This window comes from Arvicanthis niloticus, chromosome 3, assembly GCF_011762505.2.
Source record: "Arvicanthis niloticus isolate mArvNil1 chromosome 3, mArvNil1.pat.X, whole genome shotgun sequence".
Classification (NCBI taxonomy): domain Eukaryota; kingdom Metazoa; phylum Chordata; class Mammalia; order Rodentia; family Muridae; genus Arvicanthis; species Arvicanthis niloticus.
The window spans coordinates 22,819,061-22,963,239 of record NC_047660.1 but is presented as its reverse complement, the minus strand read 5'-3'; the positions used below and the strand labels follow the sequence as shown (position 1 = coordinate 22,963,239).

The 144,179-nt window shown below is 39.9% G+C and overlaps 3 long non-coding RNA genes across 4 annotated transcripts; 2 read left to right on the top strand and 1 right to left on the bottom strand.

Moving 5' to 3' along the window:
- Nucleotides 1-70,326: 70,326 nt before the first annotated feature.
- Nucleotides 70,327-79,753, bottom strand: LOC143441661 (uncharacterized). The gene is made up of 2 exons (XR_013109237.1): nucleotides 79,542-79,753; nucleotides 70,327-74,618 (listed from the first exon to the last, which is right to left on the bottom strand). It is a non-coding gene; the product is annotated as an uncharacterized LOC143441661 (long non-coding RNA).
- On the top strand, nucleotides 74,538-82,774 carry LOC143441662 (uncharacterized). The gene is made up of 3 exons (XR_013109238.1): nucleotides 74,538-74,648; nucleotides 80,644-80,666; nucleotides 82,006-82,774. It is a non-coding gene; the product is annotated as an uncharacterized LOC143441662 (long non-coding RNA).
- An 18,503-nt stretch (nucleotides 82,775-101,277) lies between these two features.
- LOC143441660 (uncharacterized) lies at nucleotides 101,278-131,528 on the top strand. 2 transcript variants are annotated; one of them, XR_013109236.1, is made up of 5 exons: nucleotides 101,278-101,390; nucleotides 105,699-105,778; nucleotides 107,428-107,499; nucleotides 118,546-118,795; nucleotides 129,831-131,528. It is a non-coding gene; the product is annotated as an uncharacterized LOC143441660 (long non-coding RNA). The 2 variants fall into 2 exon arrangements; XR_013109235.1 differs by lacking the exons at nucleotides 118,546-118,795; nucleotides 129,831-131,528 and having other exon boundaries at nucleotides 107,428-108,267.
- Nucleotides 131,529-144,179: the final 12,651 nt, after the last annotated feature.

Below are 144,179 nucleotides of genomic sequence, written 5' to 3'. Positions count from 1 at the left end.
TATAATACCACAACTTGTCCTAGGCACATACCAAAAGAGCAGAACACAGAACGTCGAAGAGGCATTTGCCCAGTTGGGTTCACTAAAGCATTAGTCTCAATAGCTAGGATGTAGAAACCACGAGCCTTTCATCAACAGATGCATGAATAGACCAAATGTGAAGACCATGTACAATGAAATACTATTCAACCTTAAAAACGAAATATAGCAATTTCTAATATAGGCTACAATATGAAGGAATCTTTAAGACATTATGCTAAGTGAAATAACTTAGTAACAGAGGTAGATAATACAAGATTTTACTTGTATTTGATGTCAAAAATAATCAAGTTCAGAAACAGGAAGTAGGTTAATGATTTCCAGGAAAGGGAGACGTGAGCTTTTTGGTGGGAGTTGAGTTTCAGTGACACTGCTTGAATAGTTCTAGAATTCTGGTAACATGAGGGTGCATGTGTTCAAGAATACTGTGAACTTAAATGTCTTCATGAGGTAAAAATTTAAGATGTGTTTTGGGCCACAATGAAAAAAAAAAAAAAAAAGTAAACAGACTGCCATATTTGTTCAGCTCTTCTCAGTACAATTTACTTCACCTTGGTGCTACTGATGAGTGCATCTTACTTTTGGTGCTATATAATTTCTAATCCTCTTTCCTAGTTAGCAAACAATGTTTGTCTTAATGACCCATACCTCTTATACATTTATGAGCGTTGTGTACAGCTGATTGCTTCCCAGTGCCCCACTTCTGTACTTATTCTTATAAACATGGTTCCGGATGTTGGGATCATTAAATGCTTGGGTTTGGAATACCACATTGGATGTTAATGAGCCTTCTGCAATTTTCCCAGAGAGTGGGGATAGCTAATTAACCAGATAGCTGGGAATCAGCTATTGCCTCAGGCCAGAGGAATTCAAGGTTACTTTTTTGACACGATCTTCATGTTTGGCCTAACAAATACAACAGCCCCAATTCAAAACTCTTGTCACTAATCAGACACTGTAGCCTTTCATCTAGAACTCAGTGAGATACAGACTTTACAGTCTTGCTTTGTCCACCATATTTGGATAGTGATGATGTCATTTTCTTCTTGTTAGATAGTATCTCCTGAACAATCAGTCACCTCTTCAGGCTGTGAGCTGGTTGAACTCGACTTCTAACCTTGTTGTTACTTTTTCTTGATCTTGATTTGTTTTACAATTTTTAACCATCATTTAGAAACATAACATTTTTATTGTACACCGTGAGTTTGTGTTTTCAAATTATAGACAGATCAGAGCAAAACACCATACAAAAATATTTATAGTCAAAACCACAATCTATTTTCTATCCTTTCAGTCCCCTTTCTCAGAGGCAAGTGTTGCTGGCTGATAGTAACTAAGATTGCTTTAAAATTTTTATGTATTCTTTCAGAGATACACAATTCACACACAAACACACACACACACACACACACACACACACACACACACGAGAGAGAGAGAGAGAGAGAGAGAGAGAGAGAGAGAGAGAGAGAGAATACCATAGCATCATTCTGTACTTTGTTTTCTTCATTAAAAACAAACACTGGATCTAAAGTTACACAATGATCTATTTCATGCATAAAACTAATTAGTGTTCTTTTGATGTATTATTAAGCTCCTTTGCAAATTCAGGTATCATGAATACTTAGAATGACATTTTAAAAGAAATTTCACATATAGCTCAAATGTAAAAAGCACATCGTGGAAGTAATATATCAATAATCTTAGTCAGATATATTGAATTCATTCAAATGTAGAAACTCAGTCTTTTTCTCTTTTTTGTCTTCTTCTGCGTTTTCTCTCTTAATAGGGTTTTACTGGATGGCCCAGGATACCCTCAAACTCATGATGAAACTTGAAATCTTATCTCAGCCTGTTATGAACTGGGTTTACAGGCTACTACTCTAGGAATTATGCTTTTTCTATGTTGAGAGTTTGTACACTCATGACACAGATGAGCTGGGGGGTGGTGGTGGTATAGCTGTGAAATCTGTCCAGAATAATCCAAGAACACAGTATAGGCATTTGAAAATATGAATTGGTTAAAAACAATAACAACAATAACAACAACAACAAATAAGACTCAAAGAAATTAATGATATAAATGTATAATCCAAGTATATGCAGAAAATACTTGTAAAAACTTTATTATTATTATTATTATTATTGTGATTGATTTGCCTTTAGTTTAAGTACTTGGAATGGAGACAGGAGAAGTGGCTTAGTGGTTAAGAGTCACTCCTTAGTTTTGCAGAGAACCCAGGTTGAGTTCCCAGCACTCCATGGTGGCTAACAACTGCCTATGTGTCCAGTTCCAGAGATCCAACATCTCTAACCTGTAGAGGGTCCTTTATGAACATAGAACACAAACATACACTCAGACATGCATACATACACATATAATAAAGTAAACTCTGGGTAGCACATTGTAAGGCCAGAGATGTGTCCAGATGGAGTAGAAGAGATTTCATAGGAGTTTGTGGGTCTCCTTCCTCAGCACAGGGATCCCATCCTTAAAGGCAGCAAGTTCAACCCGTGGTTTATTCATCTCTCCTAGATCTCTAGATCCCATGTTCAGATTGTGCTTTGTTTTGGAATTAATATGGAAGGACATTCCATAAGGCTGTAATTACATAACTTTTTAAAAAGTAGAATATAGTTTTATTTTTCCTTTTAAATTCATTATTAAAAAAGCATGGACCTTATAGATAAACAGAAAAATCCCCATTTCCAAAAATAAATATTTCTAATGTTGCGTAGATGACTCCTCAAGCGTTTCTAAATGCTTACTTGTTTATTTTTGGCATTTCTATGGGTAGGATTATGCTGTTTATATAATTTTATTTCCTGTTCAGACTGGCCAGTGGTACACTCACTCACTCATCTGCGTCCTGAACTATCATAAAGATGCCACGGACCTGAAGCGTTATCATCATTAACAGCTACAACCAGCTAAGATAGCCATAAAAGTCCTCAGGAAGGCCAGCTTCGATAGTCTCATTTGGTCTATGGTTATAAAAGCTAAATACGGGGCCCAGTGGGTAGTTAGTTTACAGTACATGACACCTTCTCAACTTGAGAGAAGGGGAAGGGAGACTAATAGTCATTTTCTTATTGTACATGTTCTCAGCCATAACTCTTACTGACTGACCTAGGAGAGCCACCCGAGGGAGAAAGAACATCCACTCACTTTGGCATGGTACAATCAAGTCAGGAATGTTTTGATTCCATGTGACAGAGGACTCAGTTAGCAGAGGATTAAAGAAGTAGGAACTTAGTTTTCTCATATGATAGATAAGACTTATGGAGGTGAGCATCTTCCAGCTTTACGCTAATGGTGGACAAGGCAAGTGATGGCCCTTCTGCTTTTACCTTTTACCGAGTACTGTGTGGTCCAAGATGGCTGCTGTTCCTCACTTCAGTCATCAGAGCTATTCCTGAGGTAGGACGATGTGAAAGTGTTATCTTTCTGTGGGAAATCAAAAGCTCTCCCATAGCCTTTTCCTGAACTCTTGAATCTTTCTTACAGGCCTATGTTGTAGGAAAAATGAGGAGGAAAATATTAGATGAGCTGAGTTATTGTATCACTAAAAGCGAAGGTTCTATTCTGGAGGGAGAAGTGAGGAGCACATGCCATGTAGCTAACTCTTCTTGTCTGTCTCAGAAGATAAGACTTATCCACTTTAGATACCTTTGTCTGTCTGTCTGTCTCTCTGTCTCTCTGTCTGTCTGTCTGACTATCTATCTATCTATCTATCTATCTATCTATCTATCTATCTATCTATCTATCATCTATCTCTATCTTCTGTCTATTATCTGTCTATCTATCATCTATCTATCTATCCATCCATCTCATCTATTTATGGCTATGCTTCAGATGGGTCATTCCTTAGCCTGCTGCCTTATAGCTGGATGCTGTTAACTGGTGAGAATAAACTTCAGCCTCACTGGGAACCCCAAGGACATGGAGCTTGAAGCAGGCCATTGATGAAGAACGGACATTGCTACTGGCCTACCCCAGTGTTTCTAATTCTCAAAAAAAGATATCATTCCTTGGTGAGGTTGGTGGCTACTTTTTGCCACACTGAGTCCATGTTAATCCTGTAAAAAAAAAAAGGGAGTATTCTTGGGCTTGACCATTCTGAAGGTCATCTTGTGCAGCCACTGAAGGAAGCCACGTCCCTTCCCTTCATTTTCCTTTAAGCCCAGTACCAGAAAAGGAAACTCTAGGGAAAAAAAGAGGCTGTGATAAAAAACAAAGTATGTCCCACATCTCCAAACCATGCAAGCTGCAGAATAGACTGGGTGCAAGAGAGTTAGAGACTGTATACAATTACATCAATGGGGCCAAATCTTACAACCCCAAATGAAACTGCACAGATGCATATACAAGTCTTGACAACCGTTAGAATCAGACTGAAGTTAACAGTGTGAAGCTGTTAACTTCCACAATGTTAATGCAAATCCCCTACTCCCTAATACTTGTGAATGTGACAGTGTTAGATCTTAGCAAATGCAATCAAGCTGCCATAAAGTCACAGTGAATCAATGCATTAGTTATGTTTCTTATTACTGTAGCGGAATACCCGACACAGCAACTTAAGGAATAGAGGGGCTTTGACGCACAGTTGAATGTAGGAATCCCTAGTGGCAAGCATTAGATCTCAAACTCAGGACAAATGGCAAACTGCTATGCCTATTTAACATATCAAAGTGGACCAGGCCTCCATATTCTCCCAGAATCTCCCAGTACCTGTTACAGAGTCATCCTGGCTGGCACACCCAGTCCTATGCTTTAAATTCTTCAGCCCTAGGTTGGGCATCCCTTCTCCCAGCTTCTCTGATCCCTATATAACCCAGCCATTTTGGCTGCGGTGCTCTTTGTCCCTCTTGGTTTCCACTCTTGGTTCCTGCTCTCCTTGCCTCTGGCTCTCCCCTCTCTCCTCCCCCCTCTCACACATGGCCCCATTCAGTCAGCTGGCCATGTTTACTTTGGACTCTTCCAGATGCCTCTGGCAATGCTCTCTCTCATATCTACAATATGGAGGAGCCTCCTCCTCCACCCACACCTAGGAGCATGGTCTCCTCATTTTGTTTCTTCATTCATCAAGAACTTGGGGCTGCTAGTCATACTATATCTCCAGTCAGGAAGCAGAGGGAGATGAATGCTGGTACACAGCCTGATCTCTCTCTCTCTCTCTCTCTCTCTCTCTCTCTCTCTCTCTCTCTCTCTCTCTCTCTCTTAGTTCAGTCCAAGACCCCAGGCTATATGGTAGTCATACTCTAGGGTGAGTCTTCTGACCTCATTTAACTTAATCTAGAACCTTCAACATTTTGCTTAGAGGTTTGTCTCCTAGGTGATTATAGATTTAGTCAAGTTGACAATCAATTATTAATCATCACAATTAAGCAAGACTCTGCAGAGGCTGAAGAGATGGTTAAGCAGTTAAGGGTTAAGAGCACTGACTATTCTTCCAGAGGTCCTGAGTTCAATTCCCAGCAACCACATGGTGGCTCATAACCATCTGTAATAGGGTCTGATGCCCTCTTCTGGTGTGTCTGAAGACAGCTACAGTGTACTCATGTATATATAATAAATCTTTGAGAGAGAGAGAGAGAGAGAGAGAGAGAGAGAGAGAGAGGGAGAGAGAGAGAGAGAGAGAGAGAGAGAGAGAGAGAGAGAACTAATCTGACATAGAAGGCATGATGTCTGAAAGCAGAGATTCTTACCAAGAATTCGAAGTCCCCTCCATACACTAGAGTGAGTTTGTGCCTATGACCTTAGAAGAAGCATGGTCTTGTAGACACTTAAATGTTTGACTTTCAGGACCATAGACTCAAATTCATGCTTCTAAGCCACCCTAAACTTTGTTGTACCAGCTATAGCCAACAAATACAGCACAAATGAAGTTCAGAAAGTTGTTTTACATATCCATTTTAAATGACGTGAGAATGTTTACTAGACCAATAAGACTTATATTAATTTGAGTAGAGGGTAATACTAATTTTGTCATGTTATTTTCAGTGAGAAGTTTCTTACCTGGTATACACAGGCAGTGTTCTTTAAAAGCCTTGAATTTTTTCCTAAGGCAAGGATTCTGCAATCTGTCCTTGGTCAGAAAATGCAGTAGGTTTGCTTTAATTGTTGGCATTCATCAAACAACTTTGTTTGAGTATTTGTTTGTTTATTTATTGAGACAGGGTTTCTCTGTGTGGCCCTGGCTCTCTTAGAGCTTTCTCAGTAGACCAGGCTGGCCTCGAACTCAGAGATCCCGCCTGTCTTTGACTCCTGATTAAACTTTAATTGATTAATTGAGAGCACTGAATTTATTCCAGAGAAGACATCTAATGGTGGTTCTGCATTTCTGACAGTATGACTCAAGTGAGCCTGTCTTTAACTCTGACACTTGTGTCTGTCTTTGAAAGAAGGAAGTTTTATCCTCTCAGGTTTGAAACAACCGGAAGCTATTCTTGTGGAAGTTCAGGAGTCACTCAGACCATTAGAATTGCCAATTGTGGGCTTCCTCTAAGACGATGGTTCTCAACCTTCTTAATGCTATGACCCTTTAATACAGTGTCTCATGCTGTGGTGACCCCCAACTATAAAATTATTTTGTTCCTACTTCATAACTGTAGTTTTCCTACTGTTATGAATTGTAATGAAAATACCTGTGTTTTCTGATGATCCGTGTTGGACCCCTATAGGTTGAGAACCACTGCCCTAAGACTTTTGGTTACCTTGGCAACAAAGCTTAGTCATTAGCCTTGCTCCTACCTCATCTAATTAGTAAATTAATTTGCATATCTGGCCACATAGGGAGATGTGGAGCTTCATAGCATGTCTGCACTGTGCATATTATTTTATTTGGAGTTTCCTGGCTAACCTTTTTCTATGTTTTGCAACATGCCTCCCACATCTTACACAACTTTAATTTCCCCCCTAAATGTTTTAAATCATATTTTTAACACAACAAAACTTGGCAGTTTTAAATTATTCTTGATGGTTTCCTCACATCTCTTTTTACTTTAGAGAATGCTAAATCAAATTTTAGTACATTGTATTTGAGTTCGTCCACAAAGGCAGGGACTCAATATTTATTTTTCATGGAAATATGATGAACTCTTAAGTTTTGGTGTCCCAAATTTTTGGCTTTAAAACTTTAAAAATCTCAGACATTTCATTAGTTTAAAATAGTCTTATAATTATATTGGAGTATCTCTTCATGTTTGGATGTCTATGCCAAAGAAATAGTTTTGTTATTTTGACATGTTTGAAATAATTTACTTCTATTGGTAAATTTTAATTAGCAAATATAAATAAGGACTACCTGTTAAATTCCCAATTCTTAGAAAATTATAAGCACATGAAATTGAATAAGAAATAAAGCAATTCTTATGGCTGAGCTTCTACCATTAAATAGTTCTTTAAAGTTTTCTGAACTTCATGTGAACCTTTATTTTCATTCAAGTTCCATTAAGGAATTTGAAAGGGGAGTGGCAGAGGCTCTGTTTGAATTTTTCTCTAAAGCTACTTTAACCCTCTGAAAGCCTGCTCCAAGGCAGAGAGAAGTAGGAAGCAGCTCTTTCTCCTGGAGTTTCTTCCTTCTCACAGGACAGCATAGATTGAGGTACACAGGTTCCCTGGAGACAGGCTTCGTGGTGAAGTCTGTCAACAAGAAGAACACACAAGAAGAAGAGCATGCATTTTCTGACCTCCTGGCTCTTCCCTTCTCTGTGATTGCACTGACCTGTGACCCAAATCACAAGCCTAGGAAAGTCTTTCATGATATTACCACTGCTTGTCCCCCACGTTCACTCAGTTTCTCAGTTTCTAGCTTCTTGCTTTGCATATGTGACTTTGTTTCTTCTGCTACATCCTTCACACAGACAATTACAGCAGACTTTTTTTTAAAAAAATTCGATATTTTATTTATTTACATTTCAAATACTATCCCCTTTTCTGGTTTCTTTCCAGAAACCCCCATCCCATTCCCCCTTCCTTTGCTTCTGTGAGGGTGCTCCCCCACCTACCCATCCCTACCTCCCTGCCATGGTATTCCCCTATGCTGGGGCATGAGCCTTCACAGGACCAAGGGCCTCTCCTCCCATTGATGCCCAACAAAACCATCCTGGGCTACATATGTGGCTGGAGCCATGGGTCCCTCCATGTGTACTCTTTGGTTGGTGGTTTAGTCGCTGGGAGCTCTTAAATGGCCTTCCAGCCCAGGCTTCACTCCTGCCTGAGCTTCATGCTAGAGAAGTCCTATCGATTGTAAAGATCATCTTGGTTTCAAAGGCTTCTCACAGCCCTTAGAATAAATCTTAATTCCCAAAGCCCAGCCTCACCTTTTTCTGTAGCTACTTAAGCCCTCCTCCACCTCCAGGGTCACTGTGTGTGTGTGATGTGGTCACAGGGACAACTGTAGCGAACACTGTTTCTAGTATCTGTGTGGTAAAAGTTCTTTCTGCCTGAAATGCTTTTCTTTGTCCTGTCCTTTAAGACCCAAATTTTCTTGAATGGGGTCCTTCTTTGCCTGAGCTGTCCCTCTCTGCTACACGTATTTCTTCCATATACTCGCTAGCAATGCAATATCAAATATTCATCTCTAGCCCTCTCCACCCCCCTCCCCAGCCCCTAAAAGCCAAACCCTTGAAAACAGAAGTTGTTGCATCTGTTTTGATATCCAAGATTCTGGGTTCCTACAGTTTGCCTGAAAGGTAGAAGTGCTTTCTAGAAAGATAGATATTTGCCTTTATGGTTTGGGATAAAATGAGTCAATGCAAGTCAAATAACTTTGGTGTAGGCAATTCTGGGCTCTCTGTTTGTATAGTTTCTTTGTGCATCTGAGGTGTGTTTCTTTCTATGGTAGCTTCCCTTCCATCCTACCAGCATCTGGCCCTGCCCACTGCTTTCTGAGTAATTTCCCTACAGCTTCTGCATCTAGCAGAAACTGGCTTTCACCCAGAGCGAGTGTTATCTGCTTTCTTGTATCTCATTTCTCTTCCTTTAGTAGGGCATCAGCAGGCTTACCATGGGTGCAGTGCAATTGGCAGCTATCAGAGTCTAAAACTCATTAATAAAAAAATGATAATGCTTCAAAGAACATTACATTACTCCTTCAAAGTCTTGGTGAACATTATCTTATTAATCATCACAATAGCTCAGGGGAAGATAAACATTGTTGGTTATCTTACCTCAGTCATATTTTGAAGGACTTTTCCCCCCTTCTTGTTATTGTTTGATTATGCTATGAAATCTGGGTAGCGATTTTCATACTAGCTATTTGGATATAATTTGATATGCTGATGTAAAATTTCCCTGGATCAGTAATGTGGTTTTTATTTTAGATGTCATACCCGAACTCCTGTAGAATTCTTTCCAAAGACCCGAGAATAGAATAACAAGCAAAAGACTCAGATATTTCTACCCAAGGAATGAAGTCCTCCAGATAGCTTTATGATCATTGAACGATTGCTTCATGATGTGAGATAAATCAGAGTATACACAGTAGGTGCTTAAATAATGGACACATGACTAAATGAAGCATGAATTTATAATCTAGATATCTGAAGGAAAGACATAGACAGGAAAGTAAGAGCCATAGTCAGGGATGCCATTGGTAACATATCACAAAGCCAAGGGAGATTTTTTTTATTAAGAAAAGAATTTCAGTAAGTGGATATTTGAGATGCTGAGAATAGAACTCAAGGAGCCTGGATTTAAAAGCCCACTCAGTTGTTCTGTTCCCATTGTGACACTATAAGACCCATCATGTATCCTAATGTATCTGTTTACTACTCTAGTGTCTCTCCTGTAGTAAGAACCACGTATCTCCATATACTTGATGTGGGTGTAATGTTTTTGTACGGTGTGTGAAGTTTACCCTTGTGTTATTTAAATGCTGATTTCTCTGCCCTCATATCTTGATTCAATCTGGACACGACACTGTAATGTTTATGTTTAGAATTTCCTGTCTAAAGTTTATGTAAACAATTCTTACTATTTCGTCTCTGCTTTGTCAATAAATGCTGATCACTCCAGAGTTGGGCAGAAGAGAGAATAGGGCAGAAGCTTCCACCAGTCAGGAGGAGGAGATGAGTCATGAAGAGAGGGTCTGAGAAGACATCATGAGAAAAAACCATCTGAAGGCTAAAGAGCCAGATCAATAATAATAAACAAGTATTTGGGACCATGACTGGGAGGTGGACAGATTACCCTAAGGGGTTAATAGAATATAATCATTTAACTTCCCAGGTATTGAAGTGCAGCTTTAAAATAAATCTTGGTTTTTCTGGCCGAAGTAAAGAAACATGGTTCCTGGATTAATTCACTGTTTCCATTTATATGAAAAACAATTCATTTTACAACTTGACACATAGGGAGCTCAGCTGAATTGAAAATCAACTGGAGAAGATTCTCTTATGAAAACCTGAAAGGGAACAGTCTGGATAGATGATGGCTCAGTTGTCAGGAGCATGTACTGCTCTCACAGAGGACCCCAGTTCATTTCTCAGTGTCCACGTCAGGTGGCTCACAGCTTCCCTATCATTCGAAGTCCAAGGGATCCAATGGCCTTTTCTGGCCTCGTGTGCAGATACCCTCACTCAGACCCACATGCTTACACATAATTAAAAATAAAATGAGAATTTTCATAAATTGAAAGCAAGATAGGTTAAGTTTCCAAATTATAGGAAGAGATAATTGGTTGTCAGGCATCCTTAATATACCTTCTGTGAAGACTTTGAAATCTCCCAGTGGCTCACAAAAGACTGTTTGGCCTTTGGATGATACTCTTTACTTAAGAGATGAGTAACATCAAATGATCATGACTCTGTATTTTAAGATGGGGTCAAATTTTATGGGAGTGTTTAGGATAGAGGGATTGTGGTGGTTTGGATATACTTGGCCCATGGGAAGTAGGGCTATGTGGAGGTGTGGCCTCACTGGAATAGATACAGCCTTATTGGAGGAAGTATGCCACTGTTTCGGTGGATTTTGAGGTCTCCTAGTGCTCAAGCTCTGCCCAGTGTGCAAGAGAGACCCTCCTCCTGGCTGCCAGTGGAAGATAGTCTCCTGGTTGCCTTCAGATCAAGATGCAGAACTCTTAGCTCTTTCTCCAGCACCAAGTTTGTCTGCAAGCTGCCATGCTTGTTGCCATGATGATAAAGGACTGAACCTGTGAAACACTATCCATGGTCTCTCTCGTCTCTTGGTTGCTCAGCAATGGGTTGAGGAAAGTCTCCTTGAGGTTTGCTTCAACTTCCTTTCTAGTTCAAGCAAGCATTTCTGATTTTATATATGACTGTCAACTGTGCGTTCACACATAAGGACAGAGGATGTGAGAATCATCTGTACCTGCCTTTTCTTATTACAATAGTTTTCTGATGTGAATGGTGAGTTTCATGGTGGTATGGGGGTTCCTCTTGACGTTAGTTCTGCTTTCTGGTTAGACCCCACATAAGTTCAACTGTGTTTCTTCTTCTTGCTCTCCTTCTTGTTCCCTGAATATACTTTCTGAAAATTCCCACTGTGTGAAAACATTCTTGCCCCATTACTAAGAGCGCTCAAGCAGAAGCCATGGTGTTTATTTTGCCACCAATGACAATTGGGAGATAAGGTACCATTCTATTTTTAAAAGCTCTTGCCCACTCTGTTTTTTGTTTCTCTCTCTCTCTCTCTCTCTCTCTCTCTGTCTGTCTCTCTCTCTTTCAACAAGGAAGTCGGTACTGGTATCCTTTATAGAGGAAGCATAGCAAGGAGGATTAAAAGTGGTTCTAATGGCCAATTAGTCTAACTCTGCACACTAGGGGGAACAATCAAGCAGTGGCATCATAGAAAATAATACTTTAGACTCAAAATCTAAATCCTTTGTAAATGTTCTCCAGCTTCTTAAGCTTTGTATCCATGTTCAGCCCCACATCTGTTTCATTCTTTCACAAAATGGTATTGTTTTGATGAAAATCTGTGCCGTAGCTGCCCATGTTTTACACAGCAGTTTTAGATTGAGCATTGTCATTATGATTGCTATCTTGAGTGGTCTGCTAAGCATGGATCTCCCAATGTGGAAACTTCTCTCGGGCACTTTGTATAGCTTTTGGGAGCTGAAGATCTCTTTGTGCAACTTGATATCCACTGGATTTTTTTTTTTTTCTGACGCAGTACAGCCCTGTGTTCAAGGACCGTCTTGGAGCAGATCATGGTTTGGGTGATGATGCCCAGGACTTTACTGATACACAGCCAGAGTAGTCATCCCCAGCTTCTCTCCACTTACATTAGCTTCTCTAGTGATGTAGTCTCTCTCTCCTGAGGTACAAAACCCAGTAATCAGTCCACCCCAAAGCTCTTCCCTAGAGACTCAGGCACCCAAGTTTGAAAGCCATCACAGTAAAGCCCAAGATGGCTATGCTACTGCTATGCAAAGAAGAGTCAGAAAGGAATTTCCCAAACTTTATACTGTCCTGAAAGGATAACGCTCCCTAATCTAGAGGAAGGGTTGTACCTAGGAAACATGGGCAGGCTGACTATAGAGTTGGAAAGCTTGGGCTTGAAGTACTTAGTACATTATTTTGAAAAGTACAGCTGATAAGGGGGTTGTGGTTCTATTCCATGTCTGCGGTATGAACTTCATTTGATACATCAGATTGATCCTCAGCTATGTGAACTACTAAAGAGTTGAAACAGATTTTTTTTTTAAAGTATCAACTGTTAGACTCAACTAGCAAATCAACAAACACCTCTTTTCTACCTTGACTCTTCCCCTGCCTTTTTTCGGTCTCTCATCGAAGCTGTAATTTACAAGTACAAAATCTGCCGTTGATAGAGAAGTTAGTAAATTCTTAGATGGGTTTCACTGTTTTCATCTGTAAGGTAAGCAGATGCTAGCCTGTGATGGCCAGTGAGGTCTCTAGAGTGGCTAATGCCAATGATTCCTTGGAATCTGGCTTTGCAAAACTACATAGCTGTGCCCAGAGTGTGATGTTCAATTCCATTGGCAACCGCTGCTTAGGGTCCCATGTACGTGACCCTGACGTTGTAATGTGTAGTGGCTCTACCATGGTAGCTTGAGAGGTATGACCAAGCTTCACCTCAGCCTTAAAATAAATCATTCCACTCCAGATGTTCTGAAGCATTACCACAAGGGACTCAAGTTTAAATATTATTCTCTCCAGCATGGTCCTTGGACAGATAACACATTAAATCATTAAGAAGTCATGAGAATTGTTTTCATTTTCTCCATGACAGGAAGATCCTGGAGAAATGTGAATACTCTGAGGTGATGGGAACCGGAGGCATGGCGGGAAGGGAGGCTGAGCTGTGACTTCCAAGCCAGAAATAATGTTTCCAGTGTTGGATTTGTTTATGGCCAACTTCAAGCACCAGGCTCAACTTCAAGCATCAGTCCTCAGTTTCCTGTCTGTCAGGTCTCAGTGTCTATCTCTGTAGGGCATTGTGAAGACGGAATTTGAAATTGTATAATCACCTACTGTCTAGTAGGTACTCACTAAACAGAACATTGCCTATTACTTCATAACTGCAACCTCAGCTAGATTTTGTGGTCAATAGTGCTGATCACCTGTTAGAAAACAAAGCTTGGGTAGAAGTTCTAGTATGCAGGGACAAGAAGACACACCTTCCCCCTTGAGGAATGACTTGTGTTTCATCATCATTGTGCCAGTGGCACAGGGAGGCAAGGGTGCCAAGAAGTGTTTGTCTTCTGATCTTCACCTTGTAATTGTTTAGTATATGTTTTGAAACGTACACGTGGGAAAGGTATTTGCTCAACAGTCAAATAGTGTTGAAAACTCATTTTATTTTCTCCCATTTGAGTACAAACCGTGGTGCCAGAGACCATTGTGTTTTGCTTGTTTGTTTTGTTTTTGTTAGAGAATAGGCTCTCTCTCTCTCTTTGATTGCTTGCACAGTTTACTTTGTGGAAATAAGAGTCCATTGTTCCATCAGGAGAAAATAAAAAAAAATCCTACTGCAATAACCATTTAAAACAAGAAGAAGTAAGGAAAGTATTTTGGAAAAAAAAAAAAAAGAAGAATTCCTTTCCCATATTTCTCTTAAGCTGTGTATCTTGGAACGAGTTTTCCATTATACGGACCCTGCCTTTTGTTTATTAAAAAAAAAAAAATCTCTGGGAAGACAAAACCCATAGGATTTGTCTTTTTTCTTAGCAAATTTTCAAGCACAATGCAAAATTGTCATTAACAATCTCTGTTTGCTGTCTTTTCCAACTGAAAAATATTTCTTTAGATGTTACAGAGTACTTCAAAAACACGTTAAAGGGCTCTTTTTAAAATGCCGACTTCCCATTGGGAGGTTTAAAATCAGCGTTTAAAAAAGTGCTTTCTGAGCTATCTCTGCACTTTAATCTCAAATAGCATCTTAGAACCTCCGTTGCAAAGGGTGGTTTGATCTGGCTTTCAGACAGTGTGACTGAAGGGGTCTGAAGTAGGTCAGATGGTCCCCCAAACTCACGTTTTAATTACAGATTTCTTCTGTTCATTTAATAATTCACAGGAATTATTAGATTCTTGTAAAGACATTTTCTTCAATGAAGGGGTATTTGTAGAAAATGATACCTGTTAATATTTTTTTTCCTGTATGTTTCAGGTTTTTTCCCATTTTCTCCTCAGTAATACATTGCAAGATTGTAAGAGCTGGAAGCCTATGATTTGCAATTTCCTATGGTCTCTCTGTAGCTATTCCATAAATACTAGTTGTCTGTTTATTGGTTGGTTATCTGTTAGTTTTATTTGTAACGCACTATTAAAAACGGAGTTGGAGGTTTTTCCTTTCTGCTCCTCAGCTGAGCTGACAGGGAAGAAATAAAACAACAACAACAACAACAACAACAACAACAACAACAACAACAACAACAAAAACCCAAAAAACAACACTCATTCCTCTCCTCCTGCGCCACACCCTTTCCTACTGATTAGGAATCAACTGTCTGCCAAGGAAGGCAAGATGGCGGTGCTCACTGCAGAGGACCGCTCCATGGGATGAACGGGTTGGTCAGTTCTTCTTGAACTGGATCTGCAATTGCTACTTCATCACACCCTTGTTAGACTGTAAGGCAGAGAGACCTGGCGTTTGAATGCTCTGCAGTTGTGCTTTCCTCTATTAGAAGATAAGAATTGCCTGTGTGGTTCTACTCTGTTGTATCCTGTTGGATTCCACGTTGAAAACCGGACTTAAACACACAAACTTATCAAGGATAACTTGCAGCCGGCCAGAAGCGGTCTCCGATCAGCCTCACTATTTAACAGTGAAGGAGACTCAGAGAATCGCATGGGTCTTGGGGCCCAACAGTCAGCAGTGAGCACCACCAAGAAGAGTTCCTTGGTGTGAGTCCGCAGCCAGTCTCTTGCATTGGTTATTTTTTTTTTTTTTAAAGATGCAGAGATCAGAGTGCCCCCCACCCCTGCTCCTGTACACTGAGATTAACTCTTCCTTTTGCATTGTGACCCATGTTGCTTCCTTTGTACACGACGACAGCATACTGTAATGAGTATGCGCTTCTGGTTCTTATCTGCTTCTCAAGGGATTAATGTGGATACGTAAAGATGTGAGCACTTAGGCTGTTTAGCCAAAATTTCCCACATAAAGCTTGTTTTTGAGGCAAAGCGAGGGAAGACAGGACAATTATGGGGGGAAAAAAATCAAAGAATGAACATCTGCTGTTATGCTTTCTCCATCACACGCCTGTAAGCCCGGCTCTGTGCAGCAAGGCACTGACAATTTTAAGAAGATACGGAAGAACCAGGGCCGATGAAACGGATGAAACTGAAGAGCGCAGGCTTGTTATTGTTCCCACCGTCACAGTTTGAAAGGTGTGGCAGGAGAAAGCGAGCAGAGAATCTCAGATGAAACACAATATTGATCTTTGGCACGCTCACACGATTTTCCACCCAAGGATCTAAAAATCACTTTACCCACACGAATTATGCCTCCCTTACCAGGGCCAGCCCTTGGCACAGCCCAAGAGCCAGTGGACATTGAGTTTGGCACCTTCAGCCTCTCCCTTTCCCTTTGAATACCACTTTAGGACTTATCAAAGCGAGTTCAGCGACCATCTGCCAAGGAACACTTGCCATCCAAGGAGAACAAAGTGGGATTCCTGGGTCTCAATGTCCATGAGTGCAGGCCAGGAATATACAAAGTTAGCAGCCCCCACTACTTGCTAAGACTCCATTAACCAAGCTTTGAAAACCCCTGAGCTAACAGTGACCAATACAGCCTCGAGAGGTTTCAGGTTCTACTTGGCAAATCTGTACATTTGGAGGGTACACTAGGGGCATAGCCCCAGTTCACAGAGTGCTTGTTTAGCACGGTTGAAGCTCCGGGTTCAGTTCCTGACATAGACATGGTGTGGTGGTGCATGCCTGCTATGTCACGATGTCGCAGGGAGTGCGAGACCACTCTGAGCTACACGAAACACTGTCTCAAAAGAGAAAATAAAAGTCTACATTGACATTTGTGTTTTGGCCTCTGGTCAAAGTTTTTCCTGCCTATTATGCTAGCCTTCATCTATTCAGTGAACAGTGAGAGAAGAAACTGCCACGCTCTCCTGAAGCATGTATTTATCAGGCCCCTAAAACCTATTAAGCCAGAAGGAGGCACTTTGAGATATAGCTTGTTTCCCTAACTCAATTAATACCCATCACACTCATACTAAGGCTCTAACAGCAGGCCGTGTTTGTAACACGCAGCACAGCACCAAGGTGAAAGAGAATCTTTGTTCTCATGCAATTTGCACTTTACACTCCGGCAAGCACACTCAACAGTGACCAATCAACTGCATGCGTAGAACTGCATCCTACCGGAGTGCTATCTAAGCTGTGGTTTTCCAGAGACAGTCACAGAGCCAGCTGGTGTAGAATAAGATAGAATCCTGCCAGGCGGTGGTGGCGCACGCCTTTAATCCCAGCACTTGGGAGACAGAGGCAGGTGGATTTCTGAGTTCGAGGCCACCCTGTCTACAGAGTGAGTTCCAGGACAGCCAGGGCTACACAGAGAAACCCTACCTCGAAAAGCCAAAAAAAAAAAAAAAAAAAAAAAAAAAAAAAAAAAGGCACTGAAGTTTTTATACTACCCCACAAGTGCTCTGTGGATTCTCGGTCTTCAGTGGTTTCAGGACGTAGGAGGTTTCTTTTGATATTAGTTTCAAGTGGCTCTCAGAGAACTGGTGCTTGGTCCAGTGTGGGCGGGCACCATTGATTCCCAAGGACCTGAACTGATCCAGAAGGCAGAGCAGAGTTGGGCTTTCCTCCAGCCTGACTGCAGGAGCTGGGAGAGATGGGCTTGCCCTATAGAGGATGCTATTTAAGTCTTTAGGTCTTTACACACAGACTGGAATCTACTAAATCCTCTGGTGCATAGGCCTTTAAATTACACCATTTGTTTCCAGTTTACCAAGGGCTGAGATGGACTTCTGAGCTTCATAGGGGTTTGAAGCCAGCCTTAGAGTAAGCCTCTGGCTCCAGGCATCTGGGATATATAAACACATAGCAGGTGAGTTTGAGAATGGCTGGCTACTACTGGTATCTATCCCATGTAAGATAATATGGGTATTTTCTACAGGTAATTAAACTCCAGTAATTCTGGTGTAATTCCTACCATAGGAATTAAAAATATTATTTTATATATGTGAAGACAACATATATATCAAAACCTTCTTTTCATTATATTAACAGAAAGAACTTAATATTTACAGTGACTCACTTATTCATTGAACAAATACTTATTTGACAGTTCATAAGGGCCAAGAACTACCTATAACAAATATTCCATTACCATGATATAGCTGTAGTTACTATGCTTGATCAGAAAATGACTGTCAAACACAGTTACTAGGAACTCATTACAAAAGCATATTGCTTAAAACAAATCTGAATTTTGCATTACTAGTTTAGCTTTTTGAGACCGGAACTAACTATGTAACCCACTGTGACTCAGACCTGTGATCCTCCTGCCTCAGCATTTGCAGTGCTTGCACTCCACAATCAGCTCCAAGTTGATTTAGAATATAAGCTGTCTGCACTCTTCCCCTCAGAGGTAACTGTAGTGGAGACCTAGACACACTCCCAAGACTGGGGTAAAGGTTGGCTTAAAGAGATAGCATTTGACCCACAGATGATGTGGAATTAAATTTTATCTGACTCATTGGAGCATCATGAAACTACACCTGTCATTAGCCTTTCTCCAAAGATCCTTCAGATCCAGCTGCCATGGAAACAGGCTGTCCATTGTCTCTGTAGCATTAAGAAGCATTTCGAACCCATCCACACTGTGTTTCACAGAAGCCCTAAAAACCACTCCTTTCTTATGCCGACTTATATCCAACCTCCGTGTTCTGTGAGTGACTCATTGCTGAGTGACTTACATACACATTTTAACAAGCTCTGCCTTTCTCCTTAATCTGTCAAGTCTCAGGTAATTTGCATGCTCCCAAGCATCAGATCCAAGTGGGCAGAGGGCTTTTTTTTTTTTTTTTTTTTTTTTTTTTGCACATTTGGGCCTAATGATTTACAATAACTGTCAGTTTTTAACAATGCTGTTCAGTGGCTCCAAATTCCATTTAAATGTTAAGTAGAACAGCTTTTTCCAGTGGTCACACTGATGATAGCACAATCCAGGGACCGTATCAAATACCTGGATTGAATACAGACTCACTGCTGGCTATGTAACCTGAAGCAAGCAAATCAGTCTCCCTCTTCTTCTCCCTTCCCCTCTCCCTCTCTCCTCCCCTCCTCCTGTGTGTGTCTCATTTTTATCATCCATAAAATGGACATAAAAGTAGTTCTCATCTCAGGAGTCGTCTAGGAGCAACTAGAAAGGGCTCAGTGACCTGTTGCTCCAGGGTCTCCCCAGGTATTGGGAAGGGGCTTGGACGCATCTCATACTGATGCTCTCAAATGCTAGTTATTCACTGGCTTCAGATCACATTAAGTTTCTTCCTGACCTAAGGTAGCATTTACAAATTGATGCCAATGCTGCAGGTTCCTGAACAAGGACACCCATGGGTGCTTTCCTATATGTGTCTTCTGAGTAGTTCCTAGTTTCTGAATATTTGGGACTCACTGTGGAAACTTGTAAGGCTTTTGAATCTTCAAAACCAACCTAAATGTCACTCCACTGTGAAGGGTCCATTAGCAATGCAAATATGAAGTCAACAGTACTGTAACTAATTATAATCAAGAAAGCAATTACAGCAGCTAAATGGCACTCCGGTCACTGAGCTTGGCTTTGATGCGAGAGGCAGCAGGAAAGAGGCAGAGTCAATTGTTTCTAGGCAGTCAGTACAGAAGTTCACTTACAGTGCTTGCCTTAAAGGCAGTAAACACACCCACCATCTCCACAGTGATGCCAGCTATCATTTATTGATTGGTTATCAAATGCCAGTTCTTGCTAATCTTTTTATAGACATTATCTCATCTGACCTTCAGTGAAATCTCCTAAGAGTGGTATTATTACTTCCAAGGAACTAATGAGAAAATTATACATTTTCAAGATTAAACAGTGTGCCAAAATTCCTGGTTCTGGTAAGAGGGAGCGTGTGGGAGCAGCCACCGGGAGTGTCTAGTTCCCGGGCCCAAGTTCTTACCCCCCAACACTAGGCATCACCCATGCTCTGAGTGAGTACAATCTTTCTGGAGAGCAGAAAACCATCTTTGGGTTAACTATTTCTCTCCCTCCTTCCCTCTTGACTCCTTCTCTCTTCCTTTCATTCACTTGAAACCGGAGTCTTACTATGAATCCCTGATGAGTCTAAAGCTCGCCCTGTAGAGCAGGCTAGCTTCATACTAAGATAATCATCCTGCCGATGCCTTCCAGATGCTGGGATTATAGCATGCCTTTGTCACACCTGGGTAAAGTAAAGCATTGCTATTCTTCCTATTTTCTATTCTATTCTATTCCATTCTATTCCTCTCTTCTATTCTAGGCTATCCCATCCCATACTTTTTTTGTAAGTGTGCGTGTGTCTGGGGACTTCATGTATACCCTACCTTGGTATTTTATTATTGAGATATATCCTCAGCTTGGCATCACATTTTTGTAAAGTAAAAATATTAAAAATGGGCATAAAAGAATGTCTATATGTGAGAGGTCAACACGGCAAGAATACAAAGAGCTTCACAAAAGCACCTGCATTTCGGCGACCTCAAGGGGTGACTGCGTTCTCCCTTGTTGGCATTCCTTTCCTCATCCCTTACCTTCTTCTGCCGATTACCGATTACCGTATGAATCTAAGTCTGCTGCTTTTTTCCTTTTCTTTTCCCCACCTCCCCACCTTAACTACTTCACAAATCACCTAGGGGAACGTTAGGAGAACGCTGCCTCTGCTTGCACACTGAGCTGACCCTACGGAAGGGTAGCTTGTGAAATCAGAGGTGCTCCCGCTTGCTCGCCCCAGTGTTCCCACGCTGTGACTGATTTGCATTCATATTTTCATGTGTCTTTTCCTAACAATCTCATCCGGGTGTCATAGGGCTGTGATTCAGACATACAAACTTATTAAAGGGACGGTGACTATGCCTGCTTGGTGCTGACTAGGATCTATTTCCCTTGGTGAGTGTGAGCTTTCTGAATCAACTCGGGTGTCCCTCTGTGGGAGGTGGGTGACCCAGCACACATCTATGCTGACTCAGAGAAGCTTGGTGCTCACGTTTTATTTCCGTGGGCTAGTGAATGCATGAAACGGTCACGCACAGTTTTGACTCAGGAAACACATCAGTCGCTGCTGCAGCAGCAAAGGGCTTATTCCTGGGAATTGACAGCATTAGGACTCACCTAGGGCAGGGTTCACGGTAGCGAATCTTTTGTAACTAAATGATTCTATTTCCTGTTAAGCTATTCTGTGTCTAAATATTGCTTGGGGGTAGTGGGAGGCAATGGTGCTTTTTGAAAGCAGCTTTTTTTTTCCCTTCCAGGAGAGGTGATGCTGATGATACACAGAGACCATGATTCTGATACGATCAGCAGAAATCATGAATGACTAATTTGGATTCTGCTTGTTACCAGAACATCTGTGTGATTTTCTGATAAGCACATCTGATTCTGAATACTCTAGAAGATTCTGGGTTTTACATTTTCATGCTTTTGATAGAAACGTATTTAGTGTTTATGGGGAGCAAAACCCTGGACTAGATTTAGCCAGGAAGGAGATGTTATTCAAAGAAAAGACACCTCAACATGACGAAGAAGAGGTTCAACCCTCTGAAGGGTGAATGACCCAGGGCAAGAAGCATGTCATACACATAACACGAGGCTGGGAAAGTAGAGTTTATGGTGTGGGATAAATTTTCATATGCACACCTGTTCACTTTGCTACCTGGCATGCTGGTGTTTGAATCATGGCTGCTGGCACATTTGATCTTTTAAAAAATTGTAAGATTACATTATGTTATATTTAGTGTGTGTGTGTGTGTGTGTGTGTGTGTGTGTGTGTGTGTGTGTAGAAACACAGTGTGCTTTTGAAGGTCAGAGAAAAGCTCTCAGGAATGAGTTCTCTGCTTCTACCCACCTTGTGGCTCCTAAGGATCAGACTCACGTTCTAAGGCTTGGGTGGCAAATGCCTTTACCCATAGCTCACATTGGTTCTTAACAGTAGTTTTTCATATCTCTTAATTTCATGTATCCATTCAGAAATCAACGCTTTATTCACAAGTCCCTGTAGAATTGGTATTCTGAAGTTAACTGGAGCTAAAGGAAACAACCTGAAGTTTCGTGTTCCACTCTGTAGGACTGGTGTAGGTTGGTGTGTGTTGTGTTGTGAGCAATAGCTCTCTCTTCTTCCTTTTCTCATTCTTCACTCCTCACTCATAAAGATATTAAGTAGCTCCTAAGCTAAGCATTAATCAGGTGAAGAAGTAAAGATGCTACAGTATTTTTCACCATGAGAAGGGAGAGAGAATTTTTCTTGAGGCGTGTTAAGTACATTTACAAACTCAAAGGATCAGGAGGAAGCTTGGGGATCCAGATGAATGGTCCTCCAATAGAAATTCTCCATCCAGTATCTGATAGTTGCTCAAATGGCCAATGCATCAGTTACTTCAAGGGCTTCTAGATCACTCTTTGGGCATGTCCTATACCCACTATAGATTAGCTTTCCTTAAATTCAACCAACAGAAGGTTGGTTAAGCCTAGTTTAAGCAGAACCAGGGTCTTTTGCTTTATGTAAGTGGGAAGACACCTTGCATACTGTTGTTTGATTTGTTTGGTTGTCTTTTTTTTTTTTTTTTGTCTTCTGTTGTGACATTTATAAGTACTACCATGGTTATCCAGCCTTTGACCAACCCATTCGGTGAGATTGAAGTGGAAAGTCCAAGCATCTTCCTTAAAAGTTGAGGTGGGAGAGGATCACAGGGGATGGTTTGGTTGGACCATTGTGAGTGATATTTCCATTGCCAAATCAGGGAGATGGATGGCCGGCCTGCAGGATCTGGTGTCTCAGTTGAAGTGGATTGATGGAACAGAGATGTTTCCCAAGATTGTTTGGTTTCTAAATAGGCATGTTTACTAAACACTTCTAACTCAATATGGCTACAGCCAAGTCCTTGGTCTCTCTCTTTATTTTTCAGTGTTGCATGTGTGCACATGTGTACGCATGTGCCTGAGGACAACCCCAGTGATCCTTCAGGAGCACCTGCCTTGGTTTTTATGCTTGTTTTCTTTAGAGACAAGTCTCTGACTCATCCTCAAAATTACTGCCCTAACTAGGCTGAAGGGCTAGCCAGGACTAGGGCCCGCTTTACCTCTGTCTCCCCAGTGTGCACCCCAGCACTGACTTTTAAACTTAAGTTCTGGATATTCAGCTCAGGTTCTCACTTGGTCCTTTACTAGCTGAGTCATCTCCTCATCCCTGTCCCTGCTTTAATCAGCAAGTCATTTATTATCTTTGTGCTGGGTCATGAGAAGCAGAAACATGAGAAACATTCTAGATTCCTTCCTTATCCTCCGTGTTGAATCACTGTTTTTTTTTTTTTTTAATTTGACTTAACTCTTTCTCCAAGACATCTACTTGGCCCAATCTGATTGGACTTTGTCATCATCTCTGGATCTTCTTAGCCCTTTAACTGGTCTCTTAGTTTAAAGGGCACTGTGCAATCTAAACTCACTCCTTAAGAGCAAGCAAAAGGATGCTTTAACAGTAAAACCTCTGATAAAGTTGCAGGCTAGTTTAAATGATATCAGTAGCCTTTCCCTCATTTTTAAGATAAAGAACAAAACTCTTTGTATGTCTAAAAAGGTCCCTCATGATTGGAACATTGCATGGATCCAGAGCCGGAGCATAAAAGTTTGTTTTGGTTGTCAATTCCTTTGGTAGTATTTTACCTTTATAGCAGTGAGTTTATATATGGTGAACAATCTGAATAGTTTTCAGATGAAGTAATTAGAGTACTACGTGGCACCCACAGAAGGCTTGCTCGCTTCTGCCACTAGGCAGGATGACTCTTGGTCCTTAGGTTGGTGCTTGGCTGTAGAGCACAATTTCTGATTTGAGGGCTTCCAGCGCTAACGGCCTTTTACCAATATTTCTGACAGTGTCATTTCTACCATCCTGGATTTGGGGATATTGATAACTCTGAATAGATTCTCCAGGCAACTTCTGGTGGGCATGAAACTGAGGAAGAGACTTTAAAACTTGCTTAAGCAGATGGTGGGGCTGTTTGTTGCGGCAGCATAACCTAACCCATCATGCCTCAGGAAAGCAGGTTCCCTCCTCTGGTTTCAAGAGTTAATGCTCTTGACTGTGCTGCTGGAAGTTCAACTTGATTTGGCGAGTATCACTTAATGACATCTAGCTTGGGGTTTGTGTATTTTACGTGCGTAGTAGTGTTTCTAGAAGAGAATTCATTCTATCTTGAATGGTTTAATGTAGGCTTTTCTGAACTTAGGAAGGCAGATATCTCTTTCCCCAGTATGACAGGATTCCATAGAGCCCTGTGTAACCTTGAGTTCATTTTCAAGCTGAGGATACCCCGGAATGGCAGATCTTTCCTCCACTTCCCAAGTGAAGCCATTACAAGCCTGTACTATTACTCCCACTATATCTGTCTTTTCCCCTTTCTCCATAATGATTGTAGAGAATGATTTATTAAAATTGCCAAAGACCCACTTTATCTTTACATTGTCCTCCTCAAGAGGTGAATACTAAAATATACAATCACAACTCTAACATACATATTCTACTACTATTTAGAAGCAAACACCATAGCTCTTTTTTCAGTTTGTATTATAAAGCCATGAGAGGTTTCTCACATTTACATTTTATTCCTTCCCATGGTAGGAATACGATGCGGCAGATGCTGAGAAGACACAAACATGGCTGCCGGCAGACCCGTGCATTACACATGCACTACAATATCTGCGTCTGAAGCTAATTTTTCCCAGAACAGGTTTGAGAGAGGCCTGAAGGAGTGCTTGTAAATTTGAGTCAGTGTAGGGGAGCAGTAAAAAATAAGGAAGGATGGAAGAGATTTCCACAAGATAACCCTTTATTGCTATAAACGACTCTATGTCCACCCCACCCTAAAGCTCATTGCAGTAGTCAACGATGAGACTCATAAAAAACGAAAAAACACTCATGTTGAACTAAAGCAACCCTGAAATTAACAATGCCAAGGCAGGCCATAACATTTCCAGGGGCCAGGCAAACCCTGCACATCTCGATGAAGATTCCATGCTGAGGTTTGCGAGTGTTTGTCCGTGAGAATTGAACCTCCTGATTTGGGCTGAAGTAAGTGCATTATTCATTCAGGGGACACAGAAGCAAGGTTTCAGACACGAATCTTTCCTCCTCGTTAAGTATAAGGATTTTTAATCAGGAGAGTTAAAACTCTGTTCAGATAGTAGTCTGTTTTACATGTTGTTTAATTAATCACATTTTAATAAATGCCTTTTCAAAGAGTAATTCAGGGGCTGGAGAGAAACAGTGGGTAAATTGCTTACTGTCAGGCACAAGGACTGGAATTTGGATCCCCAGCATCCATAAAAAAAAAAAAAAATGGGTGTGGTGGCCTATGTCTGTAACCCAATCCAGAGCAGGAGCAAGCATCCCAGATGCAAGTGGTCAGCTAGCCAGCCTAGCCTGTGAGCTCCAGGTTCAGTGAGACCCTATCCCAAAGATGCAGAGGAAGAGATCTTTAGCTTTTATATGTACAAAAATGGAAGATCATTATAGCCTACAAAAACTATACACACACACACACACACACACACACACACACAAGCAAATTCACCCCCCCCCCCAAATGACACAGTAAGTGATACCATGTTCCAATACAGCCTTTATATGTAATTTTTATTACAGAGGTGTTTATTTTTAATTATGTTTTGATTTGTTTTATGCATGCAAGTGTATGTGTGGGCACATTTATATGTACAGGTCCAAGGACACCTTCCAGAAATTTGTTTTCTCTTTCCACCATGTTTGGGACCCAAGGATTAAACTCAGATTATGAGCCATAGTGACTTTTATCCACTGCATCATCTTGCTGGTCTGGCATATTTAAATCGGATCATTTGATGGTTAGAAACTTGGGTGCATTGTTATTTATTTACAGTGCTGATTCAAAGTGTGACTGCTTTACTTTTTAAAAACTTACCCCCATGTCTTGGTACTAAACTGACTAGGTGGACAAAGTCTGATGCCTGTATCTCTGTCTCTTTATCCCTTTTTCCTTTCTACATATATGCCCCTAGAACAAGTCATGGAAATGAAAAAGGTCTGACCCTAAGGGACTTAGCAGTGAATTATGGACCATTAAGAAAGAGTCATTTGCAATGGTTGACTTTCCAGGATAGCTTGCAGCTTTTTCTAAATAAAAATGCGTTTTATGTTTTTGTTTTTATTCTACCCAGTATGTTTTTATGACGCATCATGTCTTTCATCAAAGTGGCATTGTAGGAGACTGAGAGACAACTCAGTGCTGAAGAGCACTGGCTGCTTTTCCAGAGGATACAGATTCAACTCCCAGCACCCAGATGCTGGGTGCCTCACAACCATCTGTAGCTATAGTCCCAAGGGTTCCGATTCCCTCTTCTGGCCTCTGTGTGCAGGGCACACTTGTGGTATACACACATACATGCAAGCAAACACTCGAGCACTTCAAATAAAACTCTCAAAAAAAAATATTTTTAAGACTGGCATTGCAAACACCCCTCAAGGCCAGTATTTTCTAGCTTTCGATTTTTCTAAAATATAATAAAAATTTTAAACATTTTTATATTTTAATTTTATTTATTTATTTTCACATGTATTGTATATGTGTATGATTGCATGAGTTCATGAGTGCCAATCACTACAGAAGCCTGTAGAAGCCAGGAGAGACATTGGGTTCCCTTGGAACTGGAGTTACAGATGGTTCTGAGCCATCAAGTGGGTGCTGGGAATCAAACTCACATTCTCCTCAAGAGCAGTGCATGGTCTTAATCTTTAAGCCATTTCTCTAACTCCAATTTATAAATTTTTAAATTTTTCCCATGAAGCTTGCTTGGAGTGACATGTAAACACTGAAGACTAAATTCCTATCACTTACATCCTACAAGGTCTGAGTTTCCACTGATAATGTGAACAAGAGGTGCTGCACATGGCATCTAGAGTTTAGTTAAGGCTTTGCCCATCTTCTACAAGATGAGAGGGGTCATTGCCTGGTGTGGTCTAACTTAGAAGTAAGTAACCAGGACTTGCAATGTCTAGAGGGATATAAAGCTAAGTATCAGTCTGACTTATACTTTTGTTATGAGTGGGGACAAACCTTTCTAAGCAATGACACTGACAAATGACTCACATCTTTGGGGTACATATCTTCAAAGGGTTCCCCTCACCTGACCTTGGTATGTCAATGCTTTGGAGCATAGGTTTTCAAAGTACTCACATTTCATTAAAAAGAAATTTTTATAGGCTGTTGAACGAGGTTTTGAAATTTTAAAAGTTAAGCCATCTCCTCAAAGGGACCAGTTTTGTCTTCAGCAGGTGATGATAACAGCCATTTGATGTGATCTTGGCACAGAAAGCTGAAGTACTCAGGGTGGCCTTTTAGTGATGTCCCAATTCTTCAATGTTTCCAGGGCTTTTCATTGTCTTTGGGATCCCTGCCTCGATCGTCTCTTTTGTTTTTGCCTTTCTCTAAGTGGAGACAACTGCACTTTACAATCAAAGATAAGCGAAGGTAGCTGTCTAGGATTGGGAATCTGTCCACAAAGAACACATGCCTGAGTAATTAAGATATCAATACATCATTTTTATAGTTCGCATAATGTGTTTGCCTAGGACATTGCCACAAATTATTCACAGTATGTGATTTAGCTTCATCGAAGACATTAAGCCAACAATCATAACAATGTTCTTTCTCTCTTACAATTACTCCACCCTTCATTATGCCTTTTAATATTCTGAAAACTGTGTATGAAGACAGAAAGCACTGGAGAGAGAGAGGTGTGTGGGATACATTTATTCTGCCTTTTTAAAAGAAAGGCAATGTTTTATGGTAAAAACAATAATTGATTCTAGACCCACCATGTTCTAATTATGTGGTAACTTTCAGAGAACTCTTTAACCCCTCTGAACCCACACTTCCTGGTCTGAAAGGAAAGAGTGATAATAGCTTGTATTACTCTCCTGTGGGGTCCACTGAGAAGTGGTGTGTGTGAAAGGCCTTTGAAAACTGTGAAGTTTGAAAACTCGGAAGCTGGGATTGCAAATGGAAAAGTCCACAGAAGCCAAGGCACAGCACTGGTGCATGAATCAGGCAGCATAACAACTAGAGCAGAGGAGCACAGGTTAGGGTGGAGAGTGTGGACCATGACTAAGGCCATCCAGTGTACTTATTTATCTTATAAAGTATGCAGCCAAGCAAGGCAATCTAAGTGTCACTGGTGGCTCCAAGAGTTACTTCAGTCATATTTGTAGAATATATGGTATGCCCAAATCCCCCCCCCCCCCCAAAGAATGGCCAAAGAATGGATTCAGACTAATATTAGAGAAAACTTCCAAATAATTAAACATATTATCTATGAGTTTGGAATACCAATAGGTTCTCATAGTCTCTTGGCAGAAGGCTCTCTATTTGCTCTGATCTACCTTTACTCTGTGATTCCCAAGATGCACCATGCATAGGTTAAGAGGTGGGAGGGGAAATGGCTGGGAATTGGGACTCTTCCGGTTCACACTGTGTTTTGCTTTGTAGCAATAAGCCCTTGTCTTCTGGTCAGCGTTGATTGATTGTTTTGCCATGTGCTGCCTTTCTCCACACCCTCCAAAGATCAGAGTCCGTCTATATAGCCCTGGATGGATACACAGAGCTCATGATGGTTCTGTCTGTGCCACCTAAGGATTGTGCTGCACCCAAGGACGCTAGGATTGCAGATATGTGCCACCATAGCCCATTCATTCTTGATGAGTGGCTGATGGGTGTGGTGTTCACTGATAGACTCAGTCTAAAAAAGTTGAAAATGTGAGCATCATTTTGGATGTACATTCTTTCTTCTTATCACAATACTAACGAAATGCTGGTGCTGTAGAATAATGGTAGTAGCGTACATGACACCATGGGTTTGAAAAGAACAGTTAACTATCGACTGAAAACCAAACCTACTTCGTCGATCCTAAGGACAGTTGCTTAGCTATACTTTGAATTCCCTTAATACTCTCTCTAATCCTTGAATCAAAATTGTGAGCCAATTCTAAATGGCAAAAATTCAGATTCTTTACATGATTTGATCAGTTTCATTTTACTTCAAGTGATGATACTCCTTAATTGAAATCCATTTGCTGTGAAAATGAAACAGATTCGTGTGTTTATGAATGTTTATGAATGTTACTTGGGTTTTTTTTTTTTTTTAATTTCATCTATGAGCATGTCATTTATGTCACTCCTGCACCTCCTTTTTCCCAACTCTCTCTCTCTCTCTCAACACACACACACACACACACACACACACACACACACACACACACACACACACACCCTATTATGTCCATTTAGCTTGCTCATATGGATATGTGTCTAGGGTTGATCACTTGGACTTAGATAACTTTGTTGGGGTATTCATTCCTGGAGGAACCTGATTCTCCCTCCCTCAGCAGCTATAGACCATCTCTAAATCTTCATCTCTGGGTAAGACCATGTGGAATTTTCCCCTTCCATACCGCCATGCCAACTGGTGTCATGCATTGGTCTTGTTTAGACAACCATATTGTTGGGATTTCATGAGTGCATTGTTCTTGCCAATTCTATGGAATACTATCTAGCATCAGATGTTCTGGTCCTCTGGCTCTTCCCATCATTCTACCAACTCTGCCATGATTCTAACTGATCTTAAGTGTATGGTTTGCATTGCATATAATTAGGGTTGCACATCCTATGGTCATTTATTCTCTGCAATTTGACCAGTTGTGAATCACTTCAATACTTGCCATTTGTTGTGAAAAGAAGCTTCTGGGATGAGGAGTGAGAACTACCCTTACCAAGCTGGGCCAGTGACAGCTCTGTGACTAGAGCTAAGGTTCCAATATTTGAACCTCTTTGTAGTCTGTGAGGTCCTGCTACATGTAGTGGTGTGAGTGCAATTCCATGGTTAAAATAGGCCTCCTAGGCAGCACATGTATCATTCTTGGAGCTAAGTGTATTGGCAGTGGGACACATATTGCCAGTGCTTTCTTTTTTAGTACTTGGTGTGGTCTCTTTTGGGCCCAGCTGAGTAGCTGTACCAACCCAGAATGTCTGTTGGGGTTAGTGTTTGTTGTTGTTGATTTTTATGATGAACTTGATTAGCACATTTTCTAAGTTGAGTACAGCAAGAAGATAGGAATGGATATATATATATATATATATATATATATATATATATATATATATAGATAGATAGATAGATAAAGGCTGAAGAGAAGGCTCTGAAGTCAAGAGAATTACTGATCATGCAGAGGATCCAAGATGGAGTCACAGCATGTACACCGGACAGCTCACCACTGCCTATAACTCCACCTACAGAAGACTTAGCACCCTCTTTTGGCCTGTGTGGCACTGCACATAAGTACACACACACACAAACACAACACACACAAAACACGCACACACAAACACAAAATAATAAAGATAATCTTTGAATGACTGATAAACTCTTTCCACATTTTGATGTTGTTTATTTAGTAACTAGAAAAAGAAATTTTCCAAGTTTATTACTTCAAACTGTGAGCAGCAACCCTTCCAGGACAGCTAACTGCACAAGGATGATTTACTTCTGTTGTTAATTTGCTGCTTTGTGACAGTAAATGCATTTTTTTTTCTCCCAAAGTTCAGTGTACTTAATGACTTAGGTGGTCACGTTGTGACTTAATAATCCTCTCTTGCTCAAAACTCCTACAGACTTTTCTTCTTGCCATCTGAATCTCTCTGAATAATGTTCCTTGATTGTTTTGTAATTCTCCACATAGCTGAAAACAAATCATTATTTTTGCTTTATGACCCTCTAGTGGTGCCCAGCCTTTCAAAGCAGAAAGTGTTCAAACTGTTCACCAAGAATGTTGGAGAGTGTACTGCTACAGTAGAAAGGCTGCTGAAATGAGCCTTCAATATCCTTCTAAATGCTTAAGATTTTATGTCTCAGTGATATTTAAGGCTGAAACAACTAACCAAGGATCACAGGCTCTTGCCTAAGTATCTTCCAGGCATTTTATGTGTATTATCCCTAATCCTCAAAACAATGTGGCAAGGTTGGTTGTATTATTCCTGGTCTACAAATGAGGTCGTAGAGACTCAGGTTCATCTAATTAGTGAGCTGTTTATTGGGGATACAAAATTAGGCCATTTGGATTTCAGAGTTTATAGTCCCTGTGGCATTTATACTAGGAACCTGCAGGATTCTGAGAAATTACCAGGATATCAAAGGATATATCTTAAAAGCAAAAAGAAAACAGGGCCTGCATCTAAGAATTCTGTTGCTTTTACCTAGAAGCCACAACAGCACTCAGGGAGGTTCTAGTGTATTAGGACGGGAGCTGTCTCAGTTTCTGTTGTCATCAGCTGCCAAGCAGCAGCGGGGTCAGACAATATCCAATGAACAGCCAAGTGTGTTTGTATGTGCGTAGGCTCTGGGGGACAGAGAGGGATCACGCTAGCAAGAAGAGCTGGTCAGTGTCATTCTGAACTTTTCCCATAAGCTCAAGCCATACTCTCTTTGTAAATGCAATTTTGAATGTTTCATTAAGACTTCAAGGGATAATTTTAAGTGAGATTTGTTTTTGCCTTGTTAAGGAGAACAGCTTCATAGGCATCTGGTCATTATTATTTGTTTAAGAAGTCTCAAAAGGGACCTTATTGCATTTCAGAACACTACAGTCCCAAGGTTCTAATTTTCTTTCTCTTAAAAAGCTAAATGAGACAGAACTTAATCCAAAACCCAACAGGGCAAGAAGCTTGTAAGATGATGGATAGACTCAATCTATGATCTCTTTGCAAAGAAAAAGAACATTTTCATTTTTGTTTGCTTGTTTTTTGTTTTTTGAAACAGGATTTATCTGTATGACCTGAGCTGTCCTGGAACTTGCTTTGTAGAACAGGCTGGCCTTGAAATCACAGAGATCCACCTGTCTCTGACTCCCAAGTGCTGGGCTCAAAGGCATGCTCCACCACACCTGGCTGTACAGTTACCTTTTAACTGCATGGAAAGAATACACTACCTTTGAATTATGGAGGCCAAGCTCTGTCTTGACCTATCTTCTATACTTCCTGTTTCATAATCTTAGTGAGTTATTTTTACCTCTCTGAGCCTTTGCTTTTTATCTGGTAAGCAAGCATAATAATTTTGGCCTTCCATGGTTGTGTGAGCTAAACCAGGAACTGTAGGTGAAGCACCTAACCATATGTATAATATTAAACTTTTGGTAAATGTCGGGTTCCCTCCCTTACTCTTGTTATCAAGCCTGTGAACTACTCTAAGAAACGGTCAAGGTTGAAGGTGAAAGCTCCTCAGCTTTTAAGAGCCTGCATTGTTTCTTGTGTGATTTTTCACTGTGTGGGAAGCGCAAAGGATAATCTAGTCATTTTCATGAATGTGGTCCGAAAGGCATGGAAATACAAAGAGTAGAAAGTGACAAGGTACATACTGTATGTATCATTTATAAGCAGGAACACTTTCTACATGCACATTGCAGGAGCACATGAGTTTCTATTCTGTCTCTTCTTCCTACAGATGGGGCAGCTTAAGTTAATGATGTCGTCCATTTCCCCCTGCCATGTTTTATGTATGTTTTCTTTTAAAGGGGAATGCATAGTTGAAAATGATAGGCTGCTTTTTCCTTGCCGAATAGGAATGGGAATCTGTGTATTTGTAAATTCTCCTATGATTTAAACTTGGGGTCATTTTTAATTCACATCAACTACAAGTTTATATCTAAAGCCCTTTAGTGATATTGAGGAAACAGAGATTAATGCTAAAAATGAGAAGCAGCAAAACCCACCATGGGCTTACCTATAGAGGACTTCACGCTTACCTCTGGGCAATACGCTACTTCTTAGAACGAATCAATCCCAAACAAAATAAGAGCAGTTTGAAAAGTCTAGGACATGAAAAATAGGTGGCATATGCTCCTGAAATAATGATTTGTATTTTTTCAATAAAAATGACCAATGTCCCAGATAGGATGATGGCATTTACTTAATGAATCAAACTTCAGAAACAGAAAACCACCTCATAATAAAAATGAGGCAATAAGAGCAGGAAGCCAAGCTAAGTAGGCAAACATCGCGCTTCATGTGTCCAGGGACATACATTTATAAATTCCGAAGCAATGACTGCAGAGGGCATGTCTCATCTAGTGACCCCAGCACTCTGGATTCTTCCCAGTGTAGCAATGATGACGCACCATGCAGACTTCCTGTGCTATCAGTCAGGCAGTTAGCTTGGGTCACCTGTACAAGCCTGTGACTTAACAACCTCATGGCTCTGGCAATCATTTACCTTTCTGCAACTCACTTTTGCCCCTAAAAGCCCCATGCACCTCAGAGTAAATCATTGCCAAGTCTGATACAGTCACTATGGTGAAAATGCTTCTTTCTGGTTTGTGTTTTGTTTTGTTTTGAAGTTAGGTATTTGAAATCTGCATTCCGTATGACGCTTTCCTCAATGAGTTGCTGTTATTCTAACCTGGGACATGGGACATATTCTCAGGCTGTAGAGAAGGGGAAAGACTTCCTTCTTCCAGGAGTGGTGTAGGGAAGAAAGATCCAGGAGGATGGGCAGGGTATTCTAGCAGTATCTTTATGGAGACAGCAAGGCTAAAACCTTCATCTTTGGCAGGAGGAGTTGGTAGCCGTTTACCTGTGTGCATGTGGTCTTACCAGGCCAGTGATTTGGGGGAGGTTGTACCTTGTCTTATGAAAGAGGAGATTTGATTGGGTGCTGTGTGAGAGTCTGTGCAACCCTAAGACACCATGAGAACAGGATTGCTTTTGAGGACTAGAAACATTTTTGAATGCAGGAGCTATGTAATTGTTGCCATCAGCACCCACCTTCCCACACACAAAGGCATCAGAGGAGCTTTGGTTGTCTTTCTGGTTTCTGTGTAAATTGTAGTAGGCAGTACATGAACAGGAGGAGAAATCTCATAACTCTCTCTACAGCCATCTCTTTTCTATATGTTATCATTAATGAATAGTGGTCATCTGAAGAGTGTGATAAAAACACATTTATAAACTCCTCAAGTCTGGAGATTCTGATTTAGTAGAGTGAAGGTTGGACCCCAAACCAACTCCCCCTTTCCATTACATCTTCTCTCCCTCTGCTGTTTCTGCCTTTCCTTGTTTTTTTTTTTTTTTTCTGGAGTCTTACTCTGTGTCATCTTCTTGGCTAACAGTGTATACAAACATGGCACATGTTTGTTAGGTATGTGTTTCTCTCTCTCTCTCTCTCTCTCTCTCTCTCTCTCTCTCTCTCTCTCTCTCTTCCTCTGCTTCTCATCTAAGAACTCTTTATGTGGTCAGGCTGTTCTTGAAGTGAACTATTGTGAGGTTCCTGAGTGCTGAGCTTACAGGTAAGAACAAGTGTCTAGCAGGAACCAAGACTGTAAAAGGCATCTCAGAATACTGTGAAGAAGCAATACATCTTAAATTACTATAAATTGCAATAGAGAAGAGGAGTCTTTCTAGATGTTCTCTCTGAACCATCTAGTTAGTAAGAAGGGAGAAAAGTCCCTTGTGAGCTAGGCCTGGCTAGAGAGGCTATAGGCTCCATGTTGCTGGAATAAAATCTATAGCATTCCTTGTGTGGAGGGAGGTTGAATCACTTCCAAATACCACTGGTCAGTTTCAATGAGAAACAGTAAACAGGGAAGCTTATAGAACAAATGATATTTGGTAAGAAAAGAGCTCCAGGTTCCAACCAGTTAGTAGGAAGGAATGAAGGAATGAAACCAAAGCATATAGAATTCTTACTATATTCCTAAACTGTACAAGCATTTACCTTGTGAACAAAGAGGTAGCATTAGTTCTCACATGGAGAACCTGAGGCCGATGGAACCAGCAGACCTTAGCCAGCCCACACATTTGGAATCAGTTGGAAGCAGGTAGATGGGCTATGAAAAATTACTTCGGGAGTGACCCACATCTCTACGCATATAGAGATTTGGATTTACCACTTGAATATTGTTATCTTTAAAGAGTCTTGGCAATGTACAGGGAGGGGTGAGTATCATGGTTGTAGGCTGGATTCATAGGATTAAGGTGATTTTCAAATTTCTACTCATCCCTTTGGAGTCACAGTACATCTCTTAGACCTGGGTTGGGAAGAGTTCACAAAATTCTAGCCAGTCTCCTGAGGCAGAGTGGTCTGAAGAACTGATCTTGTTAAAAGTTTGCCTCACATCCTAGAAATAAAATGTTTAAAGAAAAATTTTCAGAGCAAAGATTATTTAATTTGGTCATTCCTATGACATGACAGGAATCTTATGATTCTTATAAGGAGGAGATAGGCAGGGGAGCTATCTCATTCTCAGGGACTGAGAATTCAGTGAAGTTTAGAGGGTCTTTGGAGTTCTACCAAACTTGGAACCCACCATTGCATTATCTCAGAAGATATCTCAGTTGATAATAACTTAAAAGTAATTACACTTTAATTCCAGGCAGTAAAAAAATGAGCTATTTGCATACCACACCCCCATGAAATCCTCAATTTTACCTGAGTTTATAGAAAGATCACTTAACCTCCTGAAGGCCTTTTAGCTTTCATGATTGCTAGACATGTGCCATGGCACCATGGTGTTTTCTTTTGGGCAAATAATCCATTTTACCCAGAACATAAACAAAAGGGAAAAACCCCTCTAGAATACACATTAGTATTATAATAGCTTCTTAGTAATGAAGTAAAATTAATTTATCAATTTATTTTACAAGAAGGAATATGAAGAATTAACACCAGCTTTTATTTGTGTAACGTTATCCAGTTTTCTTGGCAATAAGTATCTGATATCTTCTTTTTAAATTTTTCTCTTTTATTAAAAATAGCTTTTTTGTGTTACATAATGTATCTTGATTAGTTTCCCTTCCTCAACTCTCCTCTTAGCCAGAACAACTCTCTATCTCTATTAGAAAACAAACAGGCTTCTAGGGATAATAATAAAATATAATATAATAAGATAAAACAAAAACAAATACATGTGAATACGACAAAACAAAGAGAAGAAAGAGAGCTCAAGAAAAGGCACACAAAATGAATACAGATGCAAAACATCCTCTTGTTTGAACACTTAGGAATCCCATAAAAACACTAAACTGGGAACCATAATATATCTACAAGAAGCCTACCTGTAGGGTAAAATGGTGTGGTGTGTGTGTGTGTGTGTGTAAAATTTTTTAAAAGCCCTGACACAACATCATGAGACAAGGAACCCTCTAAGATTTCACTTTGTTTTCTGGTGAACATCTAGTTCTGGGCATGTAGCCTACCCTTAAAAGTACTTTGTTTACCTAGTGATACTCCCTTAGAGACAGCTAAATATTCATTTGCAAGTGGTTATCAGTTGGAAATAGCTTCTCGGTTAGGTCGGGGACATGTGTCTACCTCTCCTTTCAGCTCTAGGACCCTATCTGGTGCAGATCCCAGCAGGCCCTGTGCATGCTGCCTCAGTCTCTATGAGTTTGCATGTGTGTTGATCCTGTTGATATACAGGGCCTTGTTTCCTTGATGTCCTCCATCCCTGCTGGCTGTTACACTCTTTCTGCCTCCTCTTCCACAGGGTGACCTAAACACAGATGAGGACCTCCCATTTAGCGTGGAGTGTTCCAAGGTCTTTCATTCTCTGCATATTGTCTGACTGTGGGGTCTATGTATTTGTTTTCTTCTGCTGCAGGGAGAGGTTTCTCTGATTATAGTTGAGCAAAGTACTATCTATTGATATAGCAGAATGCCATTTAGAGCCATTTATTGCTACCTTCTTGTTGTTGTTATTGTTTTGTTTTTTTTTTTTTTGAACTTGGTTTTATCCAAGATCCTTAAGGCTATTGAGGTACCCAAGCACTACCCAAGCAGTGTAGGGTATGGATGCCATCTCATGGAATAGGCATTAAGTCTAGTCAGATATTGGTTAGTTTTGCCCACAAGCTTTGCACAACTATTATACTAGCATATCTTGTGAGCAAGGCACCATTGTACATCAAAGGGTCTATGGCTGGCTTGGTGTTTAATGTTTTTTTTTTCCTTTGGTAGCTTACAGAGCATCTTCATGTACATTAGCACATATGAGTGAAAACTGTATGTAGGCACCAGGTCATCTTCTTCATGTTCACTGAGTTGTCTTCACTAATGGGGCCTTGCCAGTTTGGGGAGAGCAATAGCCTGGGTTATTGGGGAATTCTCATGGGACCTCTTTGGCCAACACCTTCATCAGAGTTTCCAGTATTGAAAGCTTCATTTGGTGTGAAGAGATGTATGGTTGGGGCTCTGTTTCCCCCATTATTTGTTGATTTTGTTTAAATTGCCTCCACATATGCATATATTTTAGAAGGCTTCTACCATATTAGGTTTGCATACTACCCATCAAATGGCCCTTAATTTTAGCTATGTCTCCCCGTATTCCCTTCCTTGCCTGCCTCTACCTTTCCACTGGATCCTCCTGTTCCATTCCCCTCACAATTCATTTATAACTGTGTTTTCTATTCCCCCTTTTTAGGGAGAGCTATCTGTCACTCTCTTCTCCCTACATAGTCCCTTACTCTATACCCAAGCTCTACAGTTCTATGAATTGTAGCTTGGTTATCATTGACTTAACAACTAATATCTATAAATGAATGAAGACAGTTATGTGTTTCTAAGTCTGGGTTACCCCACTCAGAATTAATCTTTCCTGTGCCACTCATTTACATATTAATTTTATGGTTTTATTTTTCTTTAACAGCAGAATAATATACAGCTGCGTAAATGTACCACATTTTTAAAATCCACTCATCTGTTGAAGGACATCTAGGTTGTTTCCAGGTATTGGCTGTCATGAATAGAGCAGCAATGAACGTGGTTGAAAAATGTTCTTTGTGGTAGGAAGAAGTGTCCTTTGAGTATATATCTAAGCGGTGTAGCTGGATCTTGAAGTAGCTGTTCTTAAAGAACCACCACCCTGGTTTCCCTAATGGGTATTTAAGTTTGCACTTCTACCAACAATAGGTGAGTGTTCCCCTTACTCCACATCCTTGCCAGCATGAGCTGTCACTTGTGTTATTGAGCATAGCCATTCTGACAAGTATAAGATGGAATTTCAAAGACATTTTGATTTGCATTTCCCTGATGACTAAGGATGCTGAACATTTCAAGTGTTTCTCAGCCACTTGAGATTCCTCTTGTGAGAAATCTCTGTTTAGATCTGTAGTCCACTTTTTTACTCAGGTATTTGTTTTCTCAATATCTAATTTCTGAGCTCGTTATATGTTTTATATATTAGTTCCCCTTTCATCTCTAATTTTGTTCATTTGGATATTCTCACTCTGCTTTTAGTTAATTTGAATAAGACTTTGTCAATATTCTGAGTTTCTTAAAGATCCAATTCTTTCATTGATTCTTTGTGTATTGTCTTTGTCTCTAGGTTATTGATTCCAGCTCTGAGTTCTTTTTTTTTTTTTTTTTTTTTTTTTTTTTTTTTTTTCCATTTACTCCATTTTGTGTCATTTTTTTTGTTCTAGAACTTTCAGGTGTAATGTTAGCTTTCTAGTATGAGATCTACCTCCTACCCATGGTTACTTAGTGCCATGAATTTATTGTCGTCTTAATGATGGGATTCTAATGTAGTTATATCAGTTTAGGGAAAGAATGGGTAAGGTTTTCAGACAGGGGTGCTGATGAGGTAAGGGCATTCCAAGTAGAACTGTTCAGGAACAGAACTAATGTGTCTGGAATATGAAATATGTGTGGGTATGTGTGGCAGGACCTGAGGCAAGGATGGATCCAAAGGATATCCTATTTAACAAGCCTTTTCTTCTAGTTCTGTATATCCAATAATAATAGATGGAAACTGAACTCAAGAAATATGGCTAACAAAATTATGCCATCAGGATAAACATACACACTGATTACTTTTATTTGTTTGAGACAGAGTCTCTCTATGTAGCCCCAGATGTCATGGAAACTGCTTTCTTGATCATGTTGGCCTGGAACTTGCAGAGATCTGCCTGCCTGTACCTCCCAAGTACATGGGCTGCCATGCCTAGCTGTTTATTTATTTTAGATCATCATGAAAATTAATAGCTTTTAGTATGGTCTCTTTATAAATATGTGTTATTATACATTGTTCATGTTTATTCCTATATACATATATGTATATATTTCATTAATTTACTTATTTATTCACTTTATATCCCAATATTAGTTCCCCCTCCTTCTACACAGCTCCTCCCCCCAACTCCCCTTTCCTTCTCCTCTGAGAAAGGGTCACCCTGGGTATCACTCCTCTCTGGCACATCAAGTCACTGCAGGACTAGTCACATTTCCCACTGAGACCAGACGAGGCAGCCCAGTTAGGGGATCTGCAGTCAGGCAACAGATTCAAAGACAGCCCCCACTCCAGGTGTTGGGGGACTCACATGAAGCTGCAATTCTGCTACATATGTGCAGGAGGCCTAGGTCAAGTCCATACTTTTGCCATGAGGCATGGCAAAATGTCCAATAACATTCATATTTCTTTTGTATAAAAAAATACCATGATGTATATATTAGAATCAATAATACCCAACATTGAAATAGTTGATTTATTTCTTTTTTCCATTAATTAATTTATTTATTTTATATCCCAGGAGATCACAGCCCTTTCTCCTCTCAGTACCCCTTTCACATAGCCCCTTAACCCCCTTCTCCTTTGAGAAGGGGAACCCCCCCCCCCCGTACCAATCTGCCCTGGCATATCAAGTCACTGCACTACTAGACAATCTTTTTGAACTGTATCAGACAAGGCAGTCCAGTTAGGGGAGCAGGATCCATGGGCAGGCAACAGATTCAGGGACAGGCCCCCTTCCAGTTATTGGGGAACCCATATGAAGATCAAGCTGCTCATCTGCTACATACATATGTTGGGGTGGGGGCTAGGTCCAGCACACATATGCTCTTTGGTTGGTTCAATCTCTATCCCAGATTTACTGAGTTAGAACTGACATTTCATTAAGCTCCCAGGTGACCCAGACACACAGAAATGTAAGAGGTGATAAAGAATCACCAGGAGAATACCTAGTTTCTTCTTTATGAAAACCCTTAGGCATATTAGTAAAGTATTTTGTAGTAGTTTTGGTAAGAACATAAAAAATATTGTATTTTGCAAAACATTAATATTGAAAAACTATCATATGAATTGACCTCATATCTGGACAAAGTGAACTTCGTATTAAAGAAATCAAGAGCTGAAGGTAGTGGTAATTTCCCATAATTTCTAACCTTGGACAGGCCAGCACAGGAAAGTTCTAAGTTCAAGGTCATATACTAAAACTCTGTCTTAAAAGTTGATCCATGGATGGTAGGAGCACACCCTCATAGAAACTCCCAGAATTATATGGATTAGACATGACAGAGGCAGGCCGCCAGAAGACTAGATTCCAGAATTCAAACAAAAAATTATCTTGATACTAAAATTTGTTTTGAGAATTGTATATTGCAGAATACATAGCCTTGGTGTATCTACTCATCAGGCAAGCTGAGAAGACCTGCTCGAACCTCTGATGTCCTGGAATTCCAGCTGGATGCAGTGAAGACACAACATCAGAGGCTTATCAATTTACTCTTACCCCTACCCCTCTTCTAATATCTCAATGCCCATAATTAGCTTGAAGAAGTTAATGAAGAGTCAGAGTCCCTATTCCCTGGTCTTGGGGACGGAGGTGGTTAATATTGGGCTGTCTTTCTAGGGAAAAGTAGTGGTTTTATTAGAACAGAGAGGAAGAGCTAAAATTGATTACATAGCCATAACCTATTGGTAGAGATCTGTATACTTGTTATTAAGATGAAGTTATAATTTCTTAAATGGTAAATTTTCTTAAATTTATTTTGATTTCAAATTTAAGATTTTTATTTTATTTAGAAATAGCTGAGAGGAGTTAACAGACAACAGTCCAGATTACCTTACATGGATAGTTGGTTTTCAAAACATCAGAAGTCCACAGAATTGACATTACAAACATTTCTGAATTAATGTTCATTTTGATTAGAGACCTGTCTCTTCCTGACAGCTTCCTGTCTTGGATTCCAAGAAGAAATTGAGCATCTTTGGAGTTATTCCAATTATGGTGAGACAGCTACTAGGCAAGAATTGCCTCTTTTCATCTACAGACAAATTACTGTCCAGAAAAGGACACACTTGCAGAATAGTCGACTGATTATATCTGCCAAGACAGAGTAATCAGCCCTTAATAATTCTGCATCACTAGGTCTATCAGATGATCCTGGACCAGAAGGCTGAAGATTGGATGCTCCAATGTTTTGTAGTATAGGGACTGTCCAGGTGTCCAGCGGTCTCTATAAATTGGCTAAATTTTAGAAGCTAAGCTTTGTGCTTCCCATAATTTCAGTTAACTCAGTCATTCTGGATTTCTGACAGGGTTGAAAACTTATAGTCTCATAGCCAGTCCTGGCTATTTACTTTGAGAGAAAAGATTTGAGAGGATGGTTTTCAGCTGACATTCATTCTAAAGCCAAGAATAAAGCCAGGTTCAGAACTAAGTCTTTTATTTAGGAGAGATGGCAGAGGTTCTGTTTAGTCAACAAAATGATGGACTGTATATTAGGTCTATCTTGCACCTTACTAACACAAATTGGTATAGTTATTCTCTAATTGTATTTTGAGAGAAAAGTTTTATTTTAACAGGAAGGGTGATATGTAGGTGGAGCTAAGGTGGGAGGAGTATGGAGAGGAAGAGAAGTAAGGAGAGGAAGAGGAGGAAAGGAAGAGGAGAAGGAGAGGAAGAGCTAGGTGATGAGAGAGAGAAAGAGAGAGGGGGGAACATGGAGGCAGATGTTCACGTGTCTCCACCAGTCAAAGATAGTTGATCTATCTAGGTTGGGTATTGGGTTACAATTCTGATTGATATTGAGCATTATCAAACTTATAAAGCCTTTGGTTAACATTAAAAAATTGTATAAAAGCAAAAAGGAGAAGGGGGACATGGGGTAGGGGTTTTCTAGGGAGGGGAAATGGGGAAAGGGGAGAGCATCTGAAATGTAAATAAGATATCCAATAAAAATAAAAATAAAATAAAAAAGTTGATCAATTTATCAGTGAGTCCATAACATGCATGTTGTTTTGGGTCTGAGTTACCTCACTCAGGATGAAAATTTCTAATTCCATTCATTCACCTGTAAAATTCATGATGTCCTTGTTTTTAATAGCTGAATAGTATTCCATTGTGTACATGAACCATAATTTCTGTATCTATTCTTAGGTTAAGGGACATATGGGTTGTTTTCAGCTTCTGGCTGTTATGAATAATGCTGCTATGAACATGGTAAAGCTTGGAAAAAGTTGATATACACACTTTTTTTTTTTTGCATCATTCGGTGATTTTTATGCTGACTGTCAACTGCAGAATGAAACAGCAGCAGAGGAAGCTTTCCAGGAGAATGTTCATTGTGCACAGGCAAGCATTCATGCATTCTTTACCGAGGACAGGTTGTCCACGAGAAAAATGATGCTATCTGAGGCATATTAGAGAGTTTTGTACAACAGGACTGAAACCAGAATTCAGAAATGGTCACCAATGACACAGAACTAGATTGAACTCTATCTTTTCCAGAGAGATGACATCCCAACACTTTGTTATATGCTGGGAACCCAGAAAAGGAACAGAGAGTAAGGGAAAACACCAGATTTGTGGCCAGAGATCTAACTCAGTGGGTTCAAGTGCTTGCCGTGGAAGCATTGTGACATGAGTTTGACCCCTTAAAACCATGGAGATGTGAGAGGAGAGGACGAATTCCATGAAATTATCCTCTGAACTTTCTTAGGGATGCCATGTGACATATACTATCGCCCCAAATCACATACACACCCTAATAACAACAGTAAATAACTGGAACACATCCGTTATTTTCAAAGTCATATTCCTTTTTTTAGCATGATAGGGTTTTCTGTTTTTGAAATTAAACTTCCACTTAGAATAATAATTAAGAATAATTCATTACAGAGAGTCTTAGCTACAGCTCAGAAGTCATTAACTCATTATTTTGATATTATACGAAGATAATGTTCAGTTTAGTTTCCAAAACCTCCTTGTTAACAGAATACAAAATATGAGCTAAGTCTATACATTTTCCATCAACTGATTTTCACAAATGAGTAAGGGACACATAGTGAAAGGATGGCTTTTTCAAGGAAGATGCTGTTGAAATTGGTTAAACCTCATACTTCCCCACATACAAAAACCTACTCAAAATTAATTAAAAATGTATATGTCAGGTTCCAAACTATTAGATACTACCAGAAGAACACAGAAGCAATGCTGTATGGCATGTAATGAGCAGGGGCTTTTTAGATAAGACTGAAAGCACACACAACAAAAATAGAAGTAGACAATTGGGATTACACCAAACTCAAATAATACAATAAACAAAAGCAAGAGGCTGAAGACAAAGTCTATGGCACATAGGAAAATATCTCTGTATTTTACAAGGGATCAGTAGCCAGACTATATAAGGAACACAACCAATAACATAAACAACAACTACTACAACAAAAACTAATAGATTAAAAATGGCCAAAAGACATCCTCAAACCAAACTATTTTTATTCTATCAATTTTCATTGAGATTTAACTGGAATACAATCCTAATATTTTATTATAAACAAGATAGTTTAAAAAATTACTGTTTTGTGATGCTAGACATTTCTGACTACATATGCTATGGTATTTTAATGTAAGATAGTATTTGTATTATATATATCTTGTATTTCATATACAAGTGAAAATTTTCACCCATCCAAAAATAATACAAAATGAGAATGTAATCAATATACTTGCATATTCCATGATTTTTTTTTTTTTTTAAAAAAAAGCCTGTGTTTACTACTAGCAATCATGGAAACTGCTGTACACAAAGGATGCTGGGAGCTGTGTTGTGTGTGGAAATGACAGAGTCTGGTTTAGTTGTCTTTATGTTCTCACAGAGTATAAATAGAGCCAGTTAGAATATGAGCTGAAAGAAGCAATGTGAGGAAAGCTGTTAGCAACAGCACTATGTTTATTCCTTTGGTATCTTTTGGACAAACTCAGTTTGACACTTTCATTCAAGTGTCTTAATGTGCCTTGGACTGTGTGCAAGTTGACAAGGAGCCGAAGTATAAAACTAAAAAGAATACAGTCTGTTGAAAAAAATAGTCTCAAGTCAGAACCTCTTTAATGGGCTGACTTTTGAATACGTTCACCTTCTTCTCTTCTTTTCTTTTTCTCTTTCTTTCTTTCTTTCTTTCTTTCTTTCTTTCTTTCTTTCTTTCTTTCCTTCCTCCTCCTCCTTCTTCCTCTTCCTCCTCCTCTTCTTCTTCTTCTATTTATTTACATTTTCAATGTTATCCCCCTTCCAAGTTAAACCCCCCACCCCCTCCCCATCCCTTTGCTTCTATGAGAGTGCCCCCCCAACCTATCCCCTGCCTCAGGATCCTAGCATACTCTTATGCTGTGTCATCAAGCCTCCACAGGACCAAGGGGCTCCCCTATCATTGATGTTAGATAAGATAATCCTCTGCTACATATGCAATTGGAGCCATGGGTCCCTCCCTCTTTGGTTGGTGATTTAGTCCTGGGAACTCTGGAGTGATCTGGTTGATTGATACTGTTGTTCTTCTTGTGGGGTGACTAACCCCTTCAGCTCCTTCAATCCTGCCCCTAACTCTTCTTCTCTTTCTTCTTTAAATTATCTCCACCATGGTTCTAATATTGTTCAGCTGAATACCTTTGAATAAAATATTGAAGAAAAGATAATTCTAAAAATTCCAAAGACTTTTTCAGACACATGTAATCCTAGTACCCAGGAAAGAGAGGGAGGCAAATTGTAGTTGAGTTTAGGCTAGGCTACAGAGAAATACCTTACCTCAAATAAGACAAAACAAAAAATCAGTAAAATAGGGGTTGGTTTCTGCCTGCTTCTGCCTCCACGTGCCATTGGACTCCTCGCCACAAATTGTATTGCTATGGAAATTAATATCAGAATGTCTTGGCTGGGCAGTGGTGGCACACGCCTTTAATCCCAGCACTTGGGAGGCAGAGGCAGGCAGATTTCTGAGTTCGAGGCCAGCCTGGTCTACAGAGTGAGTTCCAGGACAGCCAGGGATACACAGAAAAACCCTGTCTCCAAAAAACAAAACAAAACAAAACAAAACAACAACAAAAAACAAAAAAACAAAACAAAAGAAAACCCAAAAAAGAGAATGTCTTCAGGTCCTACTGTGAGAGCTCTGAAAAACATGGGCATGGGAGCAGGAGTGGAGGTGGGGGGGGGGCTGGGGAGGGAATACAAACCACATAGATGTTGGATCTCAATTTATTTTACAGCTCTCATATTTATGAAAAGGCTGAGGATTTGTGGCGTATAAGAGAGAAGATGATTTTACTTGTGTGGAGAAAGCAAACATCTGTTTCTTTTCTCTGAATACCTTCTGATTTATGTGCCTGTACAAACTTGATAGCCATAAAACCAACTAGCAATGTAATATTTTGAAATTATATTCTCTCTTTGCTTTAGGGAGCTCCAGAACCTAGGAAGTGAGTAATGGTATTGCATGGATAGATTAACTTAATTCTTTCATCATTGATTTTTGTTTGTGACTGCATGGTAACAACTGCAAAAATAGAGACTACGCTTCAGGAAGAGGCAGCTATGTTCCATAATTTAAAGAATGCTTCTGTCCTCTCTCAACATCACGATGACTCAGCAATTTAACCGTGCACAGCGGAAGCAGAAGAAAAGTAGAGTATTTGGATTCTGGCTTGGGGGGCGGGGGGTGCTGGGCGTGGGGCTCCCTAACCAAGCCAATTCAGGCTTTAAACTCAATGTCCCATCTTTTGAGAGAGCTTCATAGCTGAAGAATGGGTTCTAACCTGAGAGTTACTGTTTTGTCTTGATAGCAGTGAATCTTAGAAATCCTTCACTCCTTCTGTTCATCTGATATTTTCATCCTCTCTCCCCTACGGAAAGAATGTCCCCTATTTGTCTGCTATGTAGGGACTTCAGTGACCTGTGTTGAAGCTTTGGAAAACCCTTCTTTCCATCTTGGATCTTTTTTTCTCATTTATCTCTAAGGCCAGTGTTTTGTAAGGCCTGTCAGTGACTGTAAGTCATTCTGTCCTCACTGGAGTGGCTGTCTTCACTCCCATTATCTCTGCCCATCACTCTTTCCCTCGTTCCTTGCTTTTGCATTCTGAGGAGGCTACTCTGGACTTTCTTTAGTTAAGCTATAATTGAAGTCTGATTTCATAAGCCCATTACTGTGGGTAGATGACAGAAGAGCCTCTCGAAGGGCACACTTAATACAGGAAGTGAGTTAATGATTCAGTAGGCGAAACTCTTCTTTGTGACTCACGGCACCACCTAATAAAATGCCTTGCTCACAATGGAGATTTAGTAAATGTTTGTGGACTGATTGCTAGACCGCTGATAAATCCTGAGAGTAAGGAAAATGTCATGTAGAAATCACCTATTTCAGTTCTGGAGATTAGCAAATAGGGATGCTGGAAACTGGCACACCTGACACAGAATTTAAAGGACTTTGAGGTAGAACTATCATGTTAATGGCTGTACTTTATGCCCTCTGTGTCTTCTTTGTACCTCCATCTTTCTTTTTCTCTTCTTTGAGATTTAATCTCCTTCTATAGTTCAGGCTGACCCAGAACTCACTCCCCCACCCCCCATCAGCTTTCTGAGCATTGGGATTATAGACTTTCTTACTTTAAAACTTTGCATCCTCTTACGACATAGACTTAGCCGCACAGGACATCCTAGATGGCTTTTTAGGACAAGGCACAGTTAAAAGGAATAAACATTAGGAAGATAATATAAAACTGTGGATTCCCAACTGTGCCTTCGCTGAATGTTTAAACCAAACACAACCTGAACTGCAGGGGAGGTTTCATATGGTTGATCAGAAATGATGCTGTAATTGGCGACAACTTGTTCGGGCTACAACAGAGGCAACCGTGCTCACATGCAGTAAGTTGAATTACGCAGTCCCCCAGGACTCATGCCTGGAGCTCATGACCTTGAGTCGTTTAGCAGTGGATTTTGCATCCCTATGAACTTAAGGCCATCATAACACCGTACATATGTGTGCGGCCACGTCATTTTTGCATATGTTTAAGCAAGCTTATGTAATATCTCTGAGATTCTTTGTTGACTCTCCATAGAACCATGGAGTAAAACACAATAAAAAACCCGAGAATCTCCGGCTTAGGGAATCAGGGTGCGTATCTATTCTAGTATAGTCGTTTGTCTTACTTTTTACAGGAGAAGAGACCATGTTGTTAAATCTTTAAATCTAGTTTACACGACACCAGAGAAGCATTTTCTTTTAAAAGTGAGTTTAAAACACTGCAAGTTTCATTCTGTCAACATAATGTTCATGCTAGAACTTGTGATTTTTTTCTCTCTCACTTTAGGCATGACTCATAAAGTTAGACTTCTATCAACGTGGCACATGATGATAATTAAACTGATTCCCAGTTCTAGAAATAAGAATTTAAGGAATCTACAAGATGTGAGTGATTGTCTCCGAAGAAATAAACCAAGCCAGGAGGCTCACCTAGGTTCAGCCATCTGCCTTTGTAAATAGGATTGTTCTACAGTTCAAAGGCAGCCAACTTCGTGTTGCTGGGGCTGGCTTTGTGCTTCACAAGCTGAATTGGACAATTGTGACAGAGACTGTATAATAATAGCAAAACTCAAAATAATCTCATCTGGCCTTTAAGGAAAAGTATATTGACCTTTGTCCTACAGTGTTCCAATACACAAATTCTCAGCCTCAACATTATTGGCATGTTTGGTTGGATAATCTCTCTTGCTGTTAGGGACATCTTTTGCATTGTAGTATGCTGGCTAGTATCTCTGATGTCTGATATCAGAAGAGACACCCCTACTTTTGTGGTGACACACACACAAAAAAAATAGGTTTCCAGTTATTACTAAATATCTAGTTGAGCAACACTATCTACCTAGGTAGATGTTTTTTGTGCCTTAGGTATCTCTTATACCGTTAGGAAGCTCTCTGTTGTCTTTCAAAGAGGAAAATGTTTTCTGCTATGCTATCAATTCAATTCTCATTCTACTTTTAGGCAAGTGTGTGTGTGTGTGTGTGTGTGTGTGTGTGTGTGCGCGCGCGCATGCGCACATTTGCATGTGTAGGCCAGAGGAGCATGTTGGATGTCCTCTATCATATTTTACATTAGTCTATTGGCATACAGTCTCTCACTGAGCCTAAAACTCCTCAGTTTTTTAGGCTTCTTGGTGGCTAATTAGCCCCAGTGGTCTTCCACTGTGCACTCCCACAGCTCTGGGATAACCAACATACCCCAGCTTTCTCATATGTATGTTGGGGATCTGAACTCAGTCCCCTTGCTTGGACCTCAAGCACTCTTACCCATAGAGTCTGCTGCCTCCTTCATTTAGAAAAAAAATAAGTTTAATGAAATGTCTTTTTTTTTTTTAAATTAAAAGCTGACATCCACCTCCCCCAAGTCTTTACTTTTAGATAGATCAACAGAATTATAATTTTAGCCACCTAGGTAAGCTTCTTGTCTCTGAGGGTATATAGACACACTTTTTGATCCAAGAGGCATCGTTTAAAATATTTATCTTGAGAGGATATGAGTGAATTGACTTTAGATGTCTTGTTTAAATTAGGCAAGAAACATTTTGTTCTGGAGTCTACTTTAGGGCAGATGATGTGTTCACAAAGAGAAATCAAGTTGTTTTGTCAGACCAGAATAAGTGACATGATCTATCACTGCAAATATATTACAATGAAACATGCACATGCATTGAAAACAAAATGACATTTAGAGGTCAGGATTGAATTTATCACTTGGAAAAATGAGAAGTGAGTTAAAATAAATCCATTAACTTCTGGACTTACATGACTTGCAGCTATGATTCCTGTATCTTACCTGATGAGGTAAATCTGACCTAATGTTTTAGAAGCTTCTTCAATATGTGTGGCAACTGTGATGTCGCCATGGATCCGAGCAAAATATTGTTTCTTTGGCTTGGTTCTTTGTTAGAGCTGCTGTTATGTAACCTTAATTATCAGAGTCTGAATTAGGGAACCGGCAGAACTTAGTCAGGTTGCTGTAAGATAATCCCATGTACCGCCTACCTTTCTGTGTACAACTTTTGTTGGGTGTTGTTTTGCTTCTTTTTTACTCGGGTATAAGAAAGCACTTTCAAAGTATGGGGAAAACAAACATCCCATAATGTTTTCTCCGAGCCCCATGCCAAAGGGATCAAAGATCTTCATGTCTTCAAAGTTGGAAGCATGCTCTGTTTTCTTTGTTTTGTTTTTAGTGATACAAGGTGGTCTTGTTTCTTTTTCTTTTGTTTAATTAATCAAATTTCCCATGCCGGAAACTATTACTGTTTCATAGTTGGGTGGATAGTCACTCTGACCTTCTTACACAAAGAATTAAAAAAAAAAAAGTTAATTCAAACCCACAAACCAGTGTTTTCATGTGAAAGAAAAACAAACTTTTTGTTTCCATGAAAAGAAAAAAAAATGAAAGGAAGGGAGACAAGAAAAGAGAAGACCATAGCAAACAAGTGTTTTGCGATTTGCAACTGCTTGCTATTCACGGTTATGGTGGTGATTATCCAATTACATGTGGTTTGTCCTGTATCATCTTGTCTGTATATGTTACGGGTGTTATTCTGTTTATTTTTGCTTTGATTCTTTTAGAATCAGTGCAACAGAGAGTTTGCCTGCGAGTAGAAGTTACTTTCAGGCCCAATCTTGTCAATCTCCACACCTGTTTAACATAACAGCTTCCAGAGGTCACATGAAGGGAGAGAGAAGAGTGGGAAAGAGGCAGATAAGAGAGAGGCAACTGAGAGATCATATATAGAGAAATGGGGAAAGGAACAAATGGTTTTAGACTGCACTGGAAAGAGAGGGATTGCACATTCTTAATCTTTGTCTTTCATCACAACAGCATCATTATTTATGAAAAAGATGGTCCTGAGCCAGACAATATGTAGGTCTTCTCCTCTTGAAAGATGAGTCTTTAATTCTGGTGCTAGAGTCCTGTGGATGGCTGCTCTTCACTCCAAGTTGGAATTTCCTGGAGGAATCCTAAGCCCTAGCACCCCGTTATAGCATTTGAGTCCCACTTGGACTGCTGTAGGGCAAGGTATCTGGAGGTGGGTAGGCTGGCTCTCAGCATGTCTGTGTTTCAGTCTTGGAGGGAAGCTAGAGGTTTTTGCACAGTAGTTTCTACACATTCCATCTCCCTATCAACAGCGGGCAAGGAGCCCAGATTTTCCACAACTTATTTTTTTACTTTAAATAATAATATTCCTAGTGGTTATGTCTACAAATTAATACAACATTTTTATGAACTATAATTAAAATATGTTCATGTATTTTCTAGACCCATTATCTTAACATAATGTGGTTTTTCTGTTTCTGAGCACAGTTCTAAGAGTCCATCATGGAAAGAACTTTCTGGAGGAGTGCCTGCTTGGGAGCTCAGAGTCTGCTCACTAGTGGTCCTTTTTACAGTGAACTGCAGCTCCTAGCATTCTGAAAATTTCATACCATTTATGACCGTCTAGTCTTGGTCAAGATTACAGAACATTCTGGGAAACAAGCATAGCAGTTGCGTTTGTGAGGTAAGAATGTTGGGTAAATCAGAAAGGCACAGATTGATGATTTTTTTTCTAGTGAATTACCCCTCCCTTTCCTTCTGCTTAAAACACAAACCAGAAATAGATGACTCTAAAACAGCTAGCAACAGCCATCATAATTATGTATAAACCTAAGGCAAAGAGTATCATCTACGCTTGCTAAAAACACCTTAGAAGATATCTGAAATTACTACATCAATGAACACAGACTGTGACTATGGGTAGACATTTCTTCACACAATGAAACCAGAGAGCCTCCTGACTGGTGTGAAGTATTTGATAAAGTCTGTGGTTAAAATGCTGGAGAATAGATGGATGGAAATTCAAGGAACCCTGTGTGAGAACGAGTACTATTCAAATTGTAGTTTAGAGTATTATTTCTCTAATACCATCTACTGGGAGAGGGAAGGCTCCTGAATCTGTGTATCTGTTTGTGCATTTTATGTTTATATTTACATTTTTATTGTCCACATTTTTACTGAGACCTCCTGGTTTCTTTCTTTCTTTTTCTTTTATTGAATTTTTTAAATTTACATTTCAAATGTTATCCCTTTCCAGGTCTTCCCTCCAGAATCCCCTATCCCATCCACCCTCCTCCTGCCTCATTCCCCTCCCCTCCTACCCATTCCTGCCTTCCTGCCCTGGCATTCCCCTACATCAGGGCATTGAATCCCCTTAGGCCTAAGGGCCACTCCTCCCACTTATGTCCTCTTACAGAAAATAAGGACAGGCTGAGTTTCCACCATCAGTGTTTAAGATGAGGTCTTCACTGCAGTCTCCTCGTTCCACCAGTCATCCTAAAGCCTTGTGCATGGTCTATCTTTTACAGAGGCATGTGTGTGTGTGTGTGTGTGTGTGTGTGTGTGTGTGTGTGTGCATGTGTATGTTGACAATGTGGAGAAGACATCCCACCACTGAGATATTTTCTATAGTGTGGGAAAAAAGAAATTCTTGTGTTATAATGGCCTCTATGGCTTATTGTTGCTATTTTTTTTTCAACATATTTTGTTATTGTCAAAGATCTATTTGGGGTTTATGTATACATGTGAAATGCATCTCTGTTGATGATGTTGGATTTGATGCATTTCATTGCCTATAATATTGTATTCATAAAAATTTTCCAGTTAATGTTGAGTAATGGAGATTAAGGTGATAGCCACAACCAAAGGTTATTGAGTTAGAAACAGGGGGTACTAAATAATCACCTCCCTGTCAATTTATCACCCTGTCTCTATAGGATACACAATGAAGGTTGTAGCCTCCATGTAAAAGTGTCTAGACACAATAATAACATAAAAATCTGATGTTATTTTTAGTCCACTATGGTCTAGGTATGTCCATGTGGACATTTTAATAAGTCTAGTGAATCTAGCTAATGACTCCAGAATACAGGTTACTTAATGATGGAAAACGCAGCTAATCTTGAGTGAATTACTTGTGTGGTATTTTTTATGTGACTATGTATGAGGCCCCAACTGTTTTATAAGATGATTCTGACAAGAACAAGAACAAGAACAACACCAACAACAGCATCAATGACTTGTTGAATGCTCCTTATAATCATCCAAAGAATCACATGTCTATGTCACTCGGTCCTTCTAGTCACTCTATAAGAGATGTCTGTAATCCCCATTTTATAGAGGAGGACACAGAAACTTAGCAACTTTTAAGGACTTGTTCTTGGTCAAGTTTTGGGTGGAAAGTGGAGCTGGGCATTAAACTCACCTGTAGAATGAGTTGGCCTGACACTCGATCAAAGACTCATGTTGCCTCTGTTTCCCCTTTGTCCTACTATGCATTAATGTACACATTGGAGTCCATTCAAATATTGTTGTTGTAAGACTTTGCAGAAAATTATGCTGCCCATAAAGCTACAGAATACAAGGATATGAGAGGAAGAAGGGTCATGTTGCTTCCTCACTGTGGACATATCTAAACTGAAAGAAGTTCATGACATGTAAACACACTGACTTCTAGCACTCAATTTTTCATAATTAAAGTTTGTTTGAATATTTGCAAAAGATTTAGATGTATATTATTTTTAAAAGAATGGTGTGCTTTAAACCTAGTAAAATTTAACCAAGCAGTTCCACAATACTTAAGAAGGAAACTAATGTTTAAACTGTGAGTGTGTATGTGTATTTTTACCTATATGTAAAACACAGATATGCATGGTAGAAAAGCACTTTATCACTAAATCACATGTCTAGATTCCTATTTATTTATTTATTTTGTTTAGTTGTGTATGGTTTGAAATTGTCATGAGCAAAACTACCACCACCACCAAAACCAAACCAAACCAAACTAAACCAAAATCACAAAAACAAAAAAACCAAACCAAAACAAACACACAAAAATCAAAAACAAAAAAACCCAAAATGAACAAACAAACAAAAAGACAAAAACAAGTAAACAAGAACCCCTTACCTATATCACTGGGCAATTACTCTGTTTTCTTTTGGTAGTTTTATAATTTCAGGTATTATGTATAAGTTTTTAATCCATTTTAAGTTGGTTTTCTTTTTGTGACTAGAGACTTCTAGTTTCCTTTTTCTTCATATGCATATCTCATTTTTCTACCATCATTTAATGAAAAGATTTTCTTTAACATATTTTGGGGCTGGTTGAGAATTTGTTGACTATAAATGTACAGGTTTCTTTGTGAGCTCTTTATTGTCTTCTACTGATCAACGTGTCCATTTTAATGAGAAAACCACATTGTTTGATCACTATAGCTTCTTGGTACATTTTAAAGACAAGTCATATGGTGCATTTGCATATGAACTGGATATTCAGTTCTTTGGTCCATTTATCAATTGGATAATTAGTTCTGTTGAAGTTTAATTTTTATCAGTTCTTTATATTGTTTAAGTATTAATCACCTATCTTGTATGCACTTGGCAAAGATTTTCTTTTTCATTTTATAGATTGTTTCTTCACTCTGGTGATTGTTTCACTGATCAGAACATTGGTTTCAAATTTGCTATATACATATTGCCTATTGAAGGTTACTATGGTTCTATAACATAACCAAAGTGAGGTCTTATTATTCTTCTAGGGTTGTCTTTCTTCTAAGTACTGTCTTGCTATTTGAGTTATTTTACATTTCCATATGTGTATTAGCAATATTCTCTTTTTAATTTGGTAAAGGATGCCCATTGGGTTTGATTAATGTTTTGAATCTGTAGCATCTTTCAGTAATGTTGCTATTTCATAAGGAGGTCACAGGCTTTAAGACACTGAAGAAAAAATGAAGATACTGAAAGAGGGAGAAACTTCCTGTGCTCACAGATTGTCAGGATTAATATTTTAAAAACCCAAGCATGTATGAAATAGAAGAAGAGCTAGAGATAAACATGAAAGGGACAGAGAATTTAGTCAATGACACCATTACCGCAGTAGACAATTCTCCCAAAGAAGTAGACCTTCAACCAGAAGAGGTATTTATAACTCCAAATAGACATTGCCAAAGAACTGTTCAAAAAAATGATGGTCGATATAAAATGGAAAACTCAATCAGCTAAATTAAAAATACAAAGGTTATTTAGAGCCTTGAATAGACACAAGCAGAAAACCCCTCAACAACATCTTATAGTCAACATGTAAAAAGCATAAAGCAAATAAATAGTATTGAAAGTTATAAGGGACAAATACCAACTCTTCTCAAAAGGCAGAGATACCTCAATAACGTCAGATCTCTCACTGGTGACCATCACAGCTAAGAAAGCAAAGAATGCTATATTTCAAGTACTAATTCATATAACTGCCAAGGAAAATTGCTATATCCAGGAAGACTTTTTTTTTAAATAGTGAAAAAAATAGGCTAGTGAGATGGCGTTGTGGAAAGAAGTGGTTGCCACACAAGTCTGACAATTTAAGTTAGATCCCCAGAACACATAAAAGGCAGATGGGAAGAATAACTCTATAACGATGACTCCTGTCTTTGGTATAGAATTGACTTCTGATTTCTACATGTGTGCTGACATACACAACATACACATACATGTGCATATACGTAGACACAATACACACAATGATTGGAAAAGAGAGAATTTCAGGATAAGCTCATCTTCTCCTAGCAGCCTTCAGATGAAAATGTAGAACTCTCAGCTCTTCCTGCACCAAGCCTGCCTGGATGCTGCCATGTTCCTGCCTCGATGAGCCTATGAGCCAGCCCCAATTAAATGCTGTCCTTATAAGAGTTGCCTCAGTCATGGTTTCTGTTCATAGCAGTAAAACCCGAAGACAAAGACTAAATCTAACTGTCTGTGTGTACAAGAAACACGTTTTACTAGTTAAGATTCTCACAGTCTCAGAGCTAAAGGATGCAAAGCAATCAAGCAGAGAAGCCAGAAACAAGCTAGAACAGCTATTCTGCTAAAATAGACTTTAAATCCAAACTAGTGAGAAAGGATAATGAAAGGTACTGTTTGTTATTAAAGATTCACTCATCAGGAATATGTGATACTTATAAATATACATGCACTAAACACTGGGATTCCTGGTTTCATAAAACAAACATTACAGGTCATAAAGTTCAGATAGATGCTGATACAATACTACCATAATGTAAATACTTCATTCTCATCATTAGAAAGGTCATCCAAACTGAAAGTCAACAGATCACAAAGTTTAACAATACCATAGATCAAATGGACTTGACACAGTATTTCATTCAGCAGATGCAGAATACACATTCTTTTTAGGAGCCTATGTACCTTGTCTAAAATGTCACATTCTAGGCCATAAATCAAGTCATACCAAATACAAAAGTATATAAATAATTTTTTTGCATCTCATCAGATCACAATTCAATAAACTAGAAAGACTACACTAACTATACAAATACATGGAAACTAAAAAGTACACTCTTGAATGACCAGTCAGTGTTTGCAGAAATGATAGGAAATTTAAAAATTCTTATATTCAAGTAAAAATGAAAGCATAACCTACCAAGAACTTTGGAATAGTATTACAGCAGAAGATCACAAACAAGTCACATGATTTTGCATCTCAATATCCTAAGGGGGATTAAAAAAAAAGAAGAAAAAGAGAGATTGACAGGAAAAAAAAGGAAAGGAAAGAACAATTCAAACTCAAAAGCAGTAGATGGCAAAAAATTAGAAATATCAGGAAAGAAATTAATAATATGGCGACTAAATTAACAATACATTTGATGTGTTAAATGAAAGAGGATTGTTTCATTGAAAGCAGTAAATTCTCTGTTTACTATTTATTCTGTCTCGCAGCTTCATTTCTTTGTTGTTTTTATTTCTGAAGAGCATCTTCTCAATTGCACTATAGTAGGTTTATCAGAGAAGATTTTCTGGTGTTTTCTCTATCTGGAAATGTCTTAAATGCCACAGTGGAAATTCTAGCTTAGCAGCTCCCAATCTGTTTTCTTGCTTCAATTAGTGCCCGATAAGTGAGCAGTTATGGTAATTGCCACTTTTCTGTAGGTAACAGGAAAAAAAACAAAACAAAAACAAAAAACAAAACCAGGTGATACCCGTTTTATATGATTCTGTTTGATATGACTTTTTCTTTTGATTGTAGGGTTTTCCCATTGTCCTCAGTATTCTGTAGCTTAATTCTGATGCATTGGGGGTAGAGATTCCTTTTTCTTTGCTATGCCTGGCATTTATTGAACTTCTTGTATCTACGAGTTAGTGCTGCATTTTCAGAAAAATTTCAGCCATCGCTTCTTTTTACCTTATCTCATAATTTACGTTAAGACTGTATCTGTCTCTAACGTACTAAATCAGTCTCTTTTTTATGTCTAAAATGCTATTGTATTGTTTTACTTGGAAATAAATTTATGGATGCCTACTGCCTACTCATTTATTAAATGTTGTTATCTAACAATAACTCAATATTAATGTGTCAGATTCTCTTGTAGTGTTGGGATGCTACGGACTAAGAAACAGTGTAGTGCAGTGGGCATCCGGGCAGCAATCATTTCAGTCATCTCTTCCTGTAACCTTTTTGTGCATCCTGGGCTTTCTTAGACATGAACAGGAATATACCACTTTAGATGATCTTAAATGACACAGAAAATAAAGGCCTGTTTTCCCCTGTTCTTCCTCCACAACCCACCTTAAAGTTTTACAATGCAACCCAGTCTAAACTGGAATCTGCTGTCCTGCCAGCCCAGCTTCTTAGCTGGTGGGAATATAGAGTGAACCACCGAGCCTGGATTTTAACTTCCTTTTTTCAGTGGGTACTTTTTCAACCTCAGTATTGTTTTGCATATAAGAAGCAAATCTACAACATTTCTGAAATAACTTTAATGTTTCCTATATTTTGAGTTCTTCTAAACAAAGCCATTATATTTAAAAAGCAAAAATATAATTTGGACCTGATTAGGCTATAACAGAACCCTCAATTGTGATGTTTTGTGAAATATACAATAGAAGATAGTAATATATATATATATATATATATATATATATATATATATATATCTTTCTGTAATCCATAAATTTCCCACCTGGTACTTGGGAAAAGGCACAAGTAGACTCACACTGTGATTCTCAAGCTAACTTACATTTTGCTTTCAAGATGAGATATTTGCCTTGTGTCTTCTTAAGTAACAGTGTGGAGATTTGCATGCATGTTTCCTTTGCATCCGGCACACACTGAGCTGACCTGTTTGAGTTTTACCAGCAATTCCAACCAGGAGAAAAATCATTGATTCCTGACAGCAGAACTTTAGGTCAGTCATTGGCTTCATTAATCAAAATGTTTAATTAAGCAGTGATTTCCATTAGAGGCTCAGAAGCAAAGTCTTTTCACGAACGCCTAAATTACATGCTATGTTAGTTATTTTTCTCATTGCTGTAACCAAATACCTGTCAAAATGTAACTTAAAAGAGAGTGGGTTTATTAGGGCATATATTTAAGAAGGGAAAGAGTTCCATCATGGTGGGGAGCACATGGTGGCTGGAGCCACCATATCATGCCATCCCCAATGTCAGTATGTAAAAGATGGGGTAAGCAGTGGAGGCTGGCTACAGAATCTCATGCACTCTGCCTCCCCCCAAGGACCTTACTTTTTCCAGCAAGGCTCCTCTTCCCTAAGGATTCAGTGACCTTCCCAGAAGAGTGCCAGCAGGTGGGGTTCAAGTGTTCAAACATGTGAGACTAGCGTGGACAGTTTCACAGTCAAACCACGGCTCCTGCTAGCAAGTCTCGGACAGAGCATGCTATTAAACCACAGCTTAAATAAAGTGCATCTGAAGTGTCTCAGTGTCATACAGCGTGGCAATTGCTTACATCCTTGTAGCAGTCACAGCAAACAGCACAGGCTTCCCTATGGAAAGTCCCTTTCTAGCTAATCTTTAATGAAGCAACCACTTTCTGAGTTTTGTTAGGACAGCATACTTTGTCTCCTTTTGGACTTTATGTGGATGGTCTTGTCCATTATTTCTTGGTGCTTGGCTGCTGCCATTTACTTACTTTGTAATTAAGAAAAGGTTTTCATTTGTGCAATTGATCTAGTGAATATCACTTTTGGACAATCTTCAAACACTTTGCTTTGAATTAAATATTTGCCTTGTTTACTGGCGATATGTTGGAGCTTAAAGTATGTATGCAAGAGTATGGGTTTTATTGGTAAATCACATTAGGTTCCATTCTGTCATTCCAAGTCAGGAAGTGTTTTAGCCTTTTCTGTGCTAAATTGACCGTAGCATTCAGCGGAGCTGGTTAACTCCTAAAGATATAAACTTCAGAGCCAAAAGGGTTTACAGGAATCATCTAACTACTCCACTGTCATTGGGCATCTGCTCTCCAGCAGCCAGTGTACCAGAGGAACTTTGAAAATAGAATCAGGAATCAGATGGACAAGCTGTCTGAGGAAACTCATAGCAGGAGAAACAGAACACAGCCAACCACGATAACAGCGTGTGATGAACAGTCAGATAGGGGAGGTCATGAGAGATGTGTTACTCTGATCTGACTTTGTCAGAACATCACAGAAGGTAACCTTGAACAAGGAATGGGTGCTGAGGTGAAGATGAATGAGCAGGAGTAAGGTAGAGGGAAGGCAGGGCAGAAGAATGGAGAAACAAGAAGGGGAGGAATGAGCCAGAGAGAACAGAATGGCCAATAAGAGGGAGATGATGTTGTCAGTGTTCCAGGGAACCGACAGAAACTTAGTAAGGGCTGAAAGAGATCAAATTGAAAACACAGCAAAAGCATCTGGGACCTCACAGGCAGGTAGAATTCTCCAGTTCATCCTGATATCACAAGAGGCCCCTGAAAGGCTTCAAGAGTGCTCTTATACAACCAAACTTGTGGACATTTCTTCCCATCTGTGGGGAGTGGGCTAGAAAGAAGTAAGACTGGAGCCATGGAGATGTCTTCTTGGAGGCCATTGCTTGGAACAAAGTGATTGAGGTAGTAAGAAGGTGATTGAATTAGGAGACAGTTCAAAGGTGATTACATGAGGATTTGGTAAATGGTAATGGACATGAAGGCAGAGATTCTTCACAGATTGTCTCTTTAAGCAACCAGCCATTTGGTGGTACTGCTTTCTGAATGGAGGAATACCTATGAGGAGCACATCAATATGTGTGTGGCCGTATATCCAGTGGAAAGAATCATAAAGGGAAATGTTGGATGAATTTTTAATGGAATTTTCTGTTGCTTGGAAGATATTCAGCTCTCCAAAGGCAATATCCTGTAGAATGGCTGAAGCCCAGCAGACAAACAGCTTGACTCATTACACCAATTTGATCATGATTCACAGATAAGTAGCTTTTAAAATTGCTTGCAAAACCAGGTGACACATAGAGATAGTTAACATATTGTTTTCTAAAGTGAATTTCATGGTGGACTTGTTTTATAAAATACTTTGAGTAAAATTACTTAGTGGTCAAGCAAGCTTCAGAGAAGCACTGAACAATATCCTTCTCTTGAAAATGTACAGGACTCTTCTTTATCTGCTTGCACTTAACTTGCCTACATGTTTGTTGGAACCTAATTCTACAGAAGACCAGCTTAAATAACTAGCCTCATGGGACTGAACAAATACTGGATCCTTGGACTTCCCATCCACAGCATCCCATTTTTGGGTTAGTTGGACAACAAACTACATTTAAGAGCTGATTCTGAGATGCCTCTTCAGAACCCATATATTCTCAAATCATTATTCAACAGTGTACAAGAACATGTATTTTGTCATATGTCTTCAAGCAAAAAGCTTAAATATAAAACCTATAAGGAAGAATACCACCCCCCCTTTTTTTTTTTTGGCTGGGGCAGACACCTAGCTGGTCTGCTCCCAAGAAGACACCATATCCTGAGCCATCCTAGAGGAACCACTGCACTCAGAGCAGCAGGTAAGAACCCTCTCCCACTATCCTATGCCCCAGAGCTATAACTAGGAGCCCGAGGTACTCAGGACACATCAGCCATCCAAATCCTGCCCGCCCAGAATACCACTCCCCTTCTGTCACTCCCTTGGTCCTTTTGGCTGGGGCAGACACCAAGCTGGTCTGCTCCTGTGAAGACACCATATCCTGAGCCATCCTAGAGGAACCACTGCACTCAGAGCAGTAGGATTTCAGGATCCCAGAGGTGGCCTGAGTCCCAACAATTTTTCCACCCAGGAGCTCAAGATCATAGGATCACAGAAACATCTGGACTCTAAGGAGTTCTGACACAAACAAGATAATTGGAAAGACAGGCTCTAGTCAGAGACAGTGAATGCAGGTAGCACTAGAGTTAACCAGATGTCGAAAGGCAAGCACAAGAACATAAGCAACAGAAACCAAAGTTAATCGGCATCATCAGAACCCAGTTTTCCCACCATAGCAAGCCCTGGACACCCCATCACAGTGGAAAAGCAGGATTCAGAATTAAAATCACTTCTCATAATGATGATAGAGGACTTTAAGGACATAAACAACGCCCTTAAAGAAGTAAAGAAATAATGCCTTAAAGAGAACACAGGTAAACAGGTAGAAGCCCTTAAAGAGGAAACACAAAAATTCCTTTAAAAAATTGCAAGAAAACACAACCAAACAGGTGAAGGAATTAAATAAAACCATCCAGGATCTAAAACTAGAAGTAGAAACAACAATAAAGAAATCTCAAAGGGAGACAACCCTGGATATAGAAAACCTAAGAAAGAGATCAGGAGTCATAGATGCAAGCATCACCAACAGAATACAAGAGATAGAAGAGAGAATCTCATGTGCAGAAGATACCATGAAAAACATTGACACAACTGTCAAAGAAAATGCAAAATTCAAAAAGCTGCTAACCCAAAACATTCACGAAATCCAGGACATAATGAGAAGACCAAACCTAAGGATAATAGGTATAGATGAGAGTGAAGATTCCCAACTTAAAGGGCCAATAAATATCTTCAACAAATTATAGAGGAAAATTTCCCTAACCTAAAGAAAGAGATGCCCATGAATGTACAAGAAGCCTACAGAACCCCAAATAGACTAGACCAGAAAATAAATTTCTTCTGTCACATAATAATTAAAACATCAAATGCACAAAACAAAAAAAAAATACTGAAAGCAGTAAGGAAAAAATGTATAGTAACATCTAGAGGCAGACCTATAATAATTACATCAGACTTCTCACCAGAGACTATAAAAGCCAGAAGATTCTGGACAGATATCATACAGACCCTAAGAGAACACAAATGCCAGCCCAGACTACTATACCCAGCAAAACTCTCAAATACCATAGATGGAGAAACGAAGATATTCATTGACAAAACCAAATTTACACAGTATCTTCCCACAAATCCAGTACTTCAAAGGATAACTGATGGAAAACTCCAACACAAGGGGGGAAACTACAACCTAGAAAAAGCAAGGAAGTCATCTTCCAAAAACCCCAAAAGAAGACAGCTACATAAGCATAATTCCACCTTTAATAACAAAAATAACAGGAAGCAACAATCATTTTTTAAATATTTCTTAATATCAGTGGACTCAGTTCTTCAATAAAAAGACATAGACTATCAGACTGGATACATAAACAGGACCCAGAATTTTGATGCACACAGGAAATGCAAAGACAATGACAAAGACAGGCACTACCTCAGAGTAAAAGGATGGAAAACAATTTTCCAAGCAAATGGTCCCAAGAAACAAGCTGGAGTAGCCATTCTAATATCAAATAAAATCTACTTTCAAACAAAAGTAATCAAAAAAGATAAGGAAGGACACTTCATGTACATCAAAGTTAAAATCTACCAAGATGAACTCTCAATTCTGAACATCTATGCTCTAAATGCAAGGGCACCCACATCCAAAAGAGAAACTTTACTAAAGCTCAAAGCACACATTGCACCTCACACAATAATAGTGAGGGATTTCAACACCCCACTCTCAGCAATGGACAGATCATGGAAACAGAAACTAAACAGAGACGCAATGAAATTAACAGAAGTTATGAAACAAATGAATTTAACACATATCTATAGAACACTTCATCCTAAAACAAAAATATACCTTTTTCTCAGCACTCCATGGTACCTTCTCCAAAATAGAGCATACAATTGGTCACAAAACAGTCCTCAACAGATAGAAAAATATTGAAATAATTCCTTGCATCCTATAAGATCACCAGAGACTAAAAGGCTGGTCTTCAATAATGACAAAAGCAATGGAAAGCCCACATACACATAGAAACTGAACAACACTCTACTCAATGATGACTTGATCAAGTAAAAAATAAAGAAAGAAATTAAAGATTTTTTAGAATTTAAAGAAAACGAGGACACATCATACCAAAACTTGTGGAACTCCATGAAAGCAGTGCTAAAAGGAAAACTCATAGCTCTAATTGCCTACAAAAAGAAACTGTAAAGAACACACACTAACAAGATGACAGCACACCTGAAAGCTTTAGAACAAAAGGAGTCAAATACACCCAAGAGGAGTAGACGGCAGGAAATGATCAAACTCAGGGCTGAAATCAATCAAGTAGAAACAAAAAGAACTATACAAATTATCAACAAAACCAGGAGCTGGTTCTTTGAGAAAATCAACAAGATAGATAAACCCTTAGCCAGACTAACTAGAGGGCACAGAGACAGTGTCCAAATTAATAAAATCAGAACTGAAAAGAGAGACATAACAACAGAAACTGAGGAAATTTAAAAAAAATCATCAAATCCTACTACAAAAGCCTATACACAACAAAACTGGAAAACCTGGATGAAATGGACAACTTTCTAGACAGATACCAGGTACCAAAAGTTAAATCAGGAGCAGATAAACCATCTAAACAGTCCCATAACCCCTAAAGAAATAGCAACAGTCATTAAAAGTCTCCCCACCAAAAAAAGCCAAGGACCAGATGGTTTTAGTGCAGAATTCTATCAGACCTTCAAGGAAGAACTAATACCAATTCTCTTCAAACTATTCCACAAAATAGAAACAGAAGGAACACTATATAATTCGTTCGATGAAGCCACAATCACGCTCATACCTAAACCTCACAAAGACCCAACAAAGAAAGAGAATTTTAGACCAATCTCCCATATGAATATCAATGCAAAAATACTCAATAAAATTCTTGCAAACTGAATCCAAAACCGCATAAAAACAATCATCCATCATGATCAAGTAGGCTTTATCCCAAGAATGCAGGGATGGTTCAATAATCGGAAATCCATCAATGTAATCCACTACATAAACAAATTAAAAAAAAAAAAACCACATGATCATCTCACTAGATGCTGAGAAAGCGTTTGACAAAACATCCTTTCATGGTAAAAGTCTTGGAAAGATCAGGGATTCAAGTCCCATACCTAAACATAGTAAAAGCAATATACAGCAAGCCAGTAGCCAACATCAAACAAAATGGAGAGAAATTTGAAGCAATCCCACTAAAATCAGGCACTAGACAAGGTTGCCCACTCTCTCCCTACTTATTCAATATAGTACTGGAAGTCCTAGCCAGAGCAATTAGACAACAAAAGGAAATCACAGTGATACAAATAGGAAAGGAAGAAGTCAAAATTTCACTATTTGCAGATGATATGATAATATACTTATGTGATCCCCAAAACTTCCACCTAAACCTGATAAACAATTTCAGCAAAGTGGCTGGATATAAAATCAACTCAAACAAATCAGTAGCCTTCCTCTACTTGAAGGATAAACAGGCTGAGAAAGAAACTAGGAAACGACACCCTTCACAATAGTCACAAATAATATAAAATACCTTGGTGTGAATCTAACCGAACAAGTGAAAAATCTGTGTGACAGAACTTCAAGTCTCTGAAGAAAGAAATCAAAGAAGATCTCAAAAGATGGAAAGATCTCCCATGGACGTGGATTTGGCAGGATTAATATAATAAAAATGGCCATCTTGCCAAAAGAATTTACAGATTCAATTCAATCCCCATCAAAATTCCAAATCAATTCTTCATAAAGATAGAAAGAGCAATTTGCAAATTCATTTGGAATAACAAAAAACCCAGGATAGTGAGAACCATTCTCAACAATAAAAGAACTTCTAGGGGAATCACCATCCCTGACTTCAAACTGTACTACAAAGCAATAGTGATAAAAACTGCATGGTATTAGTACAGAGACAAGCAGGAAGATCAATGGAGTAGAATTGAAGATCCAGAAATGAACCCACACACCTATGGTCACTTGATCTTTGACAAAGGAGCTAAAACTGTCCAGTGGAAAAAGGACAGCATTTTCAACAAATGGTGCTGGTTCAACTGGAGGTCAGCAAGTAGAAGAATGCAAATCGATCCATTCTTATTTCCTTGTAGAAAGCTCAAGTCCAAGTAGATAAAGGACCTTCACATAAAACCAGATACACTGAAACTAATAGAAGAGAAGTTGGGGAAGACCCTCGAATACCTAGGCATAGGGGAAAAGTTTCTGAATAGAATACCAATGGTTTATGCTCTAAGATCAAGAATTGACAAATGGGACCTCATAAAATTGCAAAGCTTCTGTAAGGCAAAGTACACTGCCAATAGGACAAAATGGCAACCAGCAGATTGGGAAAAGATCTTTACCAATCCTACATCCGATAGAGGGTTAATATCCAATATATACAAAGAACTCAAGGAATTAGACTCCAGACAACCAAATAACCCTATTAAAAATGGGGTACATAGCTAAACAAAGAATTCTCAAATGAGGAAACTCGAATGGCCGAGAAGAACCTAAAGAAATGTTCAACATCCTTAGTCATCAGGGAAATGCAAATCAAAACAACCCTGAGATTCCATCCACCTCACACCAGTCAGAATGGCAAGATCAGAAACTCAGGTGATAGCAGATGCTAGCAAGGATGTGGAGAAAGAGGAACACTCCTCCATTGTTGGTGGGATTGCAAGCTGGTACAACCACTCTGGAAATCAGTCTGGTGGTTCCTCAGAAAACTGGACATAGCATTACCTGAGGATCCAGCTATACCACTCCTGGGCATATACCCAGAAGATGCTCCAACATATAACAAGAACACATGCTCCCCTATGTTCATAGCAGCCTTATGTATAATAGCCAGAAGCTGGAAAGAACCCAGATGTCTTTTGTCTCCTGTCTTGCCTCCTGATATTACTTTATTAATACATTCAGAAAATATTTAGTGCCTTCAAAGAGTCAGTTGTTGCTTCCCATCCTGGAGCAGAATGGAGAAAGACAAGAAGCTATGGTTATCTCAGAATCCAACAGCAGCACCATCAACTTTTAAGCCATGTTTAGGAAAGAGAACAGGCACAGGTGGGCGGGGCACTGAAGCCAAGATCTTCTGTGAGCCTGATGCTAAGTGTGCAGTAAACCAAGACTTGTCCAGAGGACGTTTTCTCCATTGTTCAGTTCAGTATCTGGTTACTCTGCAGTCTCTCTCTCTCTCTCTCTCTGTCTCTCTCTGTCTCTCTCTCTCTCTCTCTCTCTCTCTCTCTCCTTTAGTTACCAGTTAAATTGGATGTTTTTACAGTTAGATGTTTGTACATGTCTCTGTTCCACCCACTCCTGTGACTGATTGCCCCGGAGCAGATGTCCGTGTCTAACCTGGGTTGTTGCAACACCCTTTATCTAGCTCCAGTGTCTTTCTTCTCTCATCCATCTTTGGCTTCCACCCTTTTGCTTGCATTATCTTCTTAAAGCTCAAATCTGGTGAGGTACGCCGACTTTCAATCCGTAATCACCATGGTTCTGGGCGATGCATGATCTTTGCATGGATTTGAAACTCTAAACTGATTTCATGTATTTTCCTGATCCCATCTTCCATGTCTTTCTCTACTCCCTTCTGAGCTTCTTCGGGAAACACCGCTACCATGTGACTCTCTCTTCTGCCGCTCTATGCCCATTCTCCATGTCCTGGCATCCCATCCTTTCCCCACCCCCTTTGGCTTCATTGTTATTTAAAGTGCTCAATAACCTCAGATTTCTCCAAATTAAAGGAATAGCTTTCCCATTATTATTGTAAGTGTGTTAAAGTGCCAATCATTCCCATGAAAATGAAATATGTTTGTCATGTAGCCTACTTCAGATTGAGTTTCTAAAGCAGCCATATGCAAACATCTTCTTACAGGGCCTTGTAGGCCAAATAGATCCTATTTGTCACCCTCTAAACTCAGCCATCATGCTATATAAAAGCATTCATAAAACAAGCAAAAAGAAAAAGTAAAAATTTGTAAAAAAAAAAAAAAAGGGGGGGGAGAAGAACCTCAATTTCACAAAAAATGTACAACATAAACATTTGAATGTAATATCACTTTCATATCATCAAATACATCTTTTTCTTTTTATACAAGCATTCAAAACCTTATAACAGTTCTTAACATGTGGATCATGCAAACATAGCATGACCTCCTCCATTCTGTATTTTATTGACCCCTATTTCAAATGACAGGGTTATTTCATGTTTACTTCATATTTATAGTTCCTGTACTCCTAGCAACTATCAATATACCTGGCACTAAATGAATGCTCATGAAATTGAATGCAAACACACATCATTTTATGGAATCTTCCATCACAAACTGCAGTGATATGATAAGTAAAACCTACTTAATTAGCAAGAAAATCATTTTTCATTTCATCCCCTGTGCAAAATCTCTCTGAAGTATGTTATTTCAATTTTCTGCCCTAGTAAGTATGGTTTAGTGAGTATATTTAATGATTATATGCAGTGGCCCCAGGTCATGATTAACGATAAGAAATCTAGTGTTGCCAAGTAACATAGACAGAGAAGCTATAGCAAATTGAACTCCAAATGCCTACAGATGGGGTGACAACAGAAATTGTCTTTCTGATGCAGATTAAGTCTGTGATATATGTTAATGTTTTAGTTTTCTCTTTCTTTCTTTCTTTCTCTCTCTCTCTCTCTCTCTCTCTCTCTCTCTCTCTCTCTCTCTCTCTCTCTTTCTCAAGTGGTGCACAGGAATGGAAGAAAACAAAACCAGCTAATGACCTTATTGGCTGGTCTCCAGAACCCTTGCTCCTAATATAGAGGATCTGAACGCTAGTACTATATATTTCTTTAATATTTTTCCTATCCCACCCTCACTCAAGGGAGTCAAAAGTGCACCACTAGCTAAGGACACAACACTGGAAACAGGCAAATTCACAACACTGACCTAAGGAGGAGAGCACAGATATATGTGTCATGAATGTCTGCTTTAATGACTAATTGAAGGCCTCCATTAAATTCATGTCAAAGTAAACAGCACAAGGAGCACCATATTCGATCCTTCTAGCTGTCTGTCCATGTGACAAGAACAGAGCTTTTAGGTCCTTGTTGGTTTTCTTGGAATACAAAGTTCACTCTCTCCTAGTTATAGTAAAGTCATTTTTTCCCCTCAAGCATGGTGCCATGAGAAGAGCATTCATCTAATCAGAGAAACTCAGTCCCTGTTTGCTCTATAAAACTCTTTAAAAATAGCGTATTTTATTTCTTCCTTGAAATTTTCATACATGTATACAATGTATTTGGATCATATCCATTCTCCACTATCTCCCTCCAACTCCAGGATATCCCCAAACTGTCCCTCTCCCAACTTCACATCAATAATAATAATAATAATAATAATAATAATAATAATAATAATGTCAACTATTATCAATCAATTTGAGTCCAGCTCTTAGTGCTGACATGGTCACATGGGTGTGGGACCATCCACAGGGATATCAGCAGCCTAACAGCAGGCACACCTCTAAAAGAGAATGACTTTCTCCCTTATCAGCCAAAAACTGCTATTAGCTTCCACTTTGGTGGCAGGACATAGGAGACCCCCCCCCCCTCCAGGCACATGCTGGAACTTAAACTAGCTTGATCTTGTTGCAGGTCTTAGATAGGGGAGCACAGCTGTTGTGAGTTGGTGTATATACTGGGCACGTTGTGTGTCTAGAAGACATTTCACAGTGTTCCTTCTTACTCACTGCTACTTATACTTTCTGCAATACAAATTGTTTAATGTTGCTCATATTAATACCCACAAAACTGTGATAGATTTAATACAACACACATTGGATGGGTCTGCACAGATTGGGTGCTTAGTGAGTCCTCCTGTGTTTTTGCGTCTTCAAACTGCCTTGAGTTACCTCTGCAATGGGTGTGGTTTGCTTTAGTGTGTGGTAACATGTTTCCCATTACTTTCCTGTACTTTTGCATAAGCACTTCATAGAACACAATAGAATTTCTATGGTTTAAAAGGTTTTTTATAAATACAACTATCTAGGAGAAAAAGAAAACTGTACAGTGTCCTGCATATCCTTGTATTTGAAGCATCCGTAGTTGGATTTCTATCTTGTGATACCTGTTATTAATGGGAGCCATCTTCTTGGACAATGAATTCTTGAACAAAATATATTAATTGAGAAGAAGTTCTAGACAAGAGTTGTCCTGAACCTATGGAAGCATTTCTCTATTCCAGGCACAGAGTGGGAAAATATACCTGTCTTAGTTAGGCTTTCTAATGCTGCAATGAAACACCATGACCAAAAAGGTAGTTGGGAGCAACAGACTACACTTCCATATTGCTGTTCATCACCAAAGGAAGTCACAGCAGGAACTCAAACAGGGCAGGAACCTCGAGGTAGAAGCTGATGCAGAGGCCCTGGCGGGGTGCTGCTTATGGGATTGCTTCTCCTGGCTTGCTCAGCCTGCTTCTTATAGAACCCAGGACCACCAGACCAGGGATGGTACCACCCACAATGGGCTGGGCCACCTCCTATTGGTCACTAATTGAGGAAATGTCTTAGAGATGGATTTCATGGAGGCATTTTCTCAACCGAGGCTCCTTCCTCTCTGAAGACTCTAGCTTGTGTCAAGTTGACACACAGAAGCAGCCAGTACAACATTCAAATGGTCACCCAGGGAACATGCTATTCTGAAGGGTTCTTTGATACAACTCATTTTATCCTAAGTGCTACTGCATTTGGAAATTCATGAGAATTCACTCTTTAAGGTCAAGTGTGCCCTACTCTTACCCTGTTTTCTATATTCACTCGAAGACGTATGGTATGGAGGACCAGTAATGCACAAATGCAGTTCCACACTCAGAAACAAAGCCACCTGAGCCATTAAGACGTTATCGGTCTTCTAGAGAGGGAAGACTAATACAGACAATGAGAGCTGACACTTATCTTACCTTAGACACCATACAGAATAATTTATAGGTATTTCCTTACCTACTTAGCTTAATACATACAAACTAGAAACATTTAAAACCTGCATTACATCTTGAGGCCTTGTTCTAAAGAATTGGAAAATATTTAAGGACATGGAAGCGGTTTTGGCTATGGAGTAAAGGTGGAGAGAAAAAAAATTATAAAACTCAATTAAGAGGTATGGGCCTACCCTTAAAAATGATTTGTAATCCCAGTGAGACTCCATTGATAATAACTTTTGATTGTAAGTGGTTGTCAGTTGGAGATGTCATCTGGATTGGGGGTAGGGATTTTGCCCATTTTACCTCTCAACACCAGGACTGCATCTGGCGAATATCCATGCATGCTGCCATCATCTCGGTGAGTTCATGTGTGTATCAGTCCTGCTGTGTTTAGAAGGCCTAGTTTTCTTAGTGTACTCCGTCCCCTTTGGCTTTACTATCTTTCAACCTCCTCTTCCTCAGTGTTCCAATCAATATCTGATTGAATTTAAGGCTCAATACGTGAGATAGAACCCATCCCAAAACAATGCTCAGCGGGCCAAGAACCTGAGATCAGATAGACAAAGAAGTGAGGGTGTTTCTCTCCAGTGTTGTGCTGTTGTAATGTCCCAGGGCATGGCCCATCTTTTCACTTCTCTCTTCTCTATTTCCCCTTTGATACACACTTAGTCTCAGTTTTGGAAAAGATATGCATACTGACAGTTCCTAAATTTACTTATAAGAACTGTCTTCTAAATCCTAAACTTATGTATCCAATTCCATACTGTAAAGTGTTCTTGAGTAGCTTATAGATCTAACATCAGCATTTTCAAATGGGAATACTTCTTTTCTCCTAGCCCTGTATCTATCACAACTGATAAATTCATAATTCCAGTGTCACATAATGAAATCCTTGAACTCATTATTGACTCATCTTACTCTCTTGTTCCTCACATTTTAATTCGTTAAGAAATATTAGAAGCCAGCACTACTAGTTAATAAGTACAGTGATCTACAGTTGCATTTTCTACTCTTGCTTTTTTCAGTTCCCAAGAAGATGTCTATACTTCTATAACATTCTTGCTAAAGATGCTATACAATACCATGAGAAAAATATCAGATAAATCCAAGCTATAGAGCATTCTAGAAAATACCTGACTGTTACTCATCAAATTTGCCCAGTCATAAGACAAGGAAACATTGGGCTTTTGTGTGAACAGATTAGAGAAAACTAAGAACACAACCCCTAAGATCTCTATGAGCTCCTTTTTCATTGGGGAAAAACAGGAGGACAATGAGAATAAAGTCTGTAATGTATATGGATATAAATTAAAACCAGAGAAAAAGCCAAATACAACCTGTAATTTATGTTTATTAACATTATATAATGAATATATAAGCTAACATTGGGAGAAACTGTGTGAAGGGCTTATGGGAACTCTTTCTATATGTGGTTTCTATAAGTGTTTGCAACACTTCTACCAAGTAAAAACTATTTCACCCAAAAAGAGATCTTGCTGGGTCCTCTGTCACAGTTTATGTAGAGTTAGACCAGTTAACATCTCCTTGAAAATCACTTTGGCTCATGTTTTTTAGCATTCATGAAGCCATTTTGAGCTTGATCATCATCCTTCAGTGGGTATTACCTTCCTTCCTCCTTTCTTTGAAAGTTCATCAATCACTGTTCACTGTCACTGTTCAACAAGCCAAGATTGAAAATATCTATGTGACATCCAAGGGGGTGAGGTTTTCAGTAGAGAATTGAATATATACATTTAGGGGGATCAAGAGAAATAAGTTTGAAAATTATTTGTCAGTAGATGTGAGGGTTGTAAAACCCAGATTGAATGTATGTGCTTAAGGAGAAACACTGACAGAAGTGAGCAGGAAGGACTGAGTATGGCACACTGCAACCCGAATTGCAATGGGAATGCCCAGTGGCCTATGTTTTACAGCTGCATTTCCACTTTTGCTTTTTTCAGTTCCCAAGAAGATGTCTACATTGCTTATTTATTATCATCACCTTCATCGTCATCACCATCATTACCATCATCACCACCTCCATCACTATGAGCTATCTCCTAAAACTTAACACGTGAATGCCAGAGTGGTAAGAGACCTTTTTTTTTTGTTTGTTTGTTTGTTTGTTTGTTTGTTTTTTCTATTTCTGACAATGTATTCCATGTACTCCAAAAGTCATTGAGAATACTTCTTGGCAGAAGTAGCATAGATACTTTACAAATACTTGTTGATGTGTTTATGAAAACGTAGGATAGATAAGAACTGGAAAGTACGTTGGTAGGAAAACTAAAGCAGACACTGTGATTCACAGCAGTGGCCACACTCCACTCCATACAGAAAGACGAGGCATAAGGAAAGAGAGGTGGTGAAATTTTCTGTGACAGTGTCCAACAGGATGCTCATTGCATAGCTCTGCAACTCAGAGGACCTATCAGGGATGCAAGGAGAAATTTGGACGTCTCTCTGGTAACTCTGGGCATGAGAAAAATGACAAAGACAGGCTGCTTCCAATTTATGTATTCATATCCCTACAGGTGGAGGTGTGGGTAGATGGACCCCTAGAAGGCAAATGGTGGTATGGATGAGGTGGGGGCGTTGATTAGGAAGTGATGGAGAACAGTTCAGAAACAAAGATTATTGCATGCTAGACACATGCTTTGTCTCCGTCAAAATTTGACAGAACCCTAGCTGGCTTATAGAGAACGAGGGGAAAGGTTAGAGGATTCAGGTAGTTGCTCATCATGAAGCAGAAGCAAAGGGTGGTGGATCAGAACCTCAAATGCCAATTCCAAACAAACCAAACCAGTTCTAACATAGGTGACATTGTTCTGTTATGCCAGAGCCAGAGTTGGGGCAGGGGACAATTGTGCCAGTAGTGAGGTATGGAAGGGACATGATCCTCTAAAATCTGTAAACTCCAACTATTGAGGGGACACCGACAATTCTGACTATCACCTTGTCCTTTCCTTGGCACATAACTTTGTCATGACAGCTTGCACTTGGCACAGATTTGATTCATCAGGGGAGACAGAACTCTGTGTTTGCATGCTTTAAGGCAGAGATGAAGTCTACTTTGGCAAGCTCCACAAGGAAAGAGAGAAAAGAAAATAAGAGCCATTAATTCCTCTGCAGGCCAAGATACAGGATTAAAGACACTCGATCCACTTTAGAAAGGACGTCTGCTAGAATGTGTTTACCCAATGGCAGCTTCCTCTCCTTCCAGACTCTGGTCTGGTCCTTTCCCATTAGTTTGAAGTGGGAGAAGTGACATCTTACATGAGAAACTGCTGTGAGGGTACAGGAAGACTCCACCTTTCCCCAGAGACCCTCCTGGGGTCCCTGTGTTTAACCAGTGTCACCTTGGAGAGTCTCTCTTGCTCATGTTTATATGAGAACATATCTTCAGAAATAATAAACACTTGCAACTCAGCCCCTGCAGCTCTGTGATAAACAGTGAACAGAGAATGGCAGGGTTCCCATCTTATAACTGACCTGATCCCCCAACAGGTCTAATATGATCACGTGTTCCTGAAGTCTTGGCAAAAATCAGATTCTCAGGGAACATACCACTGGAGAGACTGAGTGACTTCTTTTGACACATTCTGAGTTTTTATATTTGTATTCTCTGAGACTGAACTTTAATGAACTTTTCCTCTCTTTTAGATAGCCTAAGTGCAGTGCTACACCTCATCCTGAGTCACCTAGCTAGTTATTGCCTGTCAATTTTGTAATAAAACATTCCTATCGAATCTATGTTGTTGCTCTGTATTCTGTGAAAAAGGAACACTGTATATTTGCCCAGTTAAACCTAAAGTGAAAAGTGTGAATTTTTGTTATCGTTTGTTTTTAAACGGAATGCAAAGACAGTTCTAGCAGGAACCTGGGCAGATAACATGGTGAGCTTTACGTCTCAGGGCTGGAACCGGGTCTTACATGGATTCATTTGTCGGTGTCCATTTGAAAATGAGGTAACTTGGAAAAGAACACCACAGACTGAGTCAGTGGATAAACATCTGAGCTACGGAAGCCGAGCGGCTTGAGTCCAGTCCCTGGGACCCACATAAAGGTGAAAGGAGAGAAGCGACTCCACAGTTACCATTTAACTGCCTCTTATGCGCTGAGATGTAAGAGAGCCCTATCATACATGTGAACACACATGCTCTATAGAAGGACATACTTTTCTTCGTTTGTTCTGCAGACAAGGACAGGAATCAATGTTTCGGAGCCTCCTTCAACCCTTTATGCTCTGGCTTGACCACAGTCAAAGGCAGTCTTGGATTGTTAGTTTGCCAGTTAGTTGTTTGCAATTAGAACACATTTACTCAGAGAGGGAGAAGGAGCCCTCCCCCTCATCATCACTTCCTTCATCTTTTAGCGTGTTTCCAGTGTGATGGTGCATGTACTGAAGACCAGAGTACACCACAGGTGAAGATCAGTGGGATGAGTACATCAACAATTAGCCAATGGCAAAGCATTCTGTTGGATTCCAGGACCAAGGGGAGCCTTTCAAACACATTCACGTACTGTTCTCCAGAGCTGAGGTTATACTGATAGAGGAAGTAGTGTTGGGCCTACCATGGGAGGCTTCTCAGCCTATTCTAGTGTTAGGAAAAATGCTCCTGCCTCTTCCTGCACACTGCAAATCAGAGTGCGGCTGGGAGGGTCAGCTAAGGGCTGAATCTGGGTTGTCTCTAAGGGCCTGCTCAATCTTTGTGTTACTGGACCTCACCTACCAAGGTATAAAGGCCCCAGCAGAAGAGTCTCCATTTCTAATCTCCCTCCCTAAAACATTTGAATTAAGATCTGAACTGCAGAACATCTGAGATTTTGAAGGAAAGGTAGCACAAAATGGTGAAAATGTGTCTGTGTTTTATAGCTTGCACACCCAAAATGGCCTCCATTTTCAGAATTTTTTTCCAGCCAGGCTACCTTCTTGTCCCACTGGTGAAAACTGGGATTTTATTTAGCTTCTTTACTTTCATAAGCTCTTTGGAGACCTGGTTCCAGTTGTCCGTGGCAGGTTCTGAGAGGGTTGTCCTGCTTGCATTCACCCATGTCTCAGTAAATCCAAGATGGGCGATGGTGGTGTTGCTCCTGTGTTACTTCAGGTCAAAGGGATTTATTTGCATGAAAAGTTATTTTGCAGCTGGAATTAGAAATTGTATGCTTCATAATCGCATGTGGAGTAAGGGAAGTGTTTTATTAAGGCCTCAGACCAGATTGGACTGGCAGACTTGACATGGGAACAGCAGTAAGCCTGGCAGCCTATTGTAAGGGACCACAAGCTGAGTTGAGGTCAGGTGGAGCCCTGAGTTCTCAAAAGTCCTTTTGAAGGCTTCCCTTAGGGAGAGAGGACTGAAGAAGCAGAAACAGGAATCTGCAACTTAATTTTTTTCCTCACGTGAATAATCAAGTCTTGGGTGTGTGTGGGGGAGGGGGGCGGGAAGCCGCCTGAGAAGCCTACCCTCCGTTTGAATCCTTACACTGGAAATCTGAGAAGATGAAAGGTGAGTGATTAAGGCGGTTTCGGTCTAAGCTCCGGTGAGTGTGAGTACTCAGCACTCTTTTTGGCACAGCTCGATGAGATGAGGCAGTCGTTACACCCTTCCCAGGCAAAGCTGGAGGCTGCAAGATTAAGGAGAGTACAGGTCAAAGGTGAGCTGTGGCAACTTATTTATTTGGGAAAGCACACAGAAAGCCCTTGTTAACCTTGGCTTTGGAAGGCTGAGCTGTCAGTCCCTCGTGTTCACGATCCCGTTTTTATGTAGAAAGGTTTCTGAGCAGGCTAGTATCGAAGCAGGATCTGTGTCTCTCAGGTAGAAACGTGTTGTACTGCACAGCGCCCGTAATACCATGTGTGCTGGCAGCTCTCTCCCATAGATGCCTATCGTGTGAGCTATTCTTTTGTTCCTATGGCTTTAGTTACTATTTTAGGAAAGAAACTAATTTTTTTTTTAAAAAGATGGGGTACAGCAAAAGTACTTGATTATGTTTCTTTTTTTTTTTCTTTTTTTTTAAACTAACCTTTTGGCTCACTCACCCTTTAGGGAGCCTGCTTATCCCCCACCTTCTAGATGCTTAGGGTCTTTTCATCTTGGGGTACGTAGCAGCAAACCATGATTGTTTGCTGACTGGTTCTCCTGTGAGCCCTAATGACAGCTTATGCAACAATCCATGATATAGTACTTACCTGGATGTGGCCACAACTGTGCTGTAAGCCAAGAAAAAGGGGGGGTGGGGTGGGGCGGGGAGAGTCAGTCCCTTGTGCGTGAGAAGCTTGTAGATACCCTGGGGTGACTTCATATAATTCTAAAATAGCAGGTAGCTTCTTGCATAGCTAATCAAGGTATCAGTGCCTGGAGCTAGTGGAGGTGGCTGACAGCGTACTTTGGTTTCAGATGCATTCAGCTCTTTTTGAGTGATCCGAGCTTAATTCCTGTTCTAGTTTCTCTACTCTGAAGGTTCATGCATTCTAATTTGGCACATAGCCTGGTAACCTGGCAGCTCTGAGCTCTGAAGAAGGGGTTGACCTTAATGTCTTACTGGTGTTTGTTTGTTCTACGGTAGTGAGAAGGTTGGTAAGGCTGAAGAAAGGGACATTTGGGTGTTTGTTTTGTTCTCTCTCTCTCTCTCTCTCTCTCTCTCTCTCTCTCTCTCTATCTTCTTGCTTTTGCTTTTTCTCTAATGTGCCCTTTAGTTTCCAATCATTTCTGAGCAGAAGACATGGGTGGCTCACCTGAAAAACTTGAATTTGAAATTCACACTCCAGGGAGGTAGAAAGAATTGAAAAGAGAAAGACGTTGTTCTGCCTTTATCAAACATGCAGGTCATTTCTGGGAAAAGCAGTCCCGGGGTCAGGGTGAAGGCCATGGGGTTGACACCCTTCGGTAGTTTCAGTTCCAACGTCTGCAGGTGGCTTTGCTTTTTTATTTTGTCAGGCCAGACATTAGTAGGCCTTTTCTTTCCTTTTTTCCTCTTTCTTTTTTTCTTTTTGTGTATCTTAGCTGGCCTTGAGTTCCCCAGGTCGTGAGAGGATAATCACGAATTTCTGGTCCTCCAGCCTCCACTTTCTAAGTGCTAAGATCACAGGCATCTGGTTTATGCAGCACTGAGGATCAAATCCAGGCAAGCTCTCCGCCAGCTGAGCTATACCCCATCTCAGGGCTGTCCTTCTGACTCTGTGTGCCCCTTTGATTTAGGGCACAAAGAAATAGTTTTTGTTAGGACACTCTTCCACTGCGTGAGTATACCTGTCTTTTTAAACAGAGGGCTCTGAGTCACATTTATTGCTCTGGTGTTCAGGAATCAAGTGGAAAAAAAAAAAATCTCCATGTGCAAAGAGCCCATAATTTTACTCAACTAGATATTTAGCAGCTTACGTGAAATAACAAGAACCGCATTCACCCAGGCGCCATGCAGGAAGATCCAGTGGGTATTTTACATTCCAGTCTACGAAAGGAAAAACATAATTTTTTGATACTTTCCCAAGATATATGGATATTTTGGTATGCAAGGCGATAACACAGAGTGCAGCTTTAAAGCCGAACCAAATTCTGCTTGGCCAGGAGGATTTATTGCTGTCAGTATAATGCGGGCTAGTCAATCAAGTTGAATTTTTCTTCTGAATCAGTTGATGAGAGCTCGCTCAGGCAGCTACTTGCTTTTCTGCTTTGTGCATTCACACACTGCTTGGTTTTCCCGTGCTTAGCTGACAGGCATGGCGTCCACAAATGTGCACTCTCTCTGTGTTCCTCTAATGCTTGGCCTGCAGGCCCCCGGGGACAGTTTGATGCTTTTGTAGTTTTCCCTTCCACACACTCCAAATTCACTGTGACTAAGCAGAAGTCCATCCTTCTCCCTCCTGCAATCTCAGACTCCTCTAAATTATATTGAGCAACCTCCCCAGCCCATAGCGTCTCCTTTTGATCCTTCTTCAGTGCCTCCTGTGTGTCTAGATCGAATTCCTATCACATAAGGTAGAGCAGGGGTTCTCCTGGCAGGGGGCTCTGGCTCTGCACAGGTGGTTGTCAAATCCCTTCTGACTTAGCATTTAGGGTATGAGTTCTATCGTTGCCCTGCAATGCATTGATAACTAGAGGACTTTCCTCCTACCTCCAAACACAAAAAGTGCACACTGCTAGGCTAGCTACTACTCAGTTACTTGTGCTTTCCATTGGTCTTCCTTCTCTGGCCGATTTTCCTCCCACAACCATGGGGCTTGTCTTCTGTCCACTGGGAATTCATCAGCCGCTACATTCTTCAGTCATTCCCAGTCATCACCGGTCTTGTTGGCGGACGCCTTTGCATCCTCAAAGTCTCTCCTGTCCCACATTCTTCACCCAAAGTATCTATAGTCTGGCCTCCATCCAGTAGACAGCTTTGCTTTCCAGTCCATGCACCTCTGTGCCGTTGCTTTCTTTATCTGCCACTTGCTAAGTTCTCCTTATCCACTGAAAGCCTGATGAAATGCCATCAGCTCTAGGAAACGTTTTCATTTCAATGTGTCCCTAATTTTTTCTGGATGTCTCCTTAGACTGAATTTCCTTTGGCCATGGGCTTCCCAGTACTTTGCTTCTGCTTCAAGTTAGAATCACACTGCTGTATTTTAGAATAAAGTTTGTTGTTGTATCTGCCTCGTTTGTGGGATTCTAAATCAGTTTATGCCAAGAACTCTGGTTGTAAAAAAAAAAACAAAAAACAAAAACCCCAATATCCACTTAGTCTTAGGCAATCAGTAAATGTTTTAGAATTGAATTGAAATGGAACACTAAATGAGTCGCCTTTAAATATGGGTGGCTGAGCTGGGGCCACTGATCTGGATACACCTATTATAGACTCCAGTGAGTATGGCTTTGGAAACATGTTAATTCGGAAAACTGAAATGAAGACATGCCCCAGTATCTTTGACCTACAACAGAGCTGGTCCCCATTTGTCCCAGACTGTGGGAAATATGTCACTTGGCCATACACAGAGAGGATAGGGGTTTCCTTTTTTTGCTAAAAGGAAAGAGAGAGAGAGAGAGAGAGAGAGAGAGAGAGAGAGAGAGAGAGAGAGAGAGAGAATGCTAAATAATTCCCAAAATGAGGTTCTTGGGAGAATCAAGATTTCTCTTGAGATACAGTGAGTTCTAGATTGTGCCAACATCACAAGAGAAGGCTTGTTCTAGCACAGCGTGGAACACACATTCTCATTAGCTGAAAAATTTGACTAGTTGTACAGATGAGGAAGGTTTACAGGATGTTTACGATGAGGATGGTTCCCCCCCATGAAAGCTGCTTTCTCTCCCTTCCCCCCAGTAACAGAGTCATCACTGAGATGGGACTGAGTGCCTGATTTGGCTATAGTACCCTGATTCCCTTGCAGCTGGATTCCAGGGAAAGCAGTGCCCTCAATAGTGATGAATGTAACTTCCTCTTCACATAGGGAAGGAAGAGAGTTGGTGCTGGGGCTTTGCTGTCCCCTCTCCCACTTGGCTGGAATAAAGTCCCTACCTTGATCCTGGAAGGCAGTTGTGGAGTTTGACATTTCTGTTACCTTGGCTCTCAGAGCCCCTGAGTCAAGGAAAGTCTTCTGTTGAAATTGGAACAGTGTCAGCCATTGCTTCCCATTTGTTTTTAGCAACTGCTATTTCTTTGATATAGTGTCTGTCCCATTTTCAGGCATATAAAACTAGCAACAAACATCTATTGAACATTATGTTAAGCCCTGGGGATATAAAAACATGAATAAATGTGTCTCAGTCCCTGACCTTAAGGAGTTTATAGTCAGATTGGAGAGATAAGACACATACCTATAAAATGAACCATGCAAGGTAGGCTGTCACTCAAACCACAGAGAATACATATCAGGGCACAAAGAGTCCTTTAGGCCAATGTGAGCAAAGAGGACTCAGGAAGTGGTGAGCCTTGAGAATGAAGGAAAAATAGAAGGCAATTATTGTTTTTGACTGGCCAGTGTAGGGGTTGTTTGTTTGTTTGTTTGCTTGATACTGGGATCCATAAGAGTGAATTTATCCTAGTTTAGGATGAAGCAGCTAGCTCACATCAGAGAGTGGTAGAGTTCCCTCTGGGGAAGTTGTTGGGATATGGCCAAGGTAAGTCTTGAGGGTCAAGCTGCCTGGGAATGACATTTTGCTCTCCCAGATGCTGTCTAAGGCAGCATCACTGGATACCGATGTGAAGCTTCCAGTGAGGATGTAGCCACCGAAGCAAGTGTTCTTCACAAATCTACCGTCCTGGAATCTTAGTCAAAGCTTTTTCAGTTCCCAGAGTACAGTTTTTCTACAAACAGCTGATCTGTGGACCAAAGGCACAGGGCCATCCCACAGAGCAAACGCCAGGGGAGCAAATCCGTGGTCAGTTGTATTACAGGTGCAGCCCTTTGCTTTAAACCTCGCCTTTAAAACAAACTTCCTCTCATCTTCCTGGTCTCCCATTTTCTATGCCAGTGAGTTCTCACTGTACCTGTCTTTGTGCAATCACTTCTTTAAAAAAAAAAAAAAAAAAGAATGCAGGTAAACTCCGCATGTTTAAGCTTATTCTTCTTACCTCACTGGCTGGCATTTTATTGATTTCCTTGTCCCAGAAGTCCTGTTGAGACTCGGTTCCTCTGTAGCTGACCTTGTTTGTTTGGATTTAACAGCCACCTAGCAACGGAGTCCTTGAGGGAACTCTCCCAAACAATTGCTACCTACGGGTACCTCGACCATGTTGCGGAGGTTTTTCCAGCTACACAACCTTCTCTCTCTTTCCTTGCTGGAGAGCTTATCTATCGCAAAAGTTGAGAAAGTTACCAGCACCTTGTCTTTTGCCTCTGGGAAAGCCTGCCCGTGGAAAAGTTACTGTTCAGTGCTTTCCCTTGTCTTATCTCTCCAGTTAGACTTCTTTGTCTTGAAAGGTGCAAACGTTTAGACGGAGGGGGCTCGATTGCAGCTGGCAACCTTTGAGTGCTATCTCTCAACCTGGGCGGGCTGACATTAACTTCAGAGTGTTCCCTCAAGATGTAAGGTTGGAAGGCTAAGATGCCGGAACAGTTTCCTGTGACCCTTTGTCCCGGACTGATCTTTCCTGAGTTGTTGGATCTGATGAAGGAGCTAGTTGTATAAACATAAGAAAATCTTTCTGCCCTTAAAAGCTTGAACTGTGCACAGCATCATTCCTGACAATGACACAAAATGTGTTAGAGAAATCTGATTAACAACTCCGAACGGGAGACACCTTTTGGGATGTAGTTAAAGAACCTCAACTGAAAGCTGAAATCTCAGTACCTATTGTAATGGAAGTCTCTGGCTTTAATCAAGAGAACCGTGGCAATGGGCTGGCAGTCTATTTTCCTTTTTGTTATTTTCTGACAAGTTATGTTTACGTAGGTTGTGATATAGTGCTCTTTAAGTGATAACCAAGGTAGGTGTTTCCTACCTTGCCTTCTATCAGTTTGGGAAGTGCTTAGTTCATAGGGAGAGATGCTCAAATATGGATGTAGAGTGAGCAATGTGCCTATTTATATATGCTCTCCCCAACCTCTTAGAAATTTGCTTGGATTTTCCTTTCTCTTCCTGACAGTTGCCAACTCTTCCTTAGCTTCATTCACCCATCGACCCCCCATTTTACTTAACTTAGTTCTGCCTTTGTTTTTTTGTTTTCTTTGCAGAGTTCACAGCTGGAGGGAGAGAGGTAAGGAGTGTTAGAAGGGGACATGGTTTCTTTCCTATCAGTAAAACTGTTCTGAGACTGATTGCGCTGATGTACAAACACAGTGGACACTCCCTTATCTTTGGTTTTACTTCTGTGATGATTTCGGTTGCCTGCCACTGAGCCGAGTTTGACAGTATGGAGAGAAAATTCCAGAGATACAATTCATAAATTTTAAATTGTGTGCTATTCTGAGATTTCTGATGGACCACTAAGCCCTACCGGCATGTTCAGTTATCCATCCGCCTCTGGATCTATAACGTGTATGCGTTCTGCCCGTTTGTCTTTAGTCATGGCTAGCAGACCTACTGCAGCCATATGATAGTGCTTATAGTCTAGTCCCTTTTATTTCTCTTAATGATCCCCAAGTGAAAGACCAACAGTGCTAGAAATGTGAATTTGCCAGAGACATGCTGTACAGTGCTTCCTTTAAACAAAAAAGTGAAACTTCTCGATTTAATAAGAAAGGGGGACATCTATATTAAGGTTGTGAGGGTCTATAGGCCTTTATAAGGTCTATAAATCATTACTGAACGCTTAACTCGGTTTGCTTTGTAAATTAAACTGTAGTATAGCTATGAATACACAGGACGATTCATAGTATATAATGTAATGTTTGATATTATCTTCAGTTTGGGCCATCTACTGGAAACTGGTACTGCTCTCCTTCATGGAAAATAGGAAAATACCATTTACAACAAAAAATTAAATGTACAATGTGTGTGTATGAGTGTATGTGTGAATTTTATGATATAGGAATTATAGCTATATAAAGCTAAAATGTCTAAATTGATTTTAATAATCTCTATTAATTATTAATCTGACCTGGCCAGTCTGAGGCAGAGTCCTATGGATTTATTTAATCAGCTCTTGCATAATTACTGGGTGAATTACCCCTAATCTATCTTTCTATGTGCTAAACTGTTAATTTCCCAGCTGTGCTCCCCAGATACTTGCTGCTTAAGCCTTGCCTAGGTTATTTCTGCTTAAGCAGTCTGTTCTGGGGGTGGGAGGGCACATCTTGTGGACACGTGCTCCTGGTCCATCATATCTAAAGAGAGCACTTGTTCTCTCAGTCTTCCTGCTTCACTCTCCTCTTCCTCCCCCTACCTCGATTTCCCCCAGTAATTGGCTGTAGCCACCTTTATTTAACCAACAGTTTTAAACTGGGGAGCAAGGTTTACATCATATCACTTGGTTTATGTGAGGGTCACCTCATGTTAAGGTGGGGGAGGGGGTGGAAAACAGATCATGGGAGCCTGTCTTTAGCATTTGAATACATAGTGGCACCAGACCAACCCTTAACATAAATTTGTTTCAGATCTTACAGGTTAAGCTGGCTCCCAAGGAGACATCATCTTTTTGTATGGCCAGATCAGCTTCTCTTCATTGCTCTATTCAGAAGTTCATCTTGACATTAGATTGCTATTTTTTAAAGAAAGATTTCTTTCTTTCTTTTTTTTTTTCTTTTCTTTCTTTTATTTTTTGTTTTGTTTTTTTGAGATAGGGTTTCTCTGTGTAGCCCTGGCTGTCCTGGAACTCACTCTGTAGACCAGGCTGGCCTCGAACTCAGAAATCCACCTGCCTCTGCCTCCCAAGTGCTGGGATTAAAGGCCCACCGCCCGGCGAAAGATTTGTTTTTCATTTCGTGTGTATGTTGTGCCTATGTGTATGCATATGTGCATATGTGCTACATGCATGTTTGGTGATCAAGGAGGCCAGAAGAGGGAGTTAGATTTCCTGAAACAGTCATGAACCTCCATATGCATCCTGAGAATTGAACCTTGGTCATCTTCGAGAGCTGGAAGCGCTCCTAACCACTGAGCCACCCAACCCCTGAGCCATCTCTCCAAGATTGCTATTTTTAATCATCTTGAGATTCTGGATGTTTTATTTGGTCTTGGCTGAGGCATGTCAACATGTAAGGTGGTATCAGTGACTTTGCACCATTGCCCACTAGGGAGAAATGTTGTGGTTAATATTAACATTTTATAACAAATGTAGCTTAGACGCAATTGACAATTTCTTTCACTCTATAATGAAACTTTATGAATATCATATTGAAAAACTTTAGTGTTATTTTCCCTCACATTTGCACACATGTACTAGTTCCAATAAATACAATTGAAACTGGCATGCAGATGTTTTCATGACTATGTTACGGCGATGATCCTTGCTTGCTGACAGTACTTTTGTTATTTAATATAATACTCTCTTTGATGCCCAGCTCAGAAGCTAGCAATTCCCAGAACATTTGATATATTCTCTATTCCACTTCCACAGTTATTCAATATTCAGATTTTTTATTAGGCAAAACTGTTGCACAGAAATATATTTTGGAACATTTTTGACTTTGCTAATAGAAACTCAGTGTGTCACATGGCTAATTTTTAACCAAGGGAGATGGCTAGCCTTTGCTATTAGAATCAGATTCCTCCCTGGGCCATGATAATGGAAGTTCAGATTGAGTCAAGATCGCAGTATTTAACATATCAAAGTTCTATTTCATACGCTCTCTATTCTATCATCTTGTCCTGTCAGAAGTAATCAGTATTAGCAATTCAAGGAGGAACCTCCTAGATCTTTTGCTGCATACACATGAACAAATACGCAAGCATGCACACATTTTTGTTTAATTTTTAATAAATAGAATAATCTTGTGTGAATAGCTGAGCCACCAGTCTCTTTGTTCTTATTACTGGTTTTTGATTTTGCAGAAATACATCATGAAACTGGGCTATTCCTTTTAATGCCTTTGTTGTAATTGATGCTGTAGATGATTTTTTTTCTTTTTTCTTCTTTGTCGTTCTTATTATTTGGTATGGGGGAATCAAACCCAAGATCTCATGAATATTAGCTCAGCAAACTACCACTGAGCTACATCAATCGTCCAATGCTTCTTCAAGTATTATCTTTGAAGGACATTTAGATTTCATGTTTGTTGTTCCAGAAACCAACTCTGCTCTTCAGATCCTTCTTCTTGGATGCTTCTTTGCAAGCATTTAGAAATATATATAGATATCTACTATGAAGACCTAAAAGAAGCATTGTTTGGGGAAATGATAATTATGCTAGTATTTGGATAGATGCACTGAAAGTGTCACCTCTTAGCTTTCTCTCTGTTCCCAGTGACAGGACTGTCACTTAAGGATCAGTAACAGCGTTATTTTTTGTTCTTATTCAAATCACAATGAAAATACGAAAATAGAAGACAAAAAAGTGACATGGAAATTTAAAAGAATGGAATGAAAAACAAAGTGTCTTGATGTAAGTGATATTGGTGATTTCTAATTTTTTTTTTTTACTACTTTATTAATGCGTTGAGAATTTCATACAAAGTATTTTGGTCATATTCACTCTCTACTGTCGGGAGCATTCGAAGTCCTAAGTGAATGCATATTGTTTGAGAACGACATGGCCATCTCAAGGACCTTAATGCCTCACACCTATGCAGATGGAAAAGCCTTCCCTGCATGAGGCTCAGAGTGATGGGAAAGTCTTCCTCTGGCCCAAGTGCAAGCATTGATAGTGTATGCGGAAAATGTCCGCTATAGCTTTCTCCTTCTGTTCGTTTATGGACTACCCTACAGAGCTTGCTCCTACCAAGATTTGCTAAACCTGCTTCCTTGTTCAATTGTAATAACCCCACCTCCCTCCTTATCTGTCTGCAACAGCCCCGCCTCCTGCTCAGCTGTATGCAATAACACTGCCTCCTGTTTCAACACTAATAACAAACATCCAGGGATGCCGTGGCTTCTCCATCAGAGAATGCAGTCTTCCCAGTCCCAGCTCCTCTGTTATGTCTTCATTCCTTTAAAACGCCAATCAAGTCAATCCCTGGGGCCATACAAACTCATGGCACCCTAGTCCTCTCCCTAAGTTCTAAGATTCAGCCTTACCTCCCTGATACCCAACTTCACGTCTCCTTTTAGTTTGTCTTAATAATTCATGAATTCAAATTTGTGTTGCCCATATATTCCTGGGTATGGGGCCATCCAGTGGGGTGTGGCTGACCTACCAGGAGCCACACCCTTAAAGAAGACCTATTCTGCCTCCCCCAGAAGCCATCAGTTGTTAATAACTCCTCAGGGATGGGGGCTTGTGAACCTGTGCCCACTCCATGCTAGAATGTTGGTTGTTGACTGACTTTGTCTTGTGTGATGCTTCGTATTCTTATTAACTGCTCATGTGACTATGTCAAAATGTTCTCTGCTTTGGTTCATTTATCAAGCACCATGCTGAGCAAGGCTTTGGCAGTAGTGGTAAACAAAGGAAAAAAAAAAAAAAGAATCCCTATAATTCAAAGGCTTGACCTTATCATGACAGAAAGAAATAACTATATATTTTTTAAAAATTATTTAATACACAAATAACTCTGCTAAGAAGAATGGAAGGAAAGTATTGCAGTATTTGTCTAAGAAACAGTTACCAGGGAGATTTCTCGGAGAAGGGATTGTTTCAGGCAAACCTGAAGAGTAGGGAAAACGCAGACATGAAGATTCAAAGCGAGACAAAGCAGTTCATTGTCGTGGTTGCAAGGGGCAGTCGTCGGAACATATCAAGCAGGGGATACTAGAGCTGAACTTCTAGCTTCAAACCAATCAAAACATGGCTACTATGTTCCTAATGGGGGAGGGAAAGCAATGTCTGATTTTATTATGGTAAGGGCAGTAGAGACGTAAGAATCCCTGATTTGGGAGGAATTACCCAGTGCGTGTATCTTTTTTTATTTCCCATCACTGTGGCACACACGGAAGATGTCTTGCTGAATGAATGTTTGCCAAGAGCTATTTGGGATGAACTATTTAAGCAACCAGCAAAAAAGCCAGTGAAATATTGATCTTTGATGGCAGGAGATACAGACGTTTGCATTTAGCAATATAGAGTTCTGTTAGCTGTCACTGGGTTGTCTGAGCATGTGATATCAGTTCAAGATAACACACGGGTAATACGTTTGCACTCCTCAGCATAAAGCTGAAAGAAAGGCTTTCATCCGAGATTACGGAGATTGTGTAAGGGAGGATGGTTTGATTTTGATATCTGGCTGTTACCTAGTGCTGTAGCTCCTCGTGCTGGTGCTAGTCATTGAATTAAAATACATTTTCTGAAAAATCCTATACCTAGCACATAGAGACACCATCATTGGACTAATATTCACTAGGGGAACAGACATGGGAGTTATAAGAAGTGGGCTCTATGCTCTGAGCAATCTACTTCGTTACTCACAATCAGATTTGAAGACAGTCAGTTTCCGTTTGTCCATGCCTCTTTTCTGGAAGCAGCAGCTATGGAAGGGACAGAGGATATCTATGGAATGTCAGTTTAGAGCCTGGTTCTGTCACTTAAGCAAAACACTTCTGGATTCAGTGTTCTCAGCTGCAACGTATTGTTTTTTAAAAAAAAATACTTTTGCGTGCTATTGAGGTGTGAGGTACCTTACCGGAGGTAACCGGAAGGGCAGCCTCTTTGCCTCCTCCTTGCCCTCGCTTCCTTTGCTAAAAGATACATGTAGCTTGTCAGGGATCATTTTACTGCTTGTCTGCATTCCTGGCTCATGAGAACAGAGGAGCCATGGGTTCTAGGCAAAGGCTCAGCAGTACAGTACTGAACTGAGTACGGAGTCCTGGCTTTCTTGTAGGACATACGGGGCTCGCTAAAGCCACGGAGGATTAAGTGAACTGATGGGTTTCTGTGATTAAGTCAGAATCTCAACTAATGGTAAAGATATATGACCTGGGAAAGTGAGGGAGCCAAAGCGGGCTGTGTTGTTGTGTGCTTGGACAAAGTCTGCTGGGAAGGGAAGGGACTGGCTCTCCATTCAGATGCAAGTGTTTGACTTGGTTACACTTTGTTTCCTCTCCAAACTGCTGCCTTACTCTCAGCCTTCAGAGAAGAGCTAGCATTTGCTTTTGTCACGTGGAAACCATGATTGCTCTCCGGAAAGGCTTGCTGAACTTTCTGTACCTAGTGTTTATGCCTCTCGCAAGCACAGTTGTTTCCAAGCACACTGAATGCTGTCTTGTGCCAGGATGTTTTTTCCTATCTCTGCATCTGAATTCCGTACCTTGATGTCTGAGAGGCTCATTTCTGTAAGTACATAGAAATCTGACAAACAGTAGGAATTCATTCTTGGTGGACAAATCCTTCAGGAGCTTGGCGATCAAACAATAACATCCTTGCTCTGAGCCAGGGGCCTTTCTTTTCTAAGGGACAGATTTGCAGAAAAGGAAAGGTTCTTGGACAACATCAAACTCAGGTAAAGGGAGAGTCAGCAAGCTTGTTTGTCAGCGGGGAAAGAACTGCATTTGTGTTTGCACCGTTCACTGCCCTTAAAGGTTGGAGTACACTTGTGAAGGCAAGTCAAATGGTGGACTTGGAGACGGCAATAGCATGCAACGACTTGGTACTCACCTGAGCTTTAAAAACCTGGGCATGAGCGGGAAGATGTTGCGTGCAAAGCAATGAGCTGGAGAGAAAAGCAAGAGAAAGGAGTCAAAGTGCTTGCTGGGACAGCCTTCAGGGCTTAACCTGTATTCTGAAGAACTTCTGGAAGATGAGGAGACCATGGAAGGAGGGATCCGATGGGAGATGGTAATTCTAAAGAACTTAGGTAACTTAGGAAGGGATCTATTGGGGTTCAGTGGAGGTTTGATTTGAAGGGTGCAGTCAAAAGGCAAAGAGGCTTGGTGAAGTGTTATAGACAATTCAAGAGGAAGAAAGAAATTATGAATTAAGGCCAGCACAGTAAGGAGGGAGAGAGCTCAGTCTGAGATGAATGAGTGAACAGACAGAGACCCAGCAGCAACATAATAATGACAGTTAAAAGGTGTGATCAGTTTAGTCTTTTGGCCAATTTCTAAGTAAATCAATAAACCACTGTGTGCTAAAACGAATAATTCCATGTCTTATATTCTTGCACGCCCACATGTGCGTGTGTGTGCAGGAGGGGGGAGGGTAGGGGGTTCTGTATGTGTCTATACATAAAGGCAAGGGTTGATATCTAGATATCTTTTTCTATCATTTACTACATTACTTTTTGAAATAGGTCTCTTGGTGAACTCAGGAGCTCACTAATTCAGTCTAGCACACATGCATGTGTACACACACACACACACACACACACACACTACATAAATAAATAAAGCTACGTTACTCTGAACTGTGATTTCCATTGGCTTTGAAGAAATACAATTTGAAATGATGTCCAAGTTGGGATATGAGAAAACAAAAAGCTAATAACAGATACATGATGGAAATTCTAGGAAGAAGCAAAGTCTTGGGCCATCTTTAGGATCACAAAAAACCATCCAGCCTCGAGTCTGCCACTACAGGGTACACAAAGGCATGGCAACTGAAAAACACAGTTGTGGTGGGCAAAGCACTGGCATCTCATCATAGAATTTTGAAACACAGTAGCAGAGCAATGACAAACTCAGGGTAAACTGGAGGTAACGAGACAGCCTGCTTTTAGTGACGAGCTATTCCACGAGGCAGCAGAACAACTGGTATTTCCTGATCAGGTGGAATGAGAAGAAATTAAGAAAAAAAAAAAGGGAGCGGGACACAACACCTTAGAATGTTTTGATGTCAATCAACAACCCGTGGTACTGGCCAGAGAGCACATTTCGGATGGTTAAAGAAGTGACCAGAGAATAATAAACTCTTAAGCCACCTGATGAGAACATGACATGACTGCATGTAAACAGGCGATATGTCCAATATGTAAACACTGTGTCTCCAAACATCCTGAGCCAGCAAATTGACCAACTGAACAAAATGTTGGACAGGACACCGTGAAGGGAAACGGTTGGCAAGCCAAAATAAACACTGTCACGTATGACATTTCAGAAAGACAAGGCTTCAAGAGAATAGGAGATGAAGAAACCCTTCCTAGTAAGGAATGGGAAGAGAAACCCAGGATGTTTAAGAAAGACAAATACAAGCGAAGGCAGAATTGATAGCAATAGTGGTTTAGGAGCATAGACTGCGTTTCAGGAAACCTGCCATGCACTGGCTCACCTTCTGACAGGAGAGCCACATCCACTGTGCCTCACAGTTCAGCAGGGTTCTGTGGCCTCAAAAAACAATAGGACCCAAACTGTATTTTTTTTCCATTACAGAATTCCAGGACTGAGAAGAAGATGGTGAGGTCACTTCTAGGTTTGCATTTCCGTGACAATTGATGTTCAGGGAGATGTTTCCATGCACAAATTCAGACCCCGTTCATGATCAGCGTGAGGATTATTTCAGGAACCCTTGAGTTCCAGGGCAAATTCTGCTTGCAGCCCTGTGATTTGTGACATGTCAGTCATCCTTTGCCTCAGTACCGTATGTTTCTGATATAAGGTGACATAAAATAATAGAGAGAGCCAAGTGCTTTTTAAGACCTTTAGTATATTTAAAAATCTGTTTCAGAGTAGACCACGACACTATTAACTGTCTGAATGATCACACCCCCTTCCTCTCAAAAAACCAAACCAAACCAAACCAAACCAAACCAAACCAAACCAAACCCCACAGATAGAGAAGCAACTGTGTTGTTGGGGACAGAGCCTGGATTATCTTCTAGACAAGGAATATTTTGCATGAGGAGGGGATCTGACATCTGGCACCTAGTGGCTGCAGCAGCAGGGCATTGTAGAGTTGTCGGCTTCATTGGGTTGACTGCTCATGGTTTCCTGATTTAGGACACAACGAATATTGCTGCTCTAATACTGTAATTGTGTAAGTAAAAGTGGTTCGTACCTTACGTGAGTACCAGGCAGGCATAATGGTGAGCTACCATACTTCTTGGAGAGAGTTTATCTGTGGAAAAAGCCTTTACTGGATAGGCCAGTGGTTGTGTGAAGCTATGGAACAGCTATACCTTTTTTGGCTGACCACTGATTTATCAAGGATTTATAGGAGGAGAGAAATATCTATAATATTGAGGTAAAGAGTGATGTTATAACAAACACCATGGTACATAGTGGTACAGTCATAGAGAAGTTTTTTCTCACGAATAGAGAAACTAGCTTATAGTTTTCCTTCATATGACCATTCAAGGATCACTCAAGTTCCCTCTATGCTGTGGCTCTGTCATTGACAATATATGCCTTCCAAGGTCGGCATAACATTTTGGATGACATCAACTGAAGTGGAATAGGTCTAGAGAATTGTTTGAAAAACACTCTAGAAAGGCTTTATGAACCATTGATTAGTGCCCAATCAAATAGTCACACAAAATTGAAGAGTAAGAAAGGTATATTATCGTCATACAAACAATAAAGTGTGTTTTGGGAGGAGCCTTCTGCCTTCCAACAATACACAATAACTTAAATGTTGTTTTCTATTTATAAAAATATACATATGATGTAGGATACAAATTTACAAAAATTCTGAGTTTAATTGTAAGCAAAATTTAAAGACATTTTGTAGTTAGCTTCATCTTCATCTTGGTACTTGCTATACTCAAGATCCTCAGGACTAAGCTTGGTGGTAGGGGTGGCACACATCTGTAGGCCTAGCACTCAGAAGACAGAGGCAGGTGCCTTCCTGGTCTACGAAGTGAGTCCTAGGAGAGACAGGGTTACACAGAGCAACCCTATCTCAAGACCCATCCCCCTGCCTCCCCCCTCCGCAAATCCTTAGGATTCTAATCCAGTGCTTCCTAGGTAATTATCATAAAGGGGAATAATTCTATTCTTCACTCATAGCAGGCATTCACTGTATATGTTTTAACAAAATAAACCAGTGAGTAATGTTTTGAAACACCAAAAGTAAACATTACTTCTTTGATTCACAGGAAGCAAATAAGTGAGTGTCAGAATGGCCTCCTTCTTAAAATATTATCTCCTGTCACGCTTTCAGGCTACCTCCCAGTTTATTTTAGGGACACTAACTGGTATCAATAGACATTAATAACTCATCAAGTCTTAAATTTTAACTTAAGGATGATAATTGGCCAAATCAAGCCTTTGAAATTAGAAAAAGAAGGGAAGGTATGTAGAAGTAGAAGACATGTTTGGACACCAAAATGTCAGTTTCAAACTCTATCTTGAAGCATGTAAGTAATGTTGATTCCATAGAGAAATATTAGAGGTCCCGATTTGGTCCTGGAATAGGGCTAGGAGTTTACATTTTAACTTGCCTACTCCATGATTCTACAGAATATGATCCAGGAAATATAGCCCTGCAGCTGCATAAAAAAGGCCGACCACATTGAGTTCTTGAAACTTTTAGTGACTTGAACAAGGGATCTCCTGACTTTCTTTTTGTTGTGAAAAAATAATCTGACAAAAAAAAAAAAAAAAAAAAAAAAAAAAACCCTAAACAAACAATAAAAAACACTCCAAAACAAAAACAAACAAACAAACAAACAAAACAACTAATGTAAAAAAGAGAGGGTTCACTGTAGCTCACAGGCCAGGTTAGAGTCCATCATTGCAAAAGTCAAAGCTACAGGAAGTTGAAACAGCTAGTCACATCACATCCACAGTCAAGCTCAAACAGAAATGGACACATACATGCTTCTTAGTACTTGCTAAGTACATGCTCTCTGTATGTACATAGTCCAAGATCTACAGCTCAGTTGGCTAAGTTTTTCTACATCAATTAATACAATCAAGACACTCTCGCACAGACAACCTTATAGGCCAAACTAATCTAGATACTCACAAAGTTTCTTAATCTTCCCACCTTACCGTGGGCTCTGCATATTATGTAACTAGGTCTTTAAATGTGTGAGGGAAGGCAGCCATCTTGATCCTCTTCTAAAATGCCCTACACATTATCAGGTAAATATATCCATGGGCATCCCTTGGTGGAGCGTCTAGTTTATTCATATTTGTGGCCTATAATGATACAATTGTCATTTTAAGCCACTCTTTTTTGGGTAGTTTGTTATGTAGCTTGTGTTGCCTTGAAACATTCAAGTAGAGTAGACTTATTTTTGAGCTGATAACAATTGAGAAGTTATTAGCACGTAGGCGATATTAAAGCTATAGGACTAAATAAGGTGATAGGAGAAGTGTAGATTAGGAGAAACATAAGGACTAAATTTGGTCTCTTGATCTTTAAAATAGAAAAGACCTGCTCAAAAGCACCCTATGAGGTTATAGGAGAACCCACAGGAAATCAAGTCCCGAGAGCCAAGGGAAATAAACATACTAAGGACAGCGAGATGATCAGGTTTGTTAAATGGTACTTCAAAAGCAGATGGCAGCTGAGAGTTAGCTATAGGAGCGGTCACTGAGGATACCAATAAGAGTAGTAGAGACAGGGACCCTATTTTAATTTGATTTCAAGTGTCTCCTAAACCTCATATGTTGAGGGCTTAGGTCCTCACTGTTTGGGAGGTGGTGTAACTTTTGAAGAAGCTGAGAGCTAGTGAAACAAAATTAGGCTGATGGTAGTGTGCTCTGGCACCCAGGTCTTTTACTTTTTACTGTTTCTTTGTGTGTGTGTGTGTGTGTGTGTGTGTGTGTGTGTGTGTGTGTGTTTGTGTTTGTTTCTTTTTACTTCCTGGACTTCCTTAGTCTGCTGGACCATAATCTTCTGCCTTGCAGCTTCCCTAAAACAGTATGGTCAACTAAGCATGTGCTACACTTCTGAAACCTTCTACCCACACCGCCCTTTTATGTTCTTCTTTGGGGCATTTTTTTTTTCACAGTGAGACAAAGTTAGCATAGACCTGATTGGAGTAAGTTCAATAGAGAACAGCAACTCAGAAAATAAAGCTGGAAAGGAAAGAAGCCCTGTCAAAACTCTCGGCAGCAACTGAAACAGCTGCTGAGAGACAGATAGGGTCAAGACGCTCCTGTTCTGTTTCTCAGTGGAAACGACAATGATGCAGGAGAGAAATATTGGTGCAGGAGTCAATCAGTGAGCTAGAGACAAATCAGTAAGTGAAGTAATTTCAGATGAGGGCAGATGCTGGGGGGCAAACCCAACATGATACATCTTGGAGGAGTGGTATCCTGTTGTGAGTAAGAGAGGAGGTGGGGTGAATGAACCCTTTTTGACATGTTCGAGTTGAAATTCAAGGATCTTTTGAATGAGCTAGAGAGGAGAAGGGAGAAGAAGGTGAAGGTCAGACAGAGAAGAAACGGAAAGATAAAGTGGTCCTAGAGAACTTGGAACTCTCTCTCTCTCTGTGTGTGTGTGTGTGTGTGTGTGTGTGTGTGGTGGGGAGGAATGAGGCCAGTGCTCCCCAAGAAAAGTGAGCAACAAAGAGCTGGAACTAGACAGTAGGTAGGTTTGGAAACGGTGCATCGATCACGATAAGTTTATATTTTATTTATTCATAAATGTGAGGAGAATTCTCTGGAATGTTTTAAACAAGAAAATGCTTTAACATGATTATGAATAATGCTGCTAAGGAAACTGTGACGTCTTGCATTTGAAGGTTCATCTCAAACTCTCTGTGTAGCCAAAGATCCCCTTGAATCCCCAGTCTTAGGCTGGTCTCTCCTGTGCTGTGATCATAGGCACTTACGCTTCACCCGGCTTTCTTGCATTTTCAAAGTACTCTATGGTTTGCACATGCTAATCTCATGAGTGAAGGTTTGGATTGCTCAAAGCCTCTCCCCTGGCTCTTAGCGCAAACCCAAACATCAAGCTCAGAGGAAGCACAGAAGATGGATGCAAACCCCACTTAAAAAGACAATGCTATTGCCCCACCACCTCGGGCTGCTCTTCTTGGTCCTAGCTCATATTCCCCACACTCAACTCAAGTTCTCATTCTTGCTCCTCACTGGGTTCTCTCCACTGCTCCTCTGTTCTTTTCCTTGGTTGTACAATGCAGAGGATTAGGATTAGTTCCCCAAAGTTGGCGTTTTTGCGTTCTTCTTTCAGCTCTCTAGCTTTCTTTTCTGTACCTTAGCCAATTGGTCTTTATTTGATATGATTGTAATGATTTTTCAGAGAACTTTTTCAAGAACTTTGCCTCTCTTATACTTCTTTCAATGAATCTTGCTATGAGCACATTAGGGAAGAATATTCTATATGCTTCTTAGGTAAGTGATGTGGTTCAAAGGCCAAGCCTGTCTCCTTTGGAGCTATGGGATCCCACACTGATGTATTAGGAGTGATGCCAATAAAATAATAATGGTAGACACCATTTTGGGATTTCTGACAAAAGTTGCTCTTGATCTACTAGACGAGGTTATATGTGACTGAAGCAATGTTTTCTAAGACATAGTGACCATTTTCTGTTACCAAAATCCATGAGCTTTCAAATTTGGTAGATTTCTCCAGAAAACAGAAACATTTCTCCTCTGTACAATGGAAGATACTTTAAATAATTTTTAAGTTAGCCAGGCAGTGGTGGTGCATGCCTTTAATCTCAGCACTTGAGGGAGTTGAAGCCATCAGATCTCTGAGTACAAGGCCAGCCTGATCTACAGAGTAAGTTCCAGGACTACACAGTGAAAGCCACAAAACAAACAGACAAAGATTTTAAATTTATTGCCATGACACATGGTTGGAGGTCAGAGGCCAACTTTGTGGAGTTACTTCTGAAGTCAGATCTTCAGACTTACATGGTAGCCAAGCACTTTATCCATTGGCCTCTCTCACCAGCGCCCCAAAATAGTTATTATAATGAGAAACTTACTTATATTGTAACCACAAAAGCAAACCAAATAACCACATATCTAAAAGCAAATTGGATCAAGGGTTCTGTCAACTGTGCTGGGATGTAGTAGCACATACCTTACACTCTTAGCACTTGAGAGACTGAGGAACAAACCTCCAGCCACAATTTTAAAGACTCAAACCTGATAAGAGCTTCAAACAAGTTTGAAGCCAGCCTGAGCTATAGCAAGGTCATGTTTCAAAAGACAAAAGAAAACACAACAACCAAAACAAATGAACAAACAAGAAAGCAATGAGATTTTTGACTTGACCATAATTTAGTGAACAATGAACAGAACAACCCTTAAAAGTTTAGAAACAGAGAGAGTATTTCCAATCTAAAGTCTATATTTTAATCAAAGTGCAGATTAGGAGGAAGTTGTTTATTAATTTTTTTGGTTTCATTTCTGTTTGGAATTAGTCACGTGTGAGTTTTGCTTTGCACCCTAAAAAGCAATGGCTGTACAATCAACTGTGAAGATGAATATCAGCCAGGCACTGGCATAGGGCTGATCTAAGGGAAATTGGGATCAACTGTGAGAATCATGCATTTTGTAAGAGGCTTGGGAACAACAAACAACTTATATCAAGGGTAATGTAGAGTTTTAGTGACAGAAACTACCCCACTGGTTCAAGAAAAAAAAAAAAACCTGGTACAACAAAAAACAAAACAAAAATGAGAAAACCTAGTCTCTTCCATTTCTATCAAGGAAATAAGGTAAATACAATTTTCTTAAGATTTCATTTATTTTCCATCAGCCATGGCTTCACAGGAACACTATTATTACAATGGCCTTAAACTTCTCAGTGTATAACTAGAGATCATAGACATTTTATTTTAGGTGGGGCATGCAATTAATGCAATATAAGATGCATTTATCTACAATACAATTTTTCTACCTTGTGTGAGAATAAGACCTTTTTAAAAAAACTTAAAGGCGTCAGAGGCAAAAGGAAACATCTCACTCTAAAACTGAAGTTATTTCCCTTGCAAAGGAAGAATGATGGAGTGCCTTTCTGTATATATTATCAAACCAAGGAACTACTCTGACAGTTAAGTGAAGCACCTAGATCATGTTCTTCCACTATTAAATCCTAGTAATTTAAAAAAGTCTGTCAGGAAATCTACCAATGATTCATTAACAAGTCGAGACTTGGAAACAATAAGAATTTAAGAGCACTCACCTGGATCAGCTTAGCTATAATTATGAAGAAAAAATTAACTTTTTAAAAAATTCAGTAGCCACTTATTCAAATCAATTCAGTAGACTGAACCATGGGGTACTCAATTTGTGGAAATATGGTTATCAGTTACAGCGTTTTGAATGGCTTAAACTTTTCTGCAGTGCATAAAACCATGCCAGTGATATTGTTGCTGTAAACTGGTAAGATGTGGGGCCTGTTCTCAAGACATTTGTGGTCTGACGGGGGAGAAGGGATAAGGACATCTAAGCCTGCTATGTCTGGCTGAGACAGGAGCTGTAAGGTATAAAGGTAAGTAAGTGCCCTTTATTGCACCCAGAGGTGTCAGGAAGGCAGCTGGGAGTGAGTGAGGAGTAGAACTTACATAGGCAGAGAGCAAACAGAGGGCTTTCCAAGAAGAGTCACAAGAAGATGAAAGATATCTCACTGTCATAGTTTAGTTAATCATTCTCTCTCTCTCTCTCTCTCTCTCTCTCTCTCTCTCTCTCTCTGTATGATACACCAACATATGTGGTGCATTCATGTCTAGAGGCCAGACGACCTGGGTCTGGCTAATTATTGCCAGGGTGGCTGGTGGATGAGCCCATGGATGTGCCGGGCTCCATGTGCTGAGATTACAAACACACGTTTCTGCCCTAGGCTTTGTTAACATGGGTTCTGAAGACTGAAATGTCACCGTGTTACAAAGCAACCACTTTACCAAACAATCCGATCTCAGTTTCCCAGCAGTGCTAGGGACTTGAACTCCCATATGCTGCATGAGGACTCTATTCTGAACACATTCCCCACATGGAGTCATGGGAGGGGAAGGTTAGAAATGAATCTGTATAAGGAGATAGATTGAATACAACATTTTGGGTCTGAGGCTCCTAGTCTCAAGGCCAGGGAAGCCTTGAGGAAGATGTGACCAACACGGGGTATTGACAGTTTGGTGACCGACCGGGCTTCTGCCTTGATCCTGTCCCCTTCTCTATGACTCAAATGGCCTCTAGGGTCTTTTCTCCTCTCCTTTCAGTCAGCTGCAAGATACATCTCCAAACTTACAGGTAAAGACCTCTCACACAGTCTCTGAAGCAAAGATCCCTCCACTCAGGGCACTGGACCACATCTTGCTGAGAGCATGTCAGGCTATTGTCTGGAAGATAGGCTTCACAGTGGACCCCCTGTTTGCACGTTTATATTAGATAGAGTGGAGTAGCCAGCAATCCTCGTCTGTAACAATGTGGATTAAGTCGGAAACTTGAACTAGAAGTGGCTACAGTTAGACACAGTTTAAACAGGGGAAATTAGACTTTGTTTAGTCCATGGGAAGTTTCCAAAGTCTCTAAGATAATCACTTTTTTTTTTTTTTTTTTTGAGGCAGGCTTTAAAAAATATTTGTAGCTCAGACTGTTCTCAAACTCACTATGTGGCCAGAGAGAGCTTTTACTTCTTAATCCCTCTGCCTCCACCTCATAAATGCTGAGATTATAAGCAATCCCGCTATTCCCGGTTAGAGAATCATTGGTTAACTTTAGATTCAGGTCTAGTTATATACATAAGCCTTTAATAATCTTATTAATAGAAATTTATGCTCAAACCACACTAAAGTATGTCGTTTGGTGTTAGGTTCATCATGTTTATTGAAGAAATTTGTAACATAATAGAAACTATTACTAACATAAAGAAAACCTTCTTTAAATAACTGTAGCTTTTACCACCCCACCGCACCCCCACCTTTGTCTTTGTTTTTTGCTTTATTTTCTAACAAGCTCTCACCACTTAGCCTGCCTCAGCACCACCACACCTAGGACATTAGTGTGTTAAGAAGATCGAATGCTTAGGTGGTGTGTGTGTGGTATGAAGAGCGATACAAGTTAGAGATGTTCACAGAAGGAGGCTGCTCACGTAAGAACCAACAAATGGCTTCTGACTGAAAGCCAATCCAGGAGGGAAGAAACCAGGAGGGAGAGAGGAGTCAGCTCCTGTACCCTGAGCTCAAGCTGCTGGTTGCTCTGTAAACAATAAAGTGGAAGAAGACAGTTGGTGTCGAGGAGGTAAAAAGACAAGAAGAACAAACTGTCAAGCCTCAGGGCTTAGTGATCATCTTAAGAGAAAACAGAGAATTCTTTGCAGCCACTTATACTGACCAAACTGTTTAGGAAAGATTTTTTTTTTCCTAAAGAAAAAAAAGAAGATAGAAGGTTACTACTGCCATTTGGTGTCTCAGTGTGACCATTGAGGTTTCATTGGCTTTTTTCCCATTTGAGTTCTGCAGACCGAGAGTGCAGTAGAACATGTTGGGTTCCTCTGGGTAAGGGGGCTGGGAGTAAGAGGGGATGGAGAAATTAGGCAGGAGCCTCCCTATTCCCCAAGATACTGCAGTGTAGGTTGGAGTTAGTAAGAGGAACACATTTCCCCCACACCTCTCTATTAGGGAGAGAGGCCTATGCTATTAGGGAAACAGGCAATTGTAACAAGTCAACCCTAATTTCACTTCATTTTCAATAACTCAAGAAAACTCATTAAGGTACAAATCACAAAGCTTGGCAGTGAGTTTTCTCTCAGTCATATACCTCGTGGTGAGCAAAACCAAGGGAAGGGGCAGCTCTGTGGCTGTGGGTTGGGATCGGGTACTGGTGGGATATGGATGGACAAGGGGCTTTTTGTGTTTCAGCCATGTCAGGCTAAAGGAAGGAAAATGGCTGGTGAAGTCTTGGGCTTATTAGAATGTTTGATGAAGGTAGTGTTTAGAAAAATGAGGCTCAAGAAGTGAAAGCAGTGTGCAAAAAACAAAGCAAGCAAACACACACACACACACACACACACACACACACACACACACACACAAATCCCCTGGAGTTGGACAGCGGGCTCTGTGCTGAGTTGGTTCCCAGGACTCTTAGTCAGTGGCTCACAACTCTCTGAAACCCCAGCTACGAAAGCTCTGATACCCTCTTCTGGACCTCTCTGAAACCTGAACATGTGTATGTTTCCTTCCCTCATCGACCCTTAAGAAATAAGCTAACTCTCAAGAAAACAACAAAAAAGAAAAAAAAATCTGGGTCATTGGGCAAGACTCAGGGAAGATTGAGACACTGAGGATGTGACCCGGTGTTGGGAGTAATGGGAAGGAGAGTTTGAGGGGGCTGTAGGCAGCTGGTGGGGGCTGTCACTGCTCACTGCTGGCTAGTGTGAACTGAGCGCTAAATGCCAATGAGGGCCAGGATCACGAGGTCCCTAAAAGCAATCTTTTGTTCTAGGGACTACAGTGGGAAACCATAGTTTCCTTCCCCTTTGTCCCCTAGGAGTTTTGAAAGCTTGGTGGCCTTAGGTCTTTAAGTGCCATTCAATCACTGGGGATTTTCCACAAGGCCTTACAAAAATGTAGATTACACTGTAAAAAAAAATGCTTTTCAGTCCATAAAAGTTCGTTTATCCTGAGCAAATTTCTTTATGATGTTTAACTTTGCTTCAGGTCCCGATTCTGAGAAGTGAAATTTGGTGGAGAGGGAAGGAAAACCAACACAGAAAGAAGAAAGACCCGAGATGGCCTTGGAGAACAGAATCAGACCTTGTTTACTCGACATGAACGCCAAGGGTTCCCTTAGAAAAACTCGAGTCATTAAGAAAATACTTTGAGAACCTAATAATAGTTGCCTGAAACCTGAGAGCCACCTCTCATCTTTCTAACTCTCAGGAACGTGCTTAATAAAAACGGATGGCTTTAATACACCGATTCTTAGCAACAACGTAGTTTTTAATTAGTACAAAACTCGAATACCACATTGGCCATTACTGTGTACAAAGTACAGCATTCAGAGACTTGTACTGGCAGATTCGTTTACATATGTCACCTCTGGACCTGTAATTTAGTTTAATACCAGGTCACTGTGCTTCTCTCTCTCTCTCTCTCTCTCTCTCTCTCTCTCTCTCTCTCTCTCTCTCTCTCTCATGTGTGTGTGCATCTGTGTATTTTAAGTTCCTCTTAATGGTTGTTTCACAGGGATTTTAAGTAATAACTAAAATCAGTGTACATCTTAAGAATTTAATAATCTTTCTTGCAGTTAAATACAACAATCTTTACAAACATTCAGGCGACAAAAGGTTAACGTTCTAGGGTATGATTTAATAGTGAGTTGTCAAAAATACAAGCTAAAAGTTCAGGTGGTTAGCTTGCAGTTATATCAAGGAAGATACTGCTCTGTGTGTGTGTGTGTGTGTGTGTGTGTGTGTGTGTGTGTGTGTTGCATGCATGTATGTGAACAACGAGTGGGCAAGGGCCTGTGCCTCCATGTGGAAGCCAAAGGCAGTCATCCACATGCTCTCTCCCCTCTACTGCTCTACCTTGTTCTGAGACATCTTCTCTCTCTGAACCTGAAACTTGGCTAGATTGGTTGACTGCTGGGCTCCAGTCTCCTCCCGTTCTCTGCCTCCCCAGAGCTGGAATTCCTGGTGCAGCCTTGACTGCTTTTTTAAACCTCAATGTCAAGGATCTGAACTCGGGTCTGCATTCTTCAATAGCAGGTAGTTTACCAACTATTACCTGCCCCGCCCTGAGGTTAAAAAAAAAAAATCTCATCTGCTCTTTCAGCAAAATAAATAAAAATAAAATCACAGGAGAAAAAACAAACAAACAAACAAACAAACAAACCCCATAAGCCTTGCAATGAGAAATTCGCCTTGAAATGAGACCCAGTAGTTTCATAAGATCAGGTACAAATGACCTGACCAATCTTTCTCAGTTTTAGTTGTTCTAATTCCTCATGTTGAAACATACGGTGTTCTGACTTAGGGATTCATGTCTTGGCAAAAGAGTGTAGTTTTTCTTGCATGACTGACTTGCCTAAAAGTAGGACGTCCAAGAAAGAATGTGCGCTAGGTTCTACCACATCAGTCTCAATCAGAATCGTCTTGTCTGTACCGGTGTTGTAGCAAGAAGTTTCATTTGAAATGGGATGAAAAAGAAAGAAAGAAAGAAAGAAAGAAAGAAAGAAAGAAAGAAAGAAAAGAAAAAGAAAGAAAGAAAAGAAAAACAGGGGAAAAAAAGCAATCTCTCTCTATAGCTATCTAAAACTATTCGCTCATCAATGGAAGTGTGGGTTTTATTCCCTGGCTCCATACTGAATTCCAGTAGGCTGACAGACAGAAGCAAGATTTTTTTTTTTTTTTTTTAATTGTCAGGATTTAAGTCTCCAAGATCTGGAGTATTTTGTTTGTCTGAATGTCTAATCAGTACAAACCTTAGCCGTCATATTAAAATGGCTAATTCCATCCTTTGGTATTTGCAAGCACAACAGACATAATCCTTTATCTCTCCCAGAGCTATTAGCTTTTTGGCCTTTGGCTGGCCGATGTATACAGTATCTATAGTTATTGCATACAAAGTGCTCTCAACTGACTCCCAAGGTCTTTGATCAAACCAGCTAAACTTGATTTTCCAGATTGCTGAAGAGACAAGACCTACAACTAGCAGCTTTTCAAGTCCTGGCAGGTAATGGAGACCCCATGCTCCCTCACTGGCTTTATCAGAATCAAAGGTAAACAGGGGCCCAGTTCTCATTCAAATATGTAGCATCAGGATCTTGCCTCACTCTCACAATTATAGCAGAAACAAGAAAAACAACAGTTGAAGTAAGAAAAAGGTTCCTTTGGTGCGAGATGCCAAACTAAATAATGACACCCAAAGCAAAAACATGCTTCACTGAAACTAAGCTTTAGTCAGTCCAGCCTACTGAAAACAAAGCTTTTTTTGTGATTTCAAAAGTGAACATTGTACTTTGCTCTGGCAGCCATTTGTATGTTTTTGAATGATCCGATTATGCACAAATCCCTGGCCCATGGACCTTTCAACGCCTCATCTCAGGAGTGATTTGAAAACATGACTGAAACTTTCTGCACACAGAGCTTGTGAGTTTCTTTCTCTTAATCTTTTAAGGCGACAATGTTTTGATGGCCGTCACTGTTCTCTCCACTCTTTCCTCTTACTCCCGGAAATATTTACAGGAGACAGAGGACTATGATTTCCCCCTTGTCCCGGGGGAAATCATTTTCTACCGGACCGCCATCTTTTCTTGCTTTGATGGTATTCTCTTTCAGGTGACCTCACCAAGTCACACTTATGAGAGGGTGTCTGCAGTCGTCATCTCTGTCATTTGTGGAATCTCTGCTGGGAAGGTGACCCAGAAAACCCAGACTTTTTTTTTTTATATTAAATTTTTAATTGAACAGTGATTTATGGGCTTGGAAACTAAGTAGATGGTTAAATTATCAGAGTATAAATGGCACCAGTTTGAGAGTTTGTGGGTTTTGGGGAGGAGTTGGAAGCAGGCAATAATTTTCTCATGCCCCCCTTTCTTTGGAGGGAGTTCAGAGCTGACAGCGCACACATAGTCTCTGGAGGATGGCAACGCACAAGACAATCTGGTGCCAGATCCCAGAACAATTTTTAGTTGCTCTATTTTTTTTTTCTTCTAAAATCAGAGGGATAGCCCCACGTTTGGCTAAATTCCACAGTGCACTGTTGCATTCTACGTTGTCAAAGTTTCCACTGACCTTAAGAAGGAAGCTTTTCTTCTCCCTCACAAGGTGTCACCTGGCAGCTCTTGCTTGGTACTAACTACACAGTGAGTTGGTTGGTGCATGCCTCCTGTATGAAGGCAGAGCAGACATGAGAAACAAGCATGGTGAAGCCACAAGTGACCTAGACAGGTAGATGCCAAAATTTTGAGCAGATTCTCCAGAGACCAGCACAGTACCCAGGTCTAACCATACAGTCATCCAATGCTAGGAGAGACCAATTCTATGAACCATCATGAGACTTTTCTGAAAAGCCATCAGTGTTGAGATCAAACTTTAAGGAAAACAGAAGTGTGTATTAAGGGGTGGAAACTTCATGGAGGACTGTCAATACTGTTGCTTATTGCGTTCATGTTTATACATACACGTACTCCCCCTTGCTCCACTGTGTATGTGTGTGTGTACGTGTGTGTTCCTGCATGTACAACTGCTCTCTGCTGTTTTCTCTCCTACCACTCTGACAACTTCTCACTCTCCTTTACCCTCAAGTCTCACTGTAGATGTTCTAGCTAGATAGGCTTGTTTACTAGTGTAGTTTCAACGCCCTGTGGTTCTCAAGCCCAAATCCGGAGAGGCAGTACTGCTCTTAGGATATCAATGTCTTTTATCCAACTGCATCTGCAATCAGCTACCTCTCAGATGCCTCACACTCAAGCTGCACAACAGGGTCACAAGATTCACACTTCTCTCTGCTCTGTGACCTGTTACTGGCTATGTGGGTAGGATCATTCCATCACGTTGTTTAAGTCAGATACCTAAAAGATACCTCCTCTTCCCTCAGAGCCTCCCTCTCCCAAGTCTCTCCATCTGTTGGTTTTACTATATCTGCTTTGGATACCGGGCACACAACTCAGCTCCATCTCTGAAGATGTCTGAAGATCCTAATGTCTGGCCTTCAGTCTTAGAGAGGGAAATCCTGAGCTATGATTCTACTCTCCATTCTCCTTCAAGCTATTCATGGCTTCTGCTTGCTCTAAGGATAAAATCTAAACCCATGTGTATTACTTACAAAGCCTGTGTATTCCTGGAGTCTTTACCTGTACCCTCTATCTCTTTATCCTCACCATCTTTGTTTCGGCAACTGAGTCTCCTTTAGGTTGTTCAAACTCTCTTGTACCCCAGGATCCCCTTCATACAGCCTGTTGCTTTTTTCTGGTGATGATTGCTTATGCCTGGAAGGTGCTTCTCCACCTGCAAGACTCTTTAAATGGGACTGCTTTTTGTTGTTGTTGCTTTTAAGGAGGCCTTTGAGTTAGTCACCTTAGTAACAACACCTCCCATCATCTCCTTTCTATGCCATATCATAGCATGTATTCCTGTGGACATGATTGCCCCTTCAGGAGTTCATATTTTAATTTTTCCAGAAGTTATTTTAGGACGTGACTTAATAATTACTTCATCATACATCAATATTTTATGAGAAAGAAACACAAAGATGTACAACAAAAGAAGTTATGCCTCTCCTCGCAGAGCCCTACTTAATGAATGAGACAAATAATTTGTCTTTTTTTTTTTTCTTTTCACATCTCCAAATGCACTTCTGGCAAAATCATGTTTAAACAAATGGAAAGACATCATGGAACTACTGGGTCTTAAATGATTCCTACAGATCACGCTTATTTATGTGTGAAATTACCATGGTCCAGGGAGAGAAAGTCACTTCCTCATCCTTGCATAGGAGAGTCCCTTAAGCCCTGCCCTGGTATCCTGTTTCTTCGGCTTTTTAACTTTGGTCGAGTTGATATAAATGTGTGTGTGTGTGTGTGTGTGTGTGTGTGTGTCTGGATCTGGGTCTGTGTGTATGTGCATATATATATATATATATATATATATTTGCTTTGGGATTTGTTTGTTTTTATTTCAATTCCTTTAGATGACTACTGGTTGAACAAATTTTTAATATTTAACAGCCACTTAACATTCATTTTTATCCAGATGACTCTATAATTTTATTGACTCTATAATTTATCAATTTTATTGGATCATCTGCATCTCTAGTATATGTCTGGAAATTTCTTACATATTCTGTATCTTAGTCACTGATATAACTTGTAAATTTCCTTTATTTATTTATTTACTTATTAGTTAGCTAGAACCAGGCAGTCACCCTTGAGGGAGGATCTTTTATGCAAGGAAGTATTTGAGAGGGAATTTCTTGGGAGTGCTGTTTGATTAGAAGTGCATAGATGTATGTTTGTCTACTCAAGTTTGCTTAATCCTCAATGAGTCAGTAAATTATGGTATGTTCACATAATGGAAAGAAGAGCATAAATGATCTAACTGGTTCTACGTGTTCTCTCCAGACTGGGTGCCAGAAATTAGTGTGTTGAGTAGAACAGATAAAATAATACACACGGCATTTGAGGTCATCTAATTCTAATTTATATTTATGAGTAAGTACATATGCAATAGAAGAGTGAGAAATGGGGACTGAAGGGTGGGCTAAGCAGTTATGACTGTGTATGGGTCAGAGTTCAGTTCCAGCACTGGTGTCAGCTGGGTCACAGTTATCTGTTACCTCATGCCCAGGGAACCAGATGTCTCTGGCATCCTTGGCCCTGCACTCACATACATGTAACTCACTAGCCAACATACATAATCTTTAAGAAACAAAACCCAAACCCCTAAAGAACATTAAATGGAAGAATAGTCTTCCTTCCTAGGGAAGAAGACAGGATAAAGGTAGGGAACTCAACTGGGCTGTGAAGGTCTCTTCTTTAAAAGACATTTGTGGAAAATGGAAAGATATTAGCGCATGATAAGTCTGACCTATGGGCAAATGAATGCCAATGATATTATTCTGTATTATTTGTATATATTTGAATTATTTCCTAATTAAAGAAAAGATAAAAACCTGACAAGCCAGGTAGATCAGAACTTTCTTCCATTCAAACTAACAGAATATATATATTACACATAGGATGTATTTGAGTAACATACATCCCACCCACCCAGAGTGGGTGAAGGGTCTAGCAACAAGAAAAGCACAAAGGCAGGACAAATGAGAAAAGTAGGGGAGTGAAACAGAAGGTACAGGAAGGAAACAGACAGTCAGGGAAGGAGATATTCAATACCTCCCTGGCTAGCTTGCCTTGGGAGGAGTTGCAGGAAGAAACATATTATTGAGAGGCATAATCTCTGATTTAATATTTATAAAACATTTTTGCTAACATATTTTAGTAACTAGAAAAATTTATGTAGGCCAACATGTACTTCATACTAGTCATAAAACAAAGTCCAGAAAAACCTGAACCATAAGTTTTAGTATCTTATATGAGAGTATCTGTGCCCATCTATTCCAGACATTGAATACATTTGAAGTGGAAAACTTTTTAGTTGATATGACATCTAACTGTACTATGGTTATGAGTTTTAGACATGGTTACAAAGGCTACATAAGTCTTGGTTAGGAAGTGAGGATCATGTTGTGACTACAGAAATGTTACAGTACAGATTTACGTGTACCCCATGGGTAAACCTGTAAAATGGGTGTAATTATGGAGACACTCAAAGAGGGGCATAAGAATTAAATTGCTGCTACCTTCCACTAGTGCCTGGGGCACATTTTACTTGTTGGCTGATCAATATCATTTTGGTTACATCTGTCTTTTATGGCTCTAATAAAGACTATCTCATTAGGTGGCCCAAGGCCAAGAGATAACTATGAAGATCTTCCATGAAGTTCTTACAAAAGGTGGCCTCAGGCCACCAGCACTAAGGTGAGTCACTGTGCTTTTCCTCTGGGACTTTTTTCTAGTTATGGGCTAGTTGGTGGATCTGGAATAGACCATAATGTCACATCTTTTTGTTGGCAACATAGCCAAAGATCACGGTGAGGAATGACCCCTCATAAAGGCAGCTGACTGAGACATGAAACATTGATCCATGAGTTTTCCTACCCCAATGGGCCTCACATTTCCCCCAGTAAGGAACAAAAGTCTCCAGATGCTGGTGGGCTTGATACCACCTTTGACATGAGAAGAGGGCCTTTAGAAGTTATCACTGGGAGCGTGACCTTCGACATATCATATCAGCACTACAGTGACTTTCCTAGATTAGCTAATTTCATCTTTAAAAAAGAATAGGGAGTGTTGTCCTCATAAGGTGACATATAAGACTGGCAGTTTTCAGCTCTATGGGGAGCATCTAGACCCAATTTAAATCCATAGATAGATAGATAAATAGATAGATAGATAAATAGATAGATAGATAAATAGATAGATAGATAGATATAAATAGGTAGATAGATGAACAAGAGACTTATAGTTCCGCTGGTCACCTCCCAATGTAGCACTATCAGGTGATTTCATTCCCTTTTCAACTTCTCACACACTTACGTGTTCCTTTGCAATACGAAGGAAGGTTTTACATAGATAGTTATTTATGTGATTGGTATTTGTTTATTTTCCTAGCTAACCTGTAAATCACCTGAGACCAGAGACTGCATATCTTTTATTATTTGCATCATCTCAGAGCCTTGACAGGAATCTAGTTTACATTATGAAATTCAACACTTGTTTGTTGACTGTGTTGTTAAGTGTGTGGGTGAAGGGGAGGGTGGATGAGTATAAAGACTAAAGAACTGAATGAAGAATGTCGAAATTAAGTGTAGCTCACACCAAGGCCATGTGAGATATTGGTCAGAAACCACTGTAAAACAATATAGAAGAAGCTCTTTAAAGACAGGGGCCTGGCAGGAACAGTGTGACATCATGATTAATGGCATGGCGCTGTGATGGCCACAGTTTCTCACCTACTACATGACCTCAGGTAGCTCAGCTCCTCACTCAGATTCACTGGTTTTCTTTTTTTATACAACAAGAACAGGGACAGTGACACTTAGTTATACAATCTTTTCAAAAGGCACTTTCTTTTGGGGAGGGGTCCTATTAAACATCATTCCATTTTATTTATAAGGAAAAATGGGTAGATCAATGGTGTCACTGGTAGAACCAGAGAGGCTGAGATGGTGGTGGTGGGGGTGAGAGGGGGAAGCATGGGTAGAGCTGTAGAGAACACCATGGATGGTGTTCTCTCCAAATCACTGTCAAGAAACGAAGCATGGAGCACGTGTGCCAGTGACCCAGGAAGATGTGTCACAGTGGTTGGTAACTAAAGACTTGCTTCTGAGTATAAAAGAGGAAGTCACCTCTGGACACGTTGCCAGTTATACTTAGGAAATTTCTTCATTTTTTTATGGGTTGCTCACATCGGAGTGACTCTGTCATGTCACTCCTCAAGCTCCAAAGCCAGTCCTATCTGGAAAAAGACCTTGAAGGTGTCTTTCTCCAAATGAATACAGCCAGTACAAGCTTTTCAGGTTTGGGACTCTGGCAGTCCAAGTTTCAACACAATTTCTGTTTTGTAGTCGGTCTTGGCTTTTACAACTTATGTGAATGGCTGCTGCGGTGACTCAGGATGAAAGGGCCTTCCATCAGTGGTGAGTGTCACCTTACCCCTCTGCCTCGAACACTCATTCTAGAGGACATCACTGCCACTTTGCTGTGAAAATGCTGTTATGTTTCATGACATTCCCAGAATGAGAAGTAGGAAAACATTGTCTATCTTACAGATTCTGTTGTTGGATTAGCTAGCTGTATTCTCTTCCTTTTGTGACATCATAACTAGATAGATGGCCAAAATATAGATGTCTTATATGATCTAAAATATTTTACATTTTACTTGGGATTGAGGGATAGAGATATAAACTTTATGGTGACCATCCCTGATATTTTCATTAAAACTACAATTCCTCTTTTGGTTCAGAATAAACCAAGAGCTCTTTGCTTCTTCATATGCACCTAGGAAAAAAAAAAAGGAAGATCAAGGCTTGATTTTTCACTCTTGTTTCTGTGGTAAGGTATATAAGTGTATTTTAAATAAATTTTCTTTTAGCTTTTTTTTTTTTTTTTTTTAATTAAATTGGATGTATATTTCAAGTAGCATACAGGTTTTTCTGTTAATTTCTAGAGAGATAATGATTTTAATTTTTTTTTTATTAACTTATTTTTTAGTTTCTTGAAAAACTAAGCAAGTCCAGTAACTTCTCCCATTAAATTCATGTCGTTTTATAGTTTGGTACAATTGCACAATGGTAGCTTATTAACTAGAGTCTGTTGTTTACATCATGTCTCGCCAAGTTGCCTGCTACTGTGGGGTTTGACAAAGGTATGTCCTATGTCTACTATTAAAATCATATACAAAAGTTTTACTGTCCTACAGGTTTGAGAGTTACTCTTTCATTGTTTCCTTCTTCTCCCAGACCCCCATTGAAATAATTTTACAGAGACTGGAAACACACACATTATTTTACTAAATAGAACAATTTCAGAAACATGATAAAAACTAATAAACAAATTTTACTAATTTTCATTTTATTATTTTCACCTTTTTTATTACTTCAAACTCTGCTTCTGAAAAAATACTTTGTTAAATAAAGATTGTTTAATTACTCAAAATTTATCTGTTATACTTTTTTGTGGCTGTGGGGAATTTTTGTGTGTGTGTTTGTGTGTGTCTATGTGTGTTGTATGTGTGCAAGGTGGAATCATACATGTTTGTGCTAGTGTTTGTACCTGGGAATAGACTAGAGGGACACATCAGATAGTCAGGACTATCACTCTCTGCTTAATGCCCTTGGAACAGTCTTTCACTGAACCTAGAACGAGGCTGGTCATCAGTAGCCACCAAGCTCCAGTAAGCTTTCTGTGTCCACCTGACACGGTGCCAGCGTTATAGGCACACACAGTTGTATCTGGTGTTTTACATGTGTGCTGGATTCATACTCAGATTTCCATATTTGAACAGCAAATGCTCTTACCCAGTGAGCCACCTCTCTAGCCCTTTATTTTGTTAAGATAGGATGTTTCAGTCTCTTTAGTGTTGGGATTACAGGTGTGTATTACACTGCTAGTTTGTTTTTTTTTTTTTTTAATCCTTTACACTGCTAATTGTTTTCTTTGTCTATTTGTGTCTCTAATACTAGAACTCTCCCTCAGCCCTGAAAATTACATGTCTAGAATAAGAACAGCTATTTTCTTTGTATTGTACAGTCCTCTTGGAAGTGGAGGCATAAGCATATCAACTAAGGCTTATGGGGGTTCTATTCTTCATGTCAAAATAATGGCTGTCCCTGTTAGGCACACCAGCATCCCCAGAGGCAGATGCAGTGTCAAGGGTTCACTAAGTTCCTTGATGTGTGGATCACTCTTTGACCTAAGCTATAAGGAGGAACTGGTCGATGATCATTTATTTTTTTCGATCTTTAGGTCTTTGCCAAGGACTTTGCCTGACTCTGAGAGAGGTACTGAGATTAGTTGTAATTCAGGCAGGCTTAGATCCTGGGAGTGGGTGTCCCCTTGCCCTAACATTGCCACAGTCAACTAAACTACATGAAGAAGATGGCACAGAGAGCTTCTCTCCAGCCAAAGGAACAGAAACTTGCAGAACTACGGTTTCCTAAAACATAGTTTGCCTAATTTGTATGAATGTCATCTTTTCTAAATTTCACGAGCTCCATCGCTTATTTTTAGTGTGACACTTGTTTTTGTCTTATTAAGGAAAATAGTGCGTTGAGTACATTATGAAGGCTACTCTTCTAATTAATGAAAAGACTTGGCTGAGTTTAAAAACAAGAAACTCTTTTCATATCCAAATTACTTTTAGAAGCTTCTATAAATTATTACCTTCCTCTGCATACGAGGTGTCTTATGACTAAAGGCTGAGACATCCTCCACCATGCACTTTAACAATGACTCCTATGTTTCTTTTGGTAAACTCATAATGTTAATTACACTGTGCAACAGATGGAGCGCCTTCCATCCAGGACCTCAATCCACCTTGCAGATGTCATAAATCTTCAAAGCCCTTCCATAATGGAGGTAAGTATCTATGGTCACAGTTTTATAGGCAAAGAAGCACAAAGAAGGCGACTGTCTTGTTTTTTAAAGTGCAAGATTCTTCAGTCAAAGATTTAGTCATCATCGAGAAAGTAGTGAAAAACCCATGAATATTTACTGAAACGATAACTGAGTGAGGTGTCTCATTGGCAACCTTTGCTTTTCCTGCCAGGGAACTCCTGGACAATGTTATTTGAAAAGTCACAGACTAATAAATCAAAAAGTTATCTGCTGATAATTAATCAACTTTTGATCATTCTTCTGAAAGTGGAAATGGCCAACTACTACTTTTTCTTCCTCTCCTTCTCCTCCTCCTTCTCCTCTTTCTCTTCCTCCTTTTCCTCCTCTTCCTCTTCCTCATTCTCCTCCTCCTTCTCCTCCTCTCCTCCTTCATCCTTCTCCTGCTCCACCTCCTTTTTCATTACTAATACTACTCTTGTTATTACTATCCTCTGTCTCTGTTTGTTTCTGACTTGGTCTCTGTCTCTGTCTCAGTCTCTCTGTCTGTATCTTTGTCTGTCTCTGTCTGTCTTTGCCTCTCTCTGTCTCTCTGTCTCTGTCTCTCTGTCTCTCTCTCTCTCTCTCTGTCTCTCTGTCTCTCTCTCTGTGTGTGTGTGTGTGTGTGTGTATTATATGGTGTCTATGTGGGAACCATGTATTGTGGTCAAAGGGCAACTTTGTAAATTCAGTTCTCCTTCTACCTTTACATGGTAAATTAACTACTTTTGTGTTGATGTAATAAAACCTATGACCAAAAGCAACTGCAGAAAGACAAATGTTTATTTTAGCTTACATGTTCAGAGGGATGGTGTTTATTATGGGTTAGGAAGGCATGGTGAATGTTAGAAAAAGCATGGTGACAGTAAGAGGAAGCTGGCTGATCACTTATTCATCCTCACACAGGAAGCAGTAAAAACCAGAAGTCAAGTGAGGCCATATATTCTCAAAGCCTACTTACTCCCAGTGCCTTTCTCTAACAAGGCTAGACTTTCCAAAGTTCCATATCCTCCTCCAAAACAGCAGCACCAGCTGGGGACCAAGTGTCAAAAGATAATATCACAGAGGACACTCCCAATTTAAACCACATCCTATTGGTTGCAAAGATTGATGTCATGTATTTGAGCTTGCACCACCAAGCAAAGGCACCTTTCCTCACCGAACCATCTCATTCATCCCCAAACAATTCTACACTTGATTTTTGCCAAAAGGCCAAGAAGTGAGTCCCAAAATGTATCCTCAAACTTGATATCAAGGCACCAAAATGTAGAGCAAAGAGGTCAGAGATGATTTAGTCAAGCATTCTCATAACTTAGATGAAAATATTGAGATTGAGATTGTGTAAGGTTGCCTGATATCTCTGAGCTTTTAAAACTTTGATTTAAGTTCTATATTCTCCATTCTGATTCAGAAAAGATTTAATTTTGCTTAGCCATTCAGTTGGTTAGTGGCACCAATAACTAAAATCCAGACTTTATTAATCCACCTTCCCAATGAATTACATTTTTAAAAAACATTCATATTGTATGACTTTCTACATCCCAAGTGTCATAGAATCATAAAATGTGGGCGTTGTGAGTAGTAGACTATTGCCATGCTTTTCTTTAATTGAGGAGCAATCTGACACCCAAGGTATTTAAGAGACTCACTTGAGGCCCTATGTCTAGTTCCTGGCACACAGAACTCCAGACTCTCCATCCCCTACCCTCTGCAGATGTAAAGTGTTCATTTGTTAACTAAGGTCCCAGCAACCAAAACCACCCATACAATTTTATACTGATGTTTCTGAAGTATACTTTTATAAAGACAAATTAGAAGAAAGCAAGGTAATATTAAAGAAATAAAACGAAATAAATCAAAACCAAAAACCCCAGGGAATGTCATTAGGCAAACAGTAATTGAAAATTTACTGGTTTCTTTGACACATACTGAACCTGGAAACCTGATAATGGTTTGACAACTTATAAGGACCATGGGGAATTGTATGATTCCAAAGTGCTAACTGATGTTTCAGAGCTCAAACGATCCTTGTCAAAGTTTCAGGAGGATGCAGGTTTGTTTCTTATGATTAAAATTGCCACCTGGTTATAATAGCCCATTCTGATAGTTCTAGATATTCAAGAGGCTGAGGCAGGAGGATTAATAGAGTCAAGAGTTGGAGAAGAATTGGTAGAATGAGATCCCGTCTCAAATAAAACTGCTACCCCCAATCAAAAGAAATAAACCTGAGCCACAAGGGCAATAGTTAGGTTGGAAGAAAGGGAAGGAGGGAGGGAGGGAGGGAGGGAGGGAGGGAACTACAGAGGCCATAGATATTTTTGGTCATCCTCATTAAAGAACAATAATTAAAGAAAACACCACATGGATTGTTTTCAACCATTACTGATAACCTAGAGCTTGCTGAATGTTTTTAAATGTATTTCGAGTATGTCGATTCATTTTCTGGCCACCTAATTATAAAGAATGCCTGGATCTAATTCCAAGATGGTTGCTCCCATATTTTACATGCCCTTCCTTTCTTTGGAAGTTAGAACAATAATATTCACTTCAGATCATGTGGCCTACTTTAAAAATTACACAATGAAATTATATTAAATAAATCTCGTTGTAGGACACCTTCCAGTTGTTGAGTGTTTAGTGGCAGCTGGTAATTCACATGAGAGTTCTTTGGGTGTCACTGGATGTCAGTAAACATGCTTTCTTATTACAGAGATAGTGAAGGCTTGGGTTGTTCTGGGAGTGGGCTGAGGCCGGTGACTTTCCTTGCCTCTTACCTTTAACTGTGGAGTAGACCTGGTTAGACTGTGCTGGGCTCCAATGCCAGAAGCATCTCTAGACTTGACTGCTGTTTGTTGCTAACATCTGTCCTGTTGGTTTTTCATCTCCTGCCCTTGTCAGATGAGCTCCAGTATGCTAATAACTCCGTGTCACTATTTGTAAAGGAAATTAACCATACAACCCCCTTCCTCCTGCCTTGTTTATCTCTGTGCTTACTGGGGTCTTTGAAAGGTTGTACTGTGGAATTTGTACTGTGAGTTGAATATTAATAGGATAAGAAGGAACAAGTTTCTCTTTTCCTCTAGAGCCTTAACCTGGAAAGTCAGCTCACGGGTGTAGGCCTGGAGGTCCTGGCTATGCACTCGGTTTCCTGTTAGTACATGACAGTTCAGATTTAAGAAAAGTAAGAAAGACTTCGGAGTCTTTTTCTCGAGTTGCATGCTTTGCTACAACCACTAAGTTTAAGCTTTCTTTATGGCTTCTCCTTGAAGTGATGGTAGCGGTTAGGAGGTGGTATTTAGCAAAAGAAAAAAAATTAAAGCGTTTTACGTTCCTAAAAAGATACTTTGATATGTTTTTTAAAAAATAATTTCTGAATATTCCAAGTACAGATGTGTGTTTCTTAGTTTTGTTTTTTTTTTTTTTTTTTCTGATTGTCTCTAGCTTTCCTCTTCTTGGTCAGGTTCTTATTTTCCATGCAAACCAAGAAAAGAGTCTATAGATAAGGGTCCTAGGTCGGTATGTAAATGACACAAAGAGCAAGCCAAGATGAGTAGGTTCACATTGTGACATTTCTTTTTGCTCTTTCCTTCAGTTGATTGATAGGTAAATCCAGATGTATCCCTTCAATCAGGAAATACTAGAGTTTGCACTCTTACATTTTTCTCTCACAGGGAATATCAAAGTGTCTGAGAGCACGGAGTAGAGTCCTAGGGTCTTTGCAAATTAAATGGATCACTTGACTGATCCTTTGTTAGAGCAACAGGCATGTCAACATGAACAACATGAGTCTATAAACATCAGTAGTCTCTCTAGTAACTGATGGTGTGGCATCAACTTCTAGACCCTGCAATCTGAATTCAGGTGGTTCAACACAATGCAAGGGGCTTCTATTGTGGGCTGCAGATGAGGCTACCTAAACCTTATACTATAAACGAGAAAAGAGGACGGTGGTGAAATCGAGTTAGTTTTCCAGCCACTCGCTCCATCTTTAAAACCATGACTAATCAGAATTGTGGTTTTTCTGCTAGTTGTGATGAAACCCCAGCACTTTGTAGTCAAAGGTAGGCACATCATCACAAGTTCAAGGCCAGCATAGGGTGTCTAACGAGTTCTCTGACAACAAGGACTATGAAGCCCTTCCTTACTATGTAGTAAGCTTATGTACTATGTAGTAAGCTTACTATGTAGTAAGATCTTGTTTCAGAGAGGCAACAGATCGGCTGGGGAGGGGGGGGGGGCAGGTAGGGCAGAGCCTGATCTGTAAGCCCCAAGACCTGAGTTTGATATTCAGAAGTTGTGTTGAGGAGCCAGGCATGGAGACATGTATTTATAATCCCAGAATGTACTTAATTTGCAAGTCAATGAGAGATCCACCACAAGCAACAAGGTAGGCAATGCCTACGAAAGACTGATACCCAGTGTCCCCTCACCTTCACACATGTGTGCATGCCTGCATGGATAGCCATATTCATTCCCAACGAATTAGGTTTTCTATATATTGTGTTGTATAGCTAGAAAAAAAAGTATGAAATGCACTGTTACCACATTTTATTTATTACAGTGTTATTACTGCTCAGATATGGTAAATGGATTTAATAATCAGAGTTATAAGTAAGTTGTGATTAAATTTATTTCTACTAATAAACAAAGCATAAACTTTATTTGCCAAAGCTCCTGAAGTTATTCAGTTTCTGAAAGCCGTTTTGTGGCAATAGTAACTGAATCTCTGTCATGTGTAACACACAGTCCCTGGTCCTAAGAAGAATCAAAGACAAGAATCTCAGGGACAATGTGCAATGCTAAGAGCGAATGTGGAATGTGACCGCTACATTGCCGCTGACTAACAGGCCACCTTTCTATGCTTTATTCTCCCGTGTTTTCATCTATCTACCCCACCCCCACTTTCTGTAGAAAAAATATTCTAGAACATTCCTATTTACGCTTTCACTGTAATTCTTTGGCAGCCTTGAGAGTGAGTCGATAATCAATATAATTCCGGTGATTCTCAGTAGACAAAACGCTGAAGTTACTGGGAAACTAAATGGGTTGTTCAAGGCCAAGCAAAAGCAAGGGTCAGACTGAGTCTTCAGTTTGCCCTGTTTTTTTGTCTTTTCATTGAGTACTTTGCTTAAAGGGCTATTTGAGCATTCTGATGAAAAAAAAAAAGCCATAAAAACATTTTATTGTAATACCATTACAAAGAAGGGGGAAAACACATCCCACTCACTCAGTCCCACTTTCTAGCTCGTTGTTGATACAGATACAGCATCTTCAGAGGTGGTGATGTCACACCAATACTTTGGTGGAGAGTAGATGTGATGGTTTTATTAACTGTACGAATGCTTCATGAAGAGAATTGCTTCCCTTCCTTATCATACCTTCTAGAAGTCCACCATCTAATCACTGTTTCTGGTTATGTTGGTTAGGCTTTGGTTCCTAATCACTGTTTCTGGTTTTATTGGTTAGGCTTTGGTTCTTGGAATCCATTTCTGACTCACTTACATTTGTAATATCATCAGCACTAAGCACTCATGTCTACTTAGAATCTGTGCTCTGTGCATACTTGCCGAAGAACGGGAGTAAATGATTGCTTTCCTCACATGCAGGGACCCAAGTAATAATGACACAGGGGACAGTAGTAGCCTTGCTTGCCTGCTGTCTTTCCTTTTTTCCTTTGAGGTTCTTTGTTGTGGTAAATATTATTTGGGGGTTTCTACTCCACCTAAGATCATTTAGTTCCTAAATAAAGGACACAAAACCTTTATATTTACAATAAGTCTTAAAGTATTAGAGCGAGGCAGATATCAACCCTCTATGCTAGTTTGTCTACTTCCCCTTTAATAACACTGAGATATCACTTGCTATGTTCAGCCTGGGACACTCTTTCTTGAACAGGTCAGCCCTTATGTGCTCACCATCCACCTACCCCATGGTGACTTCTTCCTCCTCCCTCTTCCCTTCCTTGTGGTACCTGCCTCAGACCCTGGGAAACTCTGCCCAGCTATGGGCTGTAGGCATCTTTATCACCCAATCATGGATAACTAAGGGGCAAGGCTTATACAACAAAAGGTGGTATACCTGAGGATTTGCTCGTCTTGGAGCAACCAGACCTTGGGGTATAGAATTTAGCATTTGAATACAAGCAGCATCAGCCTAACCCACTACAATTCTGGGTGGCTATGTCTGAGTCTTTTTGGTTTCTAATAGCATAACTGGTAATTGAGACTAAACCTTGGCCTTGCACATATGCCTGTGTTAGTGCTATCCTGATTCCGTAAGTGTTGGTGGGAGAAAGGGAACAGGACAGGTGGATAGAGAAGAGAATTCCTTCAAAGCTCTTCCATTCTTTTGAAAGTTAGAATGTTCTAGGAGGTTCACCTGAAAAAGTTATTTATCCACTCAGTGTCCTCAACACACAAAACCAAAACGGAGCAATTTGTTCACCTCAAAGAGGCGGTGAGGTAGAGACAGAATTCAAACCTACAGTTACCACTGCTTCACCCAGACTGTCTGTAAAGCTGCATGAAGCATCTGTCAGGATCAGGGGGAAGAAAGGAAAGGAGATCCGGATCCAAAAGAAGAAAGGAAAGGAGGAAAACACTGTTGCTAACAGCATCAGTGACAGCCAGACACCTCCATGATGAACACACTAGAGACAACCCAGAATCCCAGATCCTGGAAGTAACTTCCCTTTTGTGATTATTTTTGTTTGATTTGTGTGACCTCCCTCCTCCAATCTGCCAGGTGGGTGAAATTATTCTAGACAAACCTCACTTGAATTGTGTTATGAGAACACATTTTGAAAAAGATTAAGAATAAAGTATGGCAACTTTTAAACTAAATACTTTAATAGCTCTTATATATGGTGAAATATATTCTATCAGTTATTCTCAACAATTCTTCATTGAGCACCTATAATTAACTTTACTCAACCATATAGGGGCACAAAATAAGCAATATTGGTCTCTACAGAGTCTGTCCAAATACTAATGAATTAACTGCAGAAACCTTTAATATTATCATGGAGATGACACATAAAATATGTTTTAATATCATAAATTTTATTATATATAAATTGTAAATTATATCATAAATTAAACTTATAAATTATATAATAAATAACAAAACATAATATAATAAAATACTTGTTTTATTATATGTATAATGTTCATGATAATATTAAAGGTTTCTGCAGTTAATTCAGTAGTATTTGGGCAGAATCTATAGAGACTAATTTTTCTCATTTTGGGTCTTTCTATATATCATACATATAATATGTAATAAATTAATAATATAGCATATCATATATAATATGATACATATTATAATTAATTGTAAAATTAATATATTATAATTATGTTATATTATAATTAATATATCATAGAATTAATTATAATATTAATAATACATTACTATTAACCTGCATAATAGTAATGATTTAATAAATGTATTATATAATATTATTAATATAATATATAATGTCTAATATGTTTATATTTTGTAATATATTATAATAACTATAGACTTATATTATAATTATATATGCATATATTATATGCAGTATATGCAGTATATAGTATATAATAGCTATATATTATTATATATAATAAATTATATATAGTGATGGACCTGTTGGAGTTTCTCTTTAATAGCTGACATATTTATTTTATCTAATATCTCCCAATACAATGGTGGAGGAGGTGGAGCTAGGATGGGAGGGGGTGGGTGGTAAATACAATCAGAGGAAGGAGCTCCACCTACTGATTGGAATGTTACTTTCCACCATACCCTTAAGGCCAGCCTAATATACAGTGGATCACATACAGTCTGTTCACTTTGGAAAATAAATGTCATCATTATCCCAACTACCATCAGCACACATGCATGGCAACCCACAAGCCCTACCCTTTACTGAGTACATGTTTTTGCACGTAACAGTCCCAATTCCAACTCCACCAGTGGCGGTTAAAACACAGAGTCAAAATCTAAACCATAAGGATTAGGGATCTTTTATTTTTCAGGTGTGTGGGAAGTTTGAGTAATATCCCGAGTCTTCAGTTCTCCATGTATGACCAAGGGTTTCAATAACATTTGCATCACTGGATAACTATGCAGATTTGTCAAGTCAATGTTTGTAAAGAATTTACAGAAAGATGCTGACCGTGCAACAAGTAAATGTAAGCTACACATTCAAAAGGAAGGAGAAATGCACGGGGAAGCCGAGGGTGACAAAACATTCGTTGTCATGGCACTCTTAACGTGGCCAAGTTCACAGGTGACTACAGATGGCACTGATGCCTGTGCTCCTAGGCACTGACTGGCACAGCATGTGATCTACGATGATGACCCATGATCTAAAAGCACTGAAAACATGGGGTGAGCTCCTATTTGGAAGGATAATGATGTGGTATCTGAATAAAATCAAGTTTGTTCTTTTCCTCAAAGTTATCTTGGTTTCTTAATCGTTGTCTTTCCAATCCTTTAGGTTCATCCAGCATTGCTACGAGAATTGTCATGAAAAATTACAATGATGATTGCAGGTCATGATTATCGTATGACATTTCTCCTTGTATTTTATTTGTTATTTTTAGGGGCCCCTCCCAAGCAAATTTCTCATTTCAAGGTTCTGTTTCAACATGATTACTAAGATCACTTGCTGAACTCCTGATACAAAGGCGTGCATGACAGTGATAATCCATACTTGAAGCTGTTCCTGGGAGTGTTCACCATGCAGGAAGTCTATCGAAAAACAACCCGATGCTGAGCATGGTGTTCTACTGGCTCGCGCTGCTGAGGCAATGACTTTAGATGTGTTGGAAGAATTTTGAGTTTGGGTGGAAGGTGAGACACATTTTTTCTTGTTGACTGATGATTCGTGTCTGAGAAAATCAATTAGCCTAAAATAAAGAATAGAAGTTTCTGAGGAGCAGTAATTTCAAGCCAAAGTTGAGCGAGACAGAACCGTAGAGAGGACGTAAAGCACCCTGCTCTATATTTTTTTCTAAAATGAACATATGTCAATTTCATGAAATAGGAGGTGGAGTAAAATTTCTGACACCTGATTGACGAATAATGATATCATTAGGATTAGTTGATCTTTCTATATTTTACACAGGATTTAAAGTATATCAAGCAACTTGAGAGAGACAGACTGTTGCAGGAAACAATAAACGACAGGCTTCCTGTGCTACTTCCCTGGTGTGGTCCCGCCACCTTTGTCCCTAGCTAGCCCCCACAGCTGCTGGTCATGGTATTCCCAGCTCCAGTTCGCCTGTCTCTGGAGCTGCTACCTTATCCCCCTGTGGTCAGCGGTCCCACATTCCAGTAACCCTGTAAAACAAAACTCTAGAAGCTTATAGTTAACCAGGAAACTTTGTATAACAATAAATTCTCAATTCACAAGATGTCCACACAATAATTTCAAAGCCAAATGATAATAATACAAGCTGCCCACGTAGATTAGACAAGTTATCCTAATTAGTCTATCTCTATATTAAAAACATATCTACCTATGGCTATTTAAAACCATGTGGAATCTGGATCATCTTTCTCCTTGCTCCATCTTGGCTCCTTCTCTCTCAAGTTGCTCCCTCTCCCTGCAACTCTTAGCTCCGCCTCCCTTTTCCCTGTCCAATCACAGGCCTCCTGCTGCACTAATATTTTAATGTAATTGGACAGCAAAAATCCTGCCACAAAAAGACAATAAAAATGCTGGAAAAAAAAAGTTAAAGGATTGTGGGAAATGTAACTGGGAGAAATAAAACAATTATGGATAATTGAAGCTTTTCCAATCCTATGGAATGCTATTTGTTGAAGCACTAAGTAGTTGGTCTTTGTTACCATAGAGATCAGAAAGAGAAATGAAGTTCTTATAAGAAATCTTAGACTTACATAGCAGAAAGAACATCTTCATTAAGCTGGAGAACTTACCAATTGTAAATCTTTGCTCCAGGAAATCTGTAAAAACCGAAGAAATAAGCCATGGGTAATCTATGGTGTTGGGCTGGAGCAGGAGGCTTAACTGGAATTCCTCTAGGTCTCAACTAGTACTTAGATCCATGATTGCATAAATAAGAATTTGTCCACAAAGCAGGAAAAGGAGCAGACGGCACAATCAGGCATGGCCCACTTAGCAATGCAGTTGCTGGTCATAAGCAAGCTCAGCATGTGGCTTACTATGGCGTTACAATGTGTAGCTACAGTCTTGTGAATGCCTTGGGAGGCTGGTCAAGCACTCAGCAAGGACTTCTGGGGTTTGTGATTATTCTGACCACAAGTGTATACTGTTCTAAACATAATCCATTGTATAACAAATAAATTCATAGGATGGATTTGTCAGAAATGGGCAGTCTAGTGAGTTGTGGATGGTTTTCTGATGGTGAAACTAAAAGCTGCCATGATTTTATGAAAAAGACGATAATGTATCTCTCAGTATTTTCAAACTAATATCTTCATTTTTAAAAGATCTGGGTTTTTTTTTAATATTTTTAAATTATGTATATGTGTGCATGATGTGGGGAGTGCTTGTCAGAGGTGTTGAATCCCCCAGAGCTGGAGTTGCAGACAGTTGTGAACAATCAGACATGAGTGCTGGGAATCTAACTCAAGTCCTCTGAAAGTGCAGGATATCCTCTTAACCATGGAGCCATCACCCTAACCTCAAGGTCTTTATTTTTAAAAGTTAACATTCTATTGTGGTTTGAAGTCTGAAATCCTGCTCCCCCACCAAGCCCCAGTTTATATGTTTGAATCTTTGGTCCTTATGTAATAATATTGTTTTGTCAGGTTGTAGAACCTTTGGGGGCACAGTGACTAGCTAGCTGATATGGGCCTCCTGGCCAGGCCTTGAGGTTACATCTGCCCCAGATTCCTGATCTATCATGATGCAAGGAGCTGCTGCCACAAGCACCCAGCATCACTGATGGAGCTGCCAAGAAACCAAGCCTGCATCACGATGTATTGTGCCCTAGAGGCTGTGAGCCCAATAAACTTCCCTTAAGTCATTTCTGTTGGGCATCTTATCACAATGACAAAAGAGGTAACTAATGTACTTCCCCTAATGTCAGAATTAGACAGTTCTCACATAATGGATATGACCGTATCTACACATGGTGAATGGAAAGCCTGGGGACAATCGAGAATTCAGTGTACTCCAATAAGGAAAACCAAGATGAGAGGCTAGGATGTGACTGATTTTGTAACTCAGTATCTGGAATCTTAAAGATTTGCTTCTTTTCTTGACAGAGAAATCTCTTCTATAACAAAAGTAATCAGTTCTGGAATCAAAATAGTCAGAGTCAAGGGGGACAAGATCATCAGGACAGGCTTGGCAAGACTCCTTTGTTAGATGGGTGTCTCTCGTGCTCTGAAAGATAAATCAGTCCATGGGTTCTGGTTCATATTCCTCACAAAGCAACCTGCAGATGGTTCCTTTCCATATTGCTGCATGACAGATTTGCCAGCTAAATTTTCAACTTTCTCAACAACTGACTTTCTCATTATAAATGGCTGATAGTTCAGTCCCTATGAACTGATACTGTGCAACCTTCTTGTGAGTGATAGAGCATCCAGTGGCACACTGTGTTAGGGATCTGAATCTCTAGGGTTCCTGTCCTTGTTTACTGTTTGTGTTATGGTGAATGCAGACAAATAGAGGTTTGATCAGCAGCTTGCTCTTTCTCTGGATTCCCCATGTAAGACGAGACAAAAGTCTGATCTCAAAAAATTTATTTATTTATTTATTTATTTATTTATTTATTTATTTATTTAATGTGCACACATTTGGAGCTCGGAAGACGGCATGTGAGAGCTGCTACTCTGTTCTTATTACGTGACTGATAGAAATGGGACTCATGTCTTCAGGCTTGTTGGCAGGTTCCGACCCACTGAGACATCTCCATGGCCTCAAAACATGGTTTTAAATACATTTCTTAAAGTCATATTGTTCCCTAGTCTCTCACAGATAAGAGTTCCCATACTGCTTTGGAGGCAGAGAATACCGTGCTAAGTCTTGCGGGAAGGAGGTAATGAGTGGCCCCGAGGCCATATAGTAAGGATAATTTTAATAGGAGAACAGTAGTAGAATTGATGATTCACAAGTGCAACAGCCACATTTATCAGACACATTGTACGTCAATCGCTTTGAGACGTACTAACCCTTGTACTCACTTGGACATACATCAGCAGTTTCCTGCATTGCTTTCCAGGACCCCAATACAATGGCTTCGTCTAAATGACTGGAAATGATACCATAAAACTCTATGGATATACTGGTATTGGTTTTAGATAGCAGTGAATTTCCGGATTCTTGTACCAGTGTTCTGGTGAATGTCACCAGCACACTACCTCTAGCTGTGACCTTATCAGATTTCAGAAGCTGAGCAGGCTTTGTCTGGGGCCGTTTGTGCATGGCAGTGGTCCAAGGCAAACCAGGTACTACAGGAAGTGGACTTGGTGATTCAGTCAGGTGCATTCTTTCTTATGATTCAGGCTGACCCACTCACTAATCACCATGAGTGGGCATTCTGCTTTCGGGGGCGCTCATGAATAAGATGTATGGTAAAGGTCTTAATCATTTGTGCTGACAGAGCTTTCATGGAGATTTACTCTATCTTATGTTGTCAGAATTGCAACAGGCAGGATCAGTTCTGTTGTAGCAATAAATGCTAAAGGTAATACCACTTTAGGTATGCTGTATGCTCTATTTCCTATCTTTGGGATACGTTACTAGGCACCCAGGGCATTTTTCTTCAGAGCTAAATTTACATTTGACTGTACATGCATTTTAAAAAAGAAATTGTTGAAGTTTTGGATATTAAAGTAATATATATTTGTGAATTTCTACCTCTATGTATCTATCTATGAAACCAGGGCTTGTTTCATCTCTTTATGTTTTCCCTGAAGGCTTTTAAGACCAGCCAACTTAAAAAAACAGCATAATAGATTAGAAACTGAAGCAAGAAGTAAATACTACCAAGAAAGAAAGGCAGATGGGAGCTGAGAAGTCTGTACTTGCTAAAGTACATAAGACTGTGTGTTGTAGCTAACATCCAATCCTAATTATAATAAAAGTATCTTTCCTGGTTCAGAAGAAAAAGTGTAATAGTTAAGCTCTTGTATTTTTGCCATGACGCAGATCTAGATTTGTTTTAATCTGTGCTACCTTAGGTAAATTGCTAGGGAGTGAGGGAGGGAGGAAGGGAGGAAGGGAGGAAGGGAGGAAGGGAGGAAGGCAGTGAGTCTGGGAAATGAACCATAGGCTGGCATCTACCCTCTAAAGACTACTCATAGCCTACATGGCATGTCCAGCATGACGCCTGGCACACAATGAGGCTTATCAAATGCTAACTACTTTTGCCATTAAAAACTATTACTGTATTAATTTCTGTACATTTAAGGTAGACTAGTAAATGTTTTACAACAGTTTTATTGAGCACAGTTGTCTTTAGAACTGTAAGGCATTTTGGTGTTTAGAGGGGACTTAAATTTCACAGTCAGTGGAGGAGACCTTATCATTCTCAGCCATTTCTTCCTAGGCTGCAGGACAAGATCCTCCAAGGATACCCTTATCCACCTTCTTGGCTTTTGCCAAGGGGTAGCAGTCCCTCTGGCTTTGATTACCCTCGCTATATTCAGTTTTTCAAAGGTGATGTGTATGTGTCCTAATGATTTTCATAGCCACCATGGCAATGAAGTTACACTATGCTTCTTAGAAGCAGTGTGACTGTGTAGGAAACGTTCTAGCTTGTATGCTTTGTAGTGTTTGGGAAAGCTGCTGGCTTGGCTTTGCCTTTCTGCCCAGAATCTGGAGAAAATAAAATCTTTCCAAGGTTTTGACAAAGACCTTGTACAACCTGCTTGGCTCCTCGATTAATTCCTGGTCCATTCTTCCTGGTACAGAGCATCTCCAGATTCCCCGCCAGAAGACAGACACCAACTTGTCAGGGTGAGACTTTGATCCCACAGTGTAAGTGGCTTCTTCACAATTGCTCAAGGCAAGATCCTCCATTGTTCCTGATTTCAGAATACAAAATTTTACCAAAGATACACACAAGGAAGTTGGTGTTAGTTGAAAGAAGGAAGGGAGGACATCTTGGTCCTTTCTAAAATATATTTTGTGATACTATGGGAAAATGTCTCATTTTAAGGACTGGTTATCTCAAAGAAAACCATTTACTATAAATAAATAATAATAATAAATAATAATAAAATAATAATATAATAATAATAAGAGTGTAAAGACTGTCAATGTCAAAAACAATTCATTCAGACTATGTGAGGGAATACTTTACAAAAGAAAATTTCAAAAGAGATTCAAACTTACGGGAAAATCTTTAAATTTATTAAGCATGTGTTAAATGAAAGTTAAACATTAACAGACACTTTTTACCTAGAGAATTAAGAGGAAGCTATCAAAAACAATATCGATTTTGCAAAAAATACAATTAAATAGAGAGATGATCTAGTAGCCAGAGGATAAAACTTTAAATCAACATAGTTCACTAGGTTGTGTTTCATGAGGGTTTCTATTGAAACGGTTCAAGATTTTTGTTAAAAATTATATATAAATGTGAAAACAACACATGGAATTAGAACATACAAAATTTTAAAAGCAATGTTTTCAACATTTAAGATTGAAAGAAATACTCCCAAGATGTTAGGCACTGAGTAGGGCATATTACTACATTTCATTATTACACATGCATGGTATACACCTATTTGTGATGTTTCTTACACATCTTCATGAGAAGGACCTCTAGTCTTTTCAGACTTGACCTTGCCATTTTCCTGAATTCTTCTTTATCCTCTGACATCCTTGTTTGTCTGTATGAGACAGGGTCTTACTGTATATTCTAAGCTGTCCTGGAAACTGATATTTATGTAGACTAAACTTGAAGCTGTAATCCTGCTGTCTTAATCGCCTGAGCACTAAAATTAGGGACAAGTGCCAGCACACTGGTCTTGAGACATTTCTCTTATTGTTGAACACTTTTGGGTCTCTATTCTATAGAACAATTAGAGTCATTTTCTTCAGCGACTTTTAAAATTCAAAAGAAAAATTTTTGGAAAATTTTATGCATTTGTCAGAAACCCATCCTTGTTGAATAAAATAGCCAATTATTTTGGTTGAGAAAAATTTTATTGTTTTAATTTTTTTATTTATTTTTCACTTAAATTTTACAAAATGAGACTTTTCCTCCTAACTCTATCAGGAAATAAGCCTAACAAATATCCCTCCTTTCTACTTTGACTTGGCAATTGCTGGTGTTTGAGGACTGCACGGATTGTTCAGCTGCCTCTGTGTTTCAGTTTGGACTAATCCGGAGGAAGTCGAGGCAGCTTTACAAAGAGCAAACATCTTTGCTTTTCCTTTCTGCTCATTTCCTCTTTTTCTTTTCTTTTGATTACATTATTGAAAATATTTCCTACACTTCAGAATCTGGATCAATAGCACGCTGGCAGGCTGGTCACGTGCCCATCCTTTCAACATCTTATTGTGATTACTATAATGACAAGGACCATGACCACTCCAGTGATTTTGGTTTATGTCCAATCGATCTTTATCTTCCCTGTTCCTTTTAACAATGGAATCCCATTCTAAGGTCAGGATAGCTGTTCATGGTGGAAGAAAACTGACTTCTCTAGGGTAGGCGAAGTCCTGGGAACCTGACCAAGTCACTATACAGTTGCTATCCCTTTACATCTTTAGAAAAACCGTCTGTGGAGCCATTATTACTCCATGCAAGAGGAAGAAGTAGGCTGAGTGTTTTAGAAACTGAACGGAGAGAGCATGGTCGGTATGAGGCAGTGAGATTTGTCTGACTACAGAGTCTAGAAGACGTCTACCTTTTATACTACATTGTGGTTCTCTTCCTAGTAGTTGTTGATGTCTTTGTCTATCTGCCCACACCCACTTCAGAAAGGATTTCAAGCAGATGACTTGAGTAAGATACCTTTTACTAACTTCTTGTTTTGCTTCCACACTTAGTAAGACGGAGACGTCGAGGAGGAGGGAGTCGGCTGTAGGTAGACTGTAGGAGGAAGCTCTTCCTGTCCCAACTTCTTCTCATTGTCAATCCTGACAAACTTACACTAGAAATGAGATGGCCCACCTGCGGACAGTTCTGGGGATCCTATCAGTTTAGCATGGGGAATTAAGGTTGGTAATTACTATACTGTAGATGGTCTTTGACCTAGAGTTTTCGTGAGTTCTTTGGTGATAATTTTCTTCAGGAATTTTTAAAGTTCAAAATGACTTTTGGAAATTTGAATACATGTATACAATGTATCTTATTATATCTCTTTAGCCACTCCCTCCCTCCAGTTCTCCTCAGCTTTACACTTCCCTCCACACTTCCTTTCTCTCTCTCTCCTCTCTCTCTCTCCCTCCTTCTGTCTCTCTCTCTCTCTTTTAAATAACACTCAGAATCCAATTAGTACTGCCCATGTGCACTTGGGTACGGAGCCATCCACTGGGGCATGGGACATCCACCAGTGGCTTCAGCAGCCATCAGCTGTATTTGGCAACTTTTAAAAAATGTGTGTGTTTGTGTGTACATTTCATCCTTACTCAAATTACTTAGGGAGGAAACTTCATTAAGTTTTAAGGAAGGGTTAATTATGGTAACCAAATGCATTGACTAGCCCTTTAAAATTTATCTTTTAATTTCTACAAGTGTCTGCTGGATAGATATCATTAACTGTTTTTCCTCTATTGATGCAGAGGGGGAGGCAGAGAAAAATGATAGAGTTGCTTAGATACCAGGGTTCCAACTTAATTCTACTGAACCTTAAAGCTTGTTTTGTTTTGTTTTTTCCTACCTTTTGACACATTGTTTTTTTTTTTTTTTGTCTTGCTGATTTGGATAGGTGGATTTTTGTTCTGACAGTCACAGTTCTGTAAAAATAAAGAAGAGTTCATTGTGTCATAGAGAACACGAGGCGCTGAGGAAAATGTCAAAACTTCGGTCAAGTAGAAAAAGATACCTGCCTAGCAGGCTTTGTCCAATGTGCTGAGAATACCAGCATGTTATTGACGAATCTGTTGCTCTGTGGTTTGATATTCGCCTCTACAAGACTTTGGTATTCCTCACTGAAATTGGCATTACTAAAACACTTTGATGTCTAAACATTTAAGAAAGCTTCAATGCTGGTTTGTCTAAAGGCAGCTTAGGGGTTAACAAAACTGCTTTCTCAGCCTTGCCACTGCATTCAAGGGATACGGTGGAGTGGCTAAATTTGTTAAATTTACACCGAGGTGGTATGCTCTTCGTTCAAACTCCTTTATCTAGAATGTGATCTTGTAGAATTTGCTTGTCCTTGGGAAGAATCAAGTTCTTCTCTGATGGCATTTCAGAGGCTGGAGAAGCAAACAAGTTCTTCCAGTGTCGGGAAACTATGACTCATCTCAGCTCCCTTGCTTTCTGACTCTGAATGAAGAACGGCAGTGTTCACATAGAAACCGTATAATTTGTCACGTTGAGAACAGGCTGATCTTGTTCTAATGCTCTTGCAGAACTTCAGCTACCTTTATATGAGGAGAAAACTTCAGAAATTAATAAAATGAGGTTCAGCCTTAAGGAATAATACATCTGAAATTGGTGACTCAAAGACACTAGAAAGGGGAGATGCTTGCAGTTTTACCATGAAACAATTTTGAAATGCTTGAGGTTTTTTTTTTTTTTTTTTTTTTTTTTTAAAGAATCATGGCAACATTGTGTCCACATTTAAAACACCAGAACATTTCCTCATTTCATAGATAAAAACAGAAATCAATCATTGGATAGAAATAGAACAAAAATGTAATCTCTAAAGGAGAATATATTAGTATCTTGATGTTATTTTATCATGTAGAAAGGAACAAATACTTGTTGCAACTGTTAGAATATTGATCTTTAGGTATAATTTTAATCCCATATTAATTTCTAAAGATAATTTGTGTGTATCCACATTTCCCAGTATTTAATATAATGTCACTCCCAGACATGTACCTGTGTGTGGGAGTGTGCATGCATGTGTGAATGTGTGAATGTGTATGTGTGTATGTGCGCATGCGTGTGCACGTGCGTGCATGCACACATGTGGTGTGATGATCTATGCAGGCCTGTAGACAAGTGAACATGCACAAGAATATGCATAGGTAATAGCCAGGCCCTCAGGGATGTCAGATGTTTTGAACGCTGGTAATGGGCAAGGTTCCACATCTGGTGACTTCTGCCAAATTGCAGAGTGCAAATTAGCAAAGTGAGTTTCATTACTCAGAATCAGTCCATTTGGACTGAGATGGGAGCGACAAATAGCTGTTTAGTCCAATCCCTTTCAGTTTTGAGTCGTGAGCTAAGGGTTCTCTTGTGAAGTAAATCTGTCCTTTCAGAATCACCCAGCATGCTGTGGATGCCCCAGACCTCTGAACTGTAGCCCAGCAAGTAGCTGCTGCTAGAATATTTATTTAGGAGTTCACTGGCTGAGGGGATGAGAAAGTGACGGATAAGTTTCGGAGAGATTGTGCAAGCGTCTGTCCTCAAAGGAAACCCAGGTGTCTTTTGCTGTCTTCCTAATTTCTTGTCTTTTCTAAATGAGTTAATCAATTCCTTTCCTCTTTGATCTTTAAGCCCTATTCCTGGAAACGCCACCTATTGTTAGCCAATGGAGGCCTTTCCTTCTCTGTTTTCATCTCTTCCCCTAAGCCTTGCTGAGTAACCGGGAAAACAGCAATTTCTTCCGAAAGTCCACTTTGTCTGAACTTGTGGGAGGTTGTGAGTCACTCAACTCCTGAGACACAGAGTTTGCTCAAATATTTACTGCTCTGATCTCTGATTTACTTAATATTAACACAATTGTCTGGTTTGCCTTATACCTTTGGTATATATACTAATCTTATTTGTCTCAGATCACAAACTACCCCAGAGTTCTAAATTTGGGATCTTTTCCAATTAAGGTTATAGACAGAATTTAATATATGTTTTTATTTTTCAGCTTTTGTTTTAGATAACACCTATTGATTTTCTTTTTCTCAAAAGGTCTAATAACCTTTCGGGGTAAGAGATGTTTCAAATACAGACTTTTTTTTCCCTCTCCACAGAAGAAAATTAAGACCTCAAAAAAAGTTCCAGAGCTATGTTTAATGTTGAGATTTACCAGATTCTTTAAAGTTCTCTGTACCATATTAAAGACTCATGTCTTCCCACCCCACAGTCACAAAGAACATGTCTTTACATGTCCTTACATTACAGGTAGGACTGGCATGGGCTCTCCAATGTCACATTAAGAATGAAGAAAGAATAGGCAAAAGATAAGAATTATGGGATGGTAAGATACACTCAAAAATACTGGCAGTGGCTTTCTCTGTAGTTAAGGGTGATTACGACTTCTCTTTTTAACCATTTTGTTTTCTAAATCCTTTAAATAAATAAATAAATAAATAAATAAATAAATAAATGATAGAGTTAGTAGTCCATCCATGGGTTATTGCTCCCCCTTTTGCCAGTGCTACTTCCCAAAATTAGGTGGTGGTGGAAGCTTCCCAGAGTTGGAAGTGATTGGAATAGTTGTGAAAATGCTTTGGATGCCAACAGCAGGCTGTGTTTCACGCCCTGGGAACAATTAGACAGTGGCAGGTGGAGAACTCACGTTCTCTTTCACTGAAGCATGGAATCACCAGGGAACAAAGGTCCCAGTAGCCCTGAACTTACACCAGAGGCAACCGGACCAAAGAAATGATGGAAAAAACCACGGTTTTTGTTTGTTTGTTTGTTTGTTTGTTTTTCTTCTGCTTTTTCCCTTCTGCTATGGCATCTGCTAAGAGGCATAGAGTAGAACATAGTCCCAAGTTGAGAACAAGTCCAGGTTTTTGAGGGCTCTCTCTCTTCCTCTCTAGGTTTGAACACTCCCCTGGTGGGTCCCATTTTGTGCCTCATTTGTATGCAAACACTCAGCCAATCAGGGCCCATCAGGCTCTATAGAGGAAGATGCAACGCAAATGACTTTACCACTACAAGCTAGATTCTGAACCAGATGTCTGCTCCAGGCTCTGGATAGTGGTTTGTTTCCCAGATGTTATTGGAGAAAGAAGAAAAGTAAGACTGAGACCTGCCAGAGACAGAACCACCACCACAGACAGTGGAACTCTGGCAGTCTTCACTGTCCCACTTCCAGATCCTCTATTCCTGCCTTGAACCTTTGAGACCTGCCAGACCCAGCAGCTACCCTAGACTGTGACCAGCTCTCTGCACCCCTGCTCTGCAGAGGAGCACTGCTGTACCACTGACATGTCTTAGAACGGTGACACTTGTCAGCAAGCTCCTGGTTTGCACCCAGAGTTCAAATCTGTGCTATTAGAGTTGCCATCCTTACCTAACGACTTACTTTTCCATTCAAATGTACACTGCCGTGTGACAAACAAAGGCCCTCTCTTATATGTTCACAGTTCATTGTCCCCTTTGTTCTCTGAGGAGGGTCAAGATAAGAATTCACCTGGAGAGGGGAGAACTGGCTGTCCCATAGCTTTTGAAGAAGGCATAAATGAAAAGACAGCACATGTGTAGATATGAACAAATAAGTAACCATAACACATGTGAACGCCATCAGATACAGTAAGCAGGGAAGGATGGCCCACTCCTATAATCTTAACACTTGGTGACTCCCAAACAGTAGAATGGAGAATTTAAGGCCAGACTAGAAAACATAAAGGAACTTGTCTCAAATAGAAGAATAAAACAAAATAAAAAATTAAAAAGCATCACAAGAGAATGCGCCTGTCATGGGGGTTTAGCACAAAGGGGCCACCAATTTGCATATGGGATAACTAAGAACAAGGTCAAGGAAGAGGATGCATAGTGCCCGGTTCTGTATCATGGATTGTGATGGCAAAATAGTACATACAAAATATCTTCAGTTTCTTTATCTGGCTTTTAGATTCTGATGTTTTTATTTCATTCAACAATTTAAAGTTATTTTCATCTTGGATTCATAGCTTTATGTAAGCAGGGATTTATTATGTCTACTTTCATGTTTATATACCTAAGTAAGAGAACAAAAATAACCTAAGACGAATAACCACCATGCTTAAGGCAACAGGATTATTAAGAGCTGACCTGGTGTGGTCACTAATTATACCATCATGGTAGACAATTTCTATTCCATCACCTGCTGGAACTTTAGATCCTGGGAAGGCATACAGATCAGAAGAGAATGACAGAGAAAAATATTCTCAAACAAATCTCAGAACACTTTATAGTGAGGAATGAAGAGATGACCTCATCAAACTTCCATAACCAAGGCTTATTTTTAAGTTGTTTATTATTATTATTATTATTATTATTATTATTATTATTATTATTATTATTTGTGTGTGTGTATCTGTATGTTCACAGTACATATGCGGGAGAGCATGTGTCAGAGGGCAGAGCCTGCAGGTACCTTTTTCTACTCCTACATAGATCCCAGGTGGCCAAGCTTCTGTGGCAGGTGACTTTACCCACAAAAGCACCACACCAGCCCCAACCAGCATCTTTGAAACTTCCCTCCAGGAAGGTGGAAACACCCCCTTTTTTAACTTAGTTGAGAAATGAGTTCTGAGCAGTGAGTCTAGCTTAGTAACATTGACCTGTTCTTCAATCTTGCTGCTTAATAAAGTCTCATACTTCAACCTTTTCTTAGCATTTGTTTTCTAAGGTTCTTTCAGAATACTATCTTTGGGCTTTTTTTTTTTTTCTTTGTTTCTTTGTTCACAGTTTCATAACTGTATATTAATGGGTGATGTATTTTGATTGTACTTACTTCCTGCCTTCTGTTGTCTTGTCCCACCTCCAACAACCCTCCTCCCTCTCATAAGTCCTTTATCCATAGTCATTGTCATTTTGTTTTGTTTTGTGACACATTGAGTTCAACCTGGGCCTTCCATATAAATATGAATGTGGAATTATTCATTGGTACCTGCAGGCTCATCAATACTACACAACAGAAGACAATCTTCTCCATCTCCTCGTATCCACTAATAACCAATATTTCCCCAGGGATAGATAGGGTCTCATGTGCCACTTCCTAAATCTATGACTAACAATTGACTGGCCCAGTTTTATGTAGGCAACCATAGCTGATTTGAGTTCATGATTGCAATGGCCATGTCACAGACAGAAGGTAGGTTTTCAAAGCACTTCTGCCTGTCATCTAGCTGGGATATTCTTTACGCTCCCTCTTTTGTGGTGTTCCCTGAGCCTCAGAGGTGGGGATACTGATTTTCTGTTCAGAGCTAAGCACTGAACACTCACTTATTCTTAACACCTTGAGCAAAAGACTTACAGTGAATGTCTTTTCTGTAAGATTTACTGTGAAAAGTTCCAGAAGGCCATTAATAGGTACACTGATACCTGTGCTCTCTTTCCAGCAGAAGACAAAGGCAGGTAACTCTTGCAAAGCTAGACTGTGATCACTATAAATTGGCTTATTCATCCATTCAGTCAACAAAGATTTGTTAACTTTTCCTATGGTTTATAATTTATAAACTATTAGAACAAAGAGCTGCCAGTGAAAATCCATTTAAAGGACCTGAAGATTAACGGGGTTAGGACAAAGAAACTGGAGTTCCAGAAGGATTCATGAAAAGCTTCTTGGAGAGCACAATGCTGGCTCTGGATTCTGTTGGCTTGGAAGGTGTCGTGCCTTAAGTAGAGAACAGTCAATACAGATGTAAGGAGAGGGGGCAAGCTGTGGAAGGAGGGAGCAGGTAAGCAAGCACCAAAGGAGGGAATCTAAAGAAAAGAAATGCAAATAAGTCTACAGATGGTTCAACTCCTGGAAGACAAGGACAGTGTTTTCTTTATAAGGGCTCAGTCGTCACCTGAGGTGATGATCAAGTCTCACAAACCACAACAGTACACTGATGTTTCTGGGGAACTTGGTGGTGGTAGTGGTAGTCATGGTGACAACGGCAGAGATGATGAGAGAGAGAATCATGAGTATAATGATCTGGTAAGAGGCAACAGGAGAGAAAGAGGTTACTCAGGAGGCAAGGCCAGTTATTGGGAAGGTGAATTAAGAGCCACACTGTTTTTCTCTGTATGTTTTTTTAATTTTCTAAATTGTATGTATGAGTATTTTGTCTTCATGTATGCCTGTGTATCATGTGCATGCCTGCATAGGGAAGCTAGAAGTGGGCATTAGATCTCCTGAAATGAGAGTTACAGACAATTGTGAGTTCACAAAAAATATATATTTTTTTGTTATCTATCAGCTAGTATTATTTGGTCTTCCCTTCCTTTATCCATCAGATGTATATCCTCAGTAGGGACAAAATGCCCATGTAAGTCTTACATGTATATTAGTTTTTTCCTCTAATACTTGCATCTAGTTTGAGAATTCCTCTCCCTTCTACTTTCTACTCATGTTTCTTCATCAGCTTAACACAGAGGCATGGATTTGGGATGTAACATGTTAGCAGACAGTGTGGGGTGGTGGAGGAGAGACCAATGGCTTTGGATCCAATAGGTCAAGGTTTCGATCCTGGTTCTGCTAATGGACCAAGAGGAATCTTGAATAAGTTGAAGAAGCTTGAGCCTCAGCCTTCATATGTCAAATGAAACAGAAGGATGACAGGGTCTTCCTAGCAGGGTTTGGGGGAAGATGTGGGAACATGACTACCTGTTTAGAACAAGGCACCGACTCTGTGCAGAATCCATTGGTCATTTTAGCATCACATGGCTATATCCTAGGAGAGAAGAGGTGAAAGGTGTCTTAACCTCTTCTCCAGTTTTGCTCATTAGTTTTGTTCTCCAGGTAATTCACTTCTAGAGGCCTGTGTTCCTCTGTTCTCTTTCCTGAGTCCATCAGAATGTATTGCACTGATAAATCCGCCAGTGTCTGACTATCAACACTTTCTGTCCAAGGGTGTCCACCCTGTGGTCCACATATTGTCCAAAATAGCTACGAATGTAGCTCCCCCAAAATAACTGTAAACTCATCCAAAACAATACGAGAAAAACGAACAAAAGTCTGTCATTCTATTTGTTTGTTTTGTTTTTTGTTTTCCAAGTGTGTACTTTGTGGATGGCATCATACTGTAATGCCGGAAAGATGGATACCACCTCTAGGTGTCAGAGAATTGCAAGGTCCAAGTGAGGGAGCATTGGAAGCTCTTGTATTTTGACTACAATCTCTCTATCTCTTTTTTTGTCATTTATTTATTTATTTATTTATTTATTTATTTATTTTTGAGATACGGTTTCTCTGTATAGCCCCGGCTGTCCTAGAACTAACTCTGTAGACCTGGCTAGCCTCGGACTCAGAAATCCACCTGCCTCTGCCTCCCAAGTGCTGGGATTAAAGGCATGCGCCACCACTGCCTGGCTTGACTACAATCTCAAATCAAGACATTTAGTCCTACTTTGAAAAGAGGAAATTGGTACTTTAATACTATATGGTGTGTGTGCCTTTTTCAAACCATACAAAATATCTAACTCCAACCAATGAGTGAGACGTGTGGAACCTATCCAGCAGAATTCAAGACATCACTATCACAGTGATAAAAAAGATACAGTGAAAAAAGATACAGAATTAAAAAAAAAAAAAAACCCACCTCTAGAATTTGGTTAGGAAGCTCTTAACAAAATCGGCCCACATTCCATTGGTAAATTCCTTGAATTCATTGGGACTTGAGAATTTAAGCATGCTTTTCTTTACCTTTTATGATTTGTGGAAACCTGGACTTCTTTCTTCTCAATCGTGATGTAATGACTCACAATATTTTGCTGAGAATTTTGGAGTTTTTAAGTGAATTAAAAAAAAAAAACTCTAGAAGCCATTGAGCAACATTTTTTATAATATATAATGGTAGACTTCCTTAAAAGCAAGGGCCAAAACGTATTGGACTTTTAATCTACACACTGAAACTCTTTGTGTATTCAAAATATAGACGTATTTCAATAATTTAATGTAGTTTTTATTTTTTAAAAAGATGTTTAGCAATTTGACTAGATGCAAATAAAAGAGTAATGCATACCACTTCATGAGTCGTTACTGGTCCTGTTTAATCTTCATAGTTACCCTATCAGCCAGGCACTCTGGCTACTAGTACTTAACACATGAACAAGTAAGGCCAGCTGTGTTAGAAGAGGCATCCCACTTCATTCATCTGACAAGTGGCTGAATCAGGAGGAACACAGACAACTCACATCTAGAGCTGCAGTTCTAGAAGAGGCAGCCATCAGCAGCCGTTATCTCTCTAGAGACAAGTCTTTAGCCAGGTGATGTCCCTCAGAAATGAGGGGAATGGGCCAGGAAGATGGTCCAGTGCCCCAAAGCACCAGCCCCATAACCTGTTCTGCACCTGGCTCTCACACAGAGAGCTGGATGTCGTGATGAGCATCTGTAGTCCCATCGTTCCAACCTCCACAGCAGAATCAGCTGCCATTCCATGGTCTAGCCAGCCTGGAGAAACAAGAGTGATCCTGCCTCAACAGGTGGAAGACTGATTCCAAAAATTGACCCCAGACCTTCACATTAGATCATAGCGTTCATGAACCTGCCATAGAACATGTGCACCAACACTCTCACACACAAAGAAATATAAGCATATACAAAACTACACATGAGTATGGAGAGACAGATCCTATGTAGCCCTGGCTATGCTAGAACTCACTATGTAAATTAGGCTGGCCTCAAACTCACAGAGATTTTGATTCTTCTGTCTCTCTCTCTCTCTCCCAAGTGCTGCGATTAAAGTCATGCATCACCATAAATTTTTTTAAAATAAATATTTTAAAAATAACAAATAATTTACTTCTTTAAGATTGTAAATTTTCTGAGAAATTCTCCATAATCATTTTATGTTATAGTCACTGAAATAATTGTCTATAAAAACTTTAATTTAGAATTTAGTCCATCTTCACAATAAAAAGGCACTCACTAGAAGCATACACACACATATTAATAAAATATACGAGTACACATGTATATGATATAAAATATATTTACATAAAACACACATATACACATACATGTTCATTTTTGAACATGTAAAGTCACTGAACTAAATTTTTTTCTTATTACTCTTATTAAAACTTACTGGCTGTAGACAACATCAACTTCTAACTGTGAAGTTAGAAACTACAAATAATTTTCCCTGGGCTAAAACAGTACACCAGCATGGCTGTTGATTTCTGAGGGATTGGTGGGGAACATGGGGGATGCAGGAGGTGGGGGGTGTGGTATGGTGAATTTTACTGTCTTCTCACTCCCCAAACATTCTTTGGCGCATTGGTCCGTTCAATACTCAATGACAGCAATTTCCAGGTAAGTCTCAAAATGCCTTCCCCCTCGATGTAACCCTTCTGCTTTTTTCATTATTTAAGGATCCCACAGAGCATACTGGCTAGCTAGATGAGTCACAACAATGAGGGACCTTACTGCAATACATAACGTGGAGAGCAACTGAGGAAGACACTCTATGTCTGGAGGGAAGGAAGCTTTGTCAGGCAAGGGTAATGCAGTGCTGGATCTCAGTGTTGGGCAAAGAACACACCCTAGAACATCGTCTGTCAGAGAACTGGTTCATTTATTGTGGTATTTATGCCCCTGGGGCCAGGGTCTCTGTGCAAAGGTTTATGTGGCCTTTTAATATTGGCCAGGAAAGGGGTGTTGGAAGATACTTCATCTACATACTCAGGGGCTGTAGGGTAGGGGGTAGAGTGAGGGAACCTTATAAGGTCAAACAAGGAGTAAAGCCTGGTAACTGTCCGGGTAATAAATCCCTGCTATGGCTGACAATGGGGGAGCCGGCTTTATGGCACCAGATTGGGAGAAAGGAGGTAGCCAGTTCCTACCATCCTGATGTTTGAGGTATCTGGGGCTGAAGCTCCCTCAAACCTTCTTCCATAGCCCTGGGCCATTACATATACCATACACATACATCTACACAAAAGCCACCCCTGTGAATCTATTGGAAGCATCTAGATAATCTAGGGTTATCTTCTGATTTTTAAGGTCAGCTGATTAGCAAAATTATCCATGCACCATATAAATGCTTTAGTTGATCATATGAAAATCAGTATTTGTGCATCCTATGTGCTACTTCACAGTTAGACTAACTTTGTGCATTAGTGATATCTTTCTGGATGCTGAAGAGCAGCTTACTCGCTATAATACTTTCTACATGATTAAAATAAACACACACACACACACACACACACACACACACACACACACACACGGGCATGCACCCTGCCCCTCTAATGTTAATGGACTAGAAGTTTTAGTCAAAATGGAAGACTTTGTTGTAAAGATATTAACACGCTAATCTTCATAGATTATTGCTTCAAAGAGATACATTGAGAGATAAAATAACATGCACTTTCTGGGAAAATTAATATGTAATCTTCTGAAAGCCTGCCTCCCGCCTTGATCCTCCCAACAGGCACTGGCTTCATTTCCTTTGTTTTGCTCGGAGTCAGTAATGCAGATGTGGAGCTCCTTCTATTAGTGCCCCTTAAAAGGCAGTTGGTACTTTGGAGCTTTTAAATGGACCTAAATGGTTTTCAGTTCTGATTTGCAGTAGTCAGGGAGACCCTAAGGGTGGAGGCCACGCCCTCTTTTAAGCCCTCACAGCTTCATCACGGGCTTAGTTGAGGCTTCATCATAACTCGAAAATACAGAAGTTAACCACGAGTTGCCTGTAAAAATGAACAGAAAACAAACATTCTTCTTATGGGAAAATGGCATAAATTCCAACTGATTTACTTAAAGTGTACTCTTTCAAGCTCTTCTTTTACCTGAGATTCGGTCTAGAAAAGTGATAACTCCGAAAGATATCTCTTAACAGGGCAACTTTCCTTAAAATTGGAAAAACTGTCTCCTTGACCCCAAGGGTTGATGAATCAATAAAAATAAATTAGAGCCGAGCTTTCAAACACTCGTTCTCTCCCACTCCCCAAGCATCTAATTGTTTTGGGTGCCTGACTTAGTGTAAGCCGATAAAACATTATGTTTTCCTAAGCTATAAATTGAAACAGGCAACTTAGAGAACATTTGTGGGTCTTCTATTTCCAAACTTGGTGGGGGCACACTGAAATGGATGAGTCACTCCACGAGGACCCAGCTTGTAAAGTCGGTCAGCACGTTTGCTTGAGTCTGGTCTCCTAATGAGCAGAAACAGATAGAGCGTGTCTCATGCACGCAGATGGGATGATTTGGGAGCGTAAACGAGTGCACAAGCCCACACAAAATTCCTCCGCTATCACTAGCCAGATTCAGTGAGCTGTTGGCCAAGAGTGAGCCACAATGCGAGCGGCTCCCCAGCATAACTGGCTCCAGAGAAATTCATCCAGGAGATATATTTTTTCCCTTTTGCATTTTCAATTTACTAATCCGTGCACAGTATTTTCTGAAAATTGTCTGTTAATGCCAGAGAGAGTTAAGGGTTATGATAGAAAGTAGAATTTGCCTTTTGAGGGTTTATGATTATTTATTTAATAGTGAGTGAAATTTGAAATTATTTCATCTTTTATGGCCCTTGGTAGGTGAAACCACACTTTAAAATTCACTTAGACTGGGGCTGGAGAATTGGATCACTCAATAAAGTTCCTTTACTGCAAGTATAAGGGCCTGAGTTTGGCTCTTACACACTTAAGTAACATACACACATGTACACACACACACACACACACACACACACCCCACCACGACAAAGATAAAAAATATGACCAAGTAAATGTATAAGGAGTTCAATAGAGACAAGTATTAAAAATAGGATAACTTTTAGAATGTAGCTTTCCATTTTATATAAAAATGTTCTAAAATATTTATGTATATCTGTTTCTTTGTTTTGAGGTGGGAGCCTCATATATCCCAGGCTGACCTTGAATCCCTGTGTAGTCAAGGACAGCCATGGGCTCTGATCTCCCTGCCTCTACCTCCCCCCAGAGTTTTGGAACTACAGCCCTGCACTACCCAACCTGGTTAACTCAGTGCCCGGACTTGGATCCCACATATCAGCTCTGATGGAAAACTTTATTGCAATGAAATTTGTTCAAAACAATGTTTAAAAAGTAAAATAGTTTGTGTTTCCAATTATGTGGACTTGGTTAATAAGTAGCTTCTGCCCTCTACAAAGCAAGAATCAACATGAGATCAGGACATATAAATGCACATATCAGTACATATAAGAGATGTACTGGGATAAAAGCCAATGAGGAAAGGTGGAGAGAGAAGGGGGGAAGGAGACACACACACACACACACACACACACACACACACAGAGAGAGAGAGAGAGAGAGAGAGAGAGAGAGAGAGAGAGAGAGAGAGAGAATGCTACACCACAGCGCAGATCTCAGATACTGCAGCACAGTAGTAACAATAGAGTCCCAGCCAAAGTCATTCTGAGGAAAGCAGAGGCTCTCGGGGAGACCATAGAATATGGCCTTTGCTCAAATCCAGGGAAAGATTTAGTTAATAGCAGCTGAAGGGTTAAATCAATAATGCTCCTTGCAACAGAATTGAGAGTAGTCTTCTCACAGTCTCACATTAAATGCGTGGCAGCGTAACTTCTCTCGGACATAAACATTCAAATGGGTGACAAAATGCTAAAAAAGAAAGATACAGTGTATTTTTATGTACAGTAAAAATATGAATCTGTTTAAACATAGTTAACTTTATACCCTTTGTTATCCCTACACAGTTAACCCTGGAAATTTTTATTTTTTTCCAGTTTGGGAAGATGCACCAGACATTGTCACTGCTAACTTTTTTTCTTTTTTAAATTGCAGTTGGCGTTGCTTTTCTACCTAGTGGTGCCTGACTTATAATCATAAAAGAGAAGGAAACATGAAATGGGCCATCCATACATGAATATAGGGCTTTAGAAACTATTCTAGCTAGAGAATAGGCTTCTTACTGGATCTACTGATATTAAATATTTTGTTAAAACATTTCATTTGGGTTAGAGAGTTAGTCCAGTGCCTGAAGAGCAATTTTTGCTCTCACAGAGAACCTGGGTCTGACTTCCAGCATCTACATAGTGGATTACCATGGTTTACAACTCCAATCCCAGGAGACTTGGCACCTTTTTCTGACCTCCATGGGCACCAGGCAACCACTTGGTACACATACATACATGGTGGTAAGTCACTGATATACATAAAATAATAAAATAAATATGTCTGATTTAAGCTGGTATTTATTTTATTTTCTGAAATAAAATGATATGCGGTAAATAAAATACCTAACAGAAATACAGGCATCATTAGTTGTTTGGATGGCATGTCGTCTTATCAGAAAGGTAGGACACAAACAGTGTATGATGGGTGGCTCAGGTCTGAGTGATGACAATGTACATTTTAATGAATTTGCACTCTTTCTTATCTGTCCAACCAAGGCCATACACATAAACATTACCTCTTCCTCCAAATTTGGAGAATACGTGAGAACTGGAAACTATTCCTTACATGCCTACTCTGCTGGTACTTCCATATATTCACCTGTGAAAGTCAAGATTCAGAGATGATTAATAATTGCTGTGATAATGGCCTTTGTATCCATGTCAATTTGTAATTAGTCACCGCAGGCCAAAAACTGGAAGTTTTGGAGCCAGAAGTACAATAGATTATGCCATACCGCTGACATTTTAAAATAAGAGTCCTGTGGTCAAGAAAATTTAGATATTGCTTCTTATAATTTCATCTTTATTGGTGATTAGTATATTAAACAAGTGTGAGCAATCCTGCAATAAAATTCCATTTGGTTTGGTACTTTGCTTCTAAAACATAAAAAAGCATAATGTTTCCTTGGTGATACCTTTAACCCCATCTGTTTATGAAATGATGCACAGTGGAGAGGCAGGATCTCATCCTGTAATTTTGTTTCACGTAAGAACTCTGTGGTGCTCACACAACCTGTCCAAGATCACATACACAGCTCTGGCACATAAGGCTCTAAGATGAGGGTATCAGTCGTCATATTGACTACATACATAGCATACGCTTCCACTTATTAAACATGAATAAGCCATTTTATCATCTTCTCTAGATGCCAGTAGCTAAGCTTGTCAAATTTTAGAGACTCGAGTGAAACCATTTCAACGAGTTACTTCAGAAATAAACAAATTATCTTGTAGTGAAGCAAAGGACAAGTGGAAAATAGATCTGTGGTCTCCTTCCTTCCTCGGCTACTGTTTTGAAAGATATATTTTGGAACGTTGGGCTGAAGCACAAGCTTCCTTGCAGATGAACAAATTCCTTCCTTTAGAGAAGCAATTTGTTAGTTCGCTTCTAAAGTAACTTAGAGTTGCGTTCCTTTTATTAGGTTCCGTAACGGGATGCTACAAGGGTTATGTCGCTTTTCTCTTTGATGCTTTTCAAGTTATAATAGAGGCATCCGTATGGCCAAGTGGAAACAGATTAAAAAGCAGGCATTTAAATATGTGCTTTGGGGTGACTCTGGATTCTTCATTTCCGCAGGGAGACCGAGCAGCTGTACCCTTTCTTAGCTCATACACCCCTGCCCCCTCCGCCTTGAACTAATTTGCCAGAAGATTTGAAATAGATTGATGTAATGGGGGTGCAGCCGGGGGTCATACCATAGACTCACTGGATCTTCCAGTTGTTGATGTTTTTGTTAAAATTTCCAGTGATCTTGGTGCCTCATGTTGAGTAAGAGATCCAAGAATGTGGCCAGGTTGCTGGACTGCACCCAACTATACAAATTCTGAAGCTCTGCTGGGCTCGAACCAAGAAACACAGGTGGTCTTACGGAGAACTTCTCTTTCAGCCCAGCCTTACAATAGCAGCAAATACCTGGGCGTGTTTATTATTCTCCAACAAATATTTTTCCATTTATTTCATTTTTAAAACAACCAGAGACAAAGCTTATTCAGCTGTAAAAATGAATTTCTCTCCCAATTGAGTTGACTTTCCCTTTGTGGCTTCCTTTTTCTTTTTTTTTCCCCTCAGTTTAAGAGAAAAAGGAGAAGTGCTAGGAAAAGAAAAGCAATCATCTTCACAAGTGAATCAACTAGGGACTCCTAAGTGTAATCTGGACCTTTTTTTTTTTTTTTTTTTTTTTTTTTTTTAGAGGTAGGTATCTCCTGGCTTAATTATTCCTGGACGTGTCTACAAAGACTCTCTGAATGTTTGTTTCCACAGAGATCTCTACAAACATTAGAGATCCACGAAGCAGAGTGAATTCCCTCAGTGCACAGGCTATCCTCTGCCAAGAGTCAAAGGCCAGCCCAGTGGAGTGCCGTCCTCATGTTCAGCCACTACAGAGTGTCTGGAACAGAGTGAGAACAAAAACGAACCTAGCTTGGTGCCCCCTGACTCTTACGGGAAGAATCCCAATGAAATGGCCGCTGGGAATTCAGAAAGCACATTTGGAGACTGGGAAAGGGCCAGGCCAAACAGAGGTGAATGGCCATGGAGAGTCAATAAGATAAAGGAAATAAATGACTCAAAGAAGAGTTTTAAGCCAATATTTACACCCATATTGCCATATTTACAGCTTAAACACTATGCCCTGAACATGCAGGAAGTAAGTTTTTATGAGTCTCTTAATGAATGTTAAGTCAATAATATGGCAAACAATGGGCCCCAGTGAACTTTCCTAGGAAGGCCATACAGAGACTCACTCAAACGGAATCAGTCCGTCCAACTCAGCAACTTGAAGTTTTAGAAAAATAAATTTCAAGTTAGTCAGTTCTGTCATGATAGAAAACCAAGCATGCCTATAATTGGATGAAACCAGGGCATAGAAATAGAAGACTTCTATTCTACCTGCAGAAGTGTTTATTGTCTGGAGAAGCAGTGGTCAAAGAACACCTGTCACCATGACTACCATCATGGCAGAGCAATCACATGTGTAGACAAATGTAATTAAAGGGCTAATTAGAAAACTAATGTACTTAACTGTGAAGGCTATGACAGCCAGGCAGTAAAAGGGATTCTGTCAATGGGTTGATGCCATGGAGAAGTAACTGTTTTTGTAAAGCTTCCTCTCATGCTACTAGTTCATTTTTAGAAGAAGAGGAGATCTCACAGGCATCTAAGAGTCCTTTGGATAGGTCCAGAGGAAAGGTCCAGTACAAACCCTCTGATATGTAAAAGACATGCCCAGCAAAACTTCACGTAGTGCTTTGATCTCAATGAGATGCTCAGATGTGTGCTTTTGAAACTTGTGTTTATTTTTTGGGTGTCCCATTGTTCAGTGTTCCCAGACTGCATTTACAAGTGTAATAGAAAGTGACATCCCTGCCATTCTTTCTAAAAAGAATGTCAAAGACCACATAAAATGAACCTCATTCGGAATGAGCCCTGCTTTTAGACGTTGTGCCAGGCATCCAACATGATGGAGTGAAACCTCATAATTTGAGAGCATTCATTCTTAGAAATCATGACACACAGACACACACACACACACACACACACACACACACACACACACACATCTCAAACCACCCACAGAAGAGCTTGGAATGGCAGCATCCTCCTGAAATCCCAGTGCTGGGTAGGTAGAGTGTGAGGTCCAAGTTCAGTGATAGACCTTGTCTTGAAAAAAAAGTGGACAGCACTTGAAGATGATGTCTGACCTTAACCTTTGGCCTCTTCATGCACAGACACACATATGGGTACATACCCACAGGTACACATATACCACACTCATCCATAGTGACACTAGAAAAACATACGTACATACATACATACATACATACATATAGACATATACACTAGAAAAAGAGGAGAAGATTCTAGCTGAAGGCTAATACACAAATTAGTAGAGCATTTTTGTAGCTACCAACCATATGGCCATCACAAATCTCTGTCTGTAGAGACTTAAGCTAATTGTCACACAGTTTGGAGGAAAAGGATATACAAAGAGAAGGCTTCGAGACCAGGGAGATGGCAGCAGGTAGACACTCTTGCTGTTCAAGTCTAATGGTTTCATCCCCCAAATCCACCATGGAGAAGGAGAATCAACTCCTGAAAGCTGACTTCTGACCTCCACACATCCATCCCAGCATTCATGTGCTTGAGCTAACCCACATCCCTGATTGGGGGTTTAATGAAAATTGAGAAAGCAAGCATCTTGATTATCCCTTCATTTTCTCCTTGCAAAGATGCTGACACACATACACACACAATCACACACATACATATATACACATACACACACACTCACACACACATACACACATCAGACATATTTGATAATAAAAAATAAGTTTTAAAAAGAGAAAACGTGCCTTCCG